This window comes from Gopherus flavomarginatus, chromosome 10 (assembly GCF_025201925.1).
Source record: "Gopherus flavomarginatus isolate rGopFla2 chromosome 10, rGopFla2.mat.asm, whole genome shotgun sequence".
Taxonomy (NCBI): domain Eukaryota; kingdom Metazoa; phylum Chordata; order Testudines; family Testudinidae; genus Gopherus; species Gopherus flavomarginatus.
Genome location: NC_066626.1, coordinates 32,310,769 through 32,454,947, shown reverse-complemented (window position 1 = coordinate 32,454,947; position 144,179 = coordinate 32,310,769). Strand labels below are relative to the sequence as shown.

Sequence of the window (144,179 nt, the reverse complement as noted above, 5' to 3'; positions counted from 1 at the left end):
ACTTTCTGAAGAGTTGCACAGGATTTAGCTATATACAATAACCCCCTCTAAAACCAGTGGGAGTCTTCTGACTCTGAGTTCCCAGTTCCAACCAACAACCATCATGAGGGCCACCTCTGGTGATCCAGGTGAATGAAGAATTCTAACCCTAATAACATTGCTAATAGAGCCATAGGTAACAATGTATGTATATTACATTATTTTAAATATTTTTCTGGGTATGAAAAATATTTCTTCCTTCCTTCATACAGTATGTAGGACTGTTCCTCATTGTATCACTATTTACTGTGTTAGCCCAAAGTTTTAATTCTTAGAACATGACTACATGTTTTACGCACTGGGTAGTTTGTTTTCTAATTCAATTTAGTTACATTGGTATGAATCCCTCAGTGGGTCCTCTAAAATTTGCACCAAACTTATATTGTTTTATTTTGGTTTGGTAATTTACCGAATTATTGTTGTAATTGTTGTTTGTGGGTTTCTAAAACTTTCATACACAAATCCCACTCCTTCTCTTTGTCCCATTGCCCCAGTCCTTAGCTCCATGCCATGGCATGTCCATTTGGCTGATGAACTAAGAAAAGGTTCCTCTCTTTGGAGGTTAGGAAAATCCCCCCAACATTGGACAAAGGGTTGCTGCACTTCCATGAAGGTTTGAGCATGCTTGCAACAGTTTTTTGATTTTTAAGTGGTTCAAAAAACCTACAGTAAACCTAGAAGATTCTTAGTGCAGGTTTTATATGCGTTTGTTTTCTGCATCCTGTTATTTAGTGCACAATGCAGAATAAACATTGGACTGTTTCGTATAAAGGGAATTGTCCCATTTACATGAGAAGAATCACAGTTTGCACTTTTGTCACCCCATTCATATAAAAAACAGCTTATAAATCTAATTAGATCTGAAATGTCTCCAAAAGTTAGTTGTGCAACAAATGCTGTCTCGGTAATATCATTTATTATCTTGTGTTTTCGCTCTTCTTAAATAGCCTTTATTGCTTAGCAGGTTGCAACTTACTACTAGCAAGAATGCATTATTCAAGCCTTTCGCTGTGCCACAGCAAGTGGCAGCTTGTCATGTTTTTAATTGTCTCCCTTGAACTCCACAGATACGATTCCTCCAACCATAACAAATTGCCCATGAGAAATCACCATAACCACTGAGACTGATCCAGTACAGGTCAGCTGGGAACAACCTGAAATTAGCGACAACAGTGGGGTGTTTACTTCAGTAGCTTCAATATCCAGTGGCTCCTGTTTCCGGTATGGAACTCATCAAGTGCAATACACCGCCCATGATGAAGCAGGAAATGAAGCCTCCTGCCAGTTTAAAGTTACCATCAAAAGTAAGTGCTATTCTTGACTGAAGTTTAAGAAAGAAAAACAATCAGGATCCTGAAAACTTATGAACCAGATTTACGAATTAGAAGTAGAGCTGTTTGCTTTAATGCTACCTCTTTGGCAGTAATATTTCCTGTAAACAGTTGGATGTTCACCAAACCATGAATATTTTGCTGTTCATGTCATATACCAAGTGATATGATTATATCAGGTGTAATAAGAATTGCATCTTTCAAGTACGTTTTGTGGCCAGTGGGCCAGATCCTCCACAGGCCTCAATTGATAGGTCTTCATTAACACCAGGAAACAGTTGTGGCAACTGTGGAGTAACTGTTGGAAAATCTTTTTAATGACAACCACTGTTTGCCTGAGATGTGAGCTAGAGTTAAGAAGTAGTCAGCCAAGGACTGAAATATTCAGAAAGCACTTGTTGTCTGACACTGATTCCCTGCAGCACTGATTTCCAAAAATGGTGCTTTCCAAAATGAAGTTAAAACTGGTTACAGTCTTCCTGCTACTCCTCTATACCCATTAATAATGCCTTGTCTACACACACCCACTGTACTAATTTTAGCTGAACTGTTTTAGAAACTGATGTACTTAAGTCAGTGCAGTCACCATTGTGTGGACAATCTTAAATTGGTTTGAGTGCCTTACATTGATTTAAGCTAAATTAATATAAGGCTTTCTCAATCGATTTAAGATTGTCCCCACAAGGGGGTTGCACCCCCTTTACTATATCAGTTTCTAATAATTTAGTTAAATTAGCACAATTTTTATGTGTAGAAAAGTCCTGGCATTTGAAAGATCCCAATGAAGATCAATGGCAAATGGATATACCAGTTCTTTAGTCAGTAGGGTTTGGATTAAAAAAAAAAAAAAAGAGGACTTCTCTGAAATTAGCCAGGTTGTTTCTTTAGGTCTCATTTTAATTAAACTGCTCTATTTTAAGCGGAAAGATTTTTTGCAATATTTGATTAACATTTTTAAATGAAAAGGAAAATGCAAGTGATACTTGAGTTAAGCCACAGTGCTGACAACTTGATTATTAGAGGTGGAAGAAAGAAGAAATAGAAAATTACTTTTCTTATTTGGGATCTCCTAGAAGTCATAATATAACAGCGAGATCCATCAATGTGGTGAGAGAAAGCATTGAAGACATTTACTGAATATCTGTGTTTTGCAATGATGTGAACAGTTTCACTGTACAAAACCCCACAATCATGTGTGTCATTTCTGCTGTGACTACATTAAGGAATTTTTGTAAAACTTTCCTCACCAGAGACCAAATGCAGAACAGGCTTTGACAGGCTTAATTAAGGTGATTAAATACTAGCAATTGCTGGAACCTCATGGCTGCTGCTGGCACCAATGAGGATTCTGTTGTTAAATCTCCCAATGTGGGCACATATTACTGAAGTGTATTGTATAGTGCTATTATTCCTTTGCCATATTTTTAATATAAAAATAACATTCATAGAACACTCCCTTTTCCTTAAATATTCCATACCTTACTTTTTCTTTCCATTTTTTCCTTTCACTATGCGATCTTCCCCATCTTCCATATAGCTACAGCTTGTACAATATCTGTAGAATTTGATGAGACAGTTAAATACAGAATGCAACACTTAGCCCACAAATTGCAGTAGGTGATGGATGCAAAAAATACACTAACTTTTGGAGGACTTAGTTTTCACAAGAAAACTGAAGCAGTTTAAATTATGGTCTAATACTATACTCAATAGCGATTTACTTAAACTGGTGCAAAAGACTGTGTGGACGTTCTTATTTCAGTTTACACTATGTTTATTTTGGATTATTTTATTTTGGATTAGGAATTTGGTTTAAACTAAATTGAAATAAGCCACTTTTAAACTGAAGAGGCTCTACACAGGGGTTTGCATTGTTTTAACTAAATGGATTTATAAACCAATCTAAGTTGAACTAGAGCAACTTTGTTGAGTAGACAAGGCCTAAATTAGGGCAGGTGGAACAAATTCCATTAAATAAGAATGACCATTTTTAAGTTTTAAAAAGTTTTCCTGTCCCTGCTCATTTGGCTTCAGGCAAATGCAGCAGCGCTGAAAATTCCTGGGAGAGGCCAGTTTCATGCTATTTATACATGTCCTCTTTACAGTCAGGTTTTAAATACCACAGGCCTAGTCCTCCTCCCCACCCTTGGTATTTTAAGTACTTAATGCTTTCAGCTAAAATCAAAAAGTGCAAAGCAATGTTAAAAAGAGGAAAACTGACTTTTCTTCAAACCTCAGAGAGACAAGGTGGGTGAGGTATCTTTTACTGGGCCAACTTCTGTTGGTGAAAAACTCAGAAAAAGGCTCAAGTTTGGTTTGGGTAAGTTTCAGATGAAGGCTGTTTTCTGTTTAAATTTTATTTGAACCAGTTCACAATTTCTACCAGCATTATTCTCCTGCAAAATCCGGTGTCATACTGTGCACATACATGACAGCTGTCTGAGGGGAAAGCGTGGCATTAGTTCATTTATAAAGGTGTTTGTTTAGCTACCTCTTGCAAATAGCAACTGCAAGAACTAAAGTTGTAACTATGCTGAAGTTGGGCAGGATCCCAGTTCTTTTGGGGGGAAATAAAATTAAAAGCAAAGGTTCAAGATATTTTTGATGAGATAACTGACAATTGTGTTTACGAGTTTTTATTTTCCCACAAATTTCAAAACAGAATAATACATTTATGACGTTTTTAGCTGGACTCTCTTCTGCTATTTAGTAGAGCATTAATAACACATATTGTTGTACCATGATAACACCAGCTCTGTCCAGCCAAGCAGCCTAGATTATTCAAGATGTCATATTTATTTATTTAAAAAAAATACTTTGGCTGTTTATCAGGAAGTGACTTCAATGAGGAAGCACAGTAATTCAATTATCAAACACTCCTCTCTATCGACTAAATACACATGAGCGGAATGTAAGAAAAATATCTATTTACAATTACTCATCTTGTATAGGTCATTATGGTGACATGGGGCCTGATCATCCTCTCTTGTAAACAGGGAGGTGGCTTTGTAGGGATTGTAGAGGGAAATGGAAAATTCCATGAACATCTATAAAGTGATCAGTCTATTGTGTGGAACAAGCCGTGGTTCTGCTTCCAGGGCTATTAGCTGGGAAGAGCTGTGCCTCCATTTAGTCTTGGGACCTTTGCCCCTTCTGCTCCTGGGAAGCTTGGTTCAGCTGGAGACAAACTATCAGGGGATCCTCAGGTTACTGTGGAGGGGATCAGCTATATGGAAAGAAAATGGAAGAGAAGGAAGGTGAGGGAGACAGGTCAGGGGAGAAGAGGGTAAGGAGATAAAGGTGTGGAGTGAAGTTAAGGTGAAAAGACTTGGGATAGGGGAGTGGCGAGGGAGGGATTGGAGCACAGGGCCAAGAAAGACAGAACTTTGTACACATTTGATTGAAATGGCCAACTGTGGAAAAGATTCCTGCTTTGGCTGCTTCTGCTCTAACTGTCTGGAATCTCTGGCTGGCTCATGGTGGCTCCAGAATGTGTGGGATCCCTTCTGCACAGTTTTGACTGGGGGGAATGGTGCCCTGGCTAGGTCTCATATACTTCCACCCCACCAGTGCAGCAATCCCTGCTTTGGCTGCTAGTGGCTCTACTGGCTGGAGTCTCTGGCTGGCTTCTTTTTGTGGTTTTCCTCAAGGCCACAGGTCTGAGACACCACATGGATCCTAGCGAGCCTAGAGAAGGGGATGGGGGGGAGGCTTCCTCTACACTGTTCTGGGTCCTGTGTTCTAGTTGTAATAAATGCTCTAGAATTTTTTGAATAATAAGAACATGTCACATTTGTAGAATAATTTATATTCAAAGATATCAAAGTGCTTTACAAAGATGGGTAGGTGTCATTATGCCCATTTTACAGAAGTCTAAAGCAAGGAAACCTGTGACAGAGTCAGGAACTGCTGTGCGCCTGCCTGGTCTTTAACCAACATATTATATTTTTAGGTCTAACTCTGCAATCAATGTTGGTATTCTCTGGGTATGTCTACATTACAGGATTATTCCAATTTTACAGAAACCGGTTTTTAAAAACAGATTGTATAAAGTCGAGTGCACGCGGCCGCACTAAGCACATTAATTCGGCGGTGTGTCCATGTACCGAGGCTAGTGTTGATTTCCAGAGCGTTGCACTGTGGGTAAGCTATCCCATAGCTATCCCATAGTTCCTGCAGTCTCCCCCACTGTCATAACCTAGTCCCAGATTTGGACCTTAGCGTCCAAAATATGGGGGTTAGCATGAAAACCTCCAAGCTTAGTTACCAGCTTGGACCTGGTAAAGCAGCCACCACCCAAAAAATTAGAGTGTTTTGGGGCACTCTGGTCCCCCCAAAAACCTTCCCTGGGGACCCCAAGACCCAAATCCCTTGAGTCTCACAACAAAGGGAAATAAACCTTTTCCCTTCCCCCCTCCAGGTGTTCCTGGAGAGATACACAGAAACAAGCTCCGTGAATCTAAACAGAGGGATTCCACCCTCCCCGTTTCCAGCCTTGGAAACCAGAAGTACCGAGAGCTAATCTCTCTTCCCCCCTCACCCAGAGGGAATGCAAAGTCAGGCTAGTAAATCTAACACACACAGATTTCCCCCTGACTTCTTCCTCCCACCAATTCCCTGGTGAGCACAGACTCAATTCCCTGGAGTTCCCCACTAAAGAAAAACTCCAACAGGTCTTAAAAAGAAAGCTTTATATAAAAAGAAGAAAAATACATAAAAATGGTCTCTCTGTATTAAGGTGACAAATACAGGGTCAATTGCTTAAAAGAAATATGAATAAACAGCCTTATTCAAAAGAATACAATTTAACACATTCCAGCAACTACATACATGTAAATACAAAAAAAACCAAACCTATCTTTGTACTCACAACTTGGAAACAGAAGATTAGAAAGCAGGAAATAGAAAAATCCTTCCCATAGCCGAGAGGGACAGATTCAAGACCAGAACAAAGGACTCACACACAAACTTCCCTCCAACCAGACCTGAAAAAGTCTGGTTTCCTGATTGGTCCTCTGGTCAGGTGTTTCAGGTTACTTTTTTTCAGGTGAAAGAGACATTAACCCTTAGCTATCTGTTTATGACACCCACCCATTGGAATTCTGGGTTGAGATCCCAGTGACTGCTGGGGCAAAAAACATTGTCATGGGTGGTTCTGGGTACAGCCTCACCTCTCCCTCCGTGCAAGTAGCAGACAACAATTTCACGCCTTTTTTCCTGGGTGAACTTTGCAGATGCCATAGCACAGCAAGGATGGAGCCTGCTCAGCTCAAGACAGCAATCATAGACTTTGTAAACACCTCGCACATTCTCGTGCAGTCTATGCTGAACCAGGACCTGCAAAACCAGGCAAGGAGGAGGCGGCTACAAGAGTGATGAGGACATAGACACAGAATTCTCTCAAACTGCGGGCCCCTGCGCTTTGGAGATCATGCTGGTAATGGGGCAGGTTCTAGCCATTGAATGCCGATTTTGGTCCCGGGAAACAAGCACACACTGGTGGGACTGCATAGTTTTGCAGGTGTGGGACGATTCCCAGTGGCTGCTAAACTTTCGCATGCGTAAGGGCACTTTCATGGAACTGTGTGACTTGCTTTCCCCTGCCCTGAAACGCCAGAATACCAAGATGAGAGCAGCCCTCACAGTGGAGAAGCGAGTGGCGATAGCCCTCTGGAAGCTTGCAACGCCAGACAGCTACTGGTCAGTCGGGAATCAATTTGGAGTGGGCAAATCTACTGTGGGGGCTGCTGTGATGCAAGTAGCCAAAGCAATCATTAAGCTGCTGCTACGAAAGGTTGTGACTCTGGGAAATGTGCAGGTCATAGTGGATGGCTTTCTGCAACGGGATTCCCTAACTGTGGGGGGGCGATAGATGGAACGTATATCCCTATCTTGGCACCGGAGCACCAGGGCACCCAGTACATAAACCGCAGGGGGTACTTTTCAATGGTGCTGCAAGCACTGGTGGATCACAAGGGACGTTTCACCAACATCCACATGGGATGGCCGGGAAGGGTACATGACGCTCGCGTCTTCAGGAACACTACTCTGTTTAAACGACTGCAGCAAGGTAATTACTTCCCAGACCAGAAATTAACAGTTGGGGATGTTGAAATGCCTGTAGTTATCCTGGGTGACCCAGCATACCCCTTGATGCCATGGCTCATGAAGCCATACACAGGCAGCCTGGACAGTAGTCAGGAGTTGTTCAACTACAGGCTGAGCAAGTGCAGAATGGTGGCAGAATGTGCATTTGGCCGTTTAAAGGTGCACTGGCGCACATTACTGACTCACTCAGACCTCAGCCAAACCGATGTCCCCTTTGTTATTGCTGCTTGCTGTGTGCTCCACAATCTCTGTGAGAGTAAAGGGGAGACCTTTATGGCGGGGTGGGAGGCTGAGGCAAATCAGCTGGCTGCTGATTACGTGCAGCCAGACACCAAGGCAATTAGAAGAGCACACCAGGAAGCGGTGGGCATCAGAGAAGCTTTGAAAACAAGTTTCATCACGGGCCAGGGTATGGTGTGACTGTTGTGTTTGTTTCTCCTTGAGGAACCCCTCCTCACCTTTATTGACTCATTCCATGTAAGCCACCCACCCTCCCCCTTCGATTATCGCTTGCTTCCTAAGGAAATAAAGTCACTCTCATTTAAAAATCATGTATTCTTTATTAATTAATTATAAAAACAGGGAGAGAACTGACAAGGTAGCCCAGTTGGGGTTTGGGAGGAGGATAGGAGGGAAGGAAAAGACCACTAAAAAAATTTCAAAATGAAGACAGTCTTTTGGTTGGGCTGTCCACTGGGGTGGAATGGTCGGGTGCACGGAGCCTCTCCCCACGTGTTATTAGTCGTCTGGTGGGTGAGGAGGCTATGGAACATGGTGAGGGAGGAGAGTGGTTATACAGGGGCTGCAGCGGCACTCTGTGATCCTGTTGCTGTTCCTGAAGGTCCACCAGATGCTGGAGCATGTCAGTTTGATCACACAGCAGCCGCAGAATTGCATCCCACCACCGCTGATCTTCCTGCCGACACCTTTGATCTTCCTGCCCCCACCTCTCATCTCGAGCATCTCTCCTCTCCTCACGTTCATCCCTCCTGTTCTCACATTGGTCCCTCCTGTCCTCAAGTCACTGGCATCTTTCCTGTACTTTGTTACCATGTCCTTCCGCTCATTCAGATGAGCTCTTTCATTGCGGGTCAGTTCCATGATTTCCGAGAACATTTCATCTCGCGTCTTTTTTTTCCATTGCCTTATCTGAGATAGCCTTCGGGATGGAGGAGGAAGACTTGAAAAATTTGCAGCTGCAGGAGGGAGGGAAAAAAAGGGAGAGAAGTATTTAAAAAGATACATTTTACAGGACAATGCTTATACTCTTTCACGGTGAACAACACTATTCACTTTACATAGCACATGTGATCTCACTACAAGGTCGCATTTTGCATCTTAATATTGAGTGCCTGTGGTTTTGGTGTTAGAGATCACAGACGCAGATCCGGGCATCAGAATTCGGCTTGCATGTGGCCATGGTAAGTCACTGTCTTTCGGCTTCTGCAGCCTTCATATATCCAGCACCCTCCTTTCCCAAATAGCAAGGAAAGCCCGTTGAGTGCTGCTTCTTTTCTGTTAAGGTGCAGCACCAGAACCACCCCCATCCAATTCTCTGGGATGATCGCTTTACCCCTCCCTCCTACCGCGTGGCTGGTATCATGGAAGATTGCTGCTAGCCACTCTCCCCCTCACCGCATGGCTGGTAGCAGGGAAGATCCCAGCTAGCCAAACGCGAAAAAGCTCAGCGCCAATCACCCCCCCGCCCAACTCCCTCTGCTTGGCTAAATGCAGGGAAGGATTTCTTTTAAGCCACAGGCAACAGCCCAATCATCTCTGTCCCCTTAATTAAATTCCCGTATTTCAACCAGGTTACCGTGAACGATATCACTCTTCTGAGGATAACACAGCGAGATAAAGAATGGATGTTGCTTGAATGCCAGCAAACACTGGGACCATACGCAGCTAGGCTTTGTCATGCAATGATACCAGATTACTTGCTACATGCATGGCATGGTCAAGTGTCCTACCATGGAGGACGGAAAAAGGCTGCCCTGCCTAGAAACCTTCTGCAAAGGCTTTTGGAGTACCTCCAGGAGAGCTTCATGGAGATGTCCCTGGAGGATTTCCGCTCCATCCCCAGACATGTTAACAGACTTTTCCAGTAACTGTACTGGCCACGAATGCATTCCAAGTCCTCAGGGCAAATTGATCATTAAAAAATGCTTGCTTTTAAACCATGTTTTATATTTACAAAGGTACACTCACTAGAGGTCCCTTCCATGGCTTCATTGTCTGGGCTAGTGGCTTGGGAAGGCTGGGAGGGTACTTCTGTCAGGCTGAGAAAAAGTTCCTGGCTGTTGAGGAGAACGGAGTGCTGTGTGCTCTCTGCAAGCTCATCCTCCTCTTCCTCCTTCTCATCTTCCCCGTCCGTAGAATCCTCAGGCAAGGCTAAGATTATCCCCACCTCGGAATCCAAGGACAGGGGTGGGGTAGTGGTGGTGGACCCCCCTAGAATTGCATGCAGCTCAGCGTAGAAGCGGCATGTTTTTGGCCCTGCCCCGGACCTTCCGTTTCCTTCTTTGGTTTTCTGGTAGGCTTGTCTGAGCTCCTTAACTTTCACATGGCACTGTACTGAGTCACTGGTGTGGCCTCTCTCCATCCTGGCCTTCGAAATTTTTTCAAATTTTTTTCATTTCGTCTTTTGGAACAGAGTTCTGTTAGCACGGAATACTCTCCCCATATAGCTATCAGATCCAGTACCTCCTGTGCAATCCATGCTGGAGATCTTTTTCGATTCTCAGACTGCATAGTTACCTGTGCTGATGAGCTCTGCGTGGTCACCTGTGCTGATCAGCCCTCCATGCTGGACAAACAGGAAATGACATTCAAAAGTTTGTGGGGCTTTTCCTGTCTACCTGGCCAGTGCATCCAACTCCAGATTGCTGTCCAGAGTGGTCACAATGGTGCATTGTGGGATAGCTCCTGGAGGCCAATACCATTGATTTGCGGCCACACTAACCCTATTCCGAAATGGCAATACCGATTTGAGCTCTACTCCTCTCGTCAGGGAGGAGTACAGATATTGATATTAAGAACCCTTTGTATTGATATAAAGGGCTTTGTTGTGTGGATGGGTGCAGGGTTAATTCAGTTTAACGCTGCTAAATTCAGTATAAACCTATAGTGTAGGCCAGGCCTCTGTCTCAGTGTAACGGCTTGTTGTTTAGTGATGTGTCAGATAGGTATGTGTACATAGTGCAGAGCTATTTATAAAGTACTGTGGGATGTGAAAGATGCTGAAAGCATGTTTTATTTTATTCAGAAGAAGAATGCAACTGGTAGGTTAGCGTTAGTGTGGATCGAAATTTGTCCAATTTTATATATGTAACACAGTGTAAATATTACTATTTTTCCTGTCAGCCCTAGCTGGCATATATAACCATGATTCCTTTCTTTCAGCACATACTCCAACCATGAAACATTCCTAGGGGAATGGTTCCTCAGGAATGTGTAAGCCAGAGCAAACATTGTGCTCTGGAAGGCAGCCTCCTCTTCTTGTGTCACTGTAAACAAGAGGGGTTGAAATACCATAGTTGACTAAAAGGTTGTGCACCATGTATTAACTAAAATTCACTGAGCAAAAGTGTTCAAGCTATATAGCATGCATTTATTGTTTTAAGAATTTTTTTTAATAGCGGAGGGACTCTCTGGAGAAGGGGTAGACAGACCCAGATCAAGTGGTGTTAATTAAATACTTTAGTGGACCTACACTTAAGTGGGGACAATATACATTGTCTCTCCTGATGAGGAGTTGACAGTATCCATTGTCTCAAAGGCAGTAACTCCTTTGAAATGCAAGAATTTAGAGTGAGAGATTGCTTTGAAGTTTCATTAGCTCCCTTTTGCTTAAGCCCTAGATGGCAGACCTAGCATCATCAACACAGTGTTGATTGACACCTGTATTGTGACTGCATGTAGTGATTCTGCATTACAGTCATATGGTCATCGCAAAGGATATAATGTGTTTGAATAGTTAGAAACATCTTCCCAGAGACATTTGGGGGATGGCTTAAGAGCAGAAATGGAGAAAGTGACTGGTCAGAGAGAGGCACTGAACTTAGAGGAGTTTACTGGAGATAGAAAGGGCCATGTTACACATGTGAGTTAGAGAGCTAGCCCCTCAAATCAGTTTAGCTTCATTATTTATGCCAGTTTACTCTGGTTGAGGATTTGGCCCATCAGCTATATTTTGCTTTTGTCATCTGGTATCACTGTTCATGAGTATGCACAACTAAATGAGCCTATATAATATCCTGTCTGGTTCAAGTCATAGCTCTCCCACCCAAGAAAACTAGATTCACAGCTAATCAAATACTGGGGAACTAATTTTGCAAAAAAATACAATTTGTTTCCATTTTGTAGGATTCAGATCAGAGCTCTCTTTCTTTCTTTCTTTCTTTCTTTCTTTTTTTTTCTTTTTTATTTGAGTTTTGATTTTAATAATTTTGAATTTGCATGTTTTTTCCCTTCTCCACCACCCCATTTTTTTGCTACTGAATGCTATAAAAAAATGATGCCCCAGGCTTTTTCCACTGTTACATTTTTTTTCTTTTGCTACATTGTACCCTTTTTCAACTTTGGAAAAATTACAAAATGACAAAAGAAAAATGAAAAAGTAAAGGAAAAACAAACATATCCCAGGCAGAGTTCATTCTACTGCACACAGTGGGACAAACAAGAAAACTGAATATCTGACATTTTAAATTTCTTAATTTTAATATTTTCAGTTTCATTTCCAGTAAAACTTGAAAGAAAAAAAAAGATGACTCCATGAAGGTGCTTGGTTTTGAAAAATGGAAAAGTTTAATTAAAAAAAAGTTTTGAACAATACAATTTCAGAGGGTTCTAGAAATAACCCACTCTGAGCATCTCAGATGTCCTAAGCACTTGGAAATGGTATCATTCAGTAAAGAACTTAACGGTTTTAAAAAAAGTTACAAGCATGTATTTGTTTAAGGGCATTTTACTTACTGTATTTCTACTACAGTGATATGAATGGACTTGATACTTTAATATTTTTTATATTACTCTTAGAGCCAGATCTTTCGTGCACTGCCCAACCTCCCACTGATGGGTCTTTGGCTTGTGGAACGTTATCTTATCCTGGCAGTGGAAAGAACAAATGGCAGCTTTGTGTACCACTCTTCATGAAGAGCACTGATTTCCATCGGAAAGCAGGGTCAGTGTTTTTCTGCCAGCCGTCTCAATCTGGGACAAGTTGGTTTCATTTGGATGAAGCCTGGCAAATGACAAAGGCTCACATGCCAGAGACTTGCACAGGTGAGCAGGCTTGAATATTTCAGTGGACTAGCTTTCTTAAAGACTCTTGCTGACTGAAAGTTTATTGATTTACACATTCAGCTGCTGTTAGAGTTTGTCATGTTTGTATAAGACAACGTGAAGATATGGATTCCAATTATGATATGAATTGAGAAAAGAATGTTTTGTTTCTCCATCTTCAGCTACAGTGTGTTGGTTTTCTGGGCAACATTCTGATGTCAGTTACAGAGTAGTGCAGTGGAGTAACAGTGGTGTACATCTAGACTAACTAAGAGCAGAATTTATCCACTTTGCTTCTCCTGCAAAGTCTGATCATAACCAAAGTGTGTGTGTGTATGAATAATGGATTTTCTCTCTTTTTTGACAGCCTTCCTAAGAGGCTTGAAAATAAACTCTCTCACTACACATTTTGTCTGTTTCCTTTTAGCAAATCTTTATTTCTCTTTCCCTCCCCATGATTCTAATAACACAAGCCAGTATGGTTTAGCATTGCTTATTACCATGATTATTCACTAGCATCATGTATAGTTTCAGGAGTTGAACAGTGACAAATAGTGTGTGTGGGTATTTTTGTTGATTTTAGAATCTGAAGGCAATTTCTCAGCATATTAATATTTTTAAGGTAAGACAAATGTCCGGCTAATACTAAATTGTTGAACGAAGATCCTTTAACTCTTGACTTAGAGGTCTTCCAAAATACTCCCTGAGACTTGCAAGCCTAATGCTATTCTTTCACCTCCCCATCCCTACAGAAGGAAGATGTACCGCAGTGCTTGTCTATGTTTGGAATTTTACCAAAATAGCCATTCTGGAATAATTATTTAAAATTTTAATTTATAAGTCCTAAATGGATTAAGTTAAATCAGGAAAGGGCAGTTTTATTCCAGAATAAGAGTGTCCACTTGCAAAGTTATACTGGAATAGCTATTTTGGTAAATTTCCCAGTATAGACAAGCCCTTACTGATGAGTACTCTACTGGCCATTTTTATTGGATACTTTTCAAATAAAAATTGAAAGAGAACATAATTTCTTAAACAGATCCAAGAAGGACTCCAAGGAGGCATGAGAACCACATATTTAAGGAAACAGGGCCAGATGGAATAGCAGCATAGAGTGTTGTCTGCATTAGCTTCTGCAAAGGATGCAGAGCAGTCCCATACCGTCTCTGCACTAACTGGAAAAATTGCAGGAAATAAACTTTCCAAGGGTGGTATCATAACTACTTACCCTGAGTTCTCCAGCGGACCTGCCTGAGGCACAATGCATTCTGGAACTCTTGCTTGACTGGTGCAGCTCTGTACTACCCCCAGTAGAGGCTTTCTTGGCTTTTGGGGATAAAACTGAGGTATCTTGTTGGGGATTGGTGACATCACAGGCAATTAATCTAATCTGCAGATGGATTAATTTTGAATATTAAAACATAGTTTTATGATTTGAATGGGGCATATAGATGGAGACAGGATCTAACAGAGGTATCTCCAGTCATCTGTTTACGGTAAGCAATTGCAGATGACACAGAAAGCATGGCCAGTTTCTTTCTGAAAGCTCGAACCAAGAGTGTGGAACAAGATCTTTTTTTGCATAGAGCAAACACTGAAAGTTTATGATGTATTACCAGAAGTGGCAGTGTGCTACTCAGGTTGTAAATTTGTTACTGTCAGGTTGTATATGATAAACTGAAAACATGACAAATAGCTACTTTTTTATTTGAGCTAGAGTCTTACACATGAAACCAAAATGACATTTTTACCTCTCATTCAAGTATTGAGCAGTATATTTATGCTTTTGATATATCACTCGTGCTGCTTTGTGTTCTGGCCTTGTGTTTAAGAGAAAAATTGGTAATGTGATACATTTGTGCTTGCTAGGACTCTACTCTCTATTATATGAAAACTGTTTAGCACTTTTGTGCATCATGGCACCATTTTGGGCATATCCTTATTAACTAACCTCATGTTATATGAACTATTATCAGTCAGGCGTCATACGGGGTCCAGAAAAGGACATTCACTACAGTACTATGAGGGTGACTGCAATGAACAGGCCGTGAAAAATCAAATCCTAGCAACTGTGGAACACATTGTAGCCAAAGATCCCTCTGTTATTTCCCAGTGCACCAGGTACCCAAACACCTGTGGCAATTTCAGAATTTCAGATCTTTTTGTTCATTGTGGGCCTGGAAACAACCAAAGAGGTAAGAAATTGTCTTTTCAGAACATTGTTAATGTCACCGTGATGGGGTGGACAGTATTTTTTCTCCTACATGTTTTTTAATATGCTTCATAGTGTCTTCTCTCTCTCTGTGGTAATTCATATTATGCAGTCATTTGCGATCAGCTGCAGCATAACATAAACCATAATCTTAAAGGACCACATATTTCATGCCCTAATCTATCAGTAATGTGCACCATTAGCTCCTATCATTCTTGATGGGAGCTGGACATGCTTTTCTAGTTGCTTTGAACTACATCTCCTTATGTCATCAAAATCATATATTTTAAAATATAACAGATGTATTGTAATGTACTACACATAGTACAAATATAACAGATGTATTGTAACGTACTCAACTTTCAGAAAGTACTTCAATTGAGCATGAGTTTATAGAAGCGTGTAATGTGTCAAGCAAAGTCCAATGCATCTCAAAGACGCTAAGTGGAAATTATGAAGGATAGACCGCTGTAAGATCAGCTTGTCAACTTTTATTTGAATCCAGAATGTATTAGCTGAAATATATGATTCTGCAGAGGTCTTCAGGAGTGAGATGAATGAAAATGAGTCCAGAATAAAGGTACTCAAAGGGATCTGCCATACAAGTACTTCTGTAGGTGATGTTGGTTTGGGAACATGATGCCAAGGAGTCTTTTCACTCATTTTGTGGGTTGGGTAGAAGCAAGGTGAACAAACATCAAAAAGTTCTTTGTTTCATTGTAATTCAACCTCTTTGTTCTGGACTTTTGCTGTTAATTTTTGGTGCTGTTCATTTTAGTTGCAGTTCAGAGCAAAACGCTGATAAGATAGACCCTCTCACAACGTTTTATTATTTGCTACTTGTAGTTGAAGCCAAGGGTCCTGGGGATGGGGGCCACACTGAGATTGTTCAATCAGGACAAACTGCAAAGAATGGGGAAGACAATGACCAGAACCGGAGGTTATTTCTAATAATTAGATTCAGCAAGCCAGCAACAAAACATCTTCTACAATACCTTATTGGTTACCCAGGAGCCAAAAGCACAGTTCCCTTAAAACAACACAGCCTTGGGCTCCTACCCAGACATCCAAGTCAAATATGATGAGGATTACTGAAAATCTTGTTCATTATATAAAATGTTCTACCAATCCCAAAGGATCAGACACATTGCCCATGTAGTCACTGATTATTTCAGATGTTACCCAAATACACGCTTACAGCCAATTCTTATTAACTAAACTAAAATTTATTAAAAAAGAAAAGAGAGAGAGTATTCGTTTAAAGGTCATTATACATACAGATATGAATAAAGTCCTTAGGTCAGTTTTATATGAGAGATGGTGAGCTTCAGAGTTGCAAAAGGTTCTTTCAGAATCAGTTCCATAGATCACAGTCCAATATCCAATATCGGGGTGACCCAGGCTGGATCTGGGGATCTCAGTCTTGTGACTCAAACTTCCCCTGGTGAAGCATAAGCAGATCTGACATGCAGGATCAAGGCCCAAGAGTTCTTCTTATAAATCCCTGGCAGGCTGTTGTCAGCCTCTTGACAGCATATGTTCCTTGAGTATAGAATAGTGGCTTTGAAGTAACCTCCTGTTTCCTAAGTATCACCGGTAATTAGCTATATGGATGAGCATAAGACAACTGCCTATCTCCTGCCATTTACAGGTAGTTTACTACATACTTCAAAGAGAAATGAAGACAATGCTATTAATAATACACTCACAGTTCATCTAAATGTTAGCATCTCCTTTTGATCTCTGAATTGACAGAATACAGTGACATACAGGAACCGTTTGGTTACATTGTCAGCCTGTAACAATATATATGTAAACACACAAAAAACACAACTATTATCTACTAATATGTCTCTGAAGGTTGAATCTGAGTCAATTAGCCTGCTTGTTGTGTAACAGTTTCTGTGTTACCCTGTGTCACATAGGCCTAGCAAATTTATTTAACTGTATATATATATATAGTTAAATAAATTTGCTAGGCCTATGTATAGATATGTATGTGTGTGTGTGTCTATATATATATAAATATATATATAGACACACACACACACACAAATATATATATATTTGACCTTTAAAAAAAGATCATATTTAGTTCACCTTCAAATCTGGGGGAAAGTTTTGGGGCTACTATTTTTGGCTCTCTCTGCTTTTAAATGTTCAGATCTCTCAAGATTACCTGAATTAGCTTCTTTATACTTCCACACAATATCCTGTCTTTTTGCTGTGCCATTAATGTCTGTGTCAAAAATCGGGTGGGGGGGTTGTGTTTATATTCTTTTGTTGCTATGTTTCCATTTTTGCTTTAAATGATTTTTTTAATTTCCCTGCAGGATTCCTGTTTCAACTTTGTACTTCATTAAAGATTTCACATGTTTCAAATAGAGCCCATTTTAATTAGCTTTTTAATTACAGCTGCAGTAAGCTGTTTGCTAGAGAGTCTTGTTCTAGTGAACAAGCCTCTGTGGAGCTAGTTAGCCTTAGAGAATAGTGAAAAATAGCCATTTTAAATCAGAAAGGAAATATTTTGCCCCTATCACCACAATCCTATGGGAATTTTCTGAAATTCCAGTTTAAAGGGTCCCCATTATAGAAGAACTGTGCCCCAGAACATGGGAATAAAGATTCTAGGGGAAGGCCAAGAGAGGTGTGGTGTCTTGGCTAAATTCGAGTTGAGCAAGTGTATTCTATTCAACCCAAATTCTCCTGTAGTTTCAATTGGCTGAGGCAATTCTCACTTTCACATTCTGATGTATGCCACGTTGCATTCCCTTTGCGCAGGAACACGTTACCTAAGGTGCCAAAGGCAGTTTAGAACCAGGCCCTTTCCTCAGTATGTGCTACACAATGGGAGGCATAGATATTTCTTTTCAAAGGTGGGTGAAGCATTTGTGTCCTAAAAGTATCCTGATATAAGTCTAACTTCTTTTATTTGTTAAGCTTTAAGAGCCATATTTTCAAAGATATTAAAGTGCTGATCTGCAGGCCCCTAAACACCTTTGAACATAAAGCCCTAAGTCCTTGAGAAATTCTCCTCTCAGTTACACCCAGTGTGAAGCCAGATAACTTCAGTAAAGTTTAACTGGTGTAACTGAGAGATGAATTTATCCCATTGTAAGTAAAATCAACACTCTTTGTTGAGAACTAATTATGGGCCGAGTCCTGGCACTACTGCTAAGCACTGGCAAATCTCCCATTAACTTCCCTGGGATTCACATCTGGCCCAAATGTCTTAAATACTGTACAAGGGCACGTATGCATTTGCATAAAGCATATTGCAATTCTGTTCAGTTAAGAAACATGCAGTTAAATAAGCTTAGATCTGAGCAGCAGGGTTGTCTCATTGCATCTTATTGTGAAACATAGACTATCAATATTACTTTCTTATGCTTCTTAGCATTTGGAATAGCCAAAGTCTGATATCTATTATTATGTATATTGTTCTTTCCTCAGATACTGAACCACCTGTAGTGATCTCCTGTCCTCAGAACATTGAGATAGAAACCAAAAAAGGAAATCCCTACTGGAATGACCTGCCTGAATTGTCTTGGAAGGAGCCTGTGTTGGAAGACAACTCCAGGGGTCCACCGACAATCACAAAAGGAGGGTCCAGTGTGAATAATGGAGACAAACTGGCATATGGCCAATGTTCAGTGGAATATATAGCAACGGATCTTTCAGGAAATCAAGCCAAATGTTCCTTTGAGCTCTCTGTGAAATGTATGTGTTTGGCTTATACTCAAGGTCAACCAAATGGAATATAATGAAGTATTAATGCTAATTGTCCTGTGGCATTAGTTATTTGATGATTAATACCAAGTGGGGGTTAGGATATAAACTCTCATATTTTGTCTACATCTACAGGCTATTTATATGCAAGGGTGAAAACATGTATGTCCAAATGTTTCTTCCCCCTGTCTCTTACAGCTTTGCTCTCTGTCCTCATATAGCACAGTATCCTTTCACTGAAGCTTATATGTCAGCTACGTGTAAAGAATTGCTTCCTTCAATGGCTCCAGGTACAGACCCTAACACAAGTTATAGGATTCAGACCAACCTGTTACAACGAAATATGAGCCTGTGATGCAAAATTTGGCTCTAGATTGAAAGTTGGGGCAGAGACAAGGCTTGAGGGGAAAGATCTGATATTCTGATTCAGGCTCCTCTCTGTTAAAAGAAATCATCTCCTGTAAGAAGCATGTTTTCAGAAGTGGTCACTCACTCACTTGTTGTGCCACAGTTGTGTCGGGTATTTCACTTGAGACACCTTGTGCCTGATTTTCAGAGCTACTAAGAACCCACTTTCCACAGAGCACCCCAGGAGTAAGTCATACCAATTCACTGAATGCTTCTGAAAATTGGAGCTGTGTTCCTCCTGATGATTACCTGTTCTGTTCATTCCCTCCGGGGCACCTGTCATTGGCCACTGTTGGAAGACAGGATACTGGGCTAGATGGATCTTTGGTCTGACCCAGTATGGCTGTTCTTATGTTCTTATGTCCACACACACTCCCAAATACTATCTCCAGCTATAATGCTATAATGAATTGCTGAAGACTGTCTGAGTCTTACACCCATGCAAGGATTCAATCCCAAACTTTTCCTAAGTTACACAAATAGGCACATAAGAATCAGTTTCCTTTTACATGCAGTAGGGGGCTAGTCACATCATCCTGAAGATTTATCCAACAGTGACATTATTATCATGTATATTAATTTATAGTAATATTTTAAGAATTTCTGTTTAAGATTTTCCATAATTTGCTTTTTACGAAATGTAAGCAGTGTCACTCATTTTTAACTGAGTTTTTATTGTTGTCTTTTTTATGTATACACAAAGCAATTGCATGCATGATGGAATTGCCAGAGCATGGAGCTATAGTCTGTGGCTATCCTTCGGTGGATGGCATGGACCTCATGACCATTGACTGTATTGTATTGTGTCAAAGCAAATACCAGTTTAGCAGGGATCCATATCCAAATATGCATGCTCAGAGGAGGGACTTTGGTGGACCTTCACAAGTACATTCACGCCTATTGGCCCAAATTTGCCAAGTTTAAACCATAAGTGCCAAGGTAAGAAAGTTTAAATGAATGTAAAACTTTGTAACTAATTAAAAAATCTTATTTGCGTGCTATATTTTCACCACTTTGATGATCCTGATGGCATGTAAATTATATTTCAAGTATTCATTAAAAGTAGTTTACCTTTTTTTCTATAAACACTTGTCAGATTTCTCAAATCAGCACTGAATTAAACTTGAGGTGGGTTGAGTTCAGCTGCTTGATTTACTTACAGATTTAAAATATGCTGATGGAGTATAGATGTTTCACATTACTTGTGTCCATGAAGATTTGTGTTCTGATCACCAACCCTGAGTCTTTATGCAGAAAATGGAGACATAATCAATGAGAGACCATACCACTTTCTAACCAGTGGGGGATTACAGGAATAAAGCACCAATGCTTTATTAACTGATTATTTTTCACAAGAACAGAACCTGAATACATGGGCCTTGCACAGGGACCTTTCTAGAGCTTGCATATTGGGCACAAGCAAACAGTAAGCCTTTAAATATGGCTAAATGTAAATGTATAAATTTATAAACAAAGAATGTAGGCCATATATACAGGATGGGGGACTCTGTCCAGGGAAACATGACTCTTAAAAAGATTTGGCGTTGTGGTGGATAATCACCGGAATGTGAGCTCCCAGTGCAATGGTGTGGCCAAAAGGGTGAACACGTAATGCTCGGATGCACGAACACAGGAATCTCGAGCAGGATTAGAGAGGTTATTTTACCTCTACGTTTGGCACTGGTGTGACTGCTGCTGGAACAATGTCTCCAGTTCTGGTGTTCACAATTTAAGAAGGATGTTGATAAATTGGGGAGGACTCAGAGAAGAGCTGTGAGAATGAGTAGAAAAAACATGCCTTACAGTGATAGATTTAAGGAGCTCAATCTATTTAATTTAATAAAGAGAAGGTTAAGGGGTGACTTGGTTACACTCTGTAAATGCCTACGTAGGGAACAAATATTTGATAATGGACTCTTCAATCTAGCAGAGAAAGGTAAAACACAATCCGGTAGCTGGAAGTTGAACCTAGGCAAATTCAGACAGGTTATATGGCATAAATTTTTAACAGCAAGAGTAATTAACCACTGGTACCATTTACCATAGGTCATGGTGTATTTGCCATCAAAGCTTTTGATGTTCTTCTAAAAACTGTGCTCTGAGAATTATTCTGGGGGAAGTTCTATGCCCTGTGTTATGCATGAGTTCAGATGAGGATCACAGCGATTCCTTATATCCTTGGAATATATGAATCTATGTACATTTTTAGAGTCTTTTGGGGGCAGAACTGTGTCTATCTTTGTGTTTGGAAAGTGCCTCACTCATTCTGAATGCTATCCACAGTATAAATAATTATAAGAACCCACTAGCACATCCTGAGCCATCCATGTGGCTCGTCTTTAGTTGCTTCTACAGTCCCGGGGTTACAGTAGTAACTATAGCCCGTGCACTATCATCATAGTGGCTTCTAGGAGGCGGCTGCATGAAGACTGTTGATGCACTGGCCATGACCATGTCCACTCCCCAGTTCTCCCCTGACTCATATTAGGCCAAGAGTGAGTGAACGTAAAGCATTGTTCGAGCCAAAAGGGTCTGTGATATAATTTTTTTTTTCAGTTTCTAGCTTCAGCCTGCCATGCTCAACATGCAGAAAATTGTTGGCATAATTTTGATTGCATTCTTTCCTATTCATTTTATTTATTTTAGGCCTGATCCTGCAATGACTTATACATAGCCATAATGGGGGAGAGATAGCTCAGTGGCCTGAGCATAGGCCTGCTAAACCCAGGGTTGTGAATTCAATCCTTGAGGGGGCCACTTAGGGATCTAGAACAAAAATCTGTCTGGGGATTGATCCTGCTTTGAGCAGGGAGTTGGACTCGATGACCTCCTAAGTTCCCTCCCAGCCCTGATTAATGATGAGCATGAGAGTAATCCCAGTGGATCAATTTATATACTTCAGGTTAAAAACACATTTGTAAATCTTTACAGATTTAAAAAATACATTTAAATCTTTTCCTAGGGGTTCATTCAAAACCCACTAAAGGCAATGTGAGCCTTAAGCCTTACCTTTAACCTTACCAATTCATTCTTTTATGATATTAGTTGTATTAAAAGTTCCAGATATGCAAACATTAAAATAAAAATTATTCTCATCACATTTGATACATGTAAGTTGAAAAGTAGGATGCTCTGCATCACTGAGGTGACTGGCTAAGTCACATTAATCCTGTGTTTTCTTTGCCTGTATTTTTAGAACCAGATATCCATAAAAAGCCAAAAGTTGTTGATCAGAATTTTTACTTTGATGGTGACTGCCATGACAAAGCAGTGCAAGACATACTGATAGGACACTTGGAATATTTTCAGAGGAAAACTTCAGCATATCAGTACTGTGAATTAAACAGAGAATTCTTCAGAAAGTGGAATGGCTACCGCAATGTAAGGGTGTTCTGTGGAAGTACGTGAGATGGAATGACTGTATTGTTATGGTTTTTTTAGAATGTATTTGCATGCATGTATGACAACTACATATTATCCAAGTATTCAGACTGTTCCTTGAAAGCAGTTTGTGCTGTAACCTTATTTCCTCTTATAAAATAAAATTAGGGTAATAACACTGCTCTACAGCCAAAATGCTTCTGAAATAAATGTTGTCCAACTTTACTAATTCTGGGTCACTGAGAATGAAAATGATGCTTAAAATTGTTGATTGGCTCTAGTTTTCAAGATATGCTATTGGGTCAGTATATACGAATCTTGACTTGGGAATGGCAGAGGATAAGTGAGTTATAAAGGGAAGGGATCTCAATTTAAACCAGAAATGACTAAAATACATCTTTGACTGGATCTATGAATAAATCTATGACTGGGTTTGGACAGTACTTGCTTTTTAGGCAAAACAATGAATGATGCAATCTGAAGCTGGTATTGCATCATACATGATATGAATTGCATCATGTTATCCCTAGAAGTCATGGATAATGCAATCATAAGGAAGCTTACATCACTCTGCTGAACAAATTGCCCTATATCAGCTCTAGAAATCATACAGTGTCGTGCTCTCTTATTTGTCAGTGTTTGATTTTGCAAAGGGACACATTTCTGTTTAGCCAACTTGAGTAGAGATGCCTCGTACTTGTGTGAACAGTACAGATAACTTCTGCTATGTTTGTGGTGAAGTGACTTTTGAATCACAAAAGCGCAGTATAAGCACTATGGTTAAGAAAGCCTATCACCTTTCTTTTGGCTGCCAAATTGGAGATCAGTACAAGAGGTGGGCCCCACACATATGCTGCAACACTTGTGCAACAAAGTGTTGCAGTGGTTGAACAGGAAAAGGAAATCTATGCCTTTTGCAGTGCCAATGATTTGGAGAGAGCTAACAGATCATACCAGCAATTGTTACTTCTGCATGGTGCCTCCAGCTGGGAAAGGTGTGTCAAAGAAGAAAAATTGGGCTGTGCATTATCCAAACATTCCATCAACTATACGCCCAGTACCCCACAGAGAAAGACTGCCGGTTCCTGATGCACCTGTATCATTCTCACTTGAGTCAGACGAGGAAGAGGAAGAGGATGAAACTTCTGGTCCTGAACCATCAATGTCACAGGACCCACATTTTCTCCCATCCTCCTCCTCTGAACCACACCTCCTAACACAAGGTGAACTGAATGACCTTGTCAGGGATTTGGAACTACCCAAGAGTAAGGCAGAGCTGTTGGGCTCCAGACTACAGCAGTGGAATCTCTTGGCAGGCTATCAGGGCAAATGGAGCCTATCAATGCTTGCAGACTATTGCTGGACAGTGACAAGAGATGCTCCATTTAATGAATACAAGAGACAAGCCAAGAAGCGCCGAGTAGACACTGAATAGGACTAAACTATGTACATAATAGTTTTTTGCCTTTTGTTTCATAATAAATTTTATTTATGTAACCCTTTTGCTGATTTTTAAAGTGTTACATAAACAGGACAGGTGAAATATTATCATGTAAAGCAACCATGAACACATGAAAAGACCTAGGTTTACAATTTATGATTAAAACTCTACTATCTACACAATAGACATAGACATAAAATGTAAAAACTTAAATATCTTAGAAACAGTAGCCAATCAGTTGTTTTAATTGTCATATTTGAATTCAGCACATCAATATACATAATAAATATCATATTTTATCTCTGAAGCAGACGACTTCTCAAAAACTATAGACCAGTGTAATATAATCACTATCATTAATTCAGCATATCAAAATACATAATAAATATCACATTTTATCTCTGAAGCAGACGACATCTCAAAAATTGTAGACCAGTGTAATATAATCACTATCATTTTCTTTCTTCTTGAGCTTCCCCTATTGTTGCTACTGCTTGGGAAATTTGGCATTGTAAGTTACATACATGGACCGATAGGTGACAGGATACTAGTGTGTTACATTTGGGTTTTTTTGGGTGGCTTCCACTTATTTGTTTTTTAATTATAATGTAAAACTGGTGAGGGAAATTTTGAAGCCATATGTAGGAGTATCATGATGGGGATATTTATTAAGACAAAGTTACACTAAATTGTTTCAGAATAGAGTGGCTGCTATTAAAACGTCAATATTTGTCAATAATTATGCTCCTCAGAGCTATGTATGATTATCATAGTCTTTTTCTTCCTATATTTAGAATAGGAAGTATCTGCTAGAAATTTGTAATAAGGGCACACAAATATTGATTAGCAATAGAACTGGGTGAAAAGTAGAAACAATTTTCCATGCAAAATATGAGAGATTTTTTTCTCCTCTATTTTTCATTCAAATTTATGACCAGCTCTGCTTGTTAATGGCCTGTATTGTATATTGTGAATTGGACTGTAAAATTATTTTACGGATAACAAGATCCCATCCAGAATTAAAATCTATCAATATTGATTTGTTGTCTTGGATTCAGCTTTGGTAATATCACTACCTAGCAACAGATATCTGTAGTTGCCTGAATTAGATAAACACATTGGGCCAGAGCCTTCACTGGCATAGCTTTCTCTCCCTGTTAACTGAAATGTGGTTGTGCCATTTGTACCAGCTGATGATTTGGCCCAGGGAGTACAGCTATTTTCACAGAAAAAGCTAGAAGACAAATGTAGTCTACTCATTAGGGCTCTGGAATGGAAGCCAGGAGAAGTTCCTTGTTTGGCCATTAACTTGCTGTGAAAAGTTGGGTAAGTCACTTAAGTTGTCTATATCAGAGGTTCTCAATCGAGGGTCTGCTGCTCCCTGGGGAACTGTGAGCCCTTTCAGGGGGCAGGGCGGGAGGGTGCAGAGTCCCACAGCTTAAACCCAATGCCCTGAGCCCCGGCACCTTCCAGTAGGTCTGAAGCTGGGAGTGGTGGGGGGCTGAAGCCGAGAACCCCAGTGTTCCTCCCGTCTGCAACAAAGCTGTGAGCTGTGCAGGACTGAAGCCCTGAGCCCCAGCATTCCCTGCAGGTAGAAGCCCTGAGTCCATGGGCAGAGTTGGGGGGCATAAGAGTGTTGTCCCTCAAACTGCAGTGCCTTACCCAGAGTGGAGCATCTGGGGGCAGCTCCACTGCCCCCACACTGCCTCCTCGCCCCATCCCCTCTCAGGCCCAGCCCTCTGGTCAGGTTGCAGGTGGGAAGCCAGGCAGTATGGGGCAGCTGCTCCTCTGGCAGGTGGGGCCGTGGAGTAGGCAGCTGTGGCATTCCTCCATCTGCTGCTGGTGCCCAGATATAGGAGCTCCTCAGCTCCCAGCCCGCTTTGACTGCTCACACCTGGGTGGAAGGACCCGGCTCTGGGGCCAGCAGAGCCCTCAAGGAGCAACTGCCGCCGGGGGAACCCTCCTGGGACAGAGTCCCTAATTATTGTTTTCCCTGAGCTACCCCCCTGCCTGCGCATTCCCTGGCTACCCCCTCCCTACACCACGAGCTACCCCTCTGCCCCCACACAGCCCCTAACTACCCCTGCCTGCACCCTAAACTAGCCCCTGCTGCCTCCACACAGCCCCTAACTACCCCTGCCTGCATCCTGAGCTACTCCCCTGCCCGCACACAGCCCCTAGCCCCCCCTGCCTGCACCCTGAGCAGTTTTCAAACTTTTTGAGCTGAGTTCCCCATTTGAGTTATATTTTTTGGTTGCACCTCTCTCTCCCCCAACCCAGACAGGTGGCGGGGCCTGCTGAGGTGAGTCAGGTGGTGGAGGTGGCGCTCCCTTCTTGGACTCAGCTGTGCGGAGCTGGCCTGAGCCCTACTGGCCCTTGTAGCACCTCCCCGCCCCCCACCAAATAGAAGTCAAACTGCCTATGCCTGCCCCACTTCCACGCTGGGCCTGGAGTTTTTATAGCATGTTGAGAGGGGCCTCAGCAAGAAAAAGATTGAAAACTCCCGGATTATACCTCAGTATCCCCATGTTTACACTGGTATACTAATGCTTACCAATGTTTCTAAAGAATTTGGAGCTCTACATCTGAAAAGTGTAGTATAACTGCTCAGTATTCAAATTATACTGTTACATTAAGGCAGAGGAAAAAAATATGAAGATAGTTAAACTAGTTCTTAATGGAATAAACAGCAGGAATACTGGGACCTAGACATCGTTATGATTTTTGACTTATTAAAAAACAAAGCCTACCTAAATTCAGTGTTCTTTATTCATAATATTTAGATGTGAATGAAAATACGGTTCCCGATGCTTTAGTTTTGTGCATTAACAAACAGTTTATTATGGGAAACATAAACTGAACACTGTTTTTGGTAGTACCAGTTTAGGTGGTAACTTGCGCTCATCTTTGAAATTAAAATGAGAGAGTGTCCCAGTCGTTCTAATGATAAATGCCGCACATTCTGATAAATTGAGTAGGGGCTCAAAAACATGGGCAAAAATACCTCTGCTTCCACTTTCTTATGGTATCTGATACAAAGCTCTTGCAGTAGAGAACTGGAACAAAAGAGAGGTTGCCACAAGCCAACAAAAGCAAGGAACTTCATGATTATGTAAGGAATTTTAACCTCAGCTCCACCTGCTGTGCAGCAAATAGTGAATGCCAAATCACCTACGATTTGGACTCAACCCTAAGGCCACGTCCAGACTAGGAATTAAAATCGATTTTAGATACGCAACTTCAGCTACGGGAATAACGTAGCTGAAGTCGAATTTCTAAAATCGAGGTACTCACCAGTCTGGACGGCGCTGCATCGATGTCCGCGGCTCTCCGTGTCGATTCCGGAACTCCGTTCGGATTGATGGAGTTCCGGAATCGATGTAAGCGCGCTCGGGGATCGATACACCGCGTCCAGACTAGACGCGATATATCGATCCCCGAGCAATCGATTTTAACCCGCCGATGCCGCGGGTTAGTCTGGACGTGCGAGGTAGCAGGTCCTATTACAGTGAGAATGTCAGCGTCAATGGTGAATTGCCTGGCTTGTTGATTTTTTTGGCCTTGTTATCAGTTCAGTATTTCATGAGGTTTTTGCTCTTAACTTTCTAACGCCTGAATGGTGAATCAGCTGTCATGAGAAAGTGAAAATGCTTGCAGTATAAATAGCAGTATCACATAGGACCCTTTGTAAACTAACTTCTGGGATAAAGAAATACACCTTTAGAGTTAATTATTGCATTGCAAGATTACAAACTCTTCAATGAATGTCTTAAGACAGTTAGAAAGACTAACACTATTTAATTTTTTTCAGAAGATAAATTCCTCCAGATGGGTATGAACTCCCGTGAGCTATTTAATCAGATGCTGCTTACAGGACAAATCCTCCAAGGTGCTGATACCTCTTGAAGTATTGTGCACCTTCAGTTCATCTGGAATCTAAATATTTGGATTTTAGGTGTGGTTTATGGCTATGTTCAGAAAGGAATGAGTTGAAACACAATGTTACAGGGCATTATAGACTCTGCCTTATAGCTTGATCATTCCCATTTGTGAACGACTGGTACACAGGAACTGTCATACTGTATCAGAACTGTGGTCCATTTAGTTCAATATACTGCTTACATTATTTTTTTATGACCACTCCAACATATTGAACAGATTTTTTTTTCGTTGTGGTGTCCACAATGTTGCCCAAATCTTTGCTCTTTAATATTTACAGTCAATTTAAAACTCAGAAATCTGTATGCGTAGTTCAAATTATTCCTTTCCCATGTGCATTACCTGGCATTTGTAAACATCAAGGGTCATCTCCCATCATGCTGCCATTCACCAAGCTTTGTCTTCTCTAGACAAACCATTGTTGGGGGTTCTCAACCTTTTTCTTGATGAGGACCCCCTCAACATGCTAAAAAAACCTCCAGAGCCGCAAGCTTCCAGTTGAGAACCGCTGTACTATGTCACTCTTCACTCACTTTTAATCACCACCAACCCCTAGTATGGCCGAGCCAGTAGATACTACCGTGTTGAAAATTAACAATGTATTCCTACTCTTTGTTTGGTCTCTTACTGTAAATTTCTAATCCATGACAGCACTTTAGCCTTTTGTAAGTGGTATTTTCAAAAGCTTTCTGAAAGCTCAGATAAATATTTACTTGTTTTTCCTTTATCTACTACTTTGTTGACTGATGTAAACATATCTATTAGATAGAAAAGGGTTGGTTTGCCTTTCAAGAAATTGCACTGTGTGTTGGCTACATATCCTGTTCAGCCAAGTGTTTTAAGGTTCTGGCCAATTAACTGGTACCAAAGTAAAATAAACATACTAGTTGGTAATTCCTGGGACCCCTTCTAATACTTTACCCTCCAGGTCTCTGATACCATAACTAATTTTAATGTGGGTTTGAATATTTTTTATCAGGTCAGTCTCTATTTTTAAATTCCTTCAGAACTCTTGGATATACTTTATCCAGGCCTGGCAACTTGCCCTTGTTTAATTTGTCAGTTAATTTCAGCCCCTGCTTTTTCACATCCCTGAATCTTTAACCGTTCTATGTTTTTAAGTAGATGAAAAAGAGTAGCTGTGTCTTAGGTATTTTCCCACCATCCTCTATGCTGAAGACTATTATGAAGAAAGCTTCTTTGCAACAACCTTATCCTCTTTAACTGATCCCTCAGGAGGGCTGATGAACACACTAAGGGCTTGTCTACATCAGAAAGTTGCAGCGCTGGTGAGGGAGTTACAGCGCTGCAACTTAGGAGGTGTACACATCTGCAGGGCACCACCAGCGCTGCAACTCCCTGTTTGCAGCGCTGGCCGTACTCCCGTTTTGTCTCGGGTGTAGAGGATCCAGCGCTGGTGATCCAGCGCTGGTAATCAAGTGTAGACACTTACCAGCGCTTTTCTTGACCTCCGTGGAATAAGCAGGTATCCCAGCATACCTGAGGAAGCCTCTGGTAATCAAGCAGGTCTCCTTCCCCGGTTTGCTCTCGCGTTCCCCGAACCCCGAGCAAGCAGGTCTCCTTCCCTGCGGTTTGCAGGGTGGTTCGGGGAACGCGAGAGCAAACCGCGGCGAAGCTGGTCTCCTTCCCCAGTTTGCTCTCGCGTTCCCCGAACCCCGAGCAAGCAGGTCTCCTTCCCTGCGGTTTGCAGGGGGGTTCCGGAAACGCGAGAGCAAACCGGGGAAGGAGACCAGCTTTGCCGCGGTTTGCTCTCGCGTTCCCCGAACCACCCTGCAAACCGCAGGGAAGGAGACCTGCTTGTTCGGGGAACGCGAGAGCAAACCGCGGCGAAGCTGGTCTCCTTTCCCGGTTTGCTCTCGCGTTCGCCGAACCACCCTGCAAACCGCAGGGAAGGAGACCTGCTTGCTCGGGGGTTCGGGGAACGAGAGAGCAAACCGGGAAAGGAGACCAGCTTCCCCGTGGTTTGCTCTCGCGTTCCCCGAACCTCCCTTGAAGCCGCCCAACAGCGCTGCAGTGTGGCCACATCTAACACCACTTGCAGCGCTGGTTGCTGTAAGTGTGGCCACTCTGCAGCGCTGGCCCTATACAGCTGTACTAATACAGCTGTAACAACCAGCGCTGCAAAATTTTAGATGTAGACATGGCCTAATTCTTTGGCATGCACTCCATTTACAACCTATGTAAACAATGTCTTGGTGTTTATTTTTATATCTTTGGCTAATCGCTCTTTCAATTCCCCATTAGCCAACCAAATTTCTGTCTTAGATTTTGTAAGCCATAATTCCTGTTCCTTTCATTGACTTGTGTGCTCATATTAATACCTCTTCCAGGAAACAATTGTTGAAGATGTCAAGAAATTGCTTCTCTGATATTATAGTTGACTGCTTTATATGTGGGTAGTTGATGTTAACTACTATCACTGCTTTAGGCTCCAATTCAGCAAGGTACTTAATCATGTGAATGGTCACATGGGGATAGAGCATCAGTTGGTATAATTTGTCATAGCAGCATTGTGAACTTCAAGAGGACCAGCTGTGGAACTGCTTAATTTACTTCAAAGGACTACGCCCAGGGCCAATGCAACCATTTTGGTGGACTAGGTGGTTGCCTAGGGCGCCGAGATTTGGGGGTGCCAAAAAGCGCCCCCCAATTTTTTTTAAATGGTTGAGCAGCCACTGCTGCTGGGACAGAGAGGGAGTCTGAGCTGCCAGCAGCAGCCAGCAGCCCAGGGTGTCCCCTGGGTCAGGGCGCCGTCGCGGCAGCCTGCAGCCCAGGATGTCCCCTGGCCCAGGGAAACCCCAGGCAGCCAGCTGCCGCGGAGGCACACTGACCCTGGGTCAGGGCGCTGCCGTGGAAGCCCGCAGCCCAGGGTGTCCCCTGGATCAGGGCACCGCCGGAGGGGGCAGCAGACAGCTCCCGTGGAGCTGCCGCAGTGGTGCCTGCGGGCGGTCCAGTAGTCCGCGGCTCGGGTGGAGCTGCCGCAGTCGTGCCTGCGGATGGTCGGCTGCTCGCGCGGCTCCGGTGGACCTCCCGCAGACACCACTGCAGCAGCTCCACCGTAGCCGCGGGACCAGCGCGCGGGGCGGCGAAATTGCCGTCCGCCTAGGGCGCTCAAAACCCTAGCGCCGGTCCTGACTACGCCCATGCTTAAAGTTAACTACGTGCTTTAGTACCTTGCTGAACTGGAGTCTTTTAAGTTGCTTCTTTGATCACTCTTATAACTTATCTATGCAAAAGAATAAATGGACACAAATTAGACGCCAAGAATTATAACATTCTAAAACCAGTCAGCAATCACTTCCTGGTCACTCAATTACAGATCTAAAAGTCGCAAATCTCCAACCAAAAAAACCTTCAAAAATAGTCTCTCATGAGAAACTGCAGAATTGGAATTAATTTGCAAACTGGATGCCATTAAATTAGGCTTGCATAAAGACTGGGAGAGGATGGGTCTTTACACAGAGTAAAAACTATTTTCCCATGCTATCTTGCCCCCTACTGTAATTCACACCTTCTTGTCAACTGTTGGAAATGAACCATCCTGATTATCATTGCAAAAGTTTTTTTTCTCCTGTTGATAATAGCCCACCTTAATTGATTAGTCTCGTTAGCATTGGTATGGCAACACCCATTTTTTTCATGTTCTCTATGTATGTGTATCTTCCCACTGTATTTTCTACTGCATGCATCCAATGAAGTGGGTTCTAGCCCACGAAAGCTTATGCCCAAATAAATTTGTTAGTCTCTAAGGCTACGTCTAGACTACCCACCGTATCGGCGGGTTAAAATCGATTGCTCGGGGATCGATATATCGCGTCTCATCTAGACGCGATATATCGATCCCCGAGCATGCTTATATAGATTCCGGAACTCCGCCAACCCCAGCGGAGTTGCGGAATCTACAGGGGGAGCCGCGGACATCGATCCTGCGTGGTGAGGATGGGTAAGTAATCCGATCTTAGATATTTGACTTCAGCTACGTTATTCACGTAGCTGAAGTTGCGTATCTAAAATCGATTTCCCCCTGTAGTGTAGGCCAGCCCTAAGGTGCCACAAGGACTCCTCATTCTCTTTGCTGATACAGACTAACATGGCTACCAGTCTGAAACCTCTTATCACTGTGCAATTGCTACCCCATTCCTAAAATTTTGGCTTAAATATTTTAACATACCTGCTGTGATGGGTTGGATCACAGAAACCCCCCGCCGGGAGCTGCCAACTGATGTGCCAAGACTACCTCTGCTCCTGTTTTCCCTGCCAGCTCAGGACTCCAGTACCCTGTCTGGCTGAGCCAGCACTCTCGTCTGTTCCAACACAGACCCAGGGTCTGAATTACTTGCCCCAAAGCTGCAGGTTTACCTGAAAACAGCTCACAGAAGTGTGCTTGTCTTTAGCACTCAGATGCCCAACTCCCAATGGGGTCTAAACCCAAATAAATACGTTTTACCCTGTATAAAGCTTATGCAGGGTAAACTCATAAATTGTTCGCCCTCTTTAACACTGATAGAGAGAGATGCACAGTTGTTTGCTCCCCCAGGTATTCATACATACTCTGAGTTAATTAATAAGTAAAAAGTGTTTTTATTAAATACAGAAAGTAGGATTTAAGTCGTTCCAAGTAGTAACAGACAGAACAAAGTAAGTCACCAAGCAAAATAAAATCAAATGTGCAAATCTATGTCTAATCAAACTGAATACAGATAATCTCACGCCCAGAGATGCTTCAGTAAGTTTTTTCCTCAGACTGGACACCTTCCAGGCCTGGGCACAATTCTTTCCCCTGGTACAGCTCTTGTTCCAGCTCAGGTGGTAGCTAGGGGATTCTTCATTATGGCTCTCCTGCCTCTTTGTTCTCTTCCACCCCTTTATATATCTTTTGCGTAAGGCGGGAATCCTTTTGTCCCTCTGTGAGTTCCCACCCCCTCCTTCTCAATGGAAAGACACCAGGTTAAAGATGGATTCCAGTTCAGGTGACATGACCACATGTCACTGCAAGATTTCATTACCCACTTGCCAGCACACATGTATACAGGAAGACTTACAGGTAAAACACACCCATCTGCAGACAATGGTCCTAGTTAATGGGGGTCATCAAGATTCCAAATCACCATTAATGGCCTACACTTTATATAATTACAATAGGCCCTCAGAGCTATAGTTCATATTTCTAGTTTCAGATACAAGAGTGATACATTTATACAAATAGGATGATTACACTCAGTAGATTATAAGCTTTGTAATGATACCTTACAAGAGACCTTTTGCATGAAGCATATCTCAGTTACATTATATTCACTTATTATTAAATTTTTATAAAACCATATAGACTGCACAATGTCACACCTGGTATTTCTTGTGTACTATGGCACATGCCTCTCTGTCTAAAACAGCTGTGTCACAGACTGCCTTGGTCTATTTTATTTATCAAAAATGCTATGGCCTTTGCTCTTCAACTGACAAAATTAAATAAATTGTCAAAGGGAAACTATTTCACATTAGTTCAGCAATGTTGTACTGCCAGGCATCTCTTCAAACAAAAGCCAGATGTTCTTTAGAATTCAAAGCCCATAATTTATCATAATTAAAACATATCTGGGTTATTATGTGATCATCAATCATAGCTGCAAAACACATTTCCCAGCTCCTTTTCTACTCATTTGCTTACAGAATATGTTGCAAAAATAAACATGTATTTTACAATACGATGAGATCTGCAATTGTACTGTTAGTGCAACAGGAAAGTTGTTAGGCAGATTCACAGATGGCTGGACTCTGCAGATGCATCATGTTTGTGGAGAACTCTATGGCTTGGTGTGAAATAGGCTAAGTTCACTCAGCCCTTTTGCTCTCATAGGTATCCATGGAAAAAACGCTTCTGCTGAATAATATTAGCAATTGACTATTTATATACAGGATTTAACCAAAGGCAGATTCAGAATTAAGGGTGACAAGAAGACAGCCATTAATAGTGCAGCTATAGGAAACTTGTGAATTGAAATCACAGAGTCTGTCACTCCAGTGAGGTTCCATACAGGTCCAAGAGAGTCTGCCTGTATGGCATCAGAAGCTATAGGAGACCGTAATCTGAAGAATATTAAAAAATACTCCAGCGTTATGCAGTGCTACTAACAATTTTATACCTGTTTCCCTAGAGTCAGATTACTTTGCATACATAGTTAGGAAGGAGTAAAAAGCCTGAGCATTTGCTCACCTTTATCACTATTGTAATAAATAGAAATCATGACTTTTATATGTAAAACTTCTAAGCACTTAATAAGCATAATAATGTTATTGATCAGAAAATTAATACTTTGTTTGTCAACAATTAAAATGAATGTTTCATAGGATCAGTGAAAATAAGACCAAAAATAATTTCATATTTTTTCATTTTGTTCTTACTTTATAAGCAATAAATACACTGCTATAGTCCATTAATCTTATTTACATTGTACAATAGTTTTGAAAGTTGCTTGATTTCTAGCATGACTCTTTTATGACATGAAATGGTAACAAAGGAGGATATGCGTTAGCATGTGTTCAGCCAAATACTCTAACAGATCATCACCTTGACAAGTAATGAATGACAAAACAATTAGTAAATTAACCTTTAATAAAGTGAGCACCCAGCAGTGAGCATGACCTAACTTCTTTGTGGCATTTTATTAATTGACAGCAGTAGCATAAAAATAGACACTCTCTCTTTCATTTGAAGTACTATCCATAAACATATAAAACTAACATATTAGTATTACAGATACCAAATACAAAATGAGATCCTAAACAAGACAGGTAGCCCTCCAACACTCTTTGAGACTGCAAATCCTTACGGAATAACAAACTAACAGCAAACTACAGTTACTATGAAATGCTTGCCTAGTAAAAAGAATTCTTAAAAACCCTCATAACTGTTTATATTCCTTCAGAGCACATAAACTACACCAGTGTTTGCCCCAAACACAGTACAAAGTATATATAAAAAAGACCATGTGAGAAATCAGTGTAAGGATTCAAATTTAGTCTGATAAAGGAGCATTTAGACCATGTTCTTGGCTCCCTGGATATGTGAGAGGGATATTGTAAGAAGAGGGTGTAGGGAACTTAATCTCTAATACAACAGCCATATGCAAGAAGGTCTACCTCATGCTTAAGGACAAAATGTAGCTACCACACTATTTGGCACACCATGGCCACAAAGGATTGTTTCTCACCTGCCCTTGCTGGGGCTGCATGCTGTTTCTTTTCTAAGAGCAGGGCTGGCTTTAGGCCTACTCCCCCAATTCCTCCGAATCAGGCCCCACATGTAAGAGGGCCCTGCACCCAGTGAGAATCCCTTACCTGGCTAGAGGTGCCTTTTTAATTTTTACTCACCCAGCGGTACTCTGGGTCTTCGGTGGCACTTCAGTGGTGGGTTCTTCGCTCACTCTGGGTCTTCGGCGGCACTTTGGTGGTGGGTCCCTCACTTGCTCTGGGTCTTCAGCAGCGGGTCCTTCAGTGCCGCTGAGGACCTGGAGCGAGTGAAGGACCCGTCTCCGAAGTGCCACCGAAGACTCGAAGAACTGTCCAATGAGTACAAGACCCACATGTTTTTTTTACATGTTTCTCTTTTTTTTTTTAGTCATCCCTGCTGGAGGCCCGTTGAAACTGTTCTAATTGGGCCCCGCACTTCCTAAAGCCAGCCATGTCTAAGAGTATACATGGCACTACGTTGGGCCTGTCACCCTGAGCTGTGAGGACAGCTCTGGTACCAGAAGCTGTGGACCTCATTCTCCCCTCCCCTACCTTCCCAATCCACTGCTCCCTAATGGAACTACAAGCAGTCAATACTCCTCTCTGCTAAGAGGTAAAAACCTTAGTAAAATCAGTAGCGTTGCATCATCTAACGGGAACAGTGGGCCCTTAGAATTTAACTCTTCGAGATTACATTGGCTGTCCTTTGTGAGTTAATCATGTTAGTCTGGCCAGGTTTTTTGAATTACGCAGCTGATCAAGCTGTATAAAACGCTTTAAGTCTGGAATGGCTGCCTGGAAAACACATGAACAGTATGGGCCAGATCCTCCACTGATGTAAGCCAGTGTAGCTTCCTTGACTTCAAGAGAGCCCATATGATTTACAGCAGCTCTGGCTCTGGTCCCATGCATAAAAGTCTGCTGGGATTTCAGCCAGAGTAAATTTTTTTAAATTGTTGTTCAAGCAACTTGGTCAGTAAGAACATTTGTAAGCAGCTGGCATTCACACGACACTGTGACATCTGATTTCTGCCACTGGTACAAACACAGCCAATGAGTGACCCTCAGACATTTTTGTTCAGACTATTCACTATCAGCACAGACCTTTGGGTCTGGGCAACTGAGATTCTAGCTTATTATGATTACTATTAATACACCGACTAAAGGCTTTTCTTCTAAATTTAATCACCAGCCAGGTTTAAACATATACATAAAGTTGCAGACTGCTGCGATGAAGACAAAAACTATTCACATTCTTATGAAATCTCAAACTGATAAGCCCTATGATGGCTGGCTAATTAGCTGTCTATTGAAGTCTGTTAGAAGACTAACGACATATCACCCTTAAAGGCTAAAACTGAATTTTTCATATTCATTAATACGCCTTTAACACTGAGGTGTTCTGAAAAAGTATTTTTTAAGCCTCTGGTGTTGGTTTTAATAAATCAGAAATACTTTTGCATGTCAATATACTACCATCCACAGTACTAGATTTTTTTTCATCCATTTCTTTCACTTTATTCAGCCTTAAAAATACTTTTGAATAAGACTTTTTGAGAACTAAAGTAACCTCTTATCATGCGCCCTCCTTCTGATTTTTCTTCTTTTGTATTGAAAATACACTATTTGTTTAAAACATAAAACATTTAAAAACACACATAAAATGCTGTCTTTAAAGACATATTTTTTAAGACCTTAACAGATTCAAGTCTTATACAATCAATCACCACAAAATAATACTGAATTTCCCAAACAAGGCACTTCAGAAAGGCTCTAAAAGATTTTCATAAGACAGACTTGATAAGTTTTCCAAAAACCACTGGAAAATGCCCCAAACCACCTTGTCTTATTACTAGGCTAGGCTAAAGAAGCTGGCTCTAGGATAATATTTATTTGCATGCCATCCAATCTTGCATGCCTTTCTCAGCCAAAACTGCCACTGTACCAATGGGATTTGTTTTGCCTGATAAACTAAGGAGACAGGTATCAGGCATGTGGCAAGGAAATTTTTTTTTTACATGTATGCAATCTTGCTCCAAGTCAGCAAGCCTGCTTGACTTTTACAAACAGCTTAAGCACTAGTTTAAGTTCCATCAAAGCCAAAGATAAAGATGGGCTTATAGCTTTTCCAGATCAAGATCTCACTGGTCCTGCTCCCATTAAAGTCAATAAGAAACTTCCATTTACGTCATTAGTGGCAGGATCAGGCTGTCTGTATACCAAAATAATTAAAAACATCTTGTAAAATATTACATTGCAGAATAGAAGCAGCTGGGGTTTCATACCTCAGATTTCAGGCATTGGCATCTGGATGCCTTTACAATATGCCTGGTTTAAAATAGTGGCAAAAAATGAGCCAGATACATATAAACATCTCACTCGATTATCTTCAACCATCTGTCTTTCCTGCCTGATTTCAATCTTAACCACTTATTTAGGATGTCTTTACTGGCTGAATTTAGCAAATATATTATGATTAAGACAGTATTTACAAGATGAGTTCTTGCAGGTAAATGAAATGGCTTTCAATGCAACACAGTCTTTACACAAACTTTCAACAAAATAAGAAATCCTTCATTGAGTCCCTGCATACAAAATAATTGCCAACTTGGTCTACATAGTAGAAATGGAAGAGGCAAAGTCTGGTTCTTTATATATGTACTTATATCTATGTATGAACATATGTGTGCATATGTATATACACATGAGAAATGCATTGTCTTAAGTTAGCATCATTCAGGAAAAACATGTCCCCAGTGAGGTAAAAATCTTCTGGCCACGAAGTCATTAACTCAAACATCAAGTTCATGAGCTATTAGGACTAGAATGCAGGCAATGCAGCGTTTCTGCAGTCAACCATACAGCTTTTCAGCTTTTAAAACAATATTCTCCATGTCATGGTAGCTTTTCCCATTTAAATGTTCATTCATGAAATCGTGATTGAAGCTGTAGCCCTGAACATCACTGATGGATGATACCGTGTAGGAAGCTGTGCGCATAGCATCTGAGTGAGTGAAGCTGTGCTCAAATTGGATTCTGTACTGATTCCAGTGCCTTCTCAAAACAGCTTGGACCTATTCCATGAAAGGAAGAGGGGAAAAAATGTGTATAAATTACTTGGAAAGATGCCTATGTGCTCACCTTAAAAATTAGTATATAGCATCAAAATCATGGACTATTATGAAGGAAATACAAATTGAATTAGGCTATATTTTTGGTAAACCCAGACTAATATCGTTATATATAACATTTTTAATACATTCAGTGCTCATGAAAGATTTCGGATTTATAGCACCAGAGACTAGGCTATTTTATACCATGGGCCGCAGAAGTACAAATATTCACACACTGCCTGAACCCTAATGTGGTTAGCCAATGGTTATCTGTGTTCATGATTAATGTGGTGAGATCCTCAGCAACATCAGTTGATATAACTCCACTGAAGTCCGATTTACACCAGCCGAGGGTCTGGTCCAACAAGTCTTCTCTTATTTGTGATCAAGCCTTCATAAAACTAATAGCAAGGTAGTTTCAGCACATGTTCTTACCCTGGTTAAAAATAAATTTAATAGAATAGCCAAAGAACACAGCAGCATCAGTTTGTTTACATGCTTCATTGTGAGGATGTTATGTATTTCATTGGTTTCCTCTAATACAATATGGCAAAACACCTGTGCAACAGGAAGACTGGATTTACTGAAGTGCTGTGTTAATGAAATTCACACGGAATTAGTTTTTGAGGGAAGGAGGCCAAGTTACGAGTGATCAGAACGCTGGAACAGCTGCTTGTAGGAAAATCAAATTCATGGAAAGTCTTAATTTATGTTTTTGCTCAGACTTCAACATCAGGGATCATGTATTAGTCCTACCATTTAACTATATTATGGACCAAAGTGAACATTCACTCTGTAGTTACAGAAGAGATCAAATTTTAGCCCTATCAACCTGAAATCCTTATCATCTACATCTTCGCTTCTTTTCTCACACAAGCAAAATACCGGGAGGCTATGTGCTAAGTTGCGTCAGAGTTATTTGCAGCTGTTAACAATGGGCACTAAAAAGGATACCACGTGTTAAAGCTCTGGTCCTATCTGATTAGCATTTAATGTAATGGCAATAGCTTAACTATTCATTTCCTTTTGCCAAAATTTTCAAACTAATACTTATGGGTTCCCAACTTGTGATGAGCCTGATTTTCATGAAATACTGAGGTGAAGTTGTCTTGACACAAGACCCATGTGCCTCAAGTTAGTGCTCAAATCACCAGCCACATGGGAAAATCTTGCCCTTCATTTTTATGTTGTCAGATTTATTGATGTACATCCATTTGGAATATAAACCAACATTTGCAGATGGATCAGTGTCTGTTAACAAATTACTATTATGGGGCAACATCTTCCATTCAGCTTTCCTTATGTGTGGAGGTTTTCGTTTGCTTACTTTACATTTTCTAACACAATGGCTTATTTTGTCTAATTTCTCTCCGGCTTTAATTATGATAAATAAATACCAATAGAACAGCACAGACACAACATTTAGACTTCCTGTAGTCTGCTATCAAAACCTCAGTTAAAAACAGAGTTTCATATTCCCCAGTATGCTGGCAAAGAAAATATACTTTGGGAAGCGGAGAAGTATGGAAAGAGTTAAGAAGAAAGCTAGTATTTTTCTTCTCCCATCTGGGACACCATCTACTGTATGAGAGTCCATTATAATCCATTTTAGTCACTTGCTCTTGCTACACAAAAGATCATATATTCTTCTCAGTCTGTGTATGCAGTTACAGTTCCTGGCAAAGGGAATTCCGCACATGGATTAAGGTTGGTGAGCGGCCTTAATTTTTTGCAGTGGTGAACCTACTTCAATCAGGTGGAGCTATGAGGCAGAAGAATGTATTAAAATATCTCCCCTTCTGAGAGGGAAGCTTTAGAATGCATTTTATAATCCATACAAAACTTAGCTGCTCAGCGGCTTTGACCATGCCACCCCACACTTTGAATATTTCTACCGGCTTCCTGTTTTCCACCAGGTATTACATATACTTATAAATAAGAGAGAAAATCACAACGCTGGGTTGATTTGAAGCAAAAAACTGCACACCTCCCTTAACTATGCAGATACAGACTAAGACGATGGGAAAGAGAAATTAGGGAATTCTATGGCTGAGCTAGGAATTGATCCAGAATGGATAATCTTAGTTCTGGACTAGTGTTTTAATCACAATCATCAGTACCCTCATCCTCTTTTCCACCTTCCTTCCTGTTTGTCACTCTTGTTAAACCTTCTCTTCAATTAGATTGTAAACTTGTTGGGGCAGGAACTAAGTTTGTAACATCTTTGACACCATTGCAATACAAATCAATAATAATTTTTAAGAGCAAAGCAGTTTATGTAGTGTGATGTATTTTCTACAATCATTGCTTATATTTGGCGTTTCAATATGGCTCTCTCACTTTCTCTTTTATCTTCTTCTCCCTCCCCACACCTCCAGGCCCCAACATATTCTCATGGTATTTCTTTCTACACTAAGCCAAGTCTTTTTAATCTCTCATGCAATAGCCCCTCTGTTACTGTTAAATCAACATCTCACTACCAGTCTAGTCTTGTAATTCACTGCTGTTACCTATCCATTATTTCTGGCTTTCCTGCAGTCTCATCTAACATGTCTAATCCAACACCTAGGAACTGCACAGCAGACGGCTGATCAATGCAGCAGCAAAGTTTCCCCCAGATTATGCTCCTTTAACAAAAGATACATACAGAGGAGTCAAAGGACTTTATCGTCTTTTTCTCAGCTTTGAACAATTTTAAATAGTTTTAGCAGACAGTGGGCTCACTCTCTTATATGCAAATAACACAGTCAAAAAAATCCTAAAATAAGCTCATATTGCAAAGTATATATAGTCATGGCCATACTTCCTGGTCACTAATACATGTGCCCCATCTGGCTGTATGGCTCTTGCTTTTCTCTCTAGTTTAAAGATGTCCTTCTGTGCTGGCTGTTGGCGCAATGCTCCTGCCAGTCTCCTGTTCAACTGAATATGCCCTAACCAAACTAGTGGTTTAATCCAAAATTCACTGAAATCAATAGGAATTTTTCCACTGACTTCAATGAGGTCTGTATCAGGCTCACTGAAGCTTGGGCTGCTTCAAACACCCACTGTGATTGCAGACCGTGTTACGCTCTATGTTAGAGCATGTATCTGAGTGTCTGATATAGTAGTTTCCTGCTGGTAAAGTGATGCTATTGTCCACAGCAGTTGGGAAACCCCAGTATATGGATAAAGAAAAGTTATTGCTTGCTAACAATTCTTATACTTCAGTCTTTACTGTAAAGACTTTTCCATTGCCCAAAGGAATGAAAAATCCACGTGCCATTAATAATAAAGAAATTTGCAGGAGATGCAGATTCCTTATTCACTGTTATTCCCTATAGCTACACAAACTGCACATGCATGTTGCCACTTCTCTAGGATGCCTAGCATTCTTTAAATTATACTGAGGTGTTGCTATGTCAAGTGATGTTAAATGGGACATATCATAGATAAGACATATCAAGTTAAAGACTGTTATAACAGAGGCCCTTAGGGACAGAAGATTATGAGTTATGTCTGCAGAATGTCATGTCTGCAGCAGAATCTAGTAAGAGACCAAGAGAACACTAGTTGAGTCCATATTTTTGAACCCCCCTCCTTATTCGTTATACCTTACTATACTATCCTTTTTATGGCAAGATTTAATGAAATTATAGCCAGCTGAAAAAAAGTAGAATAGTGCCACTGGAACACCTGAAGACGATAGGAAACAATGTTTAAAACATAAGATTCTGCACAATGTGATGTAAATGGACAAATATCAGCTAAGATTAAAGATTGTGGGCCAGATGTCAAGATGATTTATGGTCCTTTTATGTGATTCAGGTGATGCTAAGTGGCTGTAATCTGTTCACAAATACCCAGAAGAAAATTCCCTTGTTGGAGGGGAACTCCCCGCTAGTACATCTGCGTGTAGAGGGCATGGCAGGGCTAAGCTTTGTTACACTGATCCTCCAGCAATGTAAGGCCCATTAAGGATGCTAAATTAGTGGTATAACAGACAGCTGCCCAGCTCCCTGACACTGAACAGAGCTCTGGCTCAGGAGAGAATACAGTCAAATAATAGACTGTAAATTCATAATATTGGAACCCTAATAGAATAAATAATTTATTACTAATGCTAATAGAGCAAGTTTTAAATTTAAAATCACAAGTAGATTTGATTTTGTTCTGCAGTGGAATGAAAACATTGTTAAGAGGTGCACATAAATTTAAAATAATTATAGCTGATCAAAGGACAGCAATTCCATTTTGCACCCATTTTGTTCTTGTTTCACAGAACAAAACGAAAATCATTCAAATGTTTGCACAAAAATGTAATTCTGTCAGATTATCCATTTTCAGATCAAAACCCAAGCTTTTCAACAGAGGAGGGTGGGAGAGGGGCAGTGATTAGAGCATAGTGATGTAAGAGGTGATCCAATCAGATTCAGAATCATCTGTGATGAAAAACTCGTCACTGAAACAGGCAGAGGAGCAGGGACTTGTACTATGGTCTACCACATCCCAGGGCAGTGCGTTAACCAACTATGAGTGTGTCTCTCACTCCTGAACAGAGATTTCCTCAAAACTGGTATGTGTCTGCAAAATGTTTCAGATTCAGCAAAACAGCATATTTTGGCACAACATAATTTGGTCAAAAATGTTCTGACCAGCTCCAAAAATAATGGAGAGAGAAACTTATCCAGACCGTAAGAAACCTGCAGTTCAGGTTTTGCTTAGTTCAGATTTTGGGTGTGTATTTGAGTCAATTCTTCTCTATTAGTCAAATGATTTATCTGTCTCTCATACATTCTTAAAATGCCTAATAAAAATACGAGAGCAGTCGATTAATCACAATTAACGCACGTAATTAACTCAAAAAATTAATTATGCTTCAAAAAATTAATTGTGATTAATCGCAGTTTTAATTGCACTGGTAAACAATAAAATGCCAATTAAAATCCAAAATATTTTGAATGTTTTTCCACATTTTCACATATATTGTATTCTGTGTTGCAATTGAAATCAAAGTGTATATTATTTTTTATTACAAATATTTGCACTGTAAAAATTATAAACAAAAGAAATAGTATTTTTCAATTCACTTCATACAAGTACTGTAGTGCAATCTCTTTGTCATGAAAGTACAACTTACAAATGTCAATTTTTTTGTTACATAACAACACTCAAAAACAAAACAATGTAAAACTTCTGAGCCTGCAAGTCTGCTCAGTCCTACTTCTTGTTCAGCCAAGCACTAAGACAAAAAAGTTTGTTTACATTTACAGGAAATAATGCTGCCCTCTTCTTATTTACAACGTCACCAGAAAGTGAGAACAGGCATTTGCATGGCACTTTTGTAACCAGCATTGCAAGGTATTTATGTGCCAGATATACTAAACATTCATCTGCCTCGTCATGCTTTGGCCACCATTCCAGAGGACATGCTTCCATACTGATGATGCTCATTAAAAAATATATGCATTAATTTAATTTGTGACTGAACACCTTGGGAGAGAATTGCATGTCCCCTGCTCTGTTTTACCCACATTCTGCCATATATTTAATGTTGTAGAAGTCTCAGATGACGACCCAGCATATTTTGTTCATTTTAAGAACACTTTCACTGCAGATTTGACAAAACGCAAAGAAGGTACCGATGTGAGATTTCTAAAGATAGCTATAGCACTCGACCCAAGATTTAAGAATCTGAAGTGCCTTCCAAAATCTAAGAGGAACAAAGCGTGGAGCATGCTTTCAGAAGTCTTAAAAGAACAATACCCCAATGCGGAAACTACAGTACCCGAACCACCAAAATAGAAAATCAACTTCTGCTGGTGGCATCTGACTCAAGATAATGAAAAGGAACATATGTCAATCTGCACGGCTGTGGATTGTTATCAAGCAGAATCTGTCATCAGTATGGATGCATGTCCCCTGGAATGGTAGTTGAAGCATGAAGGGACATATGAATCTTTAGCGCATCCGGCATGTAAATTTCTTTTGACACTGGCTACAACAGTGCCAGGAGAAGGCCTGTTTTCAATTTCAGCTGACATTGTAAACAAGAAGTGGGCAGCATTATCTCTTGAAAATGTAAACAAACTTGTTTATCTGTGCGATTGGCTTAACAAGAAGTAGGACTGAGTGGACTTGTAGACTCTAAAATTTTACATTGTTTAATTTTCACATGCAGTTTTTTGTATATAATTCTACTTTTGTAAGTTCAACTTTCATGATAAAGAGATTACACTACAGTACTTGTATTAGGTGAATTGAAAAATACTATTTCATTTAGTTTTTTACAGTGCAAATACTTGCAATCAAAAATAAATATAAAGTGAGCACTGAATACTTTGTATTCTGTGTTGTAACTGAAATCAATATATTTGAAAATGTAGAAAACATCCATAAATATTTAAATAAATGGTATTCTATTATTGTTTAACAGTGCTATTAATTGTGATTAATTTTTTAAATCACTTGGCAGCCCTAAAAATACCTAAAGGCTCAATCCTACATACTCTTACTCCCACACATCTGCTTACTCACATATACTGTAATTGAACTATGTGTGGGAATAAGCAGTTGTGTAGAAATAGGTACCAGATGGATTAGTAACTGTCTCCCTGATACAACTATGGGAAAAATAGTAAATTACTTTATTTTCCTAGTGAAAACAAAACTGATGGCAAAGTTCCATTAACTTCTGTGATGCAGGGTCAGGGCCTTAGCCCACTGAAGACTTAGGGCACAGTCCTTTGAATTCAGAAGGAGCAAGTATGTGCCCTCAGTAGCACAGTTGCCAACTTTCACGCAGTAAATAAGCACCCTGGCTTTCAAAATAAGCTAAAAATCAAGCTAATTCCATTTTAAAACAAGGCCAAAACAAGCCAATCCCCAAGAACCCCCATACTCTATGTGACTAGATCCCCCCAAGTGTGCAGTCTGGGATGGTGGTGGGCCCGCTGTGCACCACTGACTCTCTCCCCACCTTTCCCCTGCTTGCCCTGAACCGATCAAAAAAAGAAGCAACAAGCAACAAACTACAAGCCAAACAAGAACAATCAAAAACCAGCTAACAAGCAACTCACAAGCCAATTAACCCAAAATCAAGCCAATTTAGCCAAAAACAAATTTTTGCACTTTTTTTTTTTGCGGATTTGGCATGTCTGCTCAGTAGTCACCTGAAGGGCAGGATTGGACTCCCAGAAGAATGGAGGTCCAACTGACGCAAGGAAAACTTTTTGATGGCCCAAACATATAAGGTTTACAAAGCCTTGGCCTTGAAAAATTTTTTCCATTTGTGCTGAAAAGGCCGACTGCAAAACATAAACCCAGAGTTCTGCTCCCAAAAATAAAAAAAATCTGAAACACCACCAAAAGAGATGACCTTTTACCTCCGTTTCATACAGTGAAGTTAGTATTCATGAAAGGTACCACATTAACAGTCCCAGGGATGGAGACCTCAACCTAATTACAGAGCAGTTATTTCCCAGAAAGTAACAGTACAATTTTTCCAGTTCTGTCCCACAAATGTGCCTCATTCCTGACCTCGAAGGACCAATTCAAGGGGGTAAGGCTGACACAATGATGACAGTTTGGTAGCTTCTTGGATGAGAATACATGTCCACTAGGAATTTATGATTTTATTCTTCAGTACTGAATTTTTTTTCCCCACATAGCACTACTGTTATTGTTATATGGATACCAACCTGCAAAGTGCTGAGTGCCATTAATTACTTCTGAATCAAGGGAATTTTAGATTGCTCAACACCTAATAGGTTTAAATCCTTAAGAATGTCATCAAACATTTTAGAGGCAACACTGAAGCCTAAATTCAGGTCTTACTAGGTAAGTTATTCTCGAATACTTTATCGCTAACATTCGTACTTCTTTTAAAACGTAGAAGTGTAAATTTAAATTTCTATTACAATTTTACATTTGTTACTGGAGTGGTGGATTTAAAAAAAACAACAAAACAATTTCCTTTAACGCTAAACCAAAATTAAGAAAGTGAAAAGAACAGGAAATAAATTGAAATCAGTTACTGTACCTCTCCATTAAAAAAGCAGAAAATTGTAGCCACCAACAGACCCTGCAAAATAAAAAGTTTTCTCTTGATTTTTTCAATACATACAGATTTATTAAAATACAAGACTATATCTATATCTATATGTAGATATAGATATATAGATATCTACACACACATACACCTAATAAAACTCAGATCTAGAGAGCTAAGGGAAAAATACATTTCAAATCTAAACTCAGTGGATTATTACTAATAATACAGATGGTCTATTGGGCCAGCACTCTAGCATGACATTTTATTCCTTTTAAAGGATTAATCTAAACGAAATGAGAAATATAAGGCTATTAATAAGCAGAAGGTTTTTTTTTAATTAAGATCTAAAAAGTTTTAGAAATTAATTAATTTGCCTTTGTCATTCATTTATTTGCAGTCATATTGCAAGTACTGTCTAGCTCAAGGGAACAAATGCTACTTAAAGCTTCTTACTTGATAATGTGTAAGGATATGCATCACGTAGTCATATACTTCTTCAGCAATACGGCCTTCTGGTCGCCATGGAAACAGCACAAATTCAATGCCAAGAAGTGGCACTAGAATGAGTGTAGCTCTCACAGCTTTCATGTATAGGTTGGATTCTGCCTGGTGTGTGACTTTGAGCTTGGTTATCAGAACTCGAACAATATTCAACAGGAAAAAAAGATTCACCTGTAGGAAAGAAAATTGCTTTTGTAATAGTCTGATAAAATAGACTACAATTACTGTGTACTGAATACTGAAAGCAAGGAAAACACATAATGTTACTAAAGAAAACTCAGACTAAATGTTATGTCATTATATTATGACTATAGTTATTATTATGACTATACGTGTATTCATTATAACAAAATGAAGCATCTGAAACATCCTCTGTCTGGTTCGGACCTATACTTTGTACTTGGAGATTAATTCTTCTCATGATAACTTCTTCCTTGTGATTCTATATACATAATCATATATGCAATATATGCATAATTCTTAAAAGCTTGTTGTCATAAACAGATAATCAAGGGTTAATAGAACAGAAGTACTTCATGTCTCTTTTGCCTATAAAGGGTTAAGTTCAGTGAGCCTGGCTGTCACCTGACCAGAGGACCAATCAGGGGACAGGATACTTTCAAATCTTGAGAGAGGGAAGTTTGTGTGTGTGCTGTTAGTGTTTGGTGGTTGTTCACTCTGGGGGCTCAGAGGGACCAGACGTGCAACCAGGTTTCTTTCCAATCTCTCCGATACAGGCTCTTATATAAGGTCAGAATAGTGAGTACTAGGTAGATAAAGCGAGTTAGGCTTAAGGTTGTTTTCTTTATTTGCAAATGTGTATTTGGCTGGGAGGAGTTCAAATCTGTATTTGGCTGGAAGGAGTTCAAATTTGTATTTTGCTGAAAGGATTTTAATTTGTACTTGTATACTTAGGCTGGGAGGGTATTCCCAGTGTCTATAGCTGAAAGACCCTGTAACATATTCCATCTTAAATTTACAAAGATAATTTTTACTGTTTTTCCCTCTTTAATTAAAAGCTTTTCTTGTTTAAGAACCTGATTGTTTCTTTTTTTTATTCTGGTGAGACCCCAGGGGACTGGGTCTGGATCCACCAGGGAATTGGTGGGGAGAAAGGAGGGAAGGGGGAGAGAAAGGTTAATTTTCTCTCTGTGTTAGGATTACTTTCTCTCTCAGGGAGTGTCTGGGAGGGGGGAGAGAGAAGGAGGGAGGAAGGTGGATTTTCCTCTCTGTTTCAAGATTCAAGGAGTTTGAATCACAGGGTAACCCAGGGAGGGGAAGCCTGGGAGAGGCAATGGTGAGGGAAAGCGTTTACTTTCCTTGTGTTAAGATCCAGACGGTCTGGGTCTTGGGGGTCCCCAGGCAAGGTTTTGGGGGGACCAGAGTGTACCAGGCACTGAAATTCCTGGTTGGTGGCAGCGCTACAAGTACTAAGCTGGTAATTGAGTTTAGAGGAATTCATGCTGGTACCCCATCTTTTAGATGCTAAGGTTCAGAGTGGGGGTTTATACCATGACACTTGTACTTGTATAATAAGACAGGAACCCACCCTCAATGACGTGTGCAGTCTAACAGCCTGATCCTGCATTCCTTGCATATTCAAAATTCCCATTAACATTGGTGGGAATTTTTGGTGCCCAAGAAACGCAGGATCAGGATGTTAATCTGAATGGGTGAAATTGTGGACCTGCTGAAGTGAATGGAAATTTTACTATTGACTTCAAAGGGGCCAGCATTTCACCCAAATGTATTGGACCAATCTTGGATGCTGGATTATGAAGAGAGTAGAGTATATCATGGTATGTAAAATAATAGCTACAGCAGCTTCCATCCAAGGTTTCCAAACCACTTCCTAGACATTAATAAATAAATCCTCACAACATGCTCATGCATCAGAAAAGTATTGTAATCCCTATTTTACAAATTGGGAACTGACACACAGAGGCCTTGATTTAATTTAAGGTCTTGATCTAGGGTCAGCTGAAGGTGATTCATTTCATCGGTTTCTAAAGGCTTGTCTATACAGTGCACTCATGTACACCAGTGGGATGTAAATTCCAGTGCACACTGGCATGTCATACGCTCTCTGGCCCACAGGGTCCCTGTTGGCATGCAGCAAAAGTTTCCTAGTGTACAATATGGTTGTGCACATTATAATTTATACCTCAGGTGGTGCACACTAATTTATTTAGTATTTGCATATTCTCCAAGCAAAGCAATAGCATTCTTAGCAGCCAAGTGGGGTTCTCAGAGCTCACCACTAAATTTGGTTAGTGGGCACACCTCAATAATGTGTGTCATTGTTTGATCTGCGCCAAAGATCCCAACAGTGCTGGGTGGCTGCACAGAGGTCTTGCCCAGTCCTGAATTGGTTAAGAAGGGCCCAAAGATGACATGGCAAGTTGAAGCTGGGCAGGTGAGCAGAAAGGTCTGTGAAGAGGAATTTATTGGTGGTTGATATTAAGCACCAGTGTTCCCACCACACGGACTCCGCTGTCACGTTCTGGCATGGCAGCCTCGACCACAGTGGCTGTTGTGATGGAAGACATGTATCTGGTGGGCAAAAAGACAAGGGCAAGTGTGGGTTGGCATACCTTCTCAAGCAGCTTGCCTGCTGCAATCTCCATCCTGATGTAAGGGAGCAATGTGGCTCAGAATTGGAAACCATAGAAGATGAGTTGGTAGGAGAGTTCCTGTGATGATTCACAGTGTTGAATTGAGTTGCATATCAATAAGTTTGATGTGTGCTGCCTGACTCCATACTGGCACACAGTATTCTGCTCTTGAGTGCGAGATGGCAAGGGCTGAGTCCTTAGGGTTGGAGCATCCACTCCCCATGAGGAACATGCGAGTTTGCTGAGACGGTTGTTGCCTGTCTTGACGCTCGCTGCTATCTTGCTCAGTTGGCTTTTATAAGTCAGTGTTTGGTCGTGGGTCACGCCTAAATAAACTGGGTACATTTCATGCTTCAGCCTCTGGCCATTCATTGTGATGTTTAATTCCCTCTTAGTGTTGGCATGGTGAAGGTGAAATGTTCTAGAGACTGTCTTGCTGGTGCTAGGCTGAAGACACCATGTCTTGAAGTAGTTGGCCAGCTTTGCAGCTTCGTGACTCAGGATACTCTCCAGCTCATAGAAAATGTAAGCCTGTAGCCTACAGCAGACATTGTCTGCATAGATGACTGGGTTGGTGGCAGGTCACTGATGTATAGATTGAACAAGGTGGGGGCTAGAACAGACCCTTGGGGTAACCCGCTCATCTGTTTTTATCAAAGCACTTCTTTTCTCGCCACCATGCACCCTGAACCATCTGTCTTAGAATATCAGTTTGATGGCATCAGTAAGCCATGGTTGGAGAACTCTTCGTATTTTAACAAGCAGATCTGTGTGCCACGTATGCTGCAGTGAGGTCACAGAAAATAGCACCCATTTTCAGATTTCTTTGAAAACCATTTTCAATTAATGTCATTAGCCCAAGTACTTAGTTGCATTTGCTTCAACTTTGTTGAAAGCCTGCTTGCCTGACATTAAAAATATTCTCCACCTCTGGTGTTATTCACTGTAAAATGAGGCACTCCAGAACCCTGAGAAACACAGAAAGCAGCAATATCGGGTGGTAGCCTGAGGCCTGGTTTGGGTCTTTACCAGGTTTTGGAAGGCCAATAACTTTTGACATGCGCCAGATTTTTGGCAGTCTTTTGGCAGGCTTCCTTCATTGGTGACCCACGTGAAGAATTGAGCCAGCAAAGAATGGGGGCATGGGCCAAGAGGTTTCAGGAACTCTGGAAGGAAGTTGTCTTAGCCAGCAGTGGTGCCAGATTTGATGTTATGTAGCACTCTGTCCAGCTCTGGATTTGTGCTGCCTCTGGAAGATCCTCCACTCGCTATGGACTTGACTCTTCATTTCTTTTTCCAGAGATGTCTTTCCCATGTGAAGCAGGTGATTGGCTATTTAGTTAGTACTCACAGATGATCAGCCTGGTGTCAGTGATTGCTGGGCTACTCCAAAGTTAAAAAGTAAACTACAGCATTTCTGGCTGGAACGCGTACAGTCCAGGTTCTTGCTCTTGATCTTTTCCTCCCCTCGGCTCAGTGAGCACAGCTCAAAGTTTCGAATAAGTGGTTGGCCAGGTCTGGGTCACCGGTTGACTCACACTGCTTGAGCAGAGCGGCGTACTCCTACATAATTCAGCCCACATCCAGCATCATGCTAAGTCTTGCAGAATTTTCCACACAGCCTGCACAGACTATTAGTGATCCATATGGACCTTCAGCTACCAATTATCATGAGGACTGAGAAGCAGTAGCAGAACATAAGCAAAGCCATCTGCATAGTAATGCACCATGTAGACAAACCCAGAGTGAATTGCCCAAAGTTACACAGGAAGCCAGAGGCTGAGTTGGAAATAGAATCAATAGCTCCTAATGCACAGTCCTGTGCCATAGCTACAAAATCATCCTGCCCCTCTAGTTTTGTAGCAGAGTGAAGCCTGTCTAGGTGGATGTTCTACTTGAGTCTAAGTCTCTTTTTGCTTTACCCAAGTGAGTAGTGCTGCTGACCTCCATGGGACTGCTGACATGGGGAAAGTGAGCAGGATTTGACCTTCACTGTAGACAGGTGCTAAGAGTAAAATGTAGATAACAAATTTTGCTAAGCCAGCAGCTAAGACAAGTGAAATAAAAAGCTTTTCGGACATTTGTAGAAACAAAAAAATCACTGATGCAGCTGTTAGCCTGCCACTCCGAATGTATACACTTTATGAGGCATTCATTGCTCTCAGAAATCAATCACAAAATACATAGGGATAGAAAAACAGCTATAAAATTATTACTCGCCTTTTTAGCATACAGATACATACAATTTTAAAATTGACATTTTCAGTGTTCCCCGTGGTCAGCAGCCTTTTATTATAGCAATGTCAAAGTGGTAGGCTTTTGAGTCAACAGATTTTGTATTATAGTTTAACTAAAATTGCATTCCTGTTATCTAGAGCTGATCAAAAATCTTTGATCAAAACTTTTTTCAATATAAAATGTATGGAAATTTTCAAGAAGAAAATTCCATTTTTCATCAAAAATGTTGGGGTTTTCATTGAGAACCACCCCCCCCAAAAAAACCCCCAAGGATTCACCTCTCCACTAGTTTTCATCAGTCAAAAAAGCCAAAAACTGGGAAAACATTCTGTTGTCAGTTTTAATTTTTCAATGAGAATCCAAAACATTTGAAAGAAAAATTTGGACAAATGATTTTTTTTAAATTTTAGTCAAAATTTTTTATAAGAAAAAAAAAAGTATTTCTTGACCATTTTTACAGTAGACCATGGAATATCCTGTTATAACTTAAAGGCATAGACAAAGTGACAAATACTCAGATTATTCACTAGTAGTGTAAATTAAATGACATTTCCATTAGCTACAATGGTCTGATGGTATTCTCCATGTTATTTTACCATCTAGCACAAAGTGATAAGAGCATATTTCAGGAATTTGGACAGATTTTCAAAGGCATTTAGATGCCTAACTCCCACAGATCTCCCACTGACCTTTGAGGATGTGGGCCTTTGCTTCGTTGTTAAGGAGTGATCCCAAAAAGTAATGAGCAACCATAAATTTTGCTGAAGTCAATGAGAATTTGAGTTCCTCTTTACCTCTCCCAGTAAAATCTTTTCTTGCTAACATTTCAATATGTTTCAAAGTGAATGAACAAACCACTTGTGGTCTAGTTTACAAGCATGTGCCCTAAATCTAATTAAAAACAATAGGTGTGCAAATAAACCATTAGAAGATGCAAGTGTGGCAAATATATAACTGTTTTATTGTTGTTGTTTATTTATTTGTGGTAGTGTCACAGACATGGAAGATGAGATGGTTCCTTCCCCGAAGAGCTCACACTATAAGCACAGCCAGGTAGACAAGTAAATGAGGTCAGAGAAGAGGATAAAACTGACAACTTTCCACTGAATTTTCATGTATCGTTGTATAATGGCAGCAGTTGTCTTAATCTCAGACATAGTAAGGGGCAGAGGTAATGACTCTCCTTCCTGCCTATGGGATAAGTCCTTTTAAAGACAGCAGTACCTTTGGCTGAGGGCACTTGCCTCCAAACAGTAGCCTCATTGGCCAAACCATTGATTAACTTCCCTTGTATAAAGTTGTTTAGGGACAAAAGGAGCTTTCCAATCTAGTTCTCTACATTGGTATTTTTTCCCCCTGAAGAAGAGGCACCAAGTTAATCATCACCCGAGACTCATGGGTGAGGTCTGTATGGCAATCCCATCTCTCTGAACAACAATGAGAGGCTGACTGGTGCAGATAGCCATTACCAGTATAGGATCTCATATTTAAGAACTTGGTCTAGATATAGTTTTTAACAGTGTGGGGAGATGTGGAAGATCTCCCAGCAGGTGTACCAATGCAAGGAATAGGGGAAGGCACCAGTACAAGTAAATGCTCTCCTTTCTACAGCAAGCAGGACTTCCTCCTCTAGGATATAGATCTTCTTTGTCACACTATAATAAAGTTGTAACCTGGTTAGCAACATCAACAACCTGTATACAACAGCATTTCTGTCACGTAAATTATGGGTTCATGATAAACAGCTGTTTATGGTTCCAGCAACATGGTATTAGGTGGATGTGCTACGTTATTTATATTCCACTTATGAGCTATTTAAATCAATTTAATAGGAAACTGCTTTACATAGGAAACTTCTGCATGAGTTTCTGCTGGAAACTAGCAACTACCTTTTAGCTTTGTTTAGGCAATCAAGGTCTTCTGATTCTTTCCTAAGGGATTTATTTAGGTTTCAGGCAGCCTACCATCCTCATCTAACTTCCTATTGTACATTCCAACAATATGTCCTTCCTTCATTGCTAATTTTAAGCTCTCTCACTTAGATCTATTACTTTAATACAAAATAGTTCTCTGAAACTTGTAGTTTGCATATCTGTGAAGCTTTGGCAATTTGACTGAATTAGTACAAAATATTAATTAAACACCAAATTCACAAACGTTAAAGGTGAGTAGCTCAAAACAGAACTATTTCATTCATAAAATCTTATTAGTGTTTGTTTTTCATTTTTTAAAATAGAATATGCCACTTTCCCACCATAACACATTCACACAATTTGCAAGGCTAAATAGTGCAGATATTAGAACAAATGAAGCAGATAAATGGGTTTAGTGATGTGGCAAAGTAGAGTGCAGACCCGAGAAAAGGAGCAGCAGAAATATGCAGTAATCTCTTTTGCAGTAATAGAGACTTTTTCCAAAATGCTAAAACTGAGAGATTGTGATGGCCTGATTTCTTACCAAATTAGCAAAAGCAGGTCCTGATTTAGGAAATTACTTTAACACATGCAAAATTTTAAGCATAGATAGTCCCATTGACATCAGTGGGGCTACTCACATGTGTATGATTATTATATGTAACATGATAATGACTACAAGACTCAACTGAGTTTGGAGTCCCATTGGGGTAGGTACAGTGCAAACTCATGGGAAGAAATAGTCCCTGCCCCCCAGAGCTTACACAAGTCAAGTCAGACAAAGGTTGGGAGGGGAAATAGATGTACATAGAGGGGAAATGACTTGCCCAAGGTCACACCGCAAGTCAGTGGCAAAGGTAGAAACTTAAGGTTGGTCTCATGAGTTTCAATCCAATGCCCCAGCCATTGGACCATACTGCCTCTCATGTTAAAGTTACATACCTTCTGACTCTACCTTGTCTTGTTAGCTACCTTGCCGAATTGTGGTCTTCAGTCTTATTTAAAGAACTGTCAAGGAAAAAATACACTAATCTATTGTAACATGATCCTACTTATAGAGTGGTAGAAATAAAAAAAATCTGTCCTTTTCAGTGGCAGAAATGGAAACTTTAGAATAGAAAAAAATATTTGTTAATATAGCTGAAGTCAAAACTGCTTTTACTTAAAATAAAAACCACTGCTGTTCTTTTTTTCCATTCTGATCAATGATTCTCCTCAGTTGGAGAAACTGACATCGGCCTCCATTTCCCCATTCCCCTGCTAGTTCTTTATTTATGCTACTCGCTGAAATGGGACCTCAATTATGGGGAGTGGCTGGAGAGGGGCCTTGACCTGGTCTTGAGGCTTTCCCACTCTTTGGCATACCTCACAAGACCAGACATACTTGGCAACGTCCTTGCCCATCCCCTCCCAGTGGAAAGACTTCCCCAACCGGTCCTTGGTTCTGTTCACCCCAGCATGGCCACTGGGATGATCATGAGTTAAGCTTAAGAGCTTCCCCTGGTACTTAGCTGGAACCACCAACTGTTTTTGCAGCTGCCATTCTTCCCGGTGTCCACCAGAAAGAATCTCCTTGTATAAAAGTCCTTGGTCTATAACAAACTGGGATCGATTAGAAGAGCTGAGAGGCGGTGGGGTGCTCCGAGCCGCCGCCCACGCTTTCTGAAGGCTGTCATCTGCTTCCTGCTCAGTCTGGAACTGTTCCCTTGAGGCTGGGGTCACCAGTTCTTCCTCAGACTGGGGACTTGGACTTGGTCCCTCTGGAAGTGATGTAGGTGATGGGGTTGTTTCCGTGGCTGGTGAACCGCTCTCCGCTGGTGCACCTGAGGGTATTTCAGGCTCTGGCTGAGACTTTTCGGTATGGCTGTCTGTTGCTTCTGCCAGTTCTGGCTTGCTGGCGCCCTCTGGTGTTGAGTTTGACGATGTGGTTGCACTTGCTGGTTGCTGTTCCAGTTCCGGGCCTGGGACTGGAGACGCTGTGGCTGTTTCAGTGGTTGGCATGGAATCCGGGTCCACTACCTCTGTCTGGGTCTCTGGTAACACAGACGGGGTGTCTGTGGACGGCTCAGGAACAGGAATGGGTCTGGAAGCTTGCCTGGTTTGGCTATGTGTAACCATTCCCACTCTCTTGGCCCGCTTCACCTGGTTGGCCAAGTCTTCCCCCAGTAGCATGGGGATAGGATAATTGTCATAGACTGCAAAAGTCCACATTCCTGACCAGCCTTTGTACTGGACAGGCAGTTCAGCTGTAGGCAAGTCTACAGCTTGTGACATGAAGGGGTAAATTGTCACTTGGGCCTTTGGGTTGATGAATTTGGGGTCTACGAAGGATTGGTGGATAGTTGACACTTGTGCCCCCGTGTCTCTCCACACAGTAACCTTCTTTCCGCCCACTCTCAAATTTTCCCTCCGCTCCAAGGGTATTTGAGAGGCATCTGGGCCTGGGGATCTTTTGGGTGATAGTGGTGTAATGAACTGCACTCGGATGGCGTTCTTTGGACAGTTGGCCTTGATATGACCCAGTTCATTACACTTAAAGCATCTTCCATCTGATGGGTCACTGGGTCGAGGTGAGTTACTGGAGACTGGTGAGGTGGAAGAATAGTGTGTCTGTGGCTTTACTTGGGTTGTAGGTGGGGTTTTTGGCTGCCCTCGGTTGTAGGGTTTATGGTCGGTGTGCCCTCTGGGGTATTCCTTCCCCTTGACAGTAGCTTTCTTGCTTTCTGCCACTTCCATCCATCTGGCTCCAATCTCCCCCGCCTCGGTGAGATTTTTGGGTTTTCCATCTTGTATGTACCATGTTATGTCCTCAGGAACACCATCCAAGAACTGCTCCATTTGTATGAGGAGGTGCAGTTCTTCCAAGGATTTAACACTGTGTCCTGATATCCAGGCCTCATAATTTTTCCCAACGTAGTAGGCGTGTTTGGGAAATGACACATCTGGTTTCCACTTTTGGCTTCTGAAACGCCGACGGGCATGATCCGGGGTTATCCCCATTCTGTATCTGGCCTTGGTTTGAAAAAGTTTATAGTCATTCATGTTCTCCTTAGGCATTTCAGCTGCCACCTCTGCTAAAGGTCCACTGAGCTGTGGCCTCAATTCTACCATGTACTGGTCTTCAGAGATGCGGTACCCAAGACAGGCTCTTTCAAAATTTTCCAAGAAGGCCTCGGTGTCATCACCTGCCTTGTAGGTGGGAAATTTCCTGTGATGTGGAATCATAATTGGCGAAGGGTTGTTAGGATTGGCTGGCGCATGCAGCCCAGCTTGCGCTAAGTCCAGTTCATGTTTTCTCTGTTTTTCCTTCTCTTCACTTTCTTTTTGTTGTTTTTCCATTTCTCGGCGGTGGGCCACCTCTTCTTCTTCTAGTTTTCTGTGGTGGGCTGCATTTTTGGCGTCTTGTTCTCTTTTATGGGCTGCCTGTTTGATCTGTTCTTCTCTTTCTTTCAGCTCCACCTCTTTTTCTCGTTTTTCCAGTTGTCGCCTGTGTTCTGCTTCTTTGCTTTGTCCTTCGGCTCCCATTTTTGCCTTAGAAGTCATGGTTCCTGTTTTCTTGTGTTGGGGTGCCCTCCGGTGTTTATTGTCTGAACTGCAGGCTCTGTTGCCTCCTGGGGTCTGCCTAGCAACAGTGCCTTTTTCCCTTTCTTCCTCTAGCTAATCTTTTCAATGTAAAGTAAACCAGAAAAACCACTTTATTTGCATGTGTATAGTACTGGTATTTGACTCCTAATGGGAGTGCTATTGTGTCACAAAAGACCCTTTTGTCACAGCTTAATGGTTCCTTGCTTAATATGCAAGCCAGAAACTGCAAGAGAGAGCAGAGAAAAAAAAATTCTCTGGTTCCTTTTAAAACCAAACTGTTTCTCTCTGCTTAAAAGCCCCTAGCAGAGAAAAGAAAAATATAATATTCCTACTGGCTTCTGGATTTTATCTTTCCCACAAACACTGCCACCATGTCATAACCTAGTCCCAGATTTGAACCTTAGCGTCCAAAATATGGGGGTTAGCATGAAAACCTCCAAGCTTAGTTACCAGTTTGGACCTGGTAAAGCTGCCATCACCCAAAAAATTAGAGTGTTTTGGGGCACTCTGGTCCCCCCAAACCTTCCCTGGGGACCCCAAGACCCAAATCCCTTGAGTCTCACAACAAAGGGAAATAAACCTTTTCCCTTCCCCCCTCCAGGTGTTCCTGGAGAGACACACAGAAGCAAGCTCCGTGAATCTAAACAGAGGGATTCCACCCTCCCCGTTTCCAGCCTTGGAAAACAGAAGTACCGAGAGCTAATCTCTCTTCCCCCCTCACCCAGAGGGAATGCAAAGTCAGGCTAGTAAATCTAACACACACAGATTTCCCCCTGACTTCTTCCTCCCACCAATTCCCTGGTGAGCACAGACTCAATTCCCTGGAGTTCCCCACTAAAGAAAAACTCCAACAGGTCTTAAAAAGAAAGCTTTATATAAAAAGAAAGAAAAATACATAAAAATGGTCTCTCTGTATTAAGGTGACAAATACAGGGTCAATTGCTTAAAAGAAATATGAATAAACAGCCTTATTCAAAAAGAATACAATTCAAAGCACTCCAGCAACTACACACATGTAAAATACAAAAAAACATATAAATCACTATCTGATCTTTTGTACTTACAACTGGGAAACAGAAGATTAGAAAGCAAGAGACAGAAATCCTCCCATAGCCGAGAGACACACAGGCACAAGACAAAGAACTCAGACACAAACTTCCCTCCACCCAGACCTGAAAAAGTCTGGTTTCCTGATTGGTCCTCTGGTCAGGTGTTTCAGGTTACTTCTTTCCAGGTGTAAGAGACATTAACCCTTAGCTATCTGTTTATGACAATGGTTCTTCAGGCAAACATTTGCAACTCACTGGGCAACTAGTGACACCTCCAGTCAAGACATACAAATTATAGCTGCTCCTTTCTTAGGCCTAGATTTGATCACAATTACATAATAACATGGCTTCTAAAAGCATTCTTGTTAACTTTATGGAGGGGGGGACTTTCAAAGCCACCTAAGGGAGTTAGGAACCCATTTCCCATTGACTCCTCCTCTGAAAATCCCAGCTGGGGGTCTTTAAGATGTTGTTCCTACAAGGAGAAAAAACACTTTCCCGTAGTTATCTTGTTTATAGTTCAATATTGTTGCTTACAGTTGTACTAAAGCAGGTCATGCTTAGTTAAGTGTGAAAATTGGCTTGGCAGTCCAACAGCTTCAGCCATGAAGGTTCTGGGTATACAGCCAAAGCACATGCATTTAGTCTTCCATCTTTATCCCTGACTTGTCTTTTTTTAATCAGTATATAACATCTAACTACTATCAGGATGAGAAAGTACATTAACCCATTCAAAAAGGATCTCTTTCATTTTGCACATGTCATGGGCAAGATTTACAACCCTGTTCAGTCTTCATCATCTCTGCATCCATATTTTTTTTCCTGCCTCAGTGCCCAGAAAACATATACTGAGAATAAGAACCACATTTTCAACCTACTTTTCATTAAACATTCATGCAGGAATATTAAAGTTGTATAAATATTTAAATAAATAAAAACAGCTGGACATATTGATTTACAAGCCTCACACACATTTTGCACCTGATATTGCTGTCATTGAAATCAAAGAGCATATTTATTGTTGACTTTAATGGGAACAACACTGGGCAGTTTGGGCCTGACCCAAAGCCCATTGAAATCAATGGGATTCTTGCCATTGCTTTCAATAAGCTTTAGATCAGGTATTTTGTGCCTGTGTATCTTTTATATTGATTGGTTGGAGGTGCGGGGGAGGGAAGAAGATATGCAATTTGGCAAATGAGGCCAGACCCTGTAAGGTGTGCTAGTTTTCATGAAATTCAGAGCTCAAATGTGTAAACTAAGGCACATACAAATGACATCTCAGCCTTAGCACTAACAGCATAGTTACGTATGTGACATCTCTGTGTTTGGACAGTTTTGGCTTTAAGAAATAGTAGTATATTAGTATAAAAGAGAGTAACATGCATTCTCTGGATGCAATCCTGGCCCTATTGAAATCAATGGCAAAACTCTTACTGATGTTAATTGAGCTGGGATTTCACCCTCTGTATATGTTGGGGAGAGGAAAGGTTAGATGGATTTAGAACTGGTTTTCAGACTAGAGGAAATACCAAATCCCAAGTACTTTCCTGCCACAACATCTACAGGTACGGACGACCTGATTGTCGGGGTAGAGGGAGGCAGGATACAGGGAATCTCTGCAGGGGTCCATGCCCCACTGGTCACGGATCACAGTTCCAAAGGAACACATTGTGCTTCATTATGGAGAGGGTTTGGAGTGTGAGGGATTCTCAACTACATTAATTCACTAGCTAATCACCCTGTAAAGGGGGCATGAGTACCACAGCATCTATGTACCCAATTGGCCCCCTCAGTAAACTTTCTCAACAGCTAAGATAAGACGCTGAGCAATGGGTTCAGGATTCTGCCCTAGGAGGGTGTGGAGGGGGGAGAAGAAATCCTATTTTCTTATTTTAGTTGGCAGAAAACTGAGATTAAATGTAGGCAATGTCTAGAGGGCTTGATATAATTTCCATTGACTTTAGTGAGTATTGAATCAGGTCCACTGTTGGAGCCGGCCCATGGTTAAAGTGGGACCAAACTTTCCATTCCAAGGGATAATTTTCAGTTGGTTATAATATTTTCAATATTTTTTCTTTCCTGGCTGAAATCTGTCAGATTCATTCTTAATTTAGGAGAGAATATTTTCTGGAATGTTGGAGTCAAAAAGGTTCAGTCATTTTCATGGAGAAAGTGACAAATTGCATTTTCCCCAGTATAATTTTTTTTTTGCACCAGTCAGTGAGAGTTGGGTCCATAATGCTGGATATTGAGTTTATTTTCTGCAGTAATTTCATGAAAGTAATTGTGCTGTCATATATTTGTGACACTGAAGTGGGAATTTAAAGTGGTTATAATATGAGAACAAATGGCTTCAAAGCAGGCATCAAAAGAAGAGAGACTTTGAGGGTCTAGAATCTCCCTCCACTTTGCATAAATATATTTGATGATTATCAAAAAAAGAATAAATAAATCAGTAAAACAATGCATGAAAAGTAAATGGATTTAGAGGGTGGGATTTTCTGACATGCTCAGTGCCAGCCTAGTGGAATCAATTGCAAAACTCCCCTAGACTTCAGCGGGAGCAGACTTACGAAAAGCACTCAGTGTTGGCCTATTTAAATATGCCAGCTTTTTGTTTGTCTTTTCTGTATGAAAGTATCTACATTACAAAATTTGAATGAAAGTTGAACAAAGGCCCAGGCCAAACCAGCTAACAACAAAGCGAATAAACTGATCATGATAAGCATTAAAGGTTCAGTCGCTGATGCACTTCATTAACATTATGAGGTATCACCAACAGGCTGGAGATAGCCAGTGGCCCACACATTATGTCGCCTGTACAAAGATGACAAGCAAATAGAAACAATTTCAGCCTCAGCAGCAACTTTGAACTATTTACCAAAATATTGTTCAATTTATTAATTTTTAACAAAACCGCCTTGTGCGAATTGGAAAGTGATATGAAAAATTAAAGTCGATGTGTTTTTACATGCTAATTTTGCTGAGGTCAGCCAGTCCAAGTTTTCTGATTATCTTATACTAAAGGGAATTATTTTAATGTGTAAAGTCATTGACATGTTCAGGTTAATTTATAAAATGATACTACCAAGGGATAACAGTTTAGCAGAGCTTTTATATGTATTTTTTTTTAGTTATTAATTGCCAAGATAAAATCATAGAATAGAATCATAGAACATCAGGGTCAGAAGGGACCTCAGGAGGTCACTTGTCCAACCCCTGCTCAAAGCAGGACCAATCCCTAACTAAATCATCCATTTTTTTCGCCCCAGCTTGAAAACTCTGTAGCTGAGGGCTGTAACATACTCTATCCTGTTGATTGCACACAGAAGGGGACCTGTAATATACATTCACTGATGTTTTGCACTTAAACCATTAGTGAATCTGTCCTCCAGTCTTCACAGTCACACTATTTTTGTGGTGAGAGATATTGACCCTACCAATTCTATAAAAAAGGCTAAGAACAATCAGGAAATGGACAAGAAAAAACAAATGATCATATGAAAAATACCTACCACTAAAGCAGCACAAATAGGCCCATGGATAATGTACAGCAGATGAGTTTCAGAACTGATCCAGCAGCTGTGGAGAAAATGGAAAGAATAACCATTTGGGCTTTTTATTAATTTCCATCTCTCTTTGAAAGAAAATGTTATATTTTTAGAAACAAAAGCTGAGATTTTACTTACTTGTCATTGAAATACATAATTCTTGCTACAGCGTGTATGCAGGCAGGGATCAGTGGGAATCCTGAGAACAGAAAATTTATGAATCAGCCTAATTCAAAGATTAATTCTGACTTTATCAAAAAAGGAATTGTTAAAATGGCAATCAGTAAGTTTTAAACATAATGAACAAATACACGCAATAAACCTGATTTTATCCTGCATGCCTACGGTGACCGGATAGCAAGTGTAAAAAATCGGGACAGTGGTGGGGGGTAATAGGTGCACAGATATACGTGATTTCAGGTATTTTTTGATTTGAATGAAATTTTTCCAGAGTAAAGCCTGATGCAGCAAGCATCTGTGTTGAAAAATCTAATCCTGAGTAATAGTCCAGCAAGTAAGGCTCCAATCCAGCAAAACATTTAAGCAAGTGAGTTGATCCATTGACTTTGTAAAATGAAGCACATGCTTAAAGCTCTGCTGGATGAGGGCCCTGAGTAGGAAGACAGACTGAAAATTTAAAATCAGACCAGCTAAGTTACTGTAACAACATTGTTCATCTATTTTCACTCTCACACTTGAAAATTAATGCTCATTTTTAGGCATGTTTCCTTCTATTAGTGCAATTCTGTGCAGATTGCTAGACAAGCCCCCTCTAATTCACTGTTGTTTTTGTACATACAGCAGTATGAAAAGGCATGCAATTTTAATGGCTATGTTTTGCTTGTTTTCTGTGTGTTTTGTTGATTTCTAGTACATGGAAAATAACTAGGAAAGCAATATTTGCATCAGCCTTGGGAGTCTTATATTTTTTCACTTCAATCATGCTATGTGTTGCAAAACCATATAGCATTATACAGCAAACATCTTCTGATCTGATCCACTGCCAGTCCTGTCATATGGAAATGTAGTCCAGCATGTTGTATTATTAGGAAATTTGTACTTGTCTATATAAATAAATCTTATGTCAAATCGTAAACAAAAATGCATTTTAAAAAAGTATAACTCCAACCGTACTGACATTTTCCAGACTGAAAGCTATATTAATGCTTAATGGGATATGAATAAAAGTTCAAAGTCTCAACAGGGTTAATTAAAATGACTCTAGAATCATTTTTAGTGATCTGTAGTATATGTACCTGAGTATATAAAAATAAAACTACCAGAAAAGAGGTTTAAAATACTTTATTGAATCCCTAATTACCTATATTTTGAACAGTGATTTTCGGTGCCCAATCTGAGACAACATAAAAGGGCCTGATTTTCAGAAACTGCTGAGCACCTGTGTTCTCAAAATCAGGTCTCTTGAATGTGTCTCAAGATGAGCAACCAAAAGCTGAAGCACACAAAATCACTAGTCAATTCAGAAAATTTTGGCCTAAAAGCTTTGTGCAAATACAGCCCGAAGCCTGAATCCTGACTTTTGTGAAAGCGCTATCCCACACTGCCTTAATCTGTCATGTTCAGTTTGTGGTCTTTGATATTGTTCTTTACATAAGCTCTTTACCTACATTAATTCTCTGTTTGCTTTGTGAACAATACAGGTCAAGCGGAACCTCTGGAAAAATAAATGCTTGGCCTTCCCCAATTCAGTTTTGACCCTCCTTCACCCTAAGCATGGCGAGACGTCTCTGAAAACAAACATTCATTCCTGTATAAACATCTTCAAGATGAGAAACAATGAATAATTACTTCTTATTGTCTCTTCATAATAAGAGGCGCTTTTCTTTATGCAAAGGAGGAGTCACTTCCTGACTTCTCCAGTACATAATCTGTCTTTCAGCAAAAACAAAAGTGTGTGCAAAAAGTTTTGCTAAAACAGTAAGGACATATTGAATTTCAGAGAAACAAAATTGATCTGATACATGTGCTGAAGTACTCGCATATACAGTATTCAGGACCGGTGCAAGGAAGTTTCGCACCCTAGGCAAAATTTCCACCTTGCGCCACCCCCAACCCAGGTAACTCCACCCCCCGCATGGCAGCTAACCCAGCCCCCCACCTGGGGAGCCCGCCACCCCTGCCCCGCGCGGCAGCTAACCCTGCCTGGGGAGCCCCCCTCTCTGCAGCAGCTAACCCCACCTGGGGAGCCCACCCCAGCTCACCTTGGCTCTGCCTCCTCCGCTGAGCATGCCAGGGCCGCTCTAATTCTCCTCCCCTTCCAGGCTTGCGGCGCAGATTGGAGGAGACTTAGAAGGCTGTGTGCTCAACGGAGGAGGCAGAGTGGAGGTGATCTGGGGTGAGGGGTGGTTCCCCTGTGCGCCCCCCCGGTTACTGCGGGTGGCCCTCCCCTGCACCAGCTCACCTCCACTCCACCTCCTCACCTGAGCGGTCTTTTAGGTTCCCCCAACAACTAGGTGCCCTAGGCGGCTGCCTGGTTTGCCTAAATGGTTGCACCGGCCCTGACAGTATTAGTTTCATAGATTTAAATTAAAAATGATGGTTTCCCCCAGCCAAAAATAAAATCTTGAGGAAACAGTTTTTTTGTTTTTAAATAGAACAACTTATGGAATTACATACCCCAGCCGAGAAGATAATACCACATCAAGTGTTGTTTCTCTGCAAAGACAGCCACCACAATGAGAGTATGCAGATAAATGCCTTCACAGAGCATCCAGAAGTAATGGCAACCAATTAAATACAAGTAAATGAACTGATATACCTTGCAACTAACCTGTGAAAAAAACAAAGAATACAGCTTGAATAATTAGCTTGAAATGGTTCCAGAGAGATTCAATGGCAAGAGGGGAGCGTTACTTATTTCGTCACTCTGCTTTTCTGTAAATTTTGCTTTGATATTCATAAGGCAGTACTCAAATTGTGACATCCGGATGACTCCACAAAGGAGACTGTGGTTTTATTAACTGACTTGTTTTGAGGGATGGAGACTGAAGGCATCCAGCACCATGGAGAACATGATGGGCATAGGGAAATTTTTTTAAATGATGAGGTTTTCTCCTCAGAGGATCCTCATGTTGCCAACACTGATGTAAATTCATCAATGCAGATAAATAAAGATTCCTCAAAGCTTTGTCAAAAGTATCTGATGGTAAGTGATATCTTTGGGAAGAAGATATTTTGTTTAGGCCACATCATCCTCTCAGTTACACCAGCAACTCCAGTGGAAACAGTGCATGCAATGAAAGGAGGAGATTCACCTCCTTAATAGATCTTAGGATGTTTAGACTTTTGCCCCAGTCATCTCTACAAAACTTAATCCCATATTCCAGAACTGAACCAAGAGTCTAACAGGGTCTAATTTTCCTCTCACATAGTTACACTGGTCTACTTCAACTAAGATACACAAATGTGAATGCTATTAAAATCAGGCCCATGCACATTTTCCTGCTGTCATCTTACAAAGCCAAGTTCCCCAACACGAGTCTGAATCTGGATCATTTCACTAATAACATCGAAGTTGCACCAGTGCAAGCGTGTGACAGGAAAGCAAGTCACTACCTATGAATTTATATTTATTTAGTTCTGGAGCATAATCTTAAATTCTTTTGAAATAGTCCAAGCAAAATCCTAAATGTTTTAGAAACCAGTACCTCTTCTGTCCACTGGAAAAAAACCCATCTGAGGGTATGTCTGCACTACTAAATTAGGTCGAATTTATAGAAGCCGTTTTTTTTTAGAAATCGTTTTTATACAGTCAATTGTGCGTATCCCCACACAAAATGCTCTAAGTGCATTAAATCGGCGGACTGCATGCACAGTACCGAGGCTAGTGTCGACTTCAGGAGCACTGCACTGTGGGTAGTTATCCCACAGTTCCTGCAGTCTCCGCCACCCATTGGAATTCTGGGTTGAGATCCCAATGCCTGATGGGGCAAAAACAGTGTCGCAGGTGATTCTGGGTACATGTTGTCAGCCCCTACCCCTTTCTCTGTGAAAGCAATTGCAGACAATCGTTTCATGCCTTTTTTCCTGGGTTACCTGTGCAGATGCCATACCACAGCAAGCATGGAGACCGCTCAGCTCATCGTCACCACATATCTCCTGGGTGCTGGCAGACATGGGACTGCATTGCTACACAGCAGCAGCTCATTGCCTTTTGGCAGTAGATGGTGCGTGACGACTGGTAGCTGTCATCGTCGTACTCCTGGGTGCTCTTTTAGCCAACCTCAGTGAGGTCAGTCAGGGGCACCTGGGCAGATATGGGAGTGACTCAGCCAGGTCATTTCCATCTTCTGCCGAGCACCCAGGAGATGACGATGGCTAGTGGTTGTACTGCACCGTCTTCTGGTGAGCAGCCAGGAGATGACTATGGCTAGCAATCGTAATGCAGCATCTTCTGTCGAGCACCCAGGAGATGATGATGGCGAGGAGTCTTACTTCATGGCCTGCTGCCAGCCTAAGATGTAAAAGATAGATGAAGTGGATCAAAACAAGAAATAGACCCGATTTGTTTTGTATTCATTTGCTCCTCCCTCCGTTAAATCAACAGCTTGCTAAACCCAGGGTTTTGAGTTCAATCCTTGAGGGGGCCATTCTGTGTGACAGTTGTTTGTGTTTCTCCTTGATGCAAAGCCATCCCTTTTGTTGATTTTAATTCCCTGAAAGCCATGTCATCAGTCGCCCCTCCCTCCGTCAGAGCAACGGCAGATAATCATTTTGCGCCTGTTTTCAGCACAGATGCCATAGCACTGGGATCATGGAGCCTGCTCAGATCACAGCAGCAATTATGAGCACTGTAAACACCACGCGCCTTACCCTGGAGTATATGAAGAACCAGAACCTGCAAAAGCAAAATCAGGCAAGGTGGTGATGGCAGCATGGTGATGAGAGTGATGAGGACATAGACATGGACATAGACTTCTCATAAAGTACAGGCCGGGCAATGTGCTCCGGCAATGTGCCATCATGCTGATGAACTCTGCGTGGTCACCTGTGTTGATCAGCTTGCCACGCTGGCCAAACAGGAAATGAAATTCAGAAGTTCGCGGGCCTTTTCCTGTTTACCTGGCCAGTGCATCTGAGCTGAGAGCACTGTCCAGAGTGGTCACAATGGAGCACTCTGGGATAGCTCCCGGAGGCCAATACTGTCAGTTGCGTCCACACTACCCCAAATTCGACCTAGCAAGGCGAATTTCAGTGCTAATCCCCTTGTCGGAGGTGGAGTAAAGAAATTGATTTTAAGAGCCCTTGAAGCTGAAAAAAAGGGCTTCATCATGTGGATGGATACAGGGTTAAATTGAGGTAACACTGCTAAATTCAACCTAAAATCATAGCGTAGACCAGTCCTAAGCTTGGTTTCATGGGATTGCTCAGAATAATCATTCTCTTGATAAGCTAAGCAGGCAGCAGCACATGACAGAACTATTTTAATTTATAGTTAGCCTTAGAGTAAATACCAGAAATATCATACTATCAGAAAAAAAGGTATCTACTGTACACTAACCAGTAAATTCTCTAGTTGTTACTGCTAAGGAGTGAAATGCAAGGTTAAACAATATTGTACCCGATGATATTTAATTTAAAATATTTTTGAGTATTGAAAATGACCAGGACTTTTTATGTAAGTGTTCAAAAATGAACAAAGGCGCCACAATCTAGCCCTCGCTACATAAGCCTTGCCAGCTGCCCTGCATTCCCATGAGATAGTGAAGTGTTATTATCCAACTTGAAAGAAAGGGGGGAGGGCGGAACAAAAGCCACAAAGAAAGCAAATAACAGAGGCAGGTTTAGAACTCAAGACTTCTTGACTGCCAACCCCAGGACAAATTCAGCCCTGGAATAACTTCATTTAAATCATTCTTCCAGATCATACTGCTTTCCTGACATTGTTTTAGTACTGTGTAAGAATACAAGAGATCTATCTGCATGACACACAATACCAAACTGAAATCAGAAATGTAGTCCAATGCTATCTATTTAATAAAGATCCATGTAATTTTGAACTCCCCTGCGCTCACAAACCCTAGCTGGCCAAACTGACCAGACATCTGTTGCATTATTTAAAAAATGAATAAATTCTTACTGCAATTCAAAAATGTTAGTTTTGATAGACATGATGTCATGAACTAATGATATCTAATTTATTAATATTTTCCATCATTAAATTTCTTTCCACACAAATCAACAGTGCAGCCAAATCCACTTTCACTTACTGGATTAGTTGCAACTAATTGTTGGTTGTTGACAACTGCCGCCAGCCAAATTATTGTAACGATGGAGTTGCAAACAAAAGAGAAAAACAGATTTTTATGTAGGGTGATCCTTTGGCAACTCAAGCTCCTAGAAAAGAGAGACAAGAGCAAGTTAATACATATGAGTTCTCATCCTCATATTAACTATGCTGCCAACTCATTTTAAAATAATAAATTTAATATTGTGAAAAGTAAAGAGTTTCTTTATCCTTGATTTTATTTCTATTTGGCTGTATAATGCAAACCAAGTGCAACAAGGTTTATTATGCTTATAAGAAAAGGACTTGCTTTGGAGCAATTGGCTAAAAAATGTCTGGAAAAATATGTTTATTTACCATTGCAAGGTGATATTTTATTCCATGCCAAATTATCTTTAAAAGTACCTAGGCCTCGTGATCATTAGGCTCCCCCTCCTCCCACCCTCCAGGGACCTGTGAGTGTGTGAAAAAGGAGAGAATCACCACAATATGAATCTCCACCTCTTGCACCCTCAGTGCAGGAGATGAGCATAGTGGGAGTCCTAGTACTACAGGAGCGCAAAGACTCTGTACAGAGTGAGCACCGCTCTTGGCACTAGCCTCTGCAAAAGATGTAAAGGAAGGGTTGCGGCCTTTGGGAAAATGTCACTGGAAGTCCAGGAAGCTCTATAGTGGCCTAAAACTACATCTACACTTACAGTGGCTTGTAGAGTACATGTAGCTACATGCTGCAGTGAAAGTCTCTGGCAGCAGGGAAAGGCTCTGGCAATGGGGTGGAATTGTGGCTACATGCTGCAGTACAGCCCTATCCACCTACCCTCCTTTTATTGGGATGACCATAGTGTTAATTGACAGAGAGAAATTCTAACTGAAAAGGGAGAATCTATCATGAACAACTCCAATTACTCTTCACTGTTGTGGAGGCCAGATATCAATTCACGCCAGTGAATGCCAAGTCTGAAAGCATAAGGAAAGGGGGGAAAACCCCCGCCGTCTAGTCTTTACAAACAACATACCAAGAAAAACTAAAATCTGGACAAACATTGCTCAATATTTGAGCCAGGAAGAGTATACAGATTAATATAATAATGTTTTCATAGCAATGTATTTACAGTTTTGAGGTACAGTGACCGGCAATCTCTTGAAGACATGCGAGACGTAGGAAGAAAGGAAAAAGCAAAGTAGAAAGTCACCAGTATGGTTAGATAGGTGTATTTTATGCCTGTTCACGGCATACTGTAAAGATCTGCATTATAAAATTATGATTATGGGTTCTCAATTTTTGCTCAGGCACCAGAAGGGAGTGGGAAGCTTCCCACAGGTAAACAGAGCTGACCATAGAGGAACCCATGCCGGTTAAGGTTAATTCTACATGTGGGGTGACAGAATATAGACACTGCAAGCCCAGCGAGAATGGGTATAAATAGCAGTGTAGACAGTGAGGCACAACTTAGGCGAGTAGAACAGAGTAGAATGTCCTACATGACTGAACCCTAAGGTATATACCCTACATGTCTCTCTACAGTGCCGCCATGTGTTATGCTGCTATTTTTAGCAATGTAGTGTCTAGCTGCCAGAGCCTTTCACCACTGCAGTAGGAAAAGGCTCTAGGAGGGTAGAGGCAGTGGAGAATGGCTCTGGCACCTCCCTACTGGAGCCTGTCACTACTGCATGTTGTTACACACCACAGTGGACACAGCCTGTCTTCCACTGTGGTGTGTAGCTGCATGCTGCTGCAAGTGTAGACAAGGCTAGTCATTAAGGACCAGATTGTGGAGACCCTGTTCAAGCTGAGTACCACCTTCCTCTACATGCAGTCTCAATGAAGTCAGTGGGACACACTTGAGGAGAAAGCAGCTAATTCACATGAGGAAGGATGTTAGAATCTGGCCCCAATGATTGGCAAAGGTTAATCTTCTGGAAAAAATATAGATAGAAAAAGCACAAATCACACAGTGCAGCTAGGAATATGAATGAAGTAGGAAATTATATTCTATTTGGTCTTCTCTAGATATAATTTAGTTTTTGTCTTTTGGGTTTAATTCCTGAAGAACATGCAGGTTTGACTATGAATGTATATAGAAATGACTCCAGACTAGAACTGACAGTTATATGCAAAATGAGTCATGAACAACTCCGGGACTCTGTGTCTGCTTATTGTCAAGACCTCAATGCACAGGCAAGGAAAAACACGTACAACTTATGAGGCCATCTGTCAGGGTCAACCAACAGCTGTTCCTGTTGAATATTGAGCACACCCACCCACACCCCTGCACCCTCCCCCACCCATTCATGAAAGGAACATAGGACAAGAAACAAGAAAGCAAGACTGGTGACATTTAAAAAGGAAGAAAAGACTCTTTCAGCAATAAATAGTATTCCTTCCTAATCCTCTACTCCTCCGCACCCCTTCTCCACACTGTTTTTGTTACTGATATAATGGCCTTTAATAATTCCTTCTTATATTATGATTAAAGTGTCATTTAAGGGTCTATCACTAGGCTCACCCTCATGAAATAAAATTTGGTTTGCACTGATCTATGGCACTCCATGAAATACATTTCTCTGATGTCTGTGGATAAATACATGGTAACATTTTCAGAAGTCCCTAAATGATGTAGGACCAGATTTTTAAAGGTATTTATGCCCCTAAAGAAGCAGACAGGTGTCCCTTGCGATTATTAAAAGCATTTAAATGAGCTGGGCCTTTGACTTTAAATGGGAATTAAGTACCTAACTTCCTTAGGAGCTTTTTAAAAAAAATTCCAGTAGGAATCTGCCTTGTTAAGTGCTAAAATACCCCCTGTAAATCTGGCCCTTTGGAAGCCAAGGTTCCATTGACTTTCAATGGAATTTATGCTCAAAAATGCCTATAGCACTTTTCAAAATGGGATTTAAGCATTTTTGAAAATGTTGCCCAATATGATATATACAGGATCAGGCAGTATCTCTGAAAATAGTCTTCCTGCCTTGTAACACAAGAACAAGTGGACGTTCAGTGAAATTGAAAAGTGGCAACTTCAAAGCTGATTTTTTTTTCTTTATGCAATCCATAATATGGTCCTGGAACACTCTGCCAAAAGTTGAGCAAAAATCAAAAAGAGACTGGGCATTTATATAGATAACAAGACTATCCAAAGTTATAATAGCTAATGCTGACATTTTTTTAGGAAGGGATATAAAACCATCTGCTTTAGGATTTAAACCAATCTCTACCAGAGACTAGCATGAAACCTTCATGAGGGACAGAATATCCCATATCTGTCTACTATAAGGTTTCCTGCACCTTTCTTCTGAAGCATCTAGAGCTGGCCACTGTTGGAGATAGCATATTAGGCAAGCCAGACCACAGGTCTGATCCAGTACAATGTCTCTGTTTCTATGTCTAACTGATTTTTCCTCTTTCTTCCTCCAAACCCTTTCTCTCCCTCCCTCCCAAGCTGTCACTTGTCCCATCCTTTCTCTGCCCTCTCTTTACTTGAAATCTTTCTTAAGAGCTGGTTTAGCAGATAGTTTATATGATACACAAGCAAGATGTGGGGGGGGGGTACTTCAAAAGAATCAGTTTACACACCCTCTGATTTTCATTCACAGATCCTTTTCTAAAACTGCACCAGCTTTGTGCAGCTAGTTCACACAAGTACAGTGTGTATATGCTATCAGCTTAGAGCCATGGGAAAACCAGAAAGTTGAACCAGTACAAGTTGCTCTGGGCAGTCACAAATAGAACTTGAAACCCACAAAGAGTCTGTTCTATATTTAGAATCCAAAATATTTCAGTGGAGTCTAAAGTCAATGAAGTGAGTTATCCAAAAAAATTGTAGCTATGACATAACTTTTCATACAGAAAATACAAAACCTGAAAACCCGTTTTTTCCCATATGATATCTGCTGGACTACAGTTTATTAAAATATTTTTAGTGCTGCTTGAAAAAACACTCTTCTCCATGGAAAATTTAAACTTTTTTGTCAAAAACCTAAAACATTTTGGTTTTTGATTGAATGAAAGTTTTTGCAGAAAGTGTCTGCTTTCTCCAAAAGTTTTGATTTTTCAGCTGAAAATCAAAAAGTTTTAGGTTTTTGACAAACAAGTTTACATTTTCCATGGAGAAGAGTGTTTTCCAACCAGCACTAAAAATATTTTAATGAACTGTAGTCCAGCAGATATCATATGGGAAACAAGATTTAAAATAAAGAGAGGGCAGAGAAAGGATGGGGCAAGTTATCTATATAAATGCCCAGTCTCTTTTTAAAGTTTAAATTTTCCATGGAGAAAAGCGTTTTCCAGCCAGCATTAAAAATAGTTTAATGAACTGCAATCCAGCAGATATCATATGGGAAACAATGTTTCCACAAAAAAGCATAAATACATTGGAAACACAAAATTCCAAATATACTCCCACACAACAGTAAAAAAGCTCCATCTGTTAAAGCCATGAATTACCTTAACAAATATCAGCCAATATATAACATATCCTAGAATTAGGCTAGATCCTCAAACATTTTTGTACTACTAAAAATACTATACAGGATCTGTGCATGTATCCAGTGAGAACATCTTGTAGAGGCCTTTCCTCAGGTCCCTTTAAACTTTGCAATTTCCCTTTGTATCCCAGCATAACCACAGACTAGAAATTGTGGTTCGTGGATCTGGATTTTTTCCATGTCATTCTCTAAGGATATGGGATCTTTCTACTAAAGAAACCATTGCCTTAGAGAATCAGACAAACATAACATCCTTACAATTTACTTCAATAATAGCAATGCAAACCACCTGGTTTTGTTGTAAACGCTGATAGTGTTGTCACAAGCTGAGATGAAATTGGCTTGGATTTCTATTTTAAACAGTGAAAATCAAGCTTTAATATGACTGTAGTTTCAAATCACTTCCAAATTTGTTTCAAAACTCAATGCCCAAACATTTTTTTCACAGCTTTTGATTTTCAATCTGTTAAAACACATTATGAGTTTTAGAGCAGCAGTAAAACCCTCTCTGTGCCAAGTGAAACAACTGTTGACACTCACAGGTTCTTCATCAGTCTATTTTATTCAACAGTGAACAACTTAAAAAAAAAAGCTCCAAAACATAGTTCTTACTGAAGAATTACAAGCTACACTCACGTACATACAATTTTACTGTCTTCATGAGAAGCAGAAGGATCATGAACGCTGCGGCTTAAGGCTAAGATTTCCAACTGTCTAATGGTTTGGGTGCCCAACTTGAAACACCACGTAAGGACCTACATTTTCAGAAAATGCTGAACACCTACCTTAATAGTATCTCATTTGGGCTATCAAATGTTGATGCACCAAAAATTGATAGTGAGTGTTGAAAATCTTAGTCTAAATCTTGAAAAATTGGAGGTTCACTGTATTTATTTGGATATACCTAAAAGATGGTTTTGCATATAATTGTCAGTTGCCTACTGCCCTTATTGGCCTAACCCAGACCAAACGAAGTGACTAGAAGTCTTTGGATGAGATTTTGATCAGCCCCTATGTCTCCAATCAACTATTAGCCTACTCAGGGATAAGATAAGATAAATCAAAAATTGAAAGGATGAGAGAGAAAGAGAGATTATAACTTTTAATTAGCCTGCTGAAGGTTCATATTTATCATTAAAATAACAATTAATAGGTGTAATGTTTACTACCCTAATTAGCCCTGTTGTCTTTGATGAGATTACGCACAGTAGAAAGTCTTGCAAGGTCTTGGAACAAATTTTGAAAGAGAAAGTACTTAAGAACACAGAGGTAAACAGTAATTGGGATAAAATACAACATGGTTTTACAAAAGGTAGATTGAGCCAGACCAGTCTGATTTCCTTCATTGAGAAGATAACTGATTTTTTTAGACAAAGGAAATGCAGTAAATCTAATCTACCTGAATTTCAGTATGGCATCTGATACAGTTCCCCATGGGAAATTATTACTTACACTGGAGAAGATGGAGATTAATATGAGAATTGAAAGGTAGATAAGCAACTGGCTAACGGGGAAACTGCAACAGGTCATACTGAAAGGTGAACTGTCAGGCTGGAGGAAGGTTACTAGTAGAGTTCCTCAAGGATCAGTCTTGGGACCAATCTTATTTAACATTTTTATTAATGACCTTGGCACAAAAAGTAGGAATGTGTTGATAACATTTGTGGATGACACAAATTTGGGAGGTATTGTCCATATGGAGAAGGACCAGAATATCATACAAGAAGGTCTGATGACCTTGAAAACTGGAGTATTTGAAGGAGAATGAAATTTAATAGTGCAAAGTCGTGCATTTAGGGATTAACAACAAGAATTTTTTGCAATAAGGTGTGGACTTATCAGTTGGAAGTGACAGAAGAAGAGAAAGAAATGGTGTATTGGTTGAACACAGGATGACTATGAACCACTAATGTAATGCAACTGTGAAAAGGGCTAATGCAATCCTAGGATGCATCTGGAGAGGTACTTCCAGAAGAGACAGGGAAGTGTTAATATCATTATACGAGGCACTGGTGAGACCTCATCTGAAATATGGTGTGCAATTCTTGTCTCTCATGTTTAAAAAAGATGAATTCAAACTGGAACAGGTGCAGAGAAGAGCTACTTGGATAATCAGAGGAATAGAAAACCTACCTTTTGAGAGGAGACTCAGACAGCTTGGCTTGTTTAACCTAACCAAAAGAAGGCTGGGAAGAGATATTAATTACTCTATAAATACATCAGAGGGATAAATACCAGCGAGGGAAAGGAGTTATTTAAGTGAAGCACCATTTAAGTGGTCACAAGAACAAATAGATATAAAATGGCCATCAATAAGTTTAGACTTGAAATTAGACAGTTTTCTAACCATCAGAGGATTGAAGGGGGGAGGGATAGCTCAGGGGTTTGAGCATTGGCCTACTAAACCCAGGGTTGTGAGTTCAATCCTTGAGGGGGCCATTAAGGGAACTGGAGTAAAAATCTGGGGATTGGTCCTGCTTGGAGCAGGGGGTTGGACTAGATGACCTCCTGAGGTCCCTTCCAACCCTAATAGTCTATGATTCTGAAACAGTTTTCTAATGAGAGTAATGGGGGCAAAAACCCTAACTAGCTTCAAGACTGAGATTGATAGGTTTATGGAGGGGATGGTATGATGCAACTGTCAACAATGGTATGTAGCCAGTCTGCGACTGCTAGTAACAAATATCTCCAATAGCCAGTGATGGGACATTCGATGGGGAGCGCTCCGAGTTACTACAGAGAATTCTTTCCCAGGTATCTGGCTTCTGCATCTCACTATATTTGGGGTTAAGAAGGAATTTTCTCCTAGGTCAAATTATCAGAAACCTTGGGATTTTTTTTGCCTTCTTTTGCAGCATGGGACATGGGTAACTTTCAGGTTTAAACTAGGGCTGTCAATTAATCACAGTTAATGCCTGTGATTAACTGAACCCAAAATTAACACATTTATTTTTCAACATGTTAATTGCAAACCCCTGGGCAGGGAGGGAGGAACCTGACAGTGTCTGGTCAGGTGCAGTAACTACCAGTGGATGAGAGGAGAAGAGAAGAAGAAGAAAGAGGAAGTGGCTCCCATCCCAGCTCCAGCGGACAGGTAGTGATCCTGACCCCAACCTGCCTCCTGGGCTTGGTATGGAGGACATGGATTTATGCCAAAGTATCTTTATTATTTTGAGTATCTTGCTGTTCAGTACTCACCTTCCTTTAGCTGTAGGCCTAGGAATGTCCTCTGGTCCCTCTGAACTAGCTCATTAAATGCTTTAAGATGGAGCAGTCCCACAGTGTAACAGCTGCCAAGTAGTGTTTATTAGCTCATTACACTAAAGGGTCAGTTCAGCAGGACCAGAGGAGAATTTCCCAGGCTCATGCCTGAAGAAACCATTGGCCAGCCAGACACCATTTAAAACTTCAAGCCAATCAGGGATAGTCAGTGATGCTTCCTTACTGTAGCTCAGGATTGCAACAAAAGCTGGGATGGGTGACAGAGTATTTGGTCACCTGATAGTAAACAAAAAATTCACCTGGCCAATTATTACTGATACATGTGTCATCCATAATTTGGTGTATATATTCCTATAATTGATGCTAAGAAGAAAAAGAAGAGATGAGAATGCAGAGAATGGAGTATAAAACCAGAGATAGGACAGTTACTCTAGATAATTCAAAAGAATGTCATCCTTAATTATGTTATTAATTATTCACCTTAATCGGGCACTAGTTCCAGAAGACAATAATCAACATGATTTATTTTTTCTCCCTGCTCATACCCTTTACCTTCTTAGGTTTCTGGGAAATAGGAGAATTTTCCTTCTTATTATGATATACCTTTGAATGCTAAGACATTCAATGATCTAAACTCATATAGTCAATTTGGATCCTCCACCCAACCCTTATTAACATTTTAGGGTATCAGGTATTTCAAATTGCCTGATTACCCAGGATTATTGTAGCCAAAGGAGTCTGCTGAAAGATACAAAAACATTTTTAAATATACTTACTTAAAATAAAAGAATATGCCAAGGGAAATCAAAAGTGACGCAATTGAAAGACCATGCCCGATGATGGCCAGATAATACAAATTCAGGGCTGTCTGCAATAAAGTAACAAAATAAAAAACACATTATGAGCAATATAAAAATACTATCAATAAAAGCACACTCCAGCAGACCCCTGTTACATGTAGAACTGTAATGGATTAAGAAAATGAAAAATATTATAGACCAATAGTGAGTCAGCTCTAGAGGCCATGTGATTAACTCTAAGAGGATCCTAAGCCACTGAAGACTCTCTCTCCATATGGTACGTAACATTAGTAGCAGTCATGTTTAATACTCATTGTATATCAGTTAATGCGTCATTTTAAAACAGACACTCCTAAGTCTTTCCTGTGCATTTACGTAGTCCTAGCTATTTATGTTACTCTGCTAGGAACATTCATGGCTAAAGGTTGATTCATCCAATAATGCTGCTCCTCTGCAAAGCAGAAATTGATGTGTTTTGGAGATGCATTTACGTAATCCTTTCATGTGGCACTCTTGTAGGAGTGAGTTTTCCTAATCATTTGAAAGACATTTCCTTCCAAACAGGACCTACATTTGCCATGTTGGAACTTCAGCTTTCAATTAGTATTCCAGGAAGAGCATGAAATAAATTATTGATAACTCAAAAATAGCTGCAATTAAACTTGTGTCTTAAATCTGTCTTCAGCAAGCTACATTAAAGAACTTCGAAAAATCAGGCAATAAAGAAAACACTGTAAAATATACACTTCTAAAGAGCAGTTTAAGGAACAGTTGGCAACATATAATGTATCTTCATTAATAATCTGAAGTAAGCAGCACATTAAACACTACCACCACTTTGAATTTACCTAATGGTTTCCAGTCAAGATCATCAATATTATAAACATCCGGTTATTGAATTTAACCTCACAAAAACACCTATAATGCAGTAAGTCTTCCTATTCTCATTTTGCATAATTGGAAATGCAGGCATAGAGGGCAAAATCCTCTCCACCTGCATACAGCCCAAATAACTGGGTTCTGTGTGAGGAATTGAGATGAGAAATCCACAAGACTGGGGCATCAGACTACAGTGCAGATTCCTGACTTCCACAGACTCAGTTTAAACCTTTGGCCTAGAATATCCACCATTGAGACAGTTGTGTAGGATGTTAAAGCTACAGGACCTATGTAAATAGATTCTGTGTGGTCTACTAACAGTCTCACTGAACAAGGCAAACTGAACAAGTCCTACATGATGAAATTTCTTTACTTTTACTCTTCTTTTTAAAGAATGTAGGAAATTCAATTCAAACCAATATTAAAATAATGTTATGGATGCAAAATGAAACACTCTGAAATTTGGAAGTGTCAAAACTAAAGTTGTCCATGCAACTTTAACTCTGGTGACAACACTGAATGATATGATGGCATGCTTTTTTCTCTCTCATTCAGTGGATAATTTTGGATGATGGAGGAGGTATAAATCTAAAAGATTTATGCCTAATTTAGTGCCAACATTGAGTGGTGTGCAGTAGTGTGGGAACGGGACTACTCATAGACTAGTAAGTATAAAAAATAAATAATGAACATCCACCACATTTACTGGGCAGCTCCTAAGCTGCCTACTGAGTGAGGCATGAAAACATTGTATACTATCATGCACATATCATTTGTGCTACCAAGTAAGCAACTGCACATTTTTTTAAAGTAGGTTTTTGTATGGTATAATAATACAAGTCAGAGTTGAGGGATGTTGGCAGAGCTATCTGACGGAAGCTTGCACGTCTCATTATTCACAGTAAAGACCCTGGATGGCTCTGGAGCAGCTTATTTGGCTAATCTTCTCTATATTTCCAGCCACATTTTAGTGAAAATGAAGTTATGACATTTGTTCCATTCACAAACTAAATTAGAAAAGTGCTTTCTCATTATTTGAGGCAAAGTTAAAGAAACATGCTCATTAGAGACTTTAGCTGTTCTTCAGTGTGAATGATTGTTCAGTACTCTGAGCTATGATAGAAATATAGATTGTTATCATCACTTGCCTTCAATATTAGTACAAGCCACTACCACTGATCCCCTCACTCTTTTGAAGACTAAATTCATTCAGAATCTGATCCACTATAGCTTTTCAAGTTCTGTTCCTTGGGCAGTTTACAATTTCATCTATGTTTCTGTTTGTTACTTGCCTTCATTTTGACTGTTAATTTAAAAAAAACAAAACTATAAGCAGCTGCATCTCTTTCAGCTGAGGGTACATTTTCCTTTATCTGTGATGCCACTAGATATCACAGCATAGCTCAAAGATAGACAATAGATGGCATTTTAATAAGCTGTTTGTTTCTATTACTGAGTATAAATATGCTGTGCTTCTGTTGTCGGATTTCTAACTGACATCTCCAAACTCCAGTGAAGTCTACAGAAATTCCATCTTTGTGACAGACACCATGCCTTGTGGCCTGATTGTTCCTCCAGATCCACACGCATAAATGAAGACTTCCATATACAGATCTGTCCTTGCCTGCATGGATGATAAAGCGTGAGTTGTTCATTCCCTGGACTCTGTAAATGGCTGTCTGTGGGAGCCGGAACAAGTGCCTTGGGCAGGGAAGGCAGTAACGTGTCCATTCAAAACCACGTGGAGAGCTTCTCCAGATTTTTAAATTTTTGAAAATTTTTGATGAAAGAAGGGAACAATTTTTTTCACTAAAACTAATGTGAACCAGCTCAGCTCAGGAGTTACTCTATCTTGGAGATACACTAATGACATCTATGCACTTGCTGGTAGGGAAATTGCTGTCATTATGACTGCACTGGATGGACCATATTGTTGGCAGATCCTTCTGAAATCTGCATCCCTCGTGGAGATCTATGGAGTTCTAGGCCTTTCTTCCACTTGTGGGTAGGACCAATTCTGAAGAAATTATGAGCAAAGATTTGAAGGGAATCTCTTCAAAGTTTTCTTCCCTCTTTGCACACATGCTTGTGCTAGCTCAAGTGGAAACAGTAGTGTAGGCAGGGTAGCGCAGACAGTGGAGGCACAGCTTAGCCATTCTAAATAAGTACCCATAGGGTTCTGGTGGGTTTGTACTTGGCATGGCTAAGCTGTGCCTACACTGCCTGTGCTAGCACAGCTACACTACTATTTATACTTGTAGTTATATACACCAATAGCTTGCAGCGTAGAGGTATCCCCAGAGTAACGTTATATACTTCAAGCTGGTCTAAAACTGGTTAAGTCCAAATCCAGCCCTTTGAGTCTGCTTAGCCTGCTTTCTTCTCTTGTTGCCTCTCTAAATTGCTGCCCCCGCTTCTAAACACATTATAAGAACACACAAGGGAATTACGTGGCTATGAAAAAAGTAGTATTTTAATGACGGTCAATTTTGCTGGTATTTGAGGTTTCATCAAGACTGTTACAAACTTTTCAAATGAGCTTCCTATCCCTGGTAACATGCATTCCTCTCCTACCTTTACTTTTTCATGTGTACGGAGATTACACTGGGTGTAGTTTGTCCATGTTCTGTTGCTTTCAGGATGTTTAAACCAGTTTCCATTTTGGTCACAAATCTTTGTAACTTTTTCTTTAGCCAGCCAAAATGGGGAAGAAAAAGCAAGCAAAAAAAATAAATAAATACAAGAAAAGAAAAGAAAAAAAAAAGTCAGTACTCAATGTCTGTTTCTCCATCTCTAGTATTTCATAGCCTATAAAAACTGGCAAAGGACAGACAGCTTTATTAGTGTGAAGAGAGAGCTTTCTTACATTAATATGAATTTTGAGAACCATTGTATTTGCTTGGCAAGGGCAAGCAAACAAAAATCCTTCAATCTAATTACTCTAAAACTGTATCTCACAAACATGATAAGAAGATTTTAAGGTCTTATGTGACAATCAGGCATCTAAATTAAAAACTGACATTTTAGTCTAATAAATAAGAGAGAAAAGAAAATGTCATGAGAGATATTGCTTATAATGTTCACAGTCACTGAAGAAATTGCTTTATCTGTGAATGCTTTACTGCCAATGCCGAGCCAAATAGTCCCAGGCATGAAAGGGCACTGGGAGACCCCAAACACAACAGAATCACTCTGGTTTATGACATTCTCATGACCACAGAGGGCATGTTTCAGTTAAGAATATAGGTCAAGGTTGACCATGGAGGGAACGTAGTTAACTGTGACCAGCTGAATTTGAGGTAAAAGGTATTAACATATGTCTACATGTTAGGGAAACATTCTGAGTTAACTAACACATTAACAAACCTTGCACTACCCTCAACTTCTTTTTCTAATCTATACAGCCTTGCAGGGGCAATTATCAGTGTGGTGGTGCAGTGGGGAGTGTCCTGCCAGTGGGTGTGTGTGGCCAGTGGACCTGGGCAAGGAGCAGGTGCATACATCCAGTAGGTGTGCAATAACATGGAACCTTTCGTAGTAGCAGCTGCCAAGGAGCTGAGCCACTGATGTGTGCTTGGTGGTTAGATCAAGAAGGAGATTAAATCAAACCCACATGCCATTTAGCCAAACAAAACTGGCATACAGGTTCATACACATTTACCTGATGGGTTAAAGTCCTGAAAGTAATCAGGACAGCGTTGTACTGATATGGTTCCTGCTGCAGCATCATTCCAACACAACCAACCATCCCATGTTCTGTTACAGTAAGGACCTGCACAAATGTAGAGAAATCAGATAATAAAGTTTGATTCCACATTCACAAAAGCCTTACAATAATTAGATGTAAAATCTGGAAGTGAGCATATAAACCAAATAATTTCTCTAATAGTTATCCCAGGTCTTTTACATGTAGCTTTTAAATCTTCAACACAGAACAAAAGTATTTCAATCAAAAGCAAACTTCTTTTCTTGAATAAAAATCTTAAAGCAACGATTTGGAATGAGCTTTTAAAGGATGAAGTAAAATCTTTGCCAAAATATGTTAATTAAAATTCTGTCTGCTCCGATGATAAGAAGAGTGCCTTTATTTGTAAGTACATTTCTTTCATTAAGATGTATTTAAAATGTGTCATCATTCACCATAACTGTGACTACAAAGGCCTAATCTGCACTTTATACTCAATGCCAGGTCTAGAGTAGAGCTACGCAGATAGTCACAGCCCTGAGACCCGAGTGACTGAACTAACCAGTTTAAATTGAAATAATCTATGTTAGGATAAAGAATAAACTTGTAAAGACCATTTCCTTGCTTTTATTTATACAGCAGAGCTATACAATATGCCACACAGCCATGTGAAGGCACAGATCTGTATGAGTTATTCTTATTTTTAAACTGCATAAACATTTGTCTTGACTATAGATGATAATTTAATCAGGAGAAAAAAAATCAGTGTAAAATCTCTTTTCTCCCACCTTCTAAGATTCCAGTATTTTTTTAAAAAGATTTTAAAAGGGAAAGTGAATAATTCCATCTTGAATATCTTCATGAGTTCCTGTAAGCTGTTTGTGTCAAAAGTCGGTTATTATTTAAAAGGCAAAGAATATTTCTGGGACCCAGAAGTTAGAAGAAAGCAAGGATGTTCCAATATGTGAACATTTCCAGTTAAGTATTTATATCACCTGTTTAACATGAAGATGCTTTCATTGTTCCTAAGGACATGAAACAGCTGGCCCAGAGGGGCTGAAGTACCTATAATACCTATAGGTGGGTACACTTTCTTCATTTATCTGGGCAGGAATTAAATAGTTAGTAATCCATATCTATAAATAAAACATTAGGTCTGCAGGCAGTGGTGTTTTGGGTAGCTAACATACTGCAGCACCTTTCCATAGCAATTAAATATTCTTCCTCACTGCTAAGGAAAAATCACATGCATGTCATCCTGAAAGTTACAGAAATGCAATTTGTGTTATAGACCAAAAAAGTTACTAATAAGACAAGGAAGGAGGAGGACTTTAAAGTTCCTTAGTTATACAATTAAAATCTACTGTCTACTTCCTCTAGGTACTGCTTCTTCGATTATAAATTCTCTGCATTAGGGGCCATCCATCCATCCATCCATCTTTCTTTCTTGTTCTATGTTTGTACATCACCTAGCACAACAGGACTCTAGTCCTTTAGTCCTAGGCACTATGGCAATTCAAATAATAAATAAGAAAAACCATTTACCTTCTTTACCACGAATAGGATCTTGTGTAATTTTCTGATAGCATTCATACTGTGCTGTCATAATTTTATTCCTAGTCACACTCAAATGAGTGTAGTCTTGTGTCACATTCTGATTCTGCTCATTTGGTATAGCAATGGCAAAAAACTAGGAAGAAAACGAGATTTAAAAATACATATATATTGGAAAGTTATCATTGTTTTCACAGTACTTTTTTCTGTAACCGCTACACTGGATCTTTTTCCAGAGGGGTAACCATGCTAGTCTGTATCAGCAAAACAAACGAGGAGTACTTGTGGCACCTTAGAGACTAATACATTGATTTGGGTATAAGCTTTTGTGGGCTAAAGCCCACTTCATCAGATGTATGAGGCCCAACTACAAAAACTAATTTCCCCCTACTGTTACTCACATCTTCTTATCAACTGGTTGAAATGGGCCACCCTGATTACATTGGCCTCATTACTACAAAAGTGATTTTTCCTCCCTTGGTATTCTACTGTTGAGAACAGCCCACTTCCACTTTAATTGAATTGTCTCATTAGCACTTGGTAAGGCCACTCCCATCTTTTCATGTACTGTGTATATATATCTGTCTACTGTATTTTCCACTCCATGCATCTGATGAAGTGGATTTTAGCCCACAAAAGCGTGCCCAAATAAATTTTAGTCTTAAGATGCCTCAAGTTTTCCTCGTTGTTTTTAGTGGATCTTCTGTTTTTCAGGTTAGTAAGCTGATATATAAGGAGCTTGCAATTATTATTATTCTTGAAACAATTTCACCAAAAGTAGCCATTAGAACTCATTACAGACAAGCTGGTTTTCTTCCTGTTCATTTGGTGAGTGTTCTTACTATTAAATCAAAATAAAGTACCCCTGCCTGAGGGCAGAAGTGATGGTCTGACATGATAAGACTGCAATTGATAATGGAAGAGAATAAAATGTATTGACAAAATCAGAAGAAGATTAAGGGCCTTTTACAAAGCCCATTGAAGTAAATTAAAGTGTGAACATTGATTCTGAAGGAATTTGGATCAAGCCCCAAAGGATTTTCTATGAAACAAGACTTACTAATTGAAGTTATTGGGGCTTTTGGTTTGTTTTAGGGCTGTTTGGTTTCCTCTATAGTTTATAAAGCATAAAACAAACCACACCAAAACAGTAAGGTCAAAGGAATTGGGTGATCAATGTGTTACCGTAGTCATATGGAGGACACATTATTCTGAGTTTATACGGACACTTATACTAAGTTATGAAAATAAGGAGAGTCAGACTGAAGACTGACAATGAAAAGTTTTTCACTGACTGTATTGCGTACCTATTGGCCTTAGAAATCTATCAGTCTGTCTATCTATCATAAGTCCCATCTGCTCTAGTTGAAGTCAATGGAAGTTTTCCCATTGGCATAAATGGGTATAAGGTCAGAACCCACCACTGCTGCAAAACCCATTGCTAGTGGAGGGCACAACTGTGATCAATGGCCGGAAAGGATTTCAAATTTCTGTACTTCTCCTAGTTACTACACAGGCTGTCATAACTATAAAGGGAAGGGAACCGCCCTCCTGTGTACAATACTATAAAATCCCTCATGGCCAGATACACCAAAATCCTTTTACCTGTAAAGGGTTAAGAAGCTCAGGAAACCTGGCTGACACCTGACCCAAAGGACCAATAAGGGGACAAGATACTTTCAAATCTTGGTGGAGGGAAGGCTTTTGTTTGTGCTCTTTGTTTTGGGGGTTGTTCACTCTTGGGACTAAGAGGGATCAGACGTCAATCCAGGCTCTCCAAATCTTTCTGAACCAGTCTCTCATATTTCAAACTTGTAAGTAACAGCCAGGCAATGCATGTTAGTTTTATTTTTGTTTTCTCAACTTGTAAATGTTCCTTTTTGCTGAGAGGATTTTACCTCTGTTTGCTGTAACTTTGAACCTAAGGCTAGAGGGGGTTTCTCTGGGCTCTATGAATCTGATTACCCTGTAAAGTTATTTTCCATCCTGATTTTACAGAGATGATTTTTACCTTTCTTTCTTTAATTAAAAGCTTTCTTTTTAAGAACCTGATTGATTTTTCCTTGTTTTAAGATCCAAGGGGACTGGATCTGGACTCACGAGGAATTGGTGGGGGAAAGGAGGGAGGATGGTTAAATTCTCCTTGTGTTAAGATCCAAGGGGTTGGATCAGTGTTCTCCAGGGACTTGGTGAAGAAGTCTCTCAAAACTATCCAGAAAAGGGAGCTAGTAGTTGAGAGTGGTGGCAGCAAGACCAGATCTAAGCTGCTAGTTAAGCTTAGAGGTGTTCATGCAGGTCCCCACATCTGTACCCTAAAGTTCACAGTGGGGAAGGAACCTTGACACAGGCATTAAAATCAGGATATACCATTAAAGAGAATTGTCCTCTACTAGAGCTTTATATTAGAGCAAGACAAGAATATCCTGTATTTCCATATTTGTCAGAGAAGTTAAGATCTGTGTCGAAGCTCTGAAAACTGAAAGCGGAAATACATGTTAAGGAAAACGTTAAAACTCACCATGGTAACTGACAAGAGGAGCAGCGACTGAATGATCCAATTTCTCTCCATCATTAAATCTGATTCAATGTGTTTTATGCTACAGTTCAACAACAAGATCAAGCTGCAATGGAAAAGTTGTAAGAAAAATAGAAGTAATTCATATAATTCAAAATCTACTGAAAACTGACAAAAATGGCTGCCATTTTTCTTTATAGGTCACTACAATCAATATATCTAGAGCCCAGTTGTGACTCCATTTCCAAGGCTACAACTCCTATCACTCAGGTGGTGCAAAAGGGTAATCCACAGCAGATCACAGGCAGATAATTCCCATGACATGGGGGGACTACATGTTAGTGTATCTGTGTTGCTATTTGGACCCACAGCTCTGCCTCCACCTCCTCCCAACACAAGGGCTGTGCTGGGGTGGGGAAGAGGGCATGGCAGAGCTCTGCTACACCAATCCTCCACTGGAAAGATCTATTAAGGACCCTACATCAATGTGGAATTAAGATATGCCTGATAACAGCTCCAAGTGGTATCAGAACCAGAGCTGTCTCTCCAATTCAGGGAACTGGAGCTGACGCTGGTTCCCCAAAGACTCTCTGTGGCTAAGTGGAATTCTGGTGCAGGAGAGAATCTGCCCCATTACACTATAGGTCATTAAACATGCAGTAAATTCTGGCTACACACGAGGGTTGAAACCCATGTGTTAAGTAAAACTGCAGTTTAGTTTATATGAGTGTTTAACTGGCATGTTTAAAAAGGAAATTCCACTCCTTCCTTCCTTTTACTCCTGTGACACTGATGGAAAAACTGATCCATAGGCAGCAACTTTAGGCTAATGCTACAGCTTCCCAGGGATGATGGGAGTCAATGCAGGGATTAACAGCAAGCTGTAAAATATCTTCCATATCTGCTGATAGTTGAACATTCCCAAATATGGAAATATCAGATCTTTGTAGAACTCCTGTAACATCTCTCCCATAAACATAATAATGTATTTCCATTACCCAGCAAGAGAATAAATGAATAAATAATTAAATACATAAAATTCTGTGTTCTGTTCCTTGTCTGTAGATGTAAACAGTGTGGGAACAGGATACCACTTTATGTATAACAAATGCATTGCACATGTATTTCTGAACACTTTAAAAAGTAAGTTCAGCTATTCCAAGGGCACCTTTTCACATAACAATGCAGATTGTTATATGAATGAATCTTTGTACATTGAGGTACAAATCCATTAACACCCCTTAAAAGGCACAAAATCTCTTTCAAACCACATATATAGACATAATTGATCCTCCTGTGGGAAACCCTGTGGAAGGGGGTTGACAGGAGGAAATCTCTGAGAGGTTCCCTTGCAATGATTTGTTCCATTGTGGGGTTGGATTTGCTCCCCACAAAACAGGCCACAGGGCTCAAACCACCTTCCCCTCAGACTCCGTAGATATGGGGATAAGTGGAAAGGCAGGACCAACCATACAAAGGCCTATTCCTCCTAAGAGGCTCCCCAGCCCACACCTTTCCTGCTGCTCTAGTAGGTGCTCTAACAGCCTCCCCTAAGGAGGGAGCCCTATCAAGAAGATGATCCAGCAGAAAGATAATTCAGTGTGGGCCATACCACATTATTTTAGGGAATAACATGACCCTAGCCCTCCTCCCTTGACTCCAGATGTCTGTGTAGATCCCTGGACTTATGGAGCATCCTCAGCAGAGTTCAGTTGAAGTGGGTGCTGCCATAGAGATATCTAAGACCTTCCGCCTCTTCTACATGGAAGGCATGATCCATGCACTGAGGGGACCTTCCAAATGTTGATCTGGGGGATATGATCTGGCCTTACTTTTCTAAATTAACATATTTTACTATATTAGCATTAATTACTATTAATAGTAGTAGTAATCCACAGTACTGTAGGACTGAGCTTCAGATTGTGGACGACACTACCAGAGCTACTCCAGCATTACTTAAGCCACAAAAATCATATTCCGGATATTGCAGGTTTAACTGATGTTGAAGGGAGAGCACTGTTGTGAGCCAATTACTTACATGCAAAGGTGTGTCCAGATTCCAACCACATTTTCCTTTGGGTCATACTCACTCTTGTCTTGGATATTTTCTTATCCAGTAGTTATGTCCTACAAGAGATTGATTGGTGACAATAAGCAAACAATTGAGCATACCTTGACCAGCAGGAGTCATTTCACACAGAATCCATAACACAAAAATCACAATCTTATATACATAATGATGATGGTAAGCAAGAAGCCTGCCTGTCTTTTGTATTTTGTACAATGCCTAGTACAATTGGGGCCTTGACTACTTGGTACTATTGTAATACAAATAATTACTAAACATTCTTACTTTTGGGGATGTAGAGTTTGTTTAATTTTCAGGGTTTAATGAAGCCTGGTATAAGGTTAAAGCAGTGGTCCCCAACCTTTTTTGTCTGGCGCGCACCAGACAATGAGCCACGGACGACCATGGCAGCGGATGAGCATCCACTGAAATGCCACCAACAAGTGACAACGTCAAAAGGCATCGCTGCCGAAATGCTGCCGACAAGTAGCATCATCCAGAGGCGTCGCCACCGAAATACCACTGAAAAATGGTGGCATTTCGGCGGCGACGCCTCTGGATGAAGCAGCTTGTCGGCAGCATTTCAGTGGATGCTTGTCCACTGGCCAGTACATGGGTGCACTTAGATGCTCCAGCGGGCACCATGGCACCCGTAGGCACTGCGTTGGGGACCCCTGGGTTAAAGACACTTACAGTTGTGCCTGTTTATACTAGGCATGAATTTGGCCCAATATCATTCTCTCTCTCTCTTCTACTATTGGTAGGTAACCGTCCTGAGGTGTCTTCCAACCCTAATCTTCTATGATTCTATGATTCTATTTAGCAATGTTGTCACCCTTGTTAGTGTACTTCTGGAGTAGGAGGGCTCCCTAGCCAGAAGCTTTATCAGATTATTTGACTATCAACCTGATTCTTAATAAGTAATGTAAGATGTAGTGTGTTCTTTTGTTGTAACTTTGCCTTAATAAAAAGTTAAAACATATTCTTGAAAGTGGGTCCTTGCAGAGACCATTATCTGATATACAGACTAGGAAGAAGTATTGTTAGTTAGTTTCTAGCTAGTCTGTTTGTAAAACGAACATCGAAACAGTACATGTGTATTGAGCAAAGCATGATATCATCCCAGTGGTAATGGAGACTTTTGATTGTTAGACTTCAAGAGCCCATTGCCTCTCAGGTTACCCACATACAATCTCTGGAACATGTGACCAGGGCACAGAGCTGAGAGAAAGCTCTACAATTGTATAGGCCTGTTTATTTTCAGTATCTCACATTATGATTTTTTTCTTTATTTATGCATAGCTACCAGTCAAATATTACTCCTATGGGAATTTGAACCAGAAATCAACATTGAAAAATATATTGACTATTGATATGAATTGCTTTAAATGTTCTTCACAGTGGATTATTTCACTTGTTGTCGTTAAAAGAATTTAAACTGGAGCTGGACAAATAAGCTATTGTTTTGGACTGTCACATTCAGATAAACTGAAAGGTCTCTGGACTCATAGCGAAGACAGAGAAAGTAGTTAACTACCTGGGCACAAGGTCATAACACTGAAGGCTGTTGTCTTTTCCTCTCCAAACAATGACATATTAGTGCTAGGAAGTCTCATTTTGTCCTCAAGAACAGTGAGCCAAATGGGGTACCAGGCACTGCTATATATTTTAGGGCATGCAAGCATAATTTAGGATTTTTTTTTGCCTATTTACTGATGATATGCATGAGTCTGAAATTTCAATAATTTTCTCTATAACAGTCCCTAAATAGTTTTCCAAAACATATTCTCACTGACTGATAGATTTAGCATGCAAGGTCAAATAATGCCCTTAGATACACCTGTGTACCTCCATTCACTTCAGAGAGGTTGTACAGTGTACATGAAGACAGAATTTGGCTGTTTTGATTAAGGGTGCAAGACTAGTTACATTTAACATTAAACAATATTGGCCACCTGCTAGCCCAGTTACTTAAATGAGGCACACCTTTTGTAGGTAATGGCTTTGTAAGCATCTCATATCATCTCTTCCAGGGGCATGCTCAAACTCTGAGTTCCTAATTCCCCTTAGTAGACAAGAGATGAGCTCATTTCTGCAATGCTGTGAGTGCTTCCTACTCAGTGTCCCTAAAGTTGTTAATGTACATTCAATTTATACCTAAGAAAAGAAAGTCTCTTCCTAGAGATGACTGCTTTTTTGATATAATTGCAAAATGTGTGGGTGCAGTTCATGTATTATACATTCGGATTTCAGTAAAGAATTTTCTACATCATCTCATGAATTCATTAGCTCAAAATTGATTCTATTTGGTTTGGATAAGAACATTGCAATGTAGATTAAAAAGTGGCTGAAGGATAAACAGCAGTACATAGAGTTAGGGTTGAGGTGGTTGTTGAGATACAGCTGATATAAATGTTGAATCCTATTTTAATGACCCTATCCTGTTTCAGTAATCTGAAAAACGTAAATGGAATTCACAGATGATTCTAAGTTGAAAGGTGTTGCGAGCAGAAGTAAGGAAACTAAATACAAGGGTATCTGTGGAGAGAAGATTTAACTTGGGAAAGATCCAGGATAATATATTTGGGGGAATATAGTCAGATACAAAAATATTTTTAATGGCAGAAAAAAACAGAAAGCATTAATGCTGAAAGAAACCTAAGAATAACAGTGTAAAAAATATTCCCACAGTGGAAGTCTAACTCTACATAAAATTGCAAGTAGTTAAGGATGTTCATATAGGCAGTTATTTTGCAATGCAAATTTGGCTGTTTGTGGGAGGGAGGTGTTTTTTTGTTTTTTTAAATAGAGTCCTCTATCACAGTCATATCTAGGAAAGTAACAGTCCAGTGATACTTACAAACTTTAAGAGATTTGAATGAGAATAGTTTTAAAAGAAATTTAAAACAGTTTATTCCTAGATTCTCAGGCCAGAAGAGACCATTGAGATAATCTAATCTAAAATGGGGCATAGATCTTCCCCAAAATAATTCATGGAGCATATCTTTTACAAAAACATTCAATCTTGACTTAAAAATTGTCAATGATCGAGAATCTACCACAACCCTTGGTAAGTTGTTCCAATGGTTAATTACACTCACTGTGAAAACGTGTGCCTTATTTGCGGTCTGAATTTATCTAGCTTCAATTTTCAGCCATTGGATCATGTTATAACGTTCTCTGCTAGACTGAAGAGCCCGTTATTAAATAGTTGTTCCTCATGCAGATACTTATAGACTGTGCTCAAGTCACCTCTTAAACTTCTCTTTGTTAAGTTAAATAAAAGGCTCCCCAGCTGGACTTCATGCATGAAGTATGGCAGCCAGGCAACTGCCCGGATGCCCCACTTCCTTTCAGGAAGAGGGAAGACTGGAATGCATTGTGCGAGACAAAATCAAGGCTGCCCGGGGGGGGGGGAGGGGCGGCCAAGTGGGGCAATTTGCCCCAGGCCCCGGGACCCGCAGGGGCCCTGCGAGCCCTGGCCTGGCGGTGGTCTGGGTCTTCAGTGGCATTTTGGCGGCGGGGGGCCCTTCAATCACTTCAGGTCTTCAGCGGCATTTCGGCAGCAGGGGGCACTTCAGTGCTGCCGAAGATGTGGAGCGACTGAAGGGCCCCCTGCCGCTGAAATGCTGCCAAAGACCCGGACCGCCACCCGGTGAGTACAAGCACCGCAGCTCCCCTGCTTTGCTCCAGGTCCCCTGAATCCTTTGGGCAGCCCTGGACAAAGTCCAACCAGGGAGTCTGCAGATACAGGAGAATAGGGGCATGAGATACCCAAACTACTTCTCCCATCTGTCTACTGACTGTAATTGGCAACTCCGTAATGAGAGAGGACAAGTATTATTACAGTGGTTCAGATTAACATGAGCTTTTTAAAAGTCCATCAAATATGCAACTTGATAGAAACATGGTGGAAGCCCATGCACTGAGTCCCCCTCTCTTCCCTCACATCTCTATGTGCTGCTGACAGATTCAACAAGACAGACAACAGGTCATCAGTTTACACATTAGATATTAAGAGTAAGTGTGATTTAATGTATTAATTGATAGAAATATTTTCTAAAATAAAGGCCTCAGAATTAGCATGGGGAATTTCAACAGTAAATCAGTTCTTCAAATATCACACTTGTATGTTATTTTATTGCCTGCTGTACAGAATACGAGATAACTTAACCATATTAACTGCATGTTTCTTCTCTTTATTACATTCCTCTCAGCCAAATTATTTCTATTTTTTATTTTATTTTATATTATTTCCATTACTTTTGTAGTATTTGTTGCTGTCAGCAGTGACATGTACTCAGAAGGCAGAGCTCCACAACTGTAGAATGAACTGAGCCAAAAGAGTCATTCATAAAGCTTTAACAGATGTTTTTTCCCTTCCCCTCCTGCCTTCTCCACAAAGCCACCCTGCCCACATCAACAGCTGTTTCTGCTTTTACTCTTTTCCCTTCCTCTCAAGAGTAAATGCCCCCCTGATTGAACTCCAGAAAGGTACCGTTTTAACACAGAGCAAAGGGAGAATACAGCCAGAAATACCAGGGCTTGAACTTATATCCTCTGGGCATAGCTAGCACAAGCTAGGCATCTTTCGGACATCACACACACTCTCTCTGGGAGAGTGTTTTCAGAATGACTGATTTAAGCTCCATGTAGTGTTGGAGCCATCAGGAAAATCTGCAACACTGAATTTACAGCTGTATATGCAAACCTCTTTGGTTGAAAAATTGAAGTGGATGGTTTATGACAACACTCTGTCACACACAAAGAGTACTTCCTGATTTTGATTGGTTGGAATTACTCTGATAATCACTGTTCTCACAATATTTTGTTATCTCTGTTTCTATTTAGAATCAGGGAGTGAGGAGGCATAGGACTCAAAACATTTCAAACCTCAGGCAAGCTTTTGGTTTGGTTCATTCCAAGATATTGGCAAAGGACCAAGCTGGAAATGATCCAAACTTTTTCATGCATCCCTAATTCAAATGGCCTGCAAGGATCTTTTGACAGTTTGAGGAAATCTCAAATCAAAATCATGTTCCAAATGGAACAGCACATAGGGCCCAATTCTGGCAGGTGCTAATCACCCTCATTTACTGTTGACTTCTGGAGCACTCTGCACCTTAGAGGAGGAGGTCCATAATAACTCCTAATTAAGGAGCTTGATTAACAGTGATCGATTAACAGATTCATTGACAAAGCTGAAGGAGGACTGCAAAGTGTCCAGGGCTGCTGCAGTGCAATTTGGAAATATTTTTAATCTGATAAATGACTTTTCAGACTTTGAGGGATTGATTCCCCTTTTACAGAGTTTGAACAAGGGACATCGAGATCCATTATCGATAACACTACCCTGTCCACTAAAGGAGGCTAGCTGACCACAGTTAGCAGTTTGTTGAACTGTTTTTTAACCAGACCTCTAACAATTAGAGGGAAACCCCTTTATAGGTAGCTGATAATTAACATGTTACATCTGAGCAGCACATTTTCAAGTTACTAGAATTCCCTTTTCAACACTGCTTTGAATTAACTCACAGGCAACAGCATGTCGAATTCAGAAGTGTTTTGCCAGCAACATTGCACAAACACCTTTGCAACCCCCCTAGAATTGTTCTTATGGCACTTGTGCAGTGGTAATGAAGCGTTAGCGTCCCATGAGCCTCAAAGGCTTCATTGAAGCACACTCTTTCTCTGGATAAAGCAGGACATGTTACTTGGTGGGCTATACTGCATCTTTCTTTAGTTCTTGGGTGAATTGATACTTTGCCTGAATAAGCTGGATCCTCATGGTGTTATATTTCAGATAGTTCATGTAATAAACACTAACCATAGCCTAACTTAATGTTAATATACTGGGCCAAATTGATCACTAATGCAACTCATTGTGATTTCGATGGGATTGTTGCATTCAGCACACTTACTATAGTCAGGGGCAGCTCCAGGCACCAGCACAGCAAGTGCATGCCTGGAGCAGCAAGCTGCAGGGAGCGGCCTGCTGATCGCTGTGAGGGCGGCAGTCAGGCTTCCTTCGGTGGTGTTTCTGCACAAGGTTCGCAGTCCAACAGTTCTGGCGGTAATTCAGCGGTGGGTACGCTGAAGGTGCGTGACCGGAGGACCTCCTACAGAAATGCTACCCAAACTGTGTGACCGGCGGACCTCCCGCAGAAATGCTGCCGAAGGTTGCCTGACTGCCATGCTTGGGGCAGCAAAAAACATAGAGCCGTCCCTGACTATAGTTACCTTTTCTGTTCTGCTATGTAACTGTTATCTCCCAAGCCCGGACAAAGCAGAAAAGGAGAAATTAAATCACTTGGCGCATATACTTTTTTCAAATAATGCTCTGAAAATCATTGGCTATAATTATGGCTGGTTCTGAGTACGTGCTAGTGGTGAGAAGTGGGATCACAGAGCCATTCCCAGTACACTGCAAAGGAGGCAGCCATGTTTTGCTTGCAAAATGCTGTGGACCACAAGAGGAGAAAGCCAGAGGGCAGTTCCTGCAGCATTCAGAACCCTAGAAGAGTAGGATTTGGGTTTGGAATGGAGGGCAGTTGGTAAATATAGAGCAGCACTGGGGAAAGCACATGCAATACCTGCAGAATAGGGCAGAAACATTGCAGGGAATGACACTGGTCCTAGCTACCTCAGAAGTGGTGTTATTCTTGCTCCTGACTTCTGCAGGCATAATGCTTTCAGGGGTCTTCACACTGCTTAGTTCCTTTTCCCTCCACCATTGCACAGGCTCATTGAGCCTTAGTACAGTCCTTTGCAAATTACTTTTGCCTGAAACAAAAACTCCTTGGAGCCCAACACTGTAGCTGTTCTGCATGCAGATCCTTCAGGTAGGGTTTACACATGAAGTGGCTGCAGCATGAAGGCTTGGAGCTCTTTGGGAGTGAGGGTGAGAAAAGAAATTAGCAAGTGGGGAGCAAATGGGGGGAAAGAGGAAGAGGGAGTATGACATAGCTTCATTTTATTGTTGCTGGAAATTGTACATCAGCTTCTTCATGTACTAGCTGGAAATACAGACATTATGATACAGTGCTTCCTTGTACTTTTCTGTCTTTCCCTGAGTCATCCTTTAAGATAAATGTGCTTGAAGGTCTCAGATGTGTTTCAGGTGAACTACTGCAGGCTAGTTCATGACATGGTACATCATTTATACTCTCTTTATGAGTGTGCAAATAATTTTTTATCACTTAAAAGTAAAGTTGTTTGCCAGAGAGCTTGTACAGATTACAGAACAGCCTGTGGCTATGATTACAACACAATGAATTACTCCTGTGCACTTTTCCCCATTAGTAGATTTTGGCTACTACCCAATTACATGTAGTTTTCCATGTCCGACGGATACTATAAGCAGTAATGAGTAATGTTCTTGGCCGTTGGCAATAATACTTAAGATCTTAAAAGACCTATCACAATATGTGGACAGCACTATTTTTTCTGGGAAGTTTAAAGCCATTTTTTATCTTGGTAACAGTGTCTTTTGCATTCAGTTCTAAATGTCTGATGAGATTTTAAATTGTGCTTGGGAGAGCCAGTAGGACTGACACTTTAGGATGGGGATTGAGAGGAAGAAATCTGCACAAGTTTCTGCTTGTGAAACTTTCTCAACAGTTGCTGCATTAGGGGCAAGGTTATTCCTCTCATGCAGAATAGCCAACGGTGCCTACCCAGAAAGGTTGCAGATCCTTCAGGATCAGTGGGAGGCCAGGGCTATTCCTGTTCTCATGGTTATGGCTCACTGCATCAAATCGGTCTCTAGCAGGGGTACACTGATGGGCTAAAGATGGTTCTCCAATGTGTGTACGTGAGGTAGAGGGAAGGAGGAATTGTGGAAGTATTTATACAGTATAAGGCATGACAGGTGGTGGCAATAAGGAGTTTTGGGGAGGAGGGATGATGCTTTCTCCCTGCCCTGACCCATCTGTGCCTCTCCTAGTCTACCCTCTGCCCTTCCTGCCCACTATGAGGACACCCATACCTGTAGTGAGCCTTCCATAGACTTTGAAGAGAAGAGGCAGTCAGAGGTGTGGAACACTGCCAGTGGAACGGGGGCAGGGGGTCACTGTGCCAAGGATCTCCTATGCACTGGGATCATAAAAGGTATGATCCAGCTGTATTTTCTCACGTTTCTGCAAGAATACTTACTGGTGCTAGATAAATACAACCATAACAATCATAATCATACCTTATTTTCCAGAAAAAGCATGTAAGAGCAGAGACAAAATAACAGAATCACTTCACAACATTTTGTAGATTATATTATTTCCGGACAACAGTGATAGCTATTTTGCCTTTTAGAGGGAAGAAGCAATCACAGTCGCATGGCATTGTATCTTCGCGCTCTCATTTCTAGCTCAAACAAAGTAACACAAGCTGGCAGCATTCATCAAACCACCTTCCCTGGGAGAACTAGAAATCGATTTTTGCTTATTTTGCACAAAAAAGGTTGATAACAATCTAGGTTTTATTTACATTTTAAAACAACTGCACCTTTTACTGCTCTTGGCTATAGATTAAAATTAACATACAAATGATTCCCTTTTTGAAGTAGTTGTTAAATAAAGGCACTAGTGGGTTTGGCAATGAACACCTTTGTAAACAGATTGACACTGCTGTAATTTGTTGCCATGCTAGATTTCTTGGTCTATTCATGAGGATATTATTGTGAGAAGTGAGATTTTAAGTTACTGTTAGTAACACCTCCTGGTTGCTTATCAAGTGCCAGTTGTTTCTCGATTTGCTGAAGAACTCGTTCAACCCAGTACTCATTCCTTAAAAGATGTTTCTATATGGTATTTCAGAGAGCAACTCTTATTATTTATTTACTGAAGCTAACAAATCTGCTGGTTCAAACATAAAAAATGCATTTTCCTGTGCAATAGACATTGCACAGGCAGAAGCTCCTGGTAACTTTGTATGGTGCATAATTAAGAACTGCTACTTTAGGACATCACATTCCCTCTAAAAAAAGATGGCAAAGCTATTCAGTGATGCTAAGTTTTGCAGAGAGCTATTATCAACCTGTGTTTTTTCCTGTTTTACGAACATGTTCTGAACAGACATTTAAAATAACTTTCTTTCCTGAAAAGTCTTTGTGCCAAGAGCTTTTTTTTTTTCCCCTCTCCCTGGTTCTACCTACCATGTAAAACAAAGGTTTGTTAAAAAAAGAAATGCACAGTCACGCTTAACATATTTTAAGCAGCGTTAAAGAAAATTTCCGAAATAATCTTGTCTTTAAAATCAATTTATTTTCATGAGCATTCAGAATAACAAAAGTAGCAGCTTTCCAAATGGTCACCATTTTATCATCAACTCCTATTCTTAAAAGGGGCCTGTCCATTAAAAAAATGGTCTGTTCCTAGCAAGAGACCAACTTTAAGAATGCTTTAAAAAATGGAACTTGCGAATATTATTTTACTGAGGCATAATTTAAAAAACCATTATATTGTTAACAGCAAAACAAATAAAATCTTGCACTTCTACAGACTATCCCATCAGAGATCTTAAAGGTCTTGACAAACACTAATCAGTGAAGCTTCAAAACATCCATGTGGATAGGTTAGTTATGGATGGGTGAGCTGTTGCAATGAGAAGCTAAATTGTATTTTTGAAAACAGAATAAGGATGTGGAACAGCCAGGAAAAGAAGATCCCAGGACCTTTGATTTTTTTAATGACAAGTCTTCTTCATTATTCACAATTCATTCAGGGCTTATCAGAAATGCATAATTTAATATCAGTGTTTATTAGTATTGCAGTAGCACCTCAAGGTCCCAATTATAGACCAGGTTGCACTGTGCTAGGAACTGTACAAACAGAACAAAAATGTTGTAAGAAGTTGGGACAGGGATTGTCTAAATAGAATATTTAGTTATGTGGAATTCTCTGTCTTTTCTGTTTAAAAAAAATACGTTGTGAAACACCCTCCCCACCCTCCACCGCACCCCCCACCAAAATGTACTGTCTAGGAGTTGGGAAAATGTATGTCTTTGAAACAATTATGAACAATCCAATTCGATGGCATGACGCTGACTATGATTTAGCAGACAATGTAGACCAGGACAAACCATGTTCAGCATCATGTCCACTAACCGTGATTAAAGACTGGTGTAGCTAGGTTTAATCATGGTTCTCTAACAAACATGATTGATTTTGGTCTACATTGAGTGCTAAATTGAGGGTCTAACTGGGGTCTAACTCAGTTGTTTACAATCATGCTCAAACATGACTAGGTTCCAACCCAAACGTAGAATAAGCACTCTTCAATCAGAAACAGTGAATGGAAATTCACTACCTTTTTTTATTTAATAACTACAGATGAAACAACTCCAGCCTGCTGCATACTTCAAGTCTCTCCCTTTCTCTCTAGTGCAATGGGGACACAAACCTTTAATAAAAGTCTTTGAAGAGAATATGATTCTCTAATGGCTTCTATATTAACCCTAATTCTTAGGGCTCAGCTACTCCTTTCTCTGTATGATTGTGCCTAGGTAGGGGAACTACCATTGCCCTTTGCACTCCCTGTGAGCCCCAGGAACCATATACTGGGGATAGTCTCATCCAGAAATGTTCCTGGAGGTTCCCATTCCAGTGCTGCCTTCTGCACCCCATGCCAGCATGTGCCATGCCTCTGAAAGCCATTCAGCTACAAAAGGCTGTAGGGTTCGCTGTCAAATCTGATGCAAAGATGATGGATAAAGATAATAAAAACATTTAAACACTTAATAATGGAAACCTATCCTTTTAAAGTGGCTGTCCTCACTGTGGTCAGTGGAGTTGTGATCACAAGGTGCTGGCTCTCCTCGTCTCCAGCTGCTAAATTGCATTCAAAGAAGCAAAAAATATATTCAATAACTACCTCAATATTACTGTTCCTTGCTGTGGTTGATACAGTGACATTCTGGTTGGGAGGGGAATGGTTGCATGTTATTGTAAATAGAAAGGGATTGGCAATGACAATCTCTCTATTAGGTGTAGTTCATTGCCATGAAAAACTTGGAGAACTCCTGTTTCACAGTTTTCTCATCAGATCTATTTTAATGCCTCATTACCGCTCTTCTATCCTTATTAGTCAACAATCTATTTGAGGGACTAAATCATCATTTAAAAGAGAGCATGACATCTGTGAATGTTTACACCTTGCTGATATTGAGAAAACCCCAAATTCAGAGAGACATCAATTTTGGTTGGACGTATTCCTGGAGGTTTCATCACACGACATAATCTTTAATTAAAGATTAATCTCTAATTACTGGAGAGTCCAGGACAATGCTGGAGGGTTGACAGCCCTACAGGGATGGTTATTAATGTGACCACAAACTAAACCCATTGGAGCAGAAACCACTGGGACTGAGAATGTGTTATTAGATTTACTGGGTCCTCCTGCCTGTGACCAGCTTCTGGTGTTGTTTCCCAGCTGCATATTCAGAACACTGAATTTCAATGGAACACATAAATTCTCTGGAAATCTCTATCTCATTTTGTTCCTTTAAAAAAACAATATCCCATGTGCACTGTGTTCCAGGCCGCACTGCAGCCCTCCAGGTCACCTGGATTGCTGCCATAACATGGACAGGTTTAGAGGACTGGGTAAATCATGTGGGATGGGAGCACACAGAAGCCCCAGGTCAAGAGGGGCCAAAGATGGCTTAAAGCCACCTTTCTCCCTGTCAAGGTTCCTTCCCCACTCTGAACTTTAGGGTACAAATGTGGGGCCCTGCATGGACACTTCTAAGCTTAATTACTAGCTTAGATCTGGTAACTCTGCCACCATCCAGAAATTTCAGTGTCTGGATCACTTCTTGTCCCCCCCCCCAAAACCTTCCCCTCCCTGGGCAGCCTTGAGAGACTTCACCAATTCCCTGGTGAACACAGATCCAAACCCCTTGGATCTTAAAACAAGGAGAAATTAACCATCCCCCCTCCATTCCCCCCACCAATCCCTGGTGAGTCCAGATCCAATCCCCTTGGATCTTAAAACAAGGAAAAATCAATCAGGCTCTTAAAAAGAAAGCTTTTAATTAAAGAAAGAAAAGTAAAAAAATCATCTCTGTAAAATCAGGATGGAAAATATATTACAGGGTAATCAGATTCATATAGCCCAGAGGAACTCCCTCTAGCCTTAGGTTCAAAGTTACAGCAAGCAGAGGTAAAATCTTCTCAGCAAAAAAAGAAACATTTACAAGTTGAGAAAACAAAAATAAAACTAATCCGCCTTGCCTGGCTGTTACTTACAATTTTGAAACATGACAGACTGATTCAGAAAGATTTGGAGAGCCTGGATTGACGTCTGGTCTCTCTTAGTCCCAAGAGCGAAAAACACCCAAAACAAAGAGCACAAACAAAGACTTCCCTCCACCAAGATTTGAAAGTATCTTGTCCCTTTACTGGTCCTCTGGTCAGGTGTCAGTCAGGTTTACTGAGCTTCTTAACCCTCTACAGGTAAAAGAGGCATTAACCCTTAACTATCTGTTTATGACACTCCCCCTCCTGCAGGCTGCAAATTCTATGCTGTGCCTCCTAGAGGAGTCGTATAGAATCTCACCCAAGGACTTTAACTTTCCAACTTAACGCAACAAAAAAAGAAAAATATTCTCCACTCCCTCTGCTCATTTGTATATAAAATGCATAGGCTAGCACATCCAAAAAATAAAATTAATGAAGAACACATTCCCTTTCACACTAAATCATGATTATGCTGAATTAAAAAAACAGTTGGTACAAACTCATGGCTGCATGAATTAGACCAAATAGCACTTTCATATACACCCTTGCTGAAATGTTTGAAGTTTATTTTTTCCAGAAGCTTCATCCCAGGCTGCACAGAGAAAATTGTACTTCTCTTTGTGTGCCTTCTCAGTTGGTGTTTTTTATTTGAATGACTCTATTTGATGCTGTTTACTAAATAATGACTGAAAAAAGATCCAAGGGTTTCTCTGAGAAAATGTTTACAGCATGAAGTCATTTTCTCTAATGGCCTAGTTTAAAAAGTTATTGTTTTTGTGTCAGTGACATATGCTAATTTTACATGAACAATACGACCAGGGTGCAAAACTTTTTCTCAGGGTCAGAGGCAAGGCAGTGGAACTGGGAGTCTTTGTTAACCAAAATGCATCAGTTTCTTGTTCTTTCAGGACTTACTGCCTTTCAGTCTTCTTTTCCAAGACTCTTAATCAGACTCCTTTTTCATTTGGCTATATGTCTTTTACTAAGAAGCTTAAAGGATTTAAATCAAGAGTTTCACCTAAATCAACATCACACTTAGGAAACGCGAACACTTAATAATAAAATGGTCACAAAAATAGAAGCTATCTTGGCTAACAATGAGCTGACCTCTTTGGATAAGAGAACCAACCCAAACAGCTTCAAGTTTCAAAAAAAATCGTTAAGTAATGTCCCAGGCCTGGAAACACCAATGCCTAGATCTTCAAAGGTATTTAGACACCTAATTCCCTCTGAAATCAAAGGCCTTTGGGTTTAACTCTCATATAAACTAGGCCAGTTGGGCAGTGTAAAAGGGCCTTAAAATTTGATTCATTTGTATTTATTCAATCATCAGCCGACCAGCCCAAGATGGGTAAGTAAAAATGGAAATTTTATTATAACCCATTCATAAGTTGACCCTATAATTCAGGGATCAGCAGACTTTGGCTCCTGGACCATCAGGAGAAGCTGCTGGTGGGCCGAGATGGTTTGTTTACCTCGAGCGTCCGCAGGCACGGAAGTAAACCTAAGTAAACAAAGTGTTCCGGCATGCCAGCTGCTTACCCTGATGGACTGGGACAGCAACTGATGGGGACATTTTTTTGGGTGGGGGGCAAAGCTGGGGGTCAGGGGAGTAACCCCTGTGACTACCCCCCACATGACCGGGACCCCCCCCCCACACTCTCCCCATCCCATCCCTTTCCACTTTATCTGGGGAGGGCCAGGGAGGATGTCTCTGATCGGGCTGGAGCGGCTCCGGCAGGCAGGGCAGCGTGGCCACAGCCTGCTCCAGCGAGCCAGACCGGGCGGAGCAGCCGCAGCATGTTCCAGACCTGGAGCTGCAGTTGCTTCGGAGGCTGTGGGAAGAGCAGAGTGGCCAGAAGCAGAAAGACTCCGGCCCCGCCTCTTCCCTTCTGGCTCTACTGGCTGTGCTGCCTCTCCTTGCTCCCTCTGTTGGGGGGAGGGGCTGTGTCCCACCTCTCCCTCTCTATACCCGTTCATAAGCCGACCCCTTTCTCTGGTGCTTCCCTTTTTTACTAAAAAAAATCAGCTTATGAACGAGTATACACGGTATACATTCATTTGAAGATCTCTTTGCACTCTCAGACTGGTGTAGAACAGTCTTAATGTACAGCGGCTGTGTTTGTCTTGTGGAGGGCAAAGCTCAGTTCCAGGGCTCTTCTGCTGTATGTGATGTCACGCTGTGTGGAGGTTGCCATTTTGAGCCCTGAGCAGCATTGAGGAATGGCTGATGCCCAGCAGGCCGGATCTGGTTGTCAGGGGCCCATCACTACTTTGGGGGCCCCTGCAATTGCATGGGTTACAGGTGCCTAATGCTGCCACTGAATGCAAATGAGAATCAGTCCTCTAATTAATGTTCTTCGTTTTACCCATTGACTTGATTGGCACTAGTCAAGAGAATAAAGATAAGCACCTGCAAAAATGTCTACAGCATCAGTTTGTTTTAATTACACAGGTTTCTTCATTTCCTGCTTCCAAGCAAGAGTAGAAGCATAAGAACCAAAATACCCTCAGAGAAACTGTCCTTGAAACACTAGTATTTATGGAGTGACTGGAAATGGACTTCCAGAAATGACGGCAGTGATATCTGTTCTCACAAGAGAGATTTCTAACCTGATTTACTATTTAAAATAAGTTCAAGTGAGTTTGGAGAAGCTTAGATAGGAGCAATTTTTGATGCTTATTTGAACTGAACCACTAACTACTTCTGAGGTTTTCCCAGTTCTTTCTAAATAACCATAATTCTAAGAAATCTAAATATTTCCTTTATAAACCTAAATATTTATAATCTCAGAAGCATTATTTAGTAAAGCTGAAAAGGGAAGATCCATTACATTTCACCCCTTTTGTATTAGGTTCAATTTAGTTAAAAATTCCTAAGCGTCAAAATTACAAATCCCAGCTACCTCAGCAGCCAAAATCAGCCTTTGGAATCCAACCATCGCTGAAGCTAGTTTGTTTCACTAAGAATGTATCTCTTATAGCTGCCAGAATGGTGAGAAATTTTAGTTTATTTCCTTCCTAGTGAAACATTCTACTTAGCAATCATCTACATGAACCCAAAAAAAAAAAATTAAAATTCAGAGGAACTACACAAAAAGACTTATAATGAAATTCAGGTTTAGAAGTATCCTCTCATTTCATGGTTGTTAGAATCTTTTCCTTTCATTCTGAGGTTCCTGCACCTATAGTACTCATGAGACAATGCTCTGACATCATATGAGCTATGCTGGGCAACGTATTCACTTCTATGAGAGAAAATTTTACCTTCTTTACTGTACATCAACTTTCTTTATAGTTCACTTTGAAAGTTAACACTTTGAGCTATGAATAGCAGAGTGATGAAAAAATAAGGCATAGAAACAAAATAACTTACTGTTGTAAATTGACAGAGACTTCTACAGCTTTCCACCAATTTTTCTTTTTATAGACCCATTCCAAACCAAACTCATGAATCCAAATATCTCAGCAGTTTGGGAACATTCAGATACATTTCTGAAATCTGCACCTCTATAGTGATTATTAGTTATTACTTTATGAATAATTTATATTTACTTTGGTTTATTATTATTTTTTTTTTACTTATCAGCCATTACCAGATACTTCAACAAAAGTTAAAACCCAACAATAGTTAACGTTAGTCCCAATGGCCTGGAGAGTAGTTACCTACAAATTCATTTCACCTGTAAATCTTCATCATCAATTTTTGTAGTCCCACTGAATTCCATAGTGTTGTAGAATGGTCCCTGGCTATATACAAGCACACACAGATCTTGCCTAAGAACCCACACTCCCATTCAAGGCTTTTGATTCACAAAAATAAGAGTATCTATTCAGTTAACAGTTGAAGTAAAACAAAAGTAGAACAGGACAGAAGTAGAGAGTAGAAAGTAAAAGTAGAACAAAAGAAGATCAGATATATTCCATCCAGTGAGAAAAGGAGTGGAAGCACATAAACCAGACCATCAGCTTGAACAACAATATCAGATGGCTTCTAATGGATATTATTGTAGTGCTTGGGAATCCCAGTCATGGGCCAGAATTATTCCACTGTGCTAGGAAAAAGTCCGCTTACCATTCATTTCTTCTTCTATTAGTAAAACTGCAAAGATCTGCTTAAGAAGCCATAAAATAGTTACATTTTCCTTTCACACAAATTTCTAAAATTGCTGCCTGAACTATGGTATTGGTGTAGCAAATACTATTGCACATTACATTAACACATGCTGCTTTGGAAATTGATGTTAATAATAGTGCTGGACAAACAGTGGGAAAAGTTATCCACATGTTCTGATAAAGAAAAATCTCATTTAGAAAGTGAATATGTTCACACTTTTTCGCTCCCCCCACAATATTCACACAAGCAAAACTTTGCTTTTGACTTGATTTCACTTTTGATTTGAATTTCAAGCCTGTAGTAGTGACAAAACAAAAACTTGTTTTATTATGGAAGCAGTTTATAAAGGTGAGGTCCTTCAATCAGCGAATAAAGCAATATCATGTGACTAAAGCAATCAATTGTACAGGTCTCATTATGGCTATCATAAGAGTTCTTATTTAATTCTAGCTCAGTTCCCTAGGTAGCTTGTGACTGAAAATGAGATATGCTAGTAAAGTACTAGTTGTGCTGAGTGCAATAGATTATGTAGCAGTTATATGCTAATAAAACATTAGTATAAACTGACATGTCTTTATTTTTCTATGCCAGTTAATCAATTATCAAAATATGTTAATATTACACAATTGTTTTTTTTTAATCAGTTCTCTCAGTTACTCATCACTTAAATGGGTAACAATATTTGTAAGCATTTCATAGAAAGGGAAAAAAAATCCAGAGAAATGTAGTTAAAATGCTCTTAATTTAATGTTGCTGGGTCCTTCTGAACTTGCGGGTAGGAGATGTAGAATATTTTTAGAGCAGTTATTTTAGCAATTAACTGGAGTGACATGTTTTAAATAGGTGATACTTCCAGGAAGATGTAAGGACTATTTTTCTATAAAATATGCTTCAGTGCATAAGTCATTTCCCTTATGGGCAACTTAGTCCATAACTATCTCTTGCAAGGCTTCTTACACTTTTCTTTGAGGCATCTAGTACTGGTCGCTGTTGGAAACAGAATATTGGACTTGATGGATCCTATGTCTGCTCCAATATGGAATTCCTAAGACCTTATCTCATATGTTCATGTATTCTAATGCAGATTACATTACAGTTCCAGACACGTCATTAGGATGGAGCTGTATTACCATTTTGAAAAGTGCTATTTGCAAAGATTGTAATTCCTGGGAATGATGCTAAAACGTGAAAGAACACAAAAGCTCTAGATATCTGTTAAAATCTCCCATGCAGTTTGCAGGAAATAAACATATTTACTGATGCAGAACCATATTGTGTTAGAGTTTCCATGGTTAACATTACAAGGCTGCCATCACAATCAAATTTCAATGTTCTGTCGTAAAACATGGGATGTTGCATGTTTCAGACTTTTCCACTGCATTCTACTCATTTCATTTTGCCTTGTAATAACAGTTAGGAAGCATGAAACATATCAACTCATGTTATTTAAAATCCTCTGCTCTCTGCAGAGCACAGATTTTACAGACAGTGCCAGCTGGAATCTGTAGGAAACAGTCTGAGTGTTTCCATGAATTTAATTAAAGATCATATGCTTAGGGTGTGGCCGTGGGAAAGACTGGTGTATTTTACACCCAGCCCCTGAAGCCCAATTAGCACTCCTTTAAGTACAAACAGACTTTTCCATATCCCTCTGCACTGCTCCACCCTGTTTTACCTGAATGTAAATCAACTTTAGCAATGCTTCAGATACACACAAGAATTCCACAGCCTCAATAATATATGCTTTCATTGGATAAGTGGATAAATGGAAATATGAAATATTAAACTCCACGTGGAACAGCAAGACATTAAGAGCATTATATTAACTACAGTACAAATCATTGGAAGGCATGATGAGCCAAACACAGATTCCATATTATTCCAGACATAATACATGGATAAATAAAATTTTTATTTGTGTGTGTAACACACACAACTTCAAACTTAAAAATACCATCTAGGGCAGAGACAAGTACGCTGGAAATTTTCAGGCTTGATGGTTAAAATTTGTTAAAGTTATAAGCCACTAAAAAGAGTTATAATGGGAAGCATTAGGCAATCTTAATATAGGTACTTTTACATACATATATACACACACACACACACCTCCATTATTTATCTTCTAGATGGGCAATACTGCAAGATTATTATGGCGTGTTCCTCTGTTCCTCTGCCGACAAGGCATGTGATGTTAGTAGAATGCAATGCTAAATTCTGGAATGTGCAACAGCTACACAAATAATGTTGAAATATAATCAGGATAGCAATCCTTCAGAGTTAGCTCTGGGCCACTATCAATGAGCCAGGATCTCAGTAGATCTATAGTGCTTCTACTTGGCTAGGACTGATACTCTACATTTTACATGATCTGGGACTTTCAGATCAGAAGCTCCACAAAATGTAGTGTGAGTGACCCCCCTGACTTGGAGAAGCCCTAAGGTATTCAGGTTTGAATAGAGTATCTGACCAAGAGTGCAGAACTGCTGGGGGCCTGACAGTCACCCTATCATGGAATACTTACTAACTGAAGGTTAGACCCCCATGGCCTGATGGGCAGAGTACAGATCCAAATAAATCTAAACATTCAAATGGATTCCATTTGAGTCTGGTTCAGGGAAATAACTGAAAGATTCAAGATCCTTAAGAACCAGTTGACTGATCCCTTGGAACAGCCTGTCTGAAGGTGTCTCTGCAGGGTTCAGTGATGGAGCATGAAACATTAGAAAATCCACTTCTTTGACCTGGTTAATAACACATTAAAACAGTGAGACAAAACACAGAACAAAGTCCCCTTCCTGCAGATTATAAGAAAAAAGATAGAAACAAGAGGAGGTTTGCGTACATTTAATCAGTTTGGAAGGCACTCATGAGACGACGATGAGAGCCATACAGGAACCTAGACGGACAGAAACTTTTCACATGGAGAAATCACATTTCCCTTCCTCATATTTACTGATCTAATTTTGGTAATGAGCAAACAATGGGCAATATTTTGGGGTGACTCAGTTTTTGGGCACCAACATGAGACACAGTACAGGGGACTGGTTTGCAGGAAGTGCTGAGCTCCCATCCTTTGAAAATTAGGCCACTTTAAGGTGTCACATTTTGGGCACCCAAAAACTGACTTACCAATATACTAGCCACTTGGCCCAGATTCTTCACATTTTTCCTCTGCACATTACATTTTACGTGTCTATCTCTAAAAACTAAACCATAAACACAACCATATTAAAGATCTGTTTTGTTTTGAGGGTCTGGATCTGTGCCTTTCAACAGCCGATCTGCTGAAAACTGTATTCATGTATCCTGTTATCTGGAGCGTGTGAAACTTGAAATTCATTTTGCTGACAACTTTGTTCACAGCTGCTATCTTGGCAGGGATTTTTTCCTTCCTTCTTTCTTTTTTTTTTTTTAAATGAGACAATATTCCAAGCGATGGAAGAAACTTTACAATACTTTCATCATCAATGGCTTTGACATTGCTAGAGCCAACAGAAACAACATCACCCAATTTTTATTCCATGTGAGTGAAACCTTTAAAAATCTCTCCCAAGTTTATTTCTATCGGGGACCTTATGCCAAACTTCCTTTGGTGAAGTGCAGATTTGCTTGCATGGCTTCTTTGTACTGTTTATGGAACAGAATATTCACTGAAGCACAGCAGGTGATGAATCTGATGTTTCTGAATAAATCAGCATATAAGTAGGGAGATAATATTGTTTTCTACAGAGACAGCAACAGTAGCTATCTCAAAGATGCATTCAGGTCTTTGTTTTTTCACTGGAACTACCAAGTTCTTTATCAGCAAAGCACATAGCTGGGACAGTATCACAGACACAAAAATTCACTGGGCCTGATTCACTATTCACACTGATGTGAATCTGCAAAGTGAGTGAATTACACCAGTGTAAAACTGGTTTAAATGCCACTTGCCCCACTGAACTCATAAAGGTACACTAAAATGGGTTACTCTTACGGTTGCCTTTTGCATATGAATTCAGTGCTACAGATATTTGGGAAAAATGGATTTTCCTCTCTAGCTATTGTTTACTTTTTGGTCTATAACAACATTGCTGTGTCAACAGATTTTTGGTGCAGTTCTCATGGAACAGGAACTTTTAGTGATAGTATAAATAATTCACGAAAGAAATTGTATATTAGGACTGTGGCAGAATATTACAATATTCTACAGCAATCAGCCTTAAAATACGACACTAGCAGTTTTTAAAAGTAGAGACAAATTCTGCTCCTAGCATCATCACTGTCCATCTGGAGTAAATCTATTGACATAAATGACCCTAAACTCCCACTGATGTAATTGTGAACAACATTTGACTTATTGTGTTTTATAGAATACAATAGGGCTTTTTCATTAGAAAATTGTAGTATATTTTGAAGATGAAGTGTGTATTATATACACCAAATTATATTAGAATAATATAATTATTTATAAGGGCTGGCTACCAATATAATTATTAAATCACTTTGAAAATGTAATATAGTCATTTCATGAATTACTTTTTACACAGAAAGTTGCTCCAGGTGTCAGATGTGTTAGACCTACGCAGCATGCATGTGCATTTCATGGCTAGACTACCTGTTGCCACACTGGATAACATATTTATTTGGTCATTTCAACATGCGCATTCATACTACTTCTCAGGATAGTATTATATAAGAAGTAATAAGCTAGCATGTGCTACAGGTGCTCCGCTGCCATAGTGATGAGTATAACATAGGGAGAGAATAACATCAGTTATTTAAGAAGTAATTTGATTACTTGCAATGCATTTTCAATAATGAATTTCTTTAATGATCCTACCTCCCAGAGGATCCCTCCCAGCTCGGGAAATTCTATCATCTGCTGTTCCTTCAGCACATCACAAACTGTTGCATAGTGCTTGCCCTGTAGCATTAAACAGTTGCTGCATGTCATCCCAGAGGTGGCTTCATTTTAAATATGATTGAAGGGATTCCTTAATACCATATCATTTTGTAGATTAGTGTGCAAAGCACTTTGTGGTCCCCTAGATGAAAGCTGTAATATGTATTAGAGATAGGCTTAAACTCTGATCTGGATCCTGTATTTGAACTCTCCAGTACCTAGATGTTTCTGTTTTGGCCCATTAGAGACACAGGGACTATATGCAAATTTTGAACTCAGAAATAAGTTCAGATTTTGATAAACACCTCCTGTTACAACCAGAACTCAGAAAGGTTTGTTTCCAGCCTTTTGGTTTGGGGCCATCTGTATGTCAGGGTACTGTAAGTCATTACTGGTCATCCTTATAAGTTCCAGAACAACTACTTTTGGAGTCTATGGGACAGAAAGCTCTACAACAAAACAGCTGCTCTTAGGTTACAAACAAACTTTCCACTGAAGCTGAACCAACCATTAGCTAGTGATCTGAACTCCATACCTAGGCCACGTCCACACTACAGAGTAAAATCAAAATTAATAAAATTGATTTTATAAAACAGGTTTTATAAAATCGATTTTACGCGTCCACACTAGGGCACATTACTTCGGTGGTGTGCGTCCATGGTCCCAGGCTACCATCGATTTCCAGTGCGGTGCACTCTGTGTAGCTCAGTAAAAGAATGAGACCAATAACTTCGATTTCCGTCCACACTAACCCTAAATCGATTTAGTAATATCAATTTTAGGGTTACTCCTCTCGTTGAGCAGGAGTACAGAAATCGATTTTAAGAGCCCTTAAAATTGATTTAAAGTGCCTTGTAGTGTGGACGGGTACAGCGTTAAATCGATTTAACGCTGTTTAAATCGATTTAACGCTGTAGTGTGGACCAGGCCCTAGTCTTGGCTGTTCACCTGTGAGGATTCCTGTGACAAAGAGGCCCACTGGTGGCTCACTACACTGTGTCAGCAACTCTTTTCATACCTATACTCACTATACCTAACATGCACTTATCATAATCTGATCTAAAAAAGGTGTCAGGTAATATTTCATACACAAACTGGTAACACACTGGTCCCAAAAATCATTGTGTGGTGTATGTACAGGGTGCATACAAAGAGTTATAAATATGTGATAAGAGTTATGCTCTTAAAATGTATTTTGCAAGCAATTCACAAGCCCAATCTGCCCTAAACAAAAGGAATGGGTATTTGCTTGTCTGACCAGCCTGCTCATCAGGAAGAGACAATAAAGATACATTTATATAAAAAAATAAACAAATCCATCAACCCACCAAATGGAGGAGATTGCCCCTTAACTATGATAACGGTAGGGGAGGAGGAGAGAAGACTGCAAAAATCAACATGGTGGATAAACAGCAAGCTGAGCCCCCAGGAGGGCTTCCTGCCTCCTGAAGCAAGATCACTGAACTTTAGAGGATATAAGCAGGCCAGAAAGCCATTTTGGCATCTGTGAGGGGCTAACAGGGTCTTGAAATCACAGAACATTGGATCCTTCAGCCATGGGAGCTGAAGTCTCTTGGAATTGAATATAGGTGAAAAACCTGCTTAGGCAAAGATTGTAACTTACTGAAATTAAGTTTTATTCTTAGAATCATATTTTTATTTTTGTTTGTAACTTTTCTATCCTTATTTTTTATACCTGGCATCACTTAAATGTACAGCTTTTTGTTTTGTGAAGTTGTTTTACTTTTACCATAAGCCAATTCACTGCTTTGATTAAAATAGAGTAATTGTTAATCCCCACTAAGATAATAAACTGCTGGCACTATCTCTTTATGGGAGCAGTGAATTTAACTTCTGAAAGTGTTCAGCCTGAGGGCGGGACATCATAGGGCAGATGGTTTGGGGGAAATTCAGGACTGGGAGCCCTACAAAAAGTAACTGGCAGTGGTAGCCAGGTGTGACCTGCATGCATGTATGGTTACTGTCAGGGCTGTGAGCCACAGCAGCATAGCTTTTAAGGCATCCAGAGTTGCAGGGCAGGCAATGACATTCCCTTTCTGGTCTGGCTTGAACCCCAAAGCATTACAGTCATGAATCACAATGAAAGGTGGCCCTAAAACATCTGTTGAAAATCATGCTACCAAGCTGATGGGAAATTCAAACTGATCCAAATGTAGAGCCAAAAGTGCTACCGCAACTATGAAGTACAGTAGTATGCAGAATGAGTTTAAAGTGTCCCAAGACTGAGCGTTGGTGAAAATGAGTTCAATCCTAAACACACACTTCAAAATATTTTTTCCCTCTGTGTCACAGGTGAACAGGCTCAGTGCTCTGGAACAGCTCTGAATGAAGTTCAGACAGGACCTCCTGTAATGTGACAACCCTTCAGGGCACATTCTCTCTAGGGTAAGTCATGGCCTCCTGGGACTGACCTCAGAGCTCTCAGCACCCCTCTTCCATGCCGTGAGCTCCCCACAATGAGTCCATCTGAATGGGACACCTTGGGAAGCCTTACATTGGCCCCCCCAGAGGGGTCATGTACCCACAACTTCTGCAGTCAGCCATGACTCCCAGCCAGCATTATAAAACATAGGGTTTATTAGTCAATTTTTCCCCATATACAGGGAGTTAGAGGAAGGAATAGCTTCCCTTAAGTCCCAAGAAAACGCATCAGTCCCCATGCCCTGGGAGTCAAAGGCCCTGGTACAAAGCAAGGAAGCTTCTAGAAATGAACCAATGTACCGTGAGCATCCCCAGACATACCAAGTCTCAAATAACATATCCTAAAAAACACTCCATTCCCTAGGGATTAGGGTCTGCTAAGCGAGACACCTGACCTCAATATTTTTCCATCTCGATCTTTCTTGAGGAAAGAGGTGCTCTTCAGCCCTTGCATATTGGTCTATGGCCCAGCAATATATTTTTCACATCTCGTTACTCTACATAGCCAACTGTGCTTCCTTTATCAACAACAAAGGGGTACGGGGCTAGATTACACAACATTCACCAAGCCCTGATGTTCGAAGTGCCTTTCCACACAATTTAACTTATCTTTCTAGAAGGTCATGTATGGTTCTGAAGGCCTACACATTGTTTGCAGTGACCAGCTATGACCCGCTATAAATGCCTCTCTCTCTCTGACAGATTATTTCTAGTTCTCTGCTTGTACCCATTCTGAAGATTAACCCTAAATCCAGGAAAACTACCTGAAAAACTTATATATTATATTGCAAATGTCACAGAAGTACAGAATCCTTTATCACAGCCACCAAATTCATCACATATTCATATATCTGGTAAAGTTCACAAAATAGCATATACAGATCTATCAATAACTTTTTGTTGCACAAGTGCAAGAAAACCTCAAAAAACTACACAGCCAATTGTAAAAGAGTAACCAATACACATATGATTTAACAGTCGGTAATAATTACATTGACTTTTTTCCAGTCAATCCAAAAAAATTGTCTTTTTCTCCTCTCCCCCCACCTTCTGCTTATTAAATGTCTGTAATACAAAAAATAGATATAAAGCAGACACAGACATAAAGGACCAGTAAAGCACACACAGACTTAATTGAACATACATTCTAACATGGGTAACAGAAAGAAAAATAAATAAATTGGGCTTTGAAAGCTAAACAGAAGATAATTATAGTACAAAAAAGACAGTTTTAAGAACTTGCAAAGGCACTTCTCACTGTCAAAGAAAGCAGCCCAGATGTTAAAGAAATAAAAGAACGCTGTGATCTGGCCACAGTGGGTGTATAGAAAATTCTAAACTATATATTGAAAGCATAGAAAAAAAGCCATGTCATTTAACTAATGTAACAATCACACTCCCCTCTTCTTTACTCTGTCTGTGGCCAACATTTTTTAAAGTGGGTGCCCAAAGAAGCCATCATTTAGGCTTCTAAAAAGTAGGCTCAGGTTATCCAGCTTTAGGCCTCTTCGCTCAGTAGCATGGTGCAAAGCATCATTGCTGCAACATAGGAACTGTGCCTACTGCATCAATGGCTCCTCTGACTAATCAAGCAGAAAGAGAAAGATAAAAGATGACAAAGCACATATAATTTTGGTTTATATTAGGGAAAGTTGTTTTATTATATGTGATATGTGTGCAGGACAATAAAAGATATAAGAGGGGGAAGCATGGTGAGATACTTTGAGTTGTCAGGAGAACCTTCAAGGCACAGCCCAATTCCATCAAATCTAACTGTTGAGTAATATCAGCCAGGATTAGATGATCTGTGTATGATCTCTAGATTAAGTCCATGCTGGGCTATGTCAGGAATTCCATTGGAATTTCATGATATGCTAATTGGCTTCTGTTTGATTCTTTGCTAACCTCGAATCTACATAAGGCCACTTGGGAGAGACCTACTGCAATAATATGAAGGGCTGTTATGTTGTGAAGCAAAGGTCAAGTTTGGTGAGATAAAAGTGCGTCTAGGTACTGGGCCACTTCACCTGGTGATGGTCACAAAAAGAGAGTCAAGGAAGTCTGTTTCCTAGATTAATTTCTCTCATAGTTGGTCTTTGGAGGTCAATGATATAATGAAACTGAGGATTTGCATTAGTCCTCTCCAGCCAGTAACTCTCTGCATGCATTACTAGATTATGCTGTGAATAAGGCTACACTTTGATTGTTCTCTTATTTGCGGTATACTTTCAGCAGCATCTACTGAGTTATTTTATTTTGTATTCTTTATGTTTCTTTATTTCAGAAATAGAGAGAGAAATAGAAGACTCCTTGAGCCTGAGCAGGAGTCTCTTTATGTAAATAAGTGTCCTTATACACTCCTTTTATTATTTGAATTTTCCTTCAGTTATTTTAATTTATTTCTGACCGATGCTAGACAAATGAGATGTGTTGTACTTTCCCTCCTTAATATGTAGATATAAATATTTACAATTCAGCAATTAGATAGCTTTAATTCAGGGACTGTCAGCAATAAATCTTTACCTGACTACTGTAAAATATCAATCAACACTACACATAACAATACTTTTAAGAAGATACTGATACCAAACAAAATTAACCTATTAAAAACAAATGTTTCCTTCACATACCCTTCATGCAAAAGCCTGAATACATGGAGGGGCTTTACATGATGTCCTGAAAATCAATAGGCTCAGCCTCTGTTAGACCAATGAGGGACGTGAATTCCAGAGCTAAGAGCCCCTGTTTTAAAGAAAGTACTCTGCCACTGACCCCCAAATGTTCAAATCAGTTGACCACAATTATTACCATAATGCATGTGAATTTTGAGATTGCTGGGACACACACTAGAAAGGACCTTAAAAACAGTACCAGTGTTTTGAATTGCACCTAGAAGTAATTAAGAAGTCAGTTTCATCAGCCAGTTTAATCACTGCATCCCTAATGTACAGGGCTCCCTATAATCAGCTCTGCTAAGCAAGTAGAACTTCTCATTCTGAATCAGCTGAAGCTTCAAGTTGGTATTCTAGGGTGGTCCCCCATTTGGTATAACATCTGTGTAGTGACTGCAACATGCTGGAGACTAGCAAACTGATCTAGCTACAATGATCTGCTATTAACCATGTTGCAAATTCTTGTGATTTTATCCTGATTCCCACAATATCTGTGGATTTACTAAAAGTCCCAACTCTTGGAAATATACAATTTCATTAGAATCTCAGCTTTCATTTAAATAAATAATGTCCAGTCCTTATGGCTATGGAGAAAAGTTTGATAATGGGATCCAAATGCACCCTAAAGGTACAAACAGAGAAGAAAATAAAGAGAACCCCAAATGTATTACTTTTTAAATATCTAATTGGTTTAAAACCAATCTCAAGTTATTTCTGAGTGATTTTTGAATGTTTTGGGTTGGGAATATTGTGTCTACTAGAATTAGAGCCATAATCTAAATCAGAGGTTCTTAAACTGGGGGTTGAGACCTCTCAGGGGGTCATTAGGTTATTACAAGGGGGTCGCGAGCTGTCAGCATCCACCACAAACCCTGCTTTGCTTCCAGCATTTATAATGGTGTTAAATATACAACAAAGTGTTTTTAATTTATAAAGGGGGGTCACACTCAGAGGCTTGCTATGTGAAAGGTGTCACTAGTACAAAAGTTTGAGAACCACTGATCTAAATAGATGCCTTATCTCTAATTCACATAACAGCTGTGTGTCTGTGTTACTCCAGGGAAGATCCACAGATTATTTTCTCAGAGATATCTACAACCAGTGACCATCCAATTCCAAATCCCCGCAGACTGCATTTTAAAGTCTTCCTTTAGACTTTGAAGTATTCACTGAATCAGTTTGTTCATTTTGAAAAATGCCCTTTATAGCTTTTCTGGTTAGGGTGAAGTGTTTACCATGTCCCAATGCACTGAGGGTTTGTTAAATCTCTGCAGCCAGAATAAAACAATAGCACTGAGAAGGGTGTTAACTTCAGAGGCTAATTATAGCTCTTTAAATGCCATTTCCAGCTTCACTGCCCAAACAATACATCAGAGACATCCACCAAAAGTGGTAGTTCAATGGAAAAGGACCTACCTGGCATATCCTGATAATTCTTTCATTTGAAAGCATTTTCTTATAATAATAAACCTCCGCCATGACCCACCATGATTTGAAAGCATTTAAAATTCACTGTAAGTTACATTTTGATTTTGAACGAAAGCTCTTGCAAAATAAAGAGTCACAGGTGGCAACTGGGTTGATCCAAAGAAACCAACGCCCTAGTCAGTGAACACTTACAGTTGAGTAACCTTATATGTGTGTCTTTTCAATGGGCTACTCGCATGCATAAGTGTTTGTGTAAAGCTGACAGACCCCAATTGTCAGCAGGTGGGTTAGAAGCTGGGACCTCTGGAGCTAAATGTATGAGCCTCCACTGCATAAGGTAAAAGCCATATGGCTATTAGCTAAGGCTGTAGAGCTGCCTCATTAATCTCTCTCTCTAAGTGGTCTCAGTGTCACTAAATGCGACAGAACACCACACCCAGAAGGTGTGTGGATCACATTTGCAGGATCAGAGATTAAGTACCTGAATTTACAAATCCTTCTTGCCATGAGTGGTTCCATGAAACCATTTCACTGAAGCACTAAGAAGGCCACCCTAGAGATGTTTGTCAAAATGAAATTTTTGATAAAGTAGAAAAAAAATATTTCCACCAAATGTGTTGATTTTACTAAAGGAAGTCGAAGATCATGAAGTACACAGAGGAAAATTGGAATAGTATGGAAGTGAAACGGAGACAAAAGGAACAAAAGAAGATCTCACAGTAGATGGTTGAGTCACAGAAAGGGCCACAGAAATTGGAACAGGGAACAGAGAAGGGACAGGGAAGCATGTGCAGATTTTCAGAGAAGCAACAAGGAGTGCCAGAAAAACATTATGAAAATCTTGAAATCGAGCCCAGTAAAATGGCTGAAACAACATCTTGTCAGAGCTCAGAAGACAGCTGGGAGAGCACTGGAAACAAGTCCTGTAATTTTCCAGAAACTGTAACCTATTACAATAATTGTTAGGTCTGCATTTAATTTGTCCCATTTATAATCTTTTACCATCAGATACCAAAGCCACTGTCAAATGCAAAAATAATAGAGATTTATTTTTGCAAGAAAGAACAATTACTGCAGCTATGTAGTGTGTAAATAACCAATCAGTCCAAATTGCCATCAACTACAGAAAAAAGGAGGAGGAGAGCATGGCATCCTTTTTCAACATACTTCAGCCAAAAAACTAATGTATCAGCTTCTCTTGAGCTTCTTGCTTGCCTGTAGGATTGCAATTGACACTGCTTGGCTTTGGCAGACTGTCCTAAAAATAGAGGCTCTGAAAGTATAATCTTATAAATACAACCCTCCCACACTCTTCTCACCCCCCACAAAAGCTTACAAAAGATACGCCTCCGTAAACACAAAATTGCACCTGCTATCAAACACACACACACACACACACACACACACACACACAGAGGGGAACACCAATATACTTAGTTGAATTAAGCAGAAAATCAGAGTGGAATTCCAGATTGGCACCTACAGATTTCTGAGTGCAAAATGAAAGTCCTCTAAAATAAAATGTTCTTCATTAGATAAGAATTAAAATGAATGGGCCAAAGGCAGACTATATATAAGAGAATGCATCTGCATTGCTCTAGCCCAAGGTCTCTTCCATGTACCTCTGGTGATCGTCAAGATGGAGTTTTTGCAAGAGGTAAGGGATATCCTCAGAGTCCAGACCAACATTCTGTCTAATAACACTGTTTCTAATAACCAACACTGTGAATTCTACTACAGAACAGTTGTGTAATGGCTGCTGAGTTTGCCTATGCAGTGTGCATTACTTGTATTTAATGTTACTTTGCAAATACATTACTTTGTGATACTTTAATTATGAAAGGTGTTAACTGATATCAAACCAAAATATAATTCTACTACATAGAATGTTGTATTTCTCTTTATTTTACAGTACATTTACAGTAGTTAGTATTAACTGTTAGATTGCACAAGTCATATAGCTTTATTCTCCAAAGAGTATACACAACCTATTCTTGTTGCAAAAGACCCATTCTGCATTTCAGAGGCATAACCATTTGTATTTCACAACTGACCAATTCAATATGAAACTTTCCCTACAATAAATCCTTTTATACAGTACATACGTATTAGCTTGGAAAACTTAAAAATGTAATAGAGCCTTTGAGTTGTCTTAAAATCTGATTAAGAAGCCACATTTCTCTGTCCTTCTTAATCTTTAAATAGGTAAAATAGTGTTGCTCTAAACCATAATCTTCTTGTTCTGCAAGATTATGACATAGGAAGTTACTGATTGTGTGCTTTGTGTTAATCTCTTGATAGAAATGGCCATTTTTAATGTTGAAGTTGCTGCTATATCCTAGGATTTGTTATTATTCCTCATTCTCCTAGATTTATCTACAACATTCCACAGTATCAACCACAGAATTCTTGCTCAAAGGCTGCTCTCTGGGTTTTGGATCTCAGGGTTCTGTTCTTCAGGGTCTTATTGTGGGCCACATTTTCAAAACATCAGTTCTGTTTGTGAGCAGAGCATGCAACGTCCTCCGCACAATTTTTCCACTGTATTACTCGTTCTATTAAAATGAACACACCAAAAAAGCAAATCTATTATTATTATTTCCATTATACAGTCTATCATTCATAGAAGCAAGTCATAGTGCCCAACAATTCCAAACAATTAAGTGATAGCTCCTGAAAAGGTTAGGACATACCAATCAGGGCCACCATAGACTGATAATTTAGATTTTTATGATTTAACTCTAGGCGTCTGTCAAGGCCAAGGTACAGGCCTAATCTTAGAACCTGTACCTTTTTGGCTTTTCAGTTTCGTTAGATACTACAAGTCTGAGCATATCAATGCCATTGAGATCCACTACATAATATGTTTCATTTATTAGGCTTTCTATTGATATTTGGTTTTGAATCACACAGCGCTTAGAATTATCGTCATGTAGTGAATGTGCCAGGATTATAATAATTTTTCTATTAATAGATTATGTTAGAAGTCATTCTGTCAACATGAGTAATTAATAGGAAAGCTAGTCCAGGATATGATCTTTTTTAAAAAGTCTATTTTAATCTCTAAGAGTTTTCTGTAGTGTCCAACTTTGTTATATATAAGTACTAAATAGTAAATTTGTCATCAACTTGTTCTTTGATGAACAATTCTTCTTTGAAGAACGTTAAATTTAAGCTTTTACTGTGGTTTCTGGTTCAAAGGTTATCAGTGCCCACTCAGCTTTTGTTATAGTATGAATATTTTACCCTTTTGAACCTACATTGTATATGTGATGTTGGTATGGAAAGATAATGGATATGATTCCATAAAATAGCATGAAGGCTCCAATAAACTGTAAGGAAACCAAATCACTGGCAATGAAAATTAACAGGCTTGCAGAACATTATTTAAAATAATCGAACACTGGTAAAAGGTGAAGTTTTGTGACAGATTAGCTAGTTAGATAGAAAACACAGATTCCTTGCACATGTCTCCTTCACAGAGGGCAGACACATTAATACTTGGATTGACAGACACCAGTGGTTTGGAGGAGAAAATGGAAACTGAGTACATATATTTTGCTGAGGACACTACGTTATTTTGATTAGTAGAAACTAATGGAAAATTATAAGACACTCCAGGGAGATTGCACAGAGAAGCTGAGTAGCTTGGTGCAAATAAAACTCAACTTGATTAAGTAGGCGGTATGTGCGCTAGCAAAAACCATTTAAACTTCTCATATATGACTCTCTTACAGTTTTCAAGTACAGCCTTGCATTGGGAGTAGCGTGGAGCTGCCCATCTCAGAAGAACAGGGAGGCATTGTGCCTTTCAAAACCTTACAGTGCTGAACCTACCTTGCTGAGTGCATTAAAAATAGAAAAATACAGTATATATTATGACAGTATGATCCTGAATCTCTTCTCACTTACTTACACTGGTGTAAAACAGAAGCAAGTTTACTGAAGTCAGTGGTGTCAGTGTCAGACTGGTTTAAATGAGCAGAGGATCATGAATTGGGTTCTACATTAGACAATGATACACTCTTAAATGTTCCCCATGTGCTAGTTTTGTCCCTGCCCATAAGAGAGATGTTGCTAAGTCTGAAGAGGCCTGCCTGGTCAGAGATGGACATGATTCACCTGATGATGAGAGGCTTAAAAAATGGGGATGATTTAACTGCAGAAAGGAGGGGGGGAAATCTAGAAGGGTCTTGACTGAGGTTTTATATAAAATCTGAGCATGCCTTCCTGACTGTGTTAACCCAAAGTAGGGAGTCAATAAAATTAATGACTGGTAAACTTAAACATTACTTTACATAGCATAGCATATAGACAGTCTCTGAGATTCACTACCACAGAAGGCCATTCAGACAAGTACCATAGTTGCTTTTAAAAGCTCTGGATAATTTTATTAGCTTTAGTCACGTTGGTAGCTATTCATGTTGCAATAAAGGTAATCAAATATCAGGCTTCAGGACACAAAATAAATACCTGAAAATGTCAGGTAGGAATTTTTCCTTCTCTTGTAAAGCACTGCCTGAGTAGCTAAGCACATTTATGAGATTTATATTTTAAACACCTTCCGAGGAAGTATCATGTACAGGCCAGAAACAGAAGAATAATACTAGACTTGACTGATCAATGATCTGACACAGGGTAGAATCCTTTTAGATAACTAAAGACATGAATTGCATTATGTATAATATTCATATTACATTCTGATGCCTGAAAACATCATGTCTCTGCTACCAAATCAGAAACATCTATTTCCATGGAGGAGATTAATTAGTTTCATGTAGCAATTTGTTCTGGAGCCAAGATGCAAAAAAACAAAACACAACCCCCACACACACAATTTGCTTTATTGGAAACTTGAGAAGTGTGGCCGTTTTACAGATACACTATGTTAATGTGGTATGACTGTTAGAATATATATACAACTGCATTGTCCTATAATGGTACAAGCCATTGACAGGAGACTTCAGCTGCTAAAAAAAAAAAAAGAAAGACAACAATACGAAGAATGTATATTCATTCATTCTGGAAGGAATTGTTTTTCCAAGGTAAAAATCAAATACATCAGATGATAAAAATTTAAACAGTTAATGTTTATTTTGTCATTTCCCAATTCAGTTCTCATTTTTAGAATGTTTACATTGGTATTTTCCTTATTTTTGCACTTTACTTCTTCCTGCACAGTGCAAACAAAGAATGTTGCACTTAACTGTGCATGGTAAAAACCCAACAACAGGAGGCAATGCAAGGGATCCACACCCTATATTCACAGAACATGGGCTGCACGGCCTCTATGCTACCTGGTAGCCAGAATGAGGCCTACATCCGCAGTCTTGTACTGTGATATCCGCATGGGTGGACTACTGAACTCATGCAGATCATTATGAAGGATCAGAGCCTAAGAGGGAAACACATGATTAAGCCAATGTCTTTTCAGACACAGCGATACCCTACTTGTTTTTCAGCTAAAATTGCAGGAGTTGAAATTTATGTCCAACTCAGTGTGCAGGAGTACAGTTTGCACTTAGCACTGCTTGTGCAATATGCCTAGCCTCTGCTCACATTGCATGGGGGTGCAGAAACATTGTGTTTCTTGCTGCCCATGATGTCAGAATTTACAGGATTAAGACCCATACTTAGGCTATGTCTACACTACATCATTTACAGTGCTGTAGCACTTCTAGTGAAGATGCTCTAAGACGATGGAAGAGAGCTCTCCCATCAGCTTAATACAGTGGAGGGCAACCTACAGCCTGCAATCAGATTACCCTGATGGGCCACAGGTTGCCCACCACTGCTTTAACTCCTGCCTCCGTGAGAGACAGTAGCTATGTCAGCGGGAGAAGTTCTCCTGCTATGTAGTTGATAAACAGTTATTTGGAATTCAGCTATGCATTTATGTGTTCTCCATATGATTGTGTATAAAGGACACAACACTTATCTCATAATAATGTTTGTGAAGCTAAGCTAATTCATGTTTGTAAAGCAGTTTAGAGGGAAGGTGCTAAAAAAGGACTATTAATATTATGTGCAGAATCTGGAAAGATGTATATTTATTCCACTAAGGACATCAGCATCAACTTTCCATTCACAGTATGAATACTATGCTCATAAATCTCTTTATTTTATAAAGTAATTTGCAAACACTACCTCTACACACAACTTCAGATATTACCTTTTGCACAGTTGAAATGGTATAGAGGAATTATATTGTTCCTTGAAGAACAGTATGACAAAATTATGCTAAAATATGAAAATATATACCCAATGAAGCATTTTATATGGAAGTATATGTAGATTAGCTTATCTTCTTTCTCTCTCTCTCCACACACACACACAGGTTTTCCTCCTAAAATAATAATAATTAATCATAAATAAAAAAGTGAGGATAATAATAAAAGTTAGGTTCGCTCATTCATTTGACATCACTAAATTTTATTTCATCCTGAAAAGCTAATAATAACATTTTGTTAATGAAAGAGATTAAGTTATACATTTAAACCATGTGTATCTACAGTAGCACAATTAAGAGCTGTATAGAAGCACTATGTAAAGGAATGGAAGGTGGATGATGCATAGTGGGCCAGAGTCTGATCTAATTTACACTGGTGTAAAACCAAAAGAATATGGTTGAAGTGAATGTTCTTTCAATGGTTTTACACCAGTGTGAATTCACAGTCAGGCCCTGCATGCTTAATCTTGATCCCACTGAAGTTAATGGCAAAGATCCTATTGACTTGGAGCAAGGTTCTATTTGAGCAAGATCATGCCCTTTGACCGCTCTTCTTTATTAATGAACACTGACAAGATTGTGCTGGAAACCACATTTATTGTGCTTATCACCACCACCTGCCGAGGTTTTATATTGCATTCATCACTATTTGATCAGCGTTCTGCTTTTTTTTTTTAATTCTCATTAATATACTGTACTTCTAGGATAATAATTTTTAAGATAATAGATTGTCCAGCTCAAATCCATTCAACATTCAGTAGCAACCAGAATTTGAAAGAGTAACATGGCATGGATTCATTATTATGATTTATTATTTTTAATACCGCAGCACCAAAGAGGAGCTTCACTCATGGACCAGAATACCACTGTGTCGGGCACTGTACTGACACAGAACAAAAAGAGGGCGCTGACCCCAAAGAACTTATAGTCCATTATTAATCAATCGGAAATTAATCAGAGAAAAAGAATAAATTCAATTAAGTCCCCAATACTCTACTTGTATAAAATCAGGATTTATTCTTTCAATTCAGAGCCAGAAAACTATTCTTATGTTTCAGATAGGGTGGTATACGTTCATTAAGGATTTATTGTTAACTGTGGCCCTGATCCTGCAATGAACTCTGTGCATGTGGCACTCAGAGCTCCCACAGAGCCCTGTTGACTTCAATACACTGTCCATTTTCTTAATGACATTGTTAGTGTCTACTGGAGGGGAGAAGAGATCGTCAATCACCTTACAAAACTAATGCGCATGAGGGAAAAAAGGCAGTGCATTTTCACTTTTGTTCCATTGAAAGAATAAGAGGCAGGAGCCAAGGAATACGAAAATGTAGAATTTGTTCAAAATGCCTGATATGGAAAGAGGTCAGGAGAAAACTGTGAAATGTTTCATAGATTCTGCTGAGTTTGGATAAATATCTGTGTTTTTCAGAAGCTGTTCCAGATTTCAGAGGCTGTTCCAGGAAATTAGGGAATCTCACAAGAACAGGCTTTTTGGATATTTTTCAGACACTTCCAGGCTATGAATATGCCAGAAATAATGCAAGAGCTCCCTTTTTCCGTGGTATTTTGGTACTTTGGTTTCCAGTCCCTGTCTGAGAGTAGGAAGTGAAGAGGCGTATAAGCATTTAAAAAGGAAGATGAGTAAGTGAACCTTTTCCAGTTCTCAGCAAAGATTCTGTTTGAGTTTTGGGTGAAGGAGAGGGCGGGTTCTGATTGTATTCCAACCAGTCCACCGAATTCTACTTCAAATCCATTAATTAGTGCTTTGTTAAAGGAAAACTTGGCAGGAGCAGCAGAGTTGCATTAGGCTTGTTACCAAATGGTTTTCTAACAAGAGAGTCAAGTTCATTCTCTGTCACTGATACTAACACAAGGTACAAACCAAACAAAACAAAAAGATTAAACTAGTTTTCAGGGTGAACAGTAACAAAAGAATAACCTCTTTGCCCAGTGTTCCCTCCTTCTGCTTAGGAAAACAACACAATAACTTACCAAAACATTGACAAAGGGGCTCTTTTACCAAATGATGAACCTAATAGGCTTGACTAATGCTTGTTTTGTTTTGAAGAAGACAGTTCCAATTTTTCATCTGTTGTCCCTCGGTAACAGAAGATTCTATTCTTGAATTTCATCGCAGAACCAATTTCTTCTTGAGAGTTACAGAGAAGTGGGAATTCAGCTCCTAAAGAGCCACTACAGATATGGGCAGCTATGGAAAGATGGTGACCCAAGTCCCATTGTCTGGTGGGGAACACAGAGACAGATCCTCAGCCGGTGTAAATTGAATGCTCCATTGAAGTCATGCCAATTTACACCACCAGAAGATCTGGCCCACAGAATCAAGTGGGACATAAAGGATATGAGAATGGAGAAAAATGTGAGTTCTATAGTTTCTAGCTGAAAACACCAAGAGAAAATAAAGTCTAGGTACCAGCAGATACATTATAGTTGTATTGTTTTCCCTTTCCCTGTCTGTGCATCTGACAACTGGGCAGGAAAGGCAGTTGAATCTCTTCAAATAACACACAACAGTTGCTTGATAACTCCATGACCTTCCTGTTAAGACCGAGGGCTGTAAACACACAGAATCCCTATGACCTGTGACACCTTCAACACTGGAAGTTGTTGACCAACTGTCCAGTGTCAGGAAACAACTGTCTGCCTGTGACAAGCTGAATTTATCCCACCCTATGCCTATTTGTGCTCATTTATTAGAACACTGCTATCTACAGGGGTATGCTTTAAATCAAATACCCACTGTTTTGTAAGTTAGCTGCACAAGTAGACATATTAATCATTTTCAGATTATATATAGAGTCCTACTTCTCTTCCGGTTGATAATATGAAATCAACTTCCACAATTAGAACTGGATTGCAGAACAGTAGTTCCAGAAATCCTAGCAAACATTCTTTGAAGTCTTAAAATTTTTCATGTAGGAATGTCAACATTTTAAAAGCCATTGGGTCTAATTCTCTGTGGATGTAAATCTTGCACATCTATGTTGCACCTGTTGAGCTCCACCAGTTTATGCCAGTGGATAAATTGTCCTATTAGTAATATTTGAGCCATGAACAGAATAAGATACGTAAGCAAATTCTGTGAGCTTTTTCAGCTAGTTGCTTTCTAAGGAGACCTAGTTAATTTAAAACAACCCCATGTAACTGTAGGAAGCCCCATGTTAGATCATATTTTATTCCTAATTTTTCCAAATGCTCTTTTACTCACTGAAAGGCCGTGGGCAAAATTGCTCTCTACAAAATACTCCTTGAGTTGTTTTTAAAGTTCAGAAAATAATTGCCTGCCTAGATGCACTTATAGATTGGCATGGATATTCTAGAAGGAACACATAACGAGCATGCAGTGACAAAAATGTTGTTGACAGCTATAAATTAGCTGCTTTATTTTTAAAATTAAGCAACTTTCACACTCCTTGCTCCACCATGCAGTATTTCTGTATTCTTTACTAAATAGATATTCAGTAACTTCATGCTTAGTAAATAAAAACTAAATTACCCACATGATTCATCACTTGAAATAGGTCTGTCTCCACTGGCAAATGGACACACTTTGTATTTCATACATATATATTCTTCAATATTAGCTTGCTTTCTTCCTCATGTAACCACTAATTCCTTGTTCTATCATCAAGTTCCTCTGAATTGTTGTTGATTTTGCAAACTTACTTCTGCTGTGTAGTGCTTACTCATGCAAGTAGTTGCACTGAAGAACATGGGATGGCTTGTCTGAGTAAACTCTACTTGCATCTGGAGGGTTATGCAATATCAGGCTCAAAGGTTGAATGCAGTGCATTTGGGAGATTTGGAGGGGTAAAAAAAACATTGTCAGCCCTGCCAGTTTCAACAAGAGGCCTTGGCAAACCTGACCATAGTTAACAATTTGGAAAAGGTTTTGATGTATGAAGTTAACTCAAAACTCTTCCACTGGCACTTGCCACTAGTTTAGATTTTAATTGTCTTATTCTCTAAGATCCATCGAGAACTGAAGCTGTCTATCTGGATATTGTTTGTTGAATAAATTTAAAATCACTGGATTTTTCCCTTGTTCTTTTACGTGAAGGAATAGCAATGGGTTGAGCAAGTCATCCAGTAGGATAAGTAAGTGTTAGACAAGCTTCTCCTCACAGCTCTGTTGACCTCACTTCTGATATGCAACACCCTTAATTTTCCAGTCCTTGCCAACTATTACACAAGGACAACCAAGAATTCCATATTAAGTTGTCTTTGTTATACAGATAAATTGCTCTCTAGGGACAAGAATGAGACCACCACATTCATTTTCAGATATTACTTAAGATAAAGCATTTATGTTTACTGGGGAACACTTTCAGTTGTCACCAGAATCAAAATTCTCACCAACATGGTAATTCCTGAAATTCACCCCATTATGAAAGAACCTGGGAATTCCCACATCAAGAACTACCAGAGGCCCCTCACTTCCACAACATTGCCTGACTCCTTCATTTCCTATTAGCCCATAGTCAAACAGTTCTTGCAGGAATCATGTTGCCCGAACCAGGAATGTCCTTGGATCTCTCTCAAGGAGAAGGAAGCTGCCCAATGCACAGAGCCCAAATTTCAGATGGTAGAAGCACCATATGGTTTCTACAGGCTCTGTAGTAGTGGTGAGCTGCTAGCTCCCACTTTTCACCCACTTCCTTTCCATCTAGACCCGATCCTGCACCCACTGACATCAGTGGAAAATCTCCCATAGACTATAGTGATGTAGGATCTAGACTGTATGGCACTGACACCCTGTGGAGTCCTCAAGAGAAAGGGGAGAAACATGCTACAAAGGTGGCAGTCCCTCTTTCTGTATTCTCACGCCAGCCTGGATCCGTCAACAGATGATAAACTCCCCTCTCCTTTCATGGCTAGAGGGTAAGAGCCACTTTATTAAAACCTTATGTTTCAATGACAATTTTCACTGCAAATACTCATCTTAACCTCTAAATACCTGTCAGCTTTAATCTGGACCAGGCCACACAGCCAAAGTTGGTATACAGTAAATGTTACTAAATTTTTGTCAAGTTCATTACAAATGTATTAAGACTTTAGCGTAAATAGGTAAGAAAGAAGTTCATTACTAAAATCAGAGGCAGAGGAGCATGAAATCTGAATGATAAAATGTTACTCCTTCAAATTCCAAGATTTTGACATTTTTTTACAAATTCAGAAAGGATCAATTTTTGCATACATTTTTCAAAGTTGTGTGCAGTTTTATTAGCAAACATGGGCCCAATTGCACTGGAGAATGGCTGAACTCCAGAAGGCCAAAGATACCTTCCACATTGAAACATTAAAGGGGGCTAAACCTGAGAGAGGGACAGAAACTATTTTCTTGTGTACAAAAATAACTATTTCTTGAAATTTCACATCTGTTCAGAACTCCAAAGTCAACAGACTGAGATATTCTTACTTATTTTTATTTTGCTAATTACACGAGAACTAATTTAGTTTGTTAGTAAGTTTTCCTACCCATCTCCTTATTACATTAACACATATTTACAGCTACCAGTGATGATACAAGTAAAAATATCGAACAGATTTTTTTCTCCAGAATCTTTTAATACAATGATTTTACCATTCAGTTAGAACTTCCCATAGAAGAACATTTATAGTAATAGTCTTACAACACTTACAATAGACCACAGATTACTGAAGGAAACATAGCTGGTTTATAGTAAGATTGCACAAGAAAACAACACTCTGTTGGCTATCCTAGTCCTATAGGACAACCAATCAGCAGATTTTTATTGCAGCTACAGGGCAGCAGAGGATCCCACACAGTTTTGGGCTTCACATTCAGACATGTCACAAGACAGAGGTAACACCAGTGTGTTCAATTTTGACACCTTTATGACCAAAAAAAATTTGACAAATTGAAGGGACCATCTAAATTGGTGTGGGGCTAGGTGTGCTGGGGAAAGAGAAATATGTCTTAGTTACAAGATGATTAAAGGTAGATATTATTACATCTTTTAAATATTTGTTAATACCAAAAGGAGGGAGAGGAATTATTTTGCATTTAAAGATAGTATATGATTAGAAAGAACAGGGCTGAAAGGAAAACTCTAGACTAAATCTCAAGAAAAATGTCATGACAACTAAATGTATTGTATGCCCAAGAGATATCATGGAAGCCTCATCACTTGACATATTTAAGACTAGCCTGATTGTACTAATAAATGTAAAATAGGGAAGAATCCTTCACTGGCATCGATATGAAATGGATCAGCTAATAGATCTCTTCCACCTCTATATTATGCGGCTCTATTATCCCCAGGAAGACAAAGATACCAAATAAACACTGAATTCTTTTTGCTTTAGCCTTAACATATTAGAATCTATATGTAATTCAATAAAAAATTCACTGTAATAGACAGCTAAAATCTTGTAATGACCTAGATAAAAGTTCACATACCTTCTCTCTGTTCAGACATACCTTGAGTCAACAGGAACAGAGGCACCCATGGTGTTCTAATTAACCATCTGCTAAACTCCAGAACTTATTCCAATTGTTTTGTTGCTGGATTAAAATATTGTGTACACAAAAATACATCATACATGAGAAACATAACAACACTACTGTGAGCTCATGTCATAATCAACTGCATCATTTTATTCGTGTGTGCATGTAAAGAAGTGGCAGCAGTTTATAAAGGGTTGTGGAGTTCTTGGTTCAGCTTGGACAGATGGCCCTTCAAGGATTTAAACCTATGGTGGCCAGAGACCTTCCGTTCAATTATTTTGTCCTGAAGGAACTTTCTACTCTTCTATGAAGACTGTATTTTAAGCCTACAATCCATATGTGCCCCCATCACTCCATTAGTCATTGTTACTTCCCTCATTTGCTTTAATCTCCCCCATTTTCAATACTTTTATCAGATTCAGTGCTGCCGATCTCTGATTTTATTGTCTCATGATGTTCTTACATATTCAGTGTTTTTATTAAAGCCCCAACTTCTATAGATACCTAATTGTGAGACTCTTGAGCTTTCATACACACACAGAATGTTTCTAGCCTACATAGTTGGGGAGAAAAGTTGAACACATGAACCCTAAAGGATCAAAACTAGGTTAAATTTAGGAAAAAAATATTTTAAAATTTCATGATATTTAGGATAATCCCATGAGTTTGGGGGTCTGACTGAGGATTTTTAAACAACACACGGGTTAGGGAGGGATGGTGATGGTGGTTATCAATATAGCATCCTGTTCTGAGGAGGTAAGGTTATGAAATAGGCAGCTGCTAGAATGCGAATCCCATCACACTGGATCATCTTTTTGGGATTATTATTTTTCTTCCAGTAGGCTGAGAACATTAATTGGAAATGGGGCCTAAAATCTTTTCTGAATCTAGAACCTCTGGGTCCTGACTCCACACAACCAGTGTAAATTCAGTTGCATTGCTGGTACTCTTTCAAAATATTCCAGTACCCACACACACACACTGGAGTACCTGCCAACCACGGCGAGTACAGTCATTTTGCTATCCATCAGACTGATCCTGAAGTACTGCCATGTCCTTCACTGTATTGTAATGTGACTCCTAGAGAAAGCTTAGCATGTCAGCAGATTGGTATTATCTCCATATCACTAAATAAAATGTGCCAAGCTGAACTCTATAGGCCAAATTCTGCCCTTGACTTTCCACAAAAAGCTCTCATTGAGCTCTTCTTTGTTGTATATTTTTTATAGTGTCTGGGAAATAATTTAAGAAAAATAGAGGGTCAGGCAGCTGGCCCAGGGGCTAGTGCTACAAAGTGAGAGATTCAGGATTGTTCCCTGATCAGCTGGAATCTAGCAGTACTGCAGAGGCGCTACATTCAGCATCTGCGGGAGGGAAAGAACTCTCATAACATGCTGCAGTGGCCTCTCTAGCCAATACAGGAATGACACTGGTGAGGTTTGAAGATAGCCCTATGCACTTCTTTTTGCCAGAAATTAAGTTGCTGCAATGGGAGAAAATAACTGACAGAGTTCTGAGGGAATCCTTGGACCCCAAAAGGCAATAAGATAGCATGAATAAATAAAAGGAGAGACTGCTCCCAGTGCCTACTTGTTTGGCTTTCCAACCAACAGTTTCTTGTTATTTCTACAGACAGTTTTATTTCTTTAAAAAAAAATTAGAATAGGGATGATCTAAGACAGTTTTGCAGCATTTCTATTTTTTGCACTGACATCTAATTTTAATGTCAATATTAATCAGGCTGTTATGACTTAGGAGACATGCTCATTATGATAAAAGAAACAGAAGCTTTCAGATCTTCATTAGTAGTAACTGATGGATGAGCATGAGTTCTGCAACAACTGGGGAGAATCAGAGCACTCAAACTACATTAAGCACCTGTTTTTTCTGATTGACACCAGTGGACCTTAACCATGTGCTTAAATGCAGTGCTGAACTGGGCCAGTAAAGAGTAATATGGTGCAATAAAGACCACATTTAACAAGAGAAATAGGAAATAGTAACCAACTGAACATACCAAAATAACATTGAAAGAGGAATCTGAGCTTTGACATCTCCTGATCTTATTTGTTTTAAGCATTCAACCACTATTAACAGCTTCCCCATGAAATATCAAATCAGTTAAAAAATCTTGGTTGCCAAATGCATCCAGTTATGGGTTGCCAAGCATCCAGTTTTTGACCGGAATGCCCGGTCATAAAGGGACCCGGTCAGTTCCGGTCAGCACGGTTGACTAGGCCATTAAAAGTCCAGTCGGTGACGTGGTGGGGCTAAGGTAGGCTCCCCACCTGCCATGGCTCCACACAGCTCCCAGAAGCAACCAGCATGCCCCTGCAGCCCCTAGTTGCAGGCGCATTCAGGGAAGCTGATGCTGAGGCGGTGCTTGGGGTGGGGGGCAGCGCACGGAGCTTCCCTGATCGCACCTGCATGTGGCGGCCACTTCCTGGGAGCCATAGTAAGCACCACTGAGACCCTGCATCCCCTCTTGCACCCAATCTCCCTCCCAAAGCCCAACCACCTGCCCCAGCCCTTAGCCCCCTCCTGCACCCCAAACTCCTCATCCCTGGCTCCACCCAAGAGCCCACACCCCAAGCTGCAGCCCTCTCACACCTCAAACCCCTGCCCCAGCCCGTTGAAAGTGAGTGAGTGTGGGGGACAGTGAGTGATAGAGGGAGAGGGGAGGGAGTGAGCGGGGGGTGGGACCTCGGAGAAGGGGCGAGGAAGTGATGTTTGCTTTTGTGCAATTAGAAAGTTGTCAACCCTAGTCCAGTTACAATAGATAAGTCTCTCTTCTCAAGAATGGTTTTCAAGAAGGATGCAATGGCTGTGAATTTCTCCTTTTCATTGTACAGTCATTTGCAGAAAGAGTTTCCTCTCCCCAGGAGCTAGATGTGTGTTAAGAGCAGACACTTGTCTTTTATTTAAAAGGATACAGCAGAGGTTAGTTTCATATACATGAGCCAGTATAGGATAAGCTTTTGGACGTGTTGTCAAGCTGTCCTGTTAATGCTTGGCAGAATGACTCACTGGACATCATCACAGGAAAGGAAATGGAACAGAATAAAAACGGAACAGGATGGGGGCTTAAAGAGGAAAAAGAGTAGGGAAAGAAAGGAAACAGGACTGTTTAACGAAGTTACAAGTTCTGTAACTGTGTAAGATGAATGATATTTAACAGCTTGTGATGGTTCTGTGGGTACTTAGGACTGAGAGTCTCCTTGTAAGCTCCCACTTCTAGTGAGACAACCCGTGCCATGGTGTCTAAGACCACCAGCCCATTAGCCACTCAAGCTCTCTCTTTCAGGCTATGCCAGCCCGGTCTTTACCCTGCAGGGGAACAATAGATGCAGCCCAGTTCCTGAATGTCTTTGAAGCATTCCTCTGTGATATCATCCTTCCTGCTAGGATGGAACATCACCAAGACATATTATCCCCCTGGTCATTAACTTTTACTCCAAGTCCATATAGCATATTTTCAGGATAGTTATATTATTCCTAAAATGTTACCCATACATAAATCTCACAATGTTTATGAATCTTGACAAGTTATGAACTCCCTATACATACCTTACATGTTACTCTTTATGCATAAATACCCTGCAAGGCATGTGTTTGGTGTAGTGAGTTTGTCAGGTCTGAGTTGAGAGTTCTTCACAAAGAACACTGTACTCTTTGCCGGGGGCCTGTGTATGACACAGCATCTTTGCAGTGAAGCTACAGGCTTGTATTGCCAATTGTTCTTAGAACTTTTCAACTAACAGCATAACCTTGAGATTCATCAGTCTTTCCATTTATTAATATCATGTGCACTCTGGTCTCACTTATAGGTAGACTAAGGCATCACAGAATTTGCTGGGCAGGTTTCCAAAGAAGGCTAGTGAGGCATTCCATTCAGTGTACACCCCTTACACAGTCATATGGGTATAACTTCGCCATCTAAGTTCATGGACTATAAACAACAATATCTGTAGCCTCCTCTATAAGGGAATCAAACAGCCACAAAGTACAACTTCATCATTTAAATCGGGGGAGAATTGAAACGGTCAGGAAAATACATCTATACAGTATAGAAGAAGTAGACATAAAGGAATACTTTCTGGCAATGCACTGACTGAGAACAACTGTGCTTCTGTCCATTGCAATATGAATTTATACATCCAACTTAAAACCCACCAGAACATAATGAACACATCATACATAGCCCTCAAATTATCTCAGCAGCACACAGACGTGACTCTTTTACTTGCAAAAGTATTGAGTTGTCTTTTTTGTTCTAATGAATTGGTAGATGTGTAAAAGTTCCTCTACTCAAAATATTTTTACAAGGAAAGAGACATAATGTCACTCTGAGCAAAAATCAAATAGAAAACAATGTACGGATTGTCTCAGTAAACACAAGTTCATGATAACCTACTGCAAAGCATCTTACTGGGCTCAGAGTAACTGCAAATATGTCACTTGTGCGACCAACCTTCCCACTGACTAAAATGAGAATTTGGGTTTGCAAGGAAGACTTCTGGAACTTACTGTAAAATGAGTACAAATAGTATATCCTCACTGACGCTATTAGTAATATTAGAAACAAAGCTGGTTCCAATACCTTCCCTGGCTCAAAATTGAGCTTTGGGGTTGAAATTTCTCATCCTGCACCAGATGCAGATCTACAGTTGTATTTTATCATGATTTCAAAATTCGGAAGGGATACTGAACACTGGCAAGATGGGATATAGCAAAACAAAATAACCTAAGATGCAAAATGGCATGCTTGAGAAATCATCTTGGAAAATGCCTGATAAAGGGATCATTTTTCAATTGTACATTCTGCCCTCGAATCTCAGATTTATACTAGTTTCTAAAATATTTCTCACTTTTAGACCCCAGAGTGACACCTGCTGGATTCAATGAACAGAAGGGTGGATGTCCCCATTATACAGAAGGCTGCATGATCACTCCTGAAAATGTATGTTTGTATAGTAAAATAAGGTTGTACAACAATTTCCTTTTCTGTGTATAGCAGGTATTCACTGAAATACCCAATCCCATTCATGGCAAAGCAGGATAAGGGGCTCACTCTGTTAAGATAGTCATTGAAATACATCAAATGAGAATTATTGGACATAAGATGTTGGAAACAAATTACAGTTTTGCTGCTAGAGACAGATGGAAATAAATATTTTTAAAAATCACAAAACAAATGAATATCGATACAAATCTAACTACAAAGGAGATCCCTGCACAATATTTTAAGTGGTGTTAGGTTCTCCCCTCCACCCACCAAAGTATACTGATTAACCAATAGCTTAATGCACTCAAATCAATTACTACCTACAATGATTTTCTATAACAGCCATCATCATTATACACACAAAAGAGACAAATAAGAATATAAAGAGTTTCATTTTATATAATTTCATACTACTACAGTTCCTGCAGTTTTCAAATTTGGAATTAGCATTAAAGAGCCCTAGATAATGTTGAAAGAAGGGTTTTAATTACTATGGTATGAATAAGACTATTAAGAGCAAATACAATTTACTAAACACTAAAGAGATCATTGTTTTAAAAATAAAAAACCTCTATAGAATATTCTTTAGAAAAAAAGTGTCATTATCACTGTGTTTAATTCATAGACCTTGGTATTCCAATTTGAGCCTGACTAATACAAGCTATATTCTGCAGTGATTACGCAGACAAAATTCTCCCTGAACTCGGGGAATTTGCTTGAGTAAGACATGCAGGATCTAGCCATATATCAGTTGACGTCTTCTAACATTCCATTAGTTGTTTATTTGTCAGGTATGGTTTAATGATGTCCCATGGAAACTGAACTTCTTGGAACAGATCCTCAGCTGGTATAAAATGGGACATTTTCTTTGAGTTCAACAAAGATATGCTGATTTATACCTTCTGAGTTGCAGTAAACATTACTTAGTTTAAGTCAAGCCATTTTTTTAAAGCTTAGTTCACTTTAGAAATAATGAATTTCAACTGTATCTTATCCTGGGAAAGCAGCTCTAAATAAATCACTTTAGTCTTACTGGACAATATATACTGTAGCAATGATTAAAAATGTTTGCACAGAGGTAGGGCAGAAAAAAGAATAGCTTTTCTGGGGAAATGTAAACACCATAAACAAGCCAGAGGAACCAAAAGCAGACATGCAGGAGAAATAAGAAAACAAAAGACTTGATTGAAAATGCAAAAGTTAACTCTTCCAAGTCTGCCTGTGTTTCAAGAATAGAACAAAGAAAATGCTTCAAAAGCAAAGATACTTGATGAAAGCTAATTTAATTCATGTTTATAATTCTGCAGCATTTAGAGTTCTCTAAACAGAAATGAGATAAGGAATGGTCTAATTTCTGCTTTGCTCTGTATAATGTATTTATATTATACTGAAAATATCTGACTAAAAATAAGGTATTGTAGCAAATTTTAAATTTAAAGAGAAAGGGGTTTGAACATTAATGGGACAAATTTTCCATGTTTATCTGGTTCGTAAAAAACAAGAATGGCACTGAACTGTATTCAGTTTCAAATATTGATCCTTGTGCCTTGTATTTTTTTTCCTGAAGAACACAGGAATTGAATGGACAAACCGGATTAGATCCAATTTGCATGACATCTTTTAAAAACAGAATATCTCTGATTATTTAAGAAATCATTAATCAAATCATGAATGAAAAACAGCATGGTGCGGACAACAACAAAAACCTATCAGGTTTTTCTTATTTAACAGCTATTTTCTTGACAAAAACCAAGTGTAATCCGGTTGTAGAACTATTCCCTTGTTCCTAAACTCAATGCTGTGCTAGAATAAATTCCAAAATTCTGACATGTTATACGTTAAAGCCTTAAACATTTCCCCTCCTAACTGAGAAACTAAGACTAGGGAAGGTGTTTTCAATAAGCATACCTCTTAATCAAGTATCAGAGGGGTAGCCGTGTTAGTCTGGATCTGTAAAAGCAGCAAAGAATCCAGTGGCACCTTATAGACTAACAGAGGTTTTGGAGCATGAGCTTTCGTAGGTGAATACTTCGTCAGATGCATGTCTGCATGCATGCATCTGACGAAGCAGGTATTCACCTACGAAAGCTCATGCTCTAAAACCTCTGTTAGTCTATAAAGTGCCACAGGATTCTTTGCTGCTCTTAATCAAGCACATTTTTTGATCTAAAGTGGATGCACCATCAATGACAATTTATTGTACATGCTTTTACAGCAGAGGTCAATTTGGGCTGTGAGTTTATTCCAGTATTCTGTATACATTCATAAATAACAGCTAAACAGTATGCATAGAAGGAATTTTACTACTAAAACCAAGAAAACTAAACAAATGCACAGAAGAGAATAACTTCTTTAAAAAAGCGCAAGTTAAGTAGCCTACAGAAATGTAGACACTAACTTTTCATTGAAATCGCTCATGAAGTAGCACAAGGCACTTCTAATATTTACTATAAAACTTACTAGAACTACACCTCTACCCTGATATAACGCACCCGATATAACACGAATTTGGATATAATGCGGTAAAGCAGTGCTCCAGGGGGGTGGGGCTGCGCACTGCGGCAGATCAAAACAAGTTCTATATTACACGGTTTCACTTATAATGTGGTAAGATTTTTTGGCTCCCGAGGACAGCCTTATATAGGGATAGAGGTGTATATTTTTAATATCACTGCATATACTTTAACATTGGAAACAGACTGAGTTCAGTATTTTCTTGTTACTGAAGTATTCAAATAGGTTTGCCTTCGTGATTTATGAAATCTTTGTGGGCCCAGTGCTACAGAAGCCTCACACCCGAGTACTTCTACAGCAGGCAATGGAACTACTTGCATTTGCAAGAACTAAACTGAGCAAGTATTGGCAGGGGCCAGTTTTATTCTTTATTTCCTGCTATCTGGATTCAGACACCTTTACTCATGTCAAGTAGTAACTTACTCCATGAGCAGTCCCGCTGAAATCACTGGAACTCCTCAGAGAATCAGGCACTGCTCACCAGGCATATGCAGGGCAGAATCTAACCCCCACTGAATTTTGATTAAACAAGTTTACTCAATACTTCCAGACTTAAAATGAATAATCAATATAAAAAAAAATTGAAATTACTAAAAAATGTCTATCAGCAGCCTGTGAGGAAAAAAAACAAAAAGGTGTAAGGGGAGACATCCTTACATCCTGATGTCTGTGATGCAGTTAATTCCTCAGCACAAAACTAAAACTAACTATAACATGCACACCTTTGGTGAAATGCTGGTCAGTGGAAGAACTCCCATGGACTTCAGTGGGGCCAGGACTTTATCTGTTGTGCCAAATCAGAAAAAAAAATAGTTTGTTGGGACAAATCTTGTGTTTCTGAAAATTGAGCAGACCTGCCACTGAAGTCAATGGGAGTTTTGCCTGCCGAGGGTCAGCATGTGTTTGGTTACATCACTGAGCAAGGTGTCACAGCTTGAGTAAGCCTGGGAGAATCAGGATGTTGAGTACCACAGAACTTGGTCCTATATTTGGTCATACCCATGGTTTGTAGTCAGGTATACTTAATACTTTTCTTTTGTACATCAAATCATTTGAGCCAAACCACTCAGCACCACTGGTTGGTTATCACATATTAAATATGCTAATCATTTTAGATTCGGAACTTGCTCCTGTAAACACTTACACACATGCTTAATGTTTCAGGTGTGAGAAGTCCAATTGAAGTCTCTGGTACTACTCACTTGAGCAAAGTTAAGCTTGTGATAGATTGGAGCCTAAACCATTTATTGGAAAAAGTTGTTGCAGCCAATTATTTCTAGTATTCAGTTAATTAAAACAACATTAGCACTTATTTCTGTATTTTTTTATTGTTTGATTTTATCAACACTAAATGTCTTTTGCCCCACACTTATTGCCAAAGTAAGATAAAGAGTTTGGGATTGATCCTCAGATCACTGAGAGTTTGACCTCAGTGGAAGCAGAATCTTATGAGATTCTTCAGAGAATACTGTATAAATACAGTAACTGGCTAAAACATGGTGCCTAAAATAGATAGTAATAGTATTACAATTTCTGAACTGCTACATTAATCACACATGGAAAATATATATGAAGTGATACACAACATACAGCAGAACACATCCTCCCTCATGCTGCTGATTTTTGTGTGATCTTTAAAGTAGTAGTTTTTAACAGGGGTCTGCAGATTACGTCTAAGGGGTTTGCGAAAGACAAACTAAAACCGGACTGAACAGAATTGAACTATATATGCAGGTAACAGATTTCCAAAGAGCTCTATATCTCCAGTTGAAGATTTTTAGGGATATACAAATGAAAAGAGGTTGAAAATCACAGCTTTAAAGAAAAGATACAGCCAATAAAACCGACTATCAGTCATGCTGATCTAGATTAGTGAAACTCCTTTGATTTCAATGGAATTACTCTAGATTTAGAGGCAGTGTAGCTGAGCGCATAACTGAGTCATTTATAAAGCATCATTCTTAATTGTTAAATCCCCCATAGTTGCAAATGAGTGACTAGGTTCCATGATATGTGAAGATAATCTGATGTAAATGAGAGTAGAGCTTGGCCCCAGGTAATAAATGTGAATTTATTAAGATAGTAACAACACAGATGCTTCTATGATTTTCCAGTATTAGTACCCTCAAAATGTGAGCAGGAGCTAACTGAATGATCACAGGACAAGTCTCATTTGTATCTCATATGCACACTGTTACCAATATTATTCTCAACATAGATTTCCCGTACTAGCATACATTTTCATGGGAGTTTTCTGTCTTAACGATCCATGACATCAGCTCCCCCCGCCAATCATACATACACACACATGCAGCAATTCATTAACAAAGGTAACTATCATAGGAATGTGGCTTCATGGATACAGACAGGAAACACTGCTTCTAAATTAGAAAGTTTAATCCTCTCTAGGACAAACAAGATAGATACCAAACTTTAGCGTCAGCTTAACCCTTTATACTAAAATGTACCCATTCCAATCATACAATTCCAGTTTTCCACACTGCAATGGGTTAATAAGTTGGTGAAAGGAGGAAACATTTTTTAAAACTGATCAACACAGAAGGAAAAACTAAAACACCAAAACAAAAAAAAAAAACCCACCCCCCAAACCAAAACAAAAAAACCCCATAGACAACACATCGCCCCTTCCCCGGCCACACACATGTTTGGTAGGGAAAGAAAACCCCGTGAAAAAGAAGAAGAAAAAGCCTCACCAAAAATTGACAAACCAAAGTTAGTTATTCCTTAAAAATGACAGAACCCCTTTTAAATTCTGTTATAAAGCAGCAAGGAGTCATTCTGGTCTAATTTAAATGTAATCTCTTTCTCCTGTATTATAACAATGACAGTGAGACTAGGGGAAAATCCAGTAAAGAAAACTGCTCTGCTTTTATCACTTAATTCTTCCTCTCTTGAAAGAACCCCAGTTGTCCTGAATTAGTTTTAAGGACTATTTCCCAACCAGTAAAGCCCTAATCCTCTCCAGATGCAAATACTGAAACCTGATCAGCTAATATTAGGATTTGTGAAAGAATCCTTTAAGGGCTGACTTCGGTGTCTTGTTTGTATCATCCTTTTTACCAATCCAACTTTTGATTAATTTGTTATATATTTTAACAATATCAGTTATAAAATCAGCTCAGCATTTGTTCACTAAAAAACATAAACAAAGACTTTTTTTCTTATAGCTCTACCTCTGCAGATTACCAACAGGCTCAGGTTAAAAAAACAAGCAGTTCCTCCTTATAATAATAATATCCATTTTGATAAAATCATTCAGATGCCATAGGGATGTCATTCTTCTTTAATAATACAATAAATCTGTTTTAATCTGTACTCACCAAACACAGTTCCTTTGGAAAAAAATTCAAATAAATTCTTGGATCTCAATTTGATTTTTGCCTTTCAATTTATGAAAGATTGTGATTCTTCCTCCTCCCTCCAGCAAGGTGGAGAATGATAAGAGACTTACAATCTGATCCTGCAAGATGGGTATAATCCAGTTTATCAGAGCCTGATGATCCTAATGTAAGAGGTTACTCTGGTCTTCTGTGGAGAGGGGGTTGCTCTGAGGAGAATTGGAAGGGTTGTCAGATTGTAAGTGATCAGCAGCAGAAGGGAAACATCAGAGCTTCCTGTTACATCACTCTGACCCCGCCTGCATTTAGTAGTATTACATTTCTTTCTTACTCAAATAGCACACCCCCAGAAAGCAAGCGCCTCTTACATTCCCACACAAGAACTGGAGGCAGCCTGAACACTGACATGTTTCATATGGTATCCAAATGTATTGTTCCTAGTTTCCTTTCACCTTCACTGAGATCTGTTGAAACTTGCCATCCAGATAAACTAGTGCCTTGAAGTGAATCTGAAAATATTCATTCTTTCCCCATGTTAAAACAAGTTCCAGATAAATAAACCAACCTAAATCTTTACTCATAAACAAAGAATTTAGGACAATAGCTGCATTCTTACTTACTAGCTCAGTGACCTGACCGTCTCTGACAGAATCCTTTCTACAGATGACAGCACTGTATGTTGCTCTAGGCATCTGATTGTTAAGTGCTAAGAAGATATACCTAGAAATAGTTTAATATTGGAAGAATAAAATTATGTTAAAGATCAGAATTAAATCTCCACATGCAGACAAATCTTAAATTAAAACTACCAGGTTGTTCCTGTCTCACCACCCACCAGCCTTTTTTCAGTTGCAAAAAATAAAATAAAATAAAATTGAGATTACATGAGTGCAAGAGAAAATATCAAGGTAAAATAAAATAAAAATGGCCATGTGGATTAGTGCTGGACAGAATTCAGACCTACATTTTCCAAAGTGGCTAGTGATCTCAGAAATGTTAATTTTTGGTTGCCCAGCTTGGGCATTCTTGAGAACATGCAAGTTTAGAGTTTGAGTCAAAGCTCACTGAGGTTAATGTAAATCTTTCCACTAACGTCAATAGATTTTGGAACTGGGACGTGACTTTTTGAGGTGCTGATGACTTGTCCTCAAAATATCAAGCCTCTTTCAGGTGTACTAACCTGGCCATCCAAAACTGTAGGCTTCCCAAATCAATAGATATTTTGAAAATGTAAATGACAATGCCGTAATCCAAAACAAATGGGAGCTCAAGACGTTTTAGACTCCAATCCTGCTAACTCTCACACACAAGTAGTGCCACTGAATTGAATGAAACCACACATCTATGTAAAGATACTCATGAGATAAGTATTTCCAGGATTGGGACTTTAATGGCCATCTGCCTCACATGCGTCTAAGCGCTGCAGAGGTCTTAAATCAATGTGAGAATTGTTTGAGAATAAAGTATGATCAATGTATGTCTTTTTAAACAAACACACTCAAACTAATAATTGATATGCTAAATTTCTGGCCAATGCAGGAAGAAATAAACAAGACACTGGGTCTGATTCTGAACTCACACTTATATAAATCAAGAGTAACTCCACACAGGACAATGGCCTTACATTAGTGTAAAACTGGCTTATAGTTTTAAGAGCAAGCGGTATCATGGAAATATGGAATTGCCTAGACCCTGTTCTCTAGCAGCACTGCTGGGCTATAAAGAGCTAGAAAATACGGAGAAGCAATTTGAACCTGAACACTGATGCGAAATTAGTTCTTGGTCATGATAAATATCTAAGCAAAACATATAGGAATGTAATAATTAGTACTGTAGTTAAGTAGATTGATCTTTTCACTCTTTCTTTTTGGGAAGCAACTAACCCAAGCAAGCAGAATTGTCCATGGACAAAGAAGTGAGTATTTTATTACATGAACATCTCTAAAATTCACAATTTCTCTTTGGCAAATAAAGTTCTTTCCTATAATTGTTTTAAAACTAAGTGCTCCAGCAATATTTAGCTTATTGTAGATGTGGTAGGATCACCAAAATCTGTCAAGGGTCTCAGCCATATGACTACACTCAAGACTTGATGATCCAGATTAACTTTATAGAAAGGAAAAATCTTGCATCATTAGGTCCTAGGTTTAAACATAAATCTGAGCAGCCAAAAGATTTTTGACACCCTACCATGTATATAGTAAGTTAAACAGAATCAATATATACAGTAAGTTAAACAGGTTTGTGCACCAAAGATTTGCTAATCCAGAGCTCTTCTACTAAAACATATGGAGTAACACTATGTGAATCAACCAAGCCCAAGAAACAAGACACAAAAAAGTTCTTATATCATAGTAACAGCTATGAACTATACTGGAGAAAACCTTTTTAAACTGAGGCAGGGGAAACATTACTCTCTAGCTACCTAGAAGACTATGTGCAGTGTAAAGCTGCCATCTAGCGTTCAGCATTCGCCCATACATCATTTAAACATCAGTTTTCATTTCATAGTTTGCATAACGAAAACATAGTTGCTGGAAGGGGCTGCACAGACCGCTTCTAATAATATAAGAAATTACCGTATACAAGTTGTTAGGCCAAACACAATGTGAACATGAATGAGGTTTGAAAAATTTCGGATAACTTTCTTCCCCATCCATTTTTAGGCATTTTCTGGTTCTAGTCATGAGCAGAAATATGAAGATCAGACACATGCTGTTCACATGTTATTTTCCTCCTAATTAAAACTATAAGCTACCTATAGACCAATGAGAGACTATTTTTGATAGATTTTCAGATTTGTTTTGTAGACTAAATGCTCTGCTGTACGTTCAGAAAAGGTTATGGATACAACATGGGTACTTTCTCAAAGAAACCCTCCAAACTCTTTGAAGTTCTGATCTCTAACGTACCCAGTTTTATAGACACAAAGCATGAGAATTTTCATGAATTATTTCCTGCAATTTATCTATATTTCATTTTATTTTTAAACTAATCCAATTTTAAAATGAAGATAATACCTTAAGGAAATAGCTGTGAGGAACAAAATTTACTTGCAGGTTAATATGCAGGAACACATTGAATCTGGAAGGGCAGACATCTTACTAAAATGTAAATAAATGTACTGGGTTCTTAAAGCAGGTGTGATGGTGGTGAGAAGAGAGAGAAGAGAATTAAGAGAAAAATAAGTAGAATGGAGGAAATGGAATACAGATTAGAAGAATAGTAAAAGTGATGGAGTAAGTATATTAAGAGAATTTAGAAGTGAAAAGAAAATGAAAGTTCTGAACAGAGTCTAAATTTACTTAAAAATAATCTGAATGGATTCTGGCTAAAGAGAGGAACCGATGAAATATTTTAAATGCCAGCAATATGGTTATTGGTGTCACTAACATAGCATTCAGTTTTCTGATTTTTGTAAGCTAGGCCTAGATCCCTTCATTCTTTCCATCAAACCAACTCTGTTATCCAATAAATATTCATCATTCGCTTTTAACTGTCTTCGTGGAGCAAATGTACCTGTTGGTGTCACAGAATCACAGTGTTGGTGCTCTGAAACAGCTCTGAATGAAGTCAGGCAGGATTCCAGTGCAGCGTGTTTTCCTTCAGTGCACATTCTCAGCAGGGCAAGAAGCCTGTTCCTGGGTCTGACCTTGGAGCATTCAGCAGCCCTGTTAACACTGTGAGCATCCTGCAGCGAGTCCACCTGGATGGGACACCTGGGAAAGCCTTACACCCCACCAAAGGGCCATGCATCCCAACTTTGCAGTCAGCAGTGACTCTCAGCCAGTGTTGTAAAACAGAAGAGTTTATTAGTTGATGGGAACACAATGTAGAACAGATCTTGTTAGTATAGAAAGCAGGAACATTCAGCAAATTCTATCTTGGGGGATCCAGAGCCCAAAGCTCTGGGATCTCCCCCCAAGAGACTGACCAGCTTCCAGCAGCCAGACTTAGTCAAGAGCTGCTGCCCCATCTCCTTACTTTGTCTCTTTCCTGGGCAAGCAGGTCACCTGGCCTGCATGTCTCACTTTGTTTTCCATCTCCTCCAACTGACTTTGTATCGCTGGCCATCAGTTACCAGGATACAGATATAGGATACCCCAGGCAGTCACACCTGCCCCTAGGGTCTCTGCAAGGATCACACACCCTTGTCCCACTACTTAGACACTTGAATAAAACATAAGGGAAACTGATGCACACTGTATTCAGACAAAACAGTAAGAACATACCCACTTTGTCACCGTTGATTACTCTGAGTTTAGTTGCTCTGAGGGTGTCACACTGAGCAGAGGAAGAGGTGGTATCTGAATGAGGGAAAGGAAAATGAAAGGAAGCTCTGTTGTGGATAATATCAGGGGACAGTCAGATCAGGCTCTAGTGGCTTTCCCTCAGAAGGATAAATAGCCAATAAGTGTTTAATTTGTGGGAACATGAGTCTTTTCTGATGTTAAATGGAATGCAAAGAAAGAATTTTTAAAAATGAAATACTAGCCCTTACTGCTTAAGGAAACAGGATAGGTGGAGGGGAACTGTAATAACACTTCCCAGATGACTGATGCGTGCTCAAATCCTGCACATTCAAAGATGGATGATTCATGTTCTTCTGGGTTGAAATCCTGGTCCTATTGCAGTCAAGGGGAGTTTTGCCATTGAGTTTTATGAGGCCAGGATTTCACCCCAGCTGTGCAATACGTGTCTGTCTGATAATGCCGAACTCCTTTTTATGGATGAAAACACTGGGTATTGCTGAGTCACTTAACATTATTGATCCTACTCTTCAATTCATTGCTCTTCTTTCTAATGGAGAACACTTAGAATCAAATTCTCCAGGCTGCTATCATTTATGCCAACCATGGGAATCACCCTGGACTGTGGAAGAACACACTGAGCTTCATACCTTCTCTGCACCTTCTCCTCCTGTGGTGCACAGTGTGGCCTTCATGCATAGCCCTTAATTTGCTTACCTGCTGCAATATTCTCATAGATATGATTTGTAAAGCAGCAAAGTATCCTCTTCAGGATGAAAGAAGCACGATAAATGTAATCTTATCATTAATACCATTCTAATAACAATGGGCCAAGATTATGCTCTGAAAACTCGTAGGTAGTCTCCTCTGTAAACCGTGTGGCATGCACTGTTGATCTGCACATGGGGGGTTGATATGGGAGCAAAAATCAGCCTGGGGAGAAGCATCATCCCCCACCAACACTGCAGAGTTCAGGGCATAAATGAAAGATAGCCCCAGGTTATATTAGATTTTGACATGTCAAATGACCACCTTTCCCTCCCCTTCATCCTGTAGAGGGACTGTCCCTTTAAGCAGGGTTCTGTGGACAGTCAGCAGCTGAGGAAACCTGATGTAAGGATTCCTTGGGGCAGTGGAGGGAGGAGAATGAAGGGATCCCATTTCAAGCAGGGAGGCAGAGGTTCAGCTCTTCAGAAAACAGGACCAGTTTTGCATATTTAAAATATTTCATCTTTTAAAAAAAAGCTTTTTGCTATTTTTATTATAGACAGACCAATCCTGCAAGTACTTACTGCTGCACACAGTTTTCTATGATATGGTGCATCATGTAGGAAGTGGTGTTGGCTTTAACCCCCCATAGTGAGCATAGCACTCCGAT

The 144,179-nt window shown here is 39.8% G+C and overlaps 1 protein-coding gene across 4 annotated transcripts; it reads right to left on the bottom strand.

Annotated features, from left to right (window-relative positions):
* Positions 1-37,572: 37,572 nt before the first annotated feature.
* Positions 37,573-138,795, bottom strand: CALCRL (calcitonin receptor like receptor). 4 transcript variants are annotated; one of them, XM_050916424.1, is made up of 15 exons: positions 138,534-138,795; positions 95,162-95,312; positions 87,145-87,233; positions 85,110-85,212; positions 82,583-82,727; positions 81,014-81,124; positions 79,927-80,039; positions 76,450-76,541; positions 67,950-68,076; positions 64,357-64,510; positions 61,858-61,918; positions 61,684-61,750; positions 46,718-46,936; positions 46,253-46,294; positions 37,573-38,193 (listed from the first exon to the last, which is right to left on the bottom strand). In XM_050916424.1, the coding sequence occupies exons 4-15, from the start codon at positions 85,161-85,163 to the stop codon at positions 37,972-37,974; spliced, it is 1,407 nt and encodes a 468-aa protein (XP_050772381.1). In that variant the 5' UTR covers positions 85,164-85,212; positions 87,145-87,233; positions 95,162-95,312; positions 138,534-138,795; the 3' UTR covers positions 37,573-37,971. The 4 variants fall into 4 exon arrangements, with proteins under 4 accessions (XP_050772381.1, XP_050772382.1, XP_050772378.1 ...); XM_050916425.1 differs by having other exon boundaries at positions 138,665-138,795; XM_050916421.1 differs by lacking the exon at positions 95,162-95,312.
* Between the last annotated feature and the right edge of the window lie 5,384 nt (positions 138,796-144,179).

Coding starts and splice junctions, on each gene's coding strand:
- CALCRL (XM_050916424.1), bottom strand. CDS start 85,163: ATGATGGAGAGAAATTGGATCATTCAGTCGCTGCTCCTCTTGTCAGTT. Junction 76,542..79,926: donor GTACACATGAAAAAGTAAAG/GTAGGAGAGGAA, acceptor ACTTTATTGCAG/ACAGCCCTGAATTTGTATTA. Junction 68,077..76,449: donor GGCATATTCTTTTATTTTAA/GTAAGTATATTT, acceptor TCTCTTTTCTAG/GAGCTTGAGTTGCCAAAGGA.